This window comes from Mytilus trossulus, chromosome 5 (assembly GCF_036588685.1).
Source record: "Mytilus trossulus isolate FHL-02 chromosome 5, PNRI_Mtr1.1.1.hap1, whole genome shotgun sequence".
Classification (NCBI taxonomy): Eukaryota; Metazoa; Mollusca; class Bivalvia; order Mytilida; family Mytilidae; genus Mytilus; species Mytilus trossulus.
Window position 1 is genome coordinate 13,546,073 of NC_086377.1, and position 110,424 is coordinate 13,656,496.

A 110,424-nucleotide genomic window follows, 5' to 3' on the forward strand; every position below is an offset into this window, starting at 1 on the left:
TTTTAAAATATCTAAAGCTTTTAAACATCTCGCTTTTAACATTTTGATATGGGGTAGAAAGGTTAACTTTTTATCGAACAGTAAACCAAGAAATTTGGTTTCATCAACCATTTTAATTGGGTTGCCGTACAAAGTTAGTTCTGGATCAAGATGCAATTTTCTTTTGTTACAAAAATGCATCCCGACCGTTTTTTAAGTGGAAAATTTAAAACCATTTTCCGAGGCCCATTTTTCAATTCTTCCAAGACATAACTGCAATTGTCTTTCAATGTTATTCATATTTTTGCCTCTGTAACATATTAAAAAATCATCAACGTACAATGAACCTTCAATATTACTTTTTAAAACTTCAACAAGGCTGTTTATTTTAAGACTAAATAATGTAACAGATAAAATACTGCCCTGAGGGACACCCATCTCTTGATCATAAAGATCAGACATGGTGGAATTAACTCTAACATTAAATTGTCTGTTAGAGAGAAAATTAGAAATAAAATTAGGCATATTGCCTTTCAACCCCATATCAAATAGATCTTTTAAAATACCATATTTCCATGCAGTATCATAGGCCTTCTCAAGGTCGAAAAAGACCGACACCACATGCTCATTTTTCGCAAAACCATTACGGACAAATGATTCGAATCGAACAAGATGATCAAGAGTACTGCGACCCTGTCGGAATCCACACTGGATATTGGCTAATAGCCCATTGGATTCCAGGAACCAAACAAGGCGATCATTGACCATCCGTTCGAGTGTTTTACAGACACAACTGGTAAGAGCAATTGGTCGATAATTAATAGGATCCGTATGATCTTTACTTGGTTTTGGAATAGGCACGACGGTTGCAAGCTTCCAGATTGATGGTAAATCACCAGATTCCCAGATGTTATTCATGAGCTGCAAGAGAGCTTCTAGCGAGGAATCTGGCAAGTGTTTTAAGAGTTGGTAGTGAATATTATCAGGCCCACAAGCTGTATCATGGGCTTTTGACAGAGATGTTTTAAGTTCTTCAAGAGAAAATAATTTATTATAATTTTCACAATTTTTTTATTTAAAGTTTAATTTATTTTTTTCTTTTTGTTTTTTTTAACTTTTTTTAAGTCTTCTCTGAAGTTGTTACAAGAAGAAGATTTCGCAAAAGTTTCACCAAGCTTGTTGGCAATATCCTTTTCAGATGTTAATAAATCATTGCCGTCTTTGAAATGTTTTACAGTGGCTTTAGAATTTTACCTTTTATTTTATTTACCATATTCCAAACTTTTGTCATCGGAGTGCGAGATGTAATCCCCGAGACAAATTTTTTCCAGGATGTTCGTCGGGCTTGCCTACAAGTCCGCCGTGCCTTAGCGCGAAAAATACGGAAATTACTCAAGTTTTCCGTCGTTGGTTATTGATTGAACCATCTTTCAGATTTTTTACGGTCACCTATGGCTTGATCACATGCGTCATCAAACCATGGTTTACTGGGATGTTTTGGATTTGCCGAGGTCTTAGGAATAGCTCTGTCAGCAATTGACGTTAGAACTGTATTAAAAGTTAAAATTGGATCTTGCACAGTCTCAAACATCTTTGACTGAAGTTCCGCTCGACAGAGATTCTCAAACAAGGACCAGTCCGCCTTGTCAAGTTTCCAACGTGGTACTCTCTGTTGGGCAGAATTAAAAAGATGTTCAAGTACTATTGGAAAATGATCACTTCCACATAGATCATCATGAACACGCCATGAATAATCACGCCATGAATAATCCAGAAGCAGAGAGGGATCGCATATAGTGATATCAATAGAAGAATAAGACCCGTTTCCAGGATGAAGTTACGTATTAGATCCATCATTAAAAATGCATAATCCTTCTTGAGAGACAAAGTCCTCAATGATCTTACCTTTGGCATTATGAGTCTTGCTACCCCATAATGGATTGTGGGCATTGAAGTCGCCCATAAGTATAAATGGTGAGGGTAATTGATCAGTGAGGTTTTTGAGTTTTGCTTTATCGATAATTGAATTAGGTGGAATATATATCGAACATAATGTAATTGTTTTGTCTAATGATAAACGAATTGCAACTGCTTGCAGATCCGTTGTGAGTTGGACTGTGCTATGAATGACGTTGTCCTTCACAAAAATGGATGATCCGCCTGCAGCACGTTCATCTACCTTAGAAAATCTACTATACATGTTGTATCCTTTTAAAGATACGTTGTCACTTTCTTTTAGATGAGTTTCTTGAAGACAAAATGCAATAGGTAAAAAAGACTGAACTAGAAGTGTTAACTCGAGAAGATTTATTTTAAGACCTCGGCAATTCCATTGGATTATATTTGTCATTATTTAATAAAAGAAGTGCGAATGCTGTCGAGTTTGCCAGCATTCTTATTTCGCTCAGCCTGAGATCGTGATCTTTCGGGTGGCGGAACACTTTCAGTTTCCATTTCAGTTTCGATGATAAGTGTTGAAAATCTGTTGTGCGAGGAGAGTCGTCGATCTCCAGGACTACCCGCAGCTGGTGTATCTCCGCCTCGACCCCTACCCCGCGACCTCGAATCAGAAGACTTCTGAGAGGATGTATTTCCTGGCTTCTTTTGGACATCCTTCTTTTCTTGAGAACGAAGAGGAGATGGGGCTCTGGTAGACTGTGTACTGGACGAAGAAGATACCTTCTTGGGTGCAGATGAAGGAAGACTTTTGGAGGTGGAAGAATCATCTATGTCACTGGGAAGATCCCAGACAGATTCATCGCTCCAATTGTGTATTTCTACTGTTTCTTTTTATTTTTTTTCTCATTTTTTTTGGTGATGATAGTGAGCTCTGTAGGGAAGATTGAGTTGACTGAGTACTGGTTTGGAAGATATTGGTTTTCTTGGAATTAATATTCTATCGGTAGGTTCTGTTTCAACAGGCAGCATTTTAAAATTGTCCGCATCAATTGGCCAAGTCATGCGAGTTTGTGTATTCTCGTGACTGAATGAGCGGACAACTTTGCTGGCGTACGATGGTCTGTTTGAAACAAGGAGATCATTCGAAACAGAAGCTATCTGTTTATCTTCTGGGTAACTAATGTTTCTTTCTGTTTTGATTTTAATAATATTTTTTTCTTTAAGGTAAACAGGGCAGTCCCTAGACGATGAAAAATGGGATTCACCACAGTTTACACATTTAGAAGATTCAGAGTGACAGTTTGTTCCCTCGTGTCCTTCGTCAGAACACTTGAAGCATCTCTGCTTACCACGACATTGTTTGCTTCCATGACCAAACTTTTGACAAGTAAAGCATCGAATTGGGTTTGGGATAAACATGTCAACTCTGATTCCGAAGCAACCTAAAGTAATAGATGGAGGAGGAGTTGGAGTTCTAAAGGTTAAAAGATAAGTATTTAATTTGATTATATTTCCATTCTTTTTAATTTGAAATCTAATAACATTAGTTACACCTTGGCTTGAAAGTTCCTCACCGATTTCTTCCACGGTAAGGTCACCAAGGTCTCGAATGATCCCCTTACAGCTGTTCAAACTGTTATGAGGAGAGGCAGAAACAGGAAAGTTTGTTATTGTAGTCATTGTAAGTAAATTTGTTGATTGACTTTTGTTGGAACATTCAACCAACAAATTGCCAGATCTCATTTTTGAAACTTTTTTAACAGTACCAGCAACGCTTTGAATTTGTTTGTGAATTACAAAGGGCGATATTTTTGAAATTGGTTTTTCTTCTGTTCCTTTTATTACAATAAATCTGGGCCAACTGTCATCTTCCCGACAGGGCTCTGAATCATCACATTTTCTTTTCTTATGTATTAAAGCTGATTTAGAGGGTTTGTTTTGTTGTGCCATATGAAAGGAGAAAGATTCACCATTCTTGCCATCCACCCACCTCGGAGTGCCTACAAGGGCGATGCTGTGTTTCCGTGGCGAACCGGGATCGAGTGCTAATGCTGAAAACGAGCTCCAAATATAATGTAGCTGGTCCTCAAAATCAGCACCCAAGATCCACTGCGGAAAGCACCAGATGTTCCAAGAATAGTATACTCAAGCAGAGCGTATCCATCAAGCGAAAAAGAAAGCGTACCACTTGATTGACCCATGAGCCATCGCCTTCTTGAGATATGATAGGATATACATGTATTATTTATGTCAATAACACCATATGAAGCAACTATTATATGACATTTTTATTGTATATCAGTTCAACAAAAATGGAGTTTCTGAAGTTTTCAGTGCTGGGACAGAATCATTGGCTGTGCTAATTTGGTCCTTTGTCATGATTCCCGGAGCTCAGATGAGATCCCAACCAGACCATTGCAATGCAGCCCACCTTCCAGGAATGCCAAGTTTGTATTTATCAAGATTTAAACTGTTCATGTGTAAGCAGAACACGTATTTTAACAACCACTTCTGAATCCACCATTTTCTACATTTGAAAATGCCTGTACCAAGTCAGGAATATGACAGTTTTTGTCCATTAGTTTTTTTATGCGTTTTGTTATTTGATTTTGTCATGTGTTTGTGGACTTTCCAAATTGATTTTCCTCTGAGTTCAGTATTTTTTGTGATTTAATTTTTTAACATGATCAAAGTAAAAGTATATTTTTGCCTGAAGATGACGATAGACAAAATAAAGTGGACGATGTTCAATACACAGTAACAATACCTATTAAAGGTTCAACCTATTGTGAAGACTACCAGAACAATTATAAATTTACACCTACTTCCATAAGATTGAAAAAAGAAGTTTTAGTCGAAATGTTACAAGAAACAGATAATCCAAAGGACAAAAATGCAATTATTATGAAGACAAACATTGATGGTAAGCTACATCCCCTTGGCAATGTAGGACTTCAGAATATTCCCAAGGTAGCAGTAGCAATGAGAAAAAAAACGAATTAGTGAAAATAAGTCAAACATGTAACCTCATGGTTTGTCAAAAACATTAATGAAAGAAAGTTAAGGGGATCTTTATTACTATAGTAGACGGGCAAGTGGCTATCAGATGCACAGGACAACATGTACAACTATTAGCTCTAATCAATTGCACCTTAAATCATGTATATGAGACCTTTCTAAATGTTCATGAAACATCTATCGTCTTGTTCAATGTTTATATAACTATATTTTTGTATTTGTAATAAAGATTCATGTTTGTCGCGAACCGCGATTTATATTATATTATAGAGAAATGAAAGATATAGTTGAAACTCAAATGAAACAGCAAAATGAAATATTAATTAGACAACAAATGAAAGAAAACGATGAGTCATCTGTGAAACTGCCAAAGATAGATATAATTTCATTTTATGGTGACAAAATTAAATGGATAGAATTCTGGGATTCTTTCGAAAGCACTATACACAAGAACAAAAAACTTTCGAAGGTTGAGAAATTCAATTATTTGAAAAGTAAACTTGGTGGTGAAGCAAAACAAGCAATATCAGGTTTAAACTTGTCAAATGATAATTACGAAGTTGTAGTTTCAATTTTGCAAGAAAGATTCGGAAACATTCAGGTTGTTATTGATTTACATTATAATGAGATGATTAATTTAGAATCGGCGTCAAACAAAACTTCTTCTCTGAGAAAGTTCATGGATACATTAAATCGTCATCTACGTAGTTTAGAGGTGTTAAAGCAAAATGTGAGCCAAGACATATTCGTATCTATGGTTAAAAGCAAGTTACCAGAGGAAGTTCTTCTTCAGTTAGAAATTCAAAAGGAATCACAAGAAAAATGGACAGTTATGAGTTTATGTGACAAATTACGTGATTATGTGGTTGCGAGAGAAAAGTCTGACAAAAAGGAGACACCCAAAGAACGATCCAACGGAGCGTCAAACGGATCGTCCAACAGAGCGTTCAACGGAGGACAGACATTCCGTCCTAAGAATAAACCTTGGCAGACAAAAAATTCCAGATATCAGAATGGTAATCGAAATGGTCAATTAGTGAATTCAGCTGACGCTTTAGTGGCAACTACAGATAGTAAACCAAGTAACATATCTTATTTTGACAAATGTAGATATTGTTATCAACAACATTGGAGTGATGAATGCCCAAAGTATCAAAGTATTGAAGAACGCAAACGACAATTAAAAGGAAGTTGTTATAAATGTCTAAAATATGGACACCAATCAACTGATTGCAAAAGAAACAAAATATGCATCCATTGTAATGAAAAAGATTCTCACCATAGAAGTTTATGTCCTAAGAAATTCAAGTTAAAATTAACCAGTGTTCATTTGTCAGAAGAATACAATGGTAATGTCAACGAAGAATGTGTCAATGGTATAAATTTGGACTCTTATTCTGATGAAGGATGTGAAGTTGTTCATGAAAATGTGTTTATTTCATCTAGTGAAATGGTTTTGATGCAAACAGCTAAAACTAAAATTGGGAATCCTACTAATTCTATGCAACAGGAGACAAGAATTGTATTTGATTCTGGATCCCAGAGGACATATATTTCCCAGAAACTGGCCAACAAAATCAAACTGAAAGGTGAAAAAGAAGAGGAAATAAAACTTATAACATTCGGCAGTGATAAACCGAAAATTGTGAAGACATCTTCAACAAAATTGAACATCAAACTTAACAACGGGAAAACAGAAGATGGATGTTTTTCTAAATTCATTCGTAAGGAATACCTTTTTAGACATTTAAGTTCTATTCATCAACTTTCAAAAATGGATGCTAGACGTAAAGCTATAGAGGCTAAAAGAGGAGATATTAAAACTCCGGAAAACCAATACTACGAAGACGTAAGTGATGATGATACAATTCTAGATTTGTTACAAGACCTGAGTGACGTTCAAGATATTGGGGGAGATTTTAATATTGATGAATTCTTATCAATTGATGAAGGTGAAAATTTAATTCATGATGAAAATTTGAATGATTGTCTTTCAAGTACTGAAAGTGTAGGCTTAATGGAAACGAAGATGTTTTACGAAGACATTTCATCTCCTGATTCTTTTGAGCACAGTGTCGAAAATAATAATACATATAATGAAGTAATTGTGATAAGTGATGAAGAATACCGTAACAATTCTGAAACTGCTGTAGATATTTCCCATGTGACAACAAAAACACAAACAATCGTACTGACATTTACCAGGACTGTTTCATATATCAATGGAGATGAAGTTTTTTCTGAAGTCGAAACAGAACAACAATACTCTGAACATTATAATTAAAACCCAAATGTCTGGGTCGGGAGTGTCGCGAACCGCGATTTATATTCTTTTCATTTTCAATGTGCTCCATACTTATTATTATGTAATTTACAGATCCGTTCATTGTATTCATAACTCCGTTAATTGTCTATTATTTATGTAATTTATTCACGTGGCATATCTTCAACGGAGAAACGGAGTTGTATTTTGTTTAAAAGAAAAAGATTTGTAATTTGAAATTAGAGTAAAAATAAATGTTATACAGTGATTATGAGTTGTGTCTTAAATAAATTCCAATGATTGTGTTGACAAGGACTTACGCAACATTGTTTGGTGCCGGGACCCGGGACCTTTACTAATTGTTGCTTCTATTTTCAACCCATTGATTGATTGATCTGTAATAATAGATATTTGTTCAAGTTAACTTCCATTGATGGCTTCCAGGCTGCTCCTGTATTTTATTATGTAGATTTTGCAGACTTGGTTATTTTTAATCAGCCTGTCTAGACTTGTTATTGACGGTTTTGATCATGATAGTTTGGGTTTATGTTTTTTTAGGATCAACTTTTCATGTTGTGATTTGGTAGAATCCATGGTAATAGCCCCCGGTTGGCTAGTGGAGTCGTTATACGGCATACTGTCAAAATTATTTTATGTAGGGTTTTTTGAAGACTTCAAATGATTATTCCTGACAATATTGTACCAGTATATATTTTTCCTTTATACACCATTTTTACATTATACAATATTGTGTTCATCATCAATATGCATTATGTTGTTTCTAAAAGAGGGACGAAAGATACCAAAGGGACAGTCAAACTCATAAATCTAAAAACAAACTGACAACGCCATGGCTAAATATGAAAAAAAGACAAACAGAGAAACAATAGTACACATGACACAACATCGAAAACTAAAGAATAAACAACACGAACCCCACCAAAAACTAGGGGTGATCTCAGGTGCTCATGAAGGGTAAGCAGTGTACTAAGTGTATCATTGTTATAATCTTTCTACACACTTATTTGTTTTATCTAGTCTCATTACATGTACATTGTAGTCCTATATGTGAACAATATTAGGTATGTTGATGAACATGTATATTGATAAAGTATTATCATTAAATATAACTATTTTTTCTAAATATTTGATCTTTTAGAAAAAAAGATACTTCAAGCAGAAAGATCTTTTTTCTTCATTTTACCTACTATATCTTTTTTATTTTTATTTTTTTTCTGGTAAAACTATTAATTTGTCCAGTCGAAAAAATGGAAATGTTCAATATTATTTACACAACCAACATGATTGTCAATTCATCAATAATGTCAAAACATTTTGCATCTCGTCATTCACTCAAGACAGCTTCGTGGAATATTGAAGGATTGACCACAAGATCCTTACATTCTGGAAAGTATTTCCAAGTTTCATATAGTCAGATTTGAAGGGGAAAAAAGCAACCCATGGTTAAATATCATTATTTAAAACTTTGGTTTATCCTATTTGTCAAATGATAATAGATATAGGAAGATGTGGTTACTATTAAACCCCTTTTGGGTTTTATAAGACAAAGACTAATTGACCATGGTTTTTCAGAAACAACATGCAAATATTTCAGCATCTCCTAAATTAAAATTTTTCCCAAAGTGTTTACAAAATGAGTGAACGGTTATGTTGATGCATTAAGAGATAGATCAGGTCGATCATCATTGTGTAAATTTAATCTTTAATCTTTTATTCACACATATATATATAATCTGCCCTTGAATTAAAAGCGGCAATGAAATTTCGCAGAGAAAAATGCTGCCTACTTTCACGTTTCCCGACAGCATAACATCATTAAAATTAGTTATTATTAATTATATGAACATATTCAATGAAAGTGCATCGCTTGAACTTTGTATTGATAATCTTCGTAATATTCAACTGTGCAAAACGTGTATCGCACAAAAACAAAATGGCGGACAATGAAATAACAATTGAATCCGTTATCAAAACAATTGAAAAGTCCAACGACCTTAATCTGGATAAAATTTTCTCAGAATATCCTCCAGAATATCCTCCAGAATGTATACCTACAAAGTTAAAAACGCCAGCAGGCGACAAAGCCAAACGAGCTAAATATGAGTCGATAGACATCAATCTATATGAGGACAAGGCAAACATGGTTGCCTTTTGTGTGAAAGTTGATCGCATTCTCTTGTGGGTCAAAAGTATTCATGTATGGTATTATGATCATCTTGGTAACTCCGCCGAACACGATATAAGGTGGTTTGATGATCCAGCAGATTGGAATAAGAATGCAGGAGGCAATAAAGCCATATGTATTGAAATTTTAGCGAAGCATTCGCATGACACAGAGCAAAAGGTGTAGGTAGACAAAAAGTTGCAGACAAGTTTCCACAGCTGGCAGAGGTTTTAGAACTTGCATTTGGAGAAGGCTCTAAAATACATCCAAGGCTTTCCTCAGACACTAGATACAAAAATCTGGGTCTTGCCCTGACAATGGCAGAAGCTAGAAAAAGTTTACTACAGCTGCATCAGAAAAAAATTCTAATATAGCCTTGTCTACCTGCTACACATATACTGAAAACTACCGTAAGAATTCAAGACAAGCACTCCGCCACCATATCGATCAAGATGTAAATGCTAAGATATCTTTAAAAAAAAACTTCCACGTGTAGGCATGATGGATGAGAGGGTGAATGCTCATTACTGCCGGGCAAACGTTAACTTTCACTTAGACATGGCAGCTAATGATAAATATGACTGCTTAGTGGATGCCAAAGATGCAAAAGGTGTAATATGTGCAGATATCGACCCTGTACAGAACATGGGAAAAGGCTGGGAAAAAAGACAATCGACTAGATCACCAATTTGATCAGTCAAGAACGAATGCGTGTACACCAATGACCCATCTTTTTCTCCAGTCGATAACTTCTGATGCTATCATCCACTTTGACAATCTTACATTAATGAACGTTGTAAGGACAGGTCAACCAGTTACATAAGTAAACATATCCTTCTTCGAGCCAGAGACAATTTTTAGGTGTTTTAATGAACTTTTTCTTCTGCTTTCCATTCCAGCATTAGATATGTTTTTCAGAAATCCTTCAACACATACTTTGAAGAAAAAATGGATTTTTGTTGTAGATAATGGACCATCTGAGGCACCAGCAAGCACACTTGTAAGAATGCTCTTGGTTAGACTAGTAAATGTCATGAACTTAGAAAAGGCCACACAAATCTCCTTTGAAACATTAAATTCCAAATATAATCCTGCAGAGAGACCACATGCTGCTAAAAATTTGGTTCTTAGTCGACATGGTCCATTTAAATCTAAAAAGCTTTTCATCCATAAAAAATCAAAACCTGGATTTTCTGACCAACTCGAAAACATGGAAGCCATAGCAAAAGATGGTATTGGATGCTTGAGATCAGCTAAATTTGGAAGCAATCAGTTTTTTGGCTTTAAATTAGAGGAATTCAAGAGCAGTACATATTTCTAAACGACGAAACAAGTTTGAGGAATTTCTTAAATTTTCAGAACAAGGCAAGGACAACTGCCATACAGAATATACAACAACAGATTGTCCCTCTTTTAACAGATATGTGTCATGCATGGGAGTTGCAAAGAGAATTCAACGGCAATTATTTGGACGACTATAATCATTTGTCAATTTCAATTGACGATGATATCAGGACTGCATGGTTGACAGAATATTCTGCAACCATATTTTCACGTTATAACAACTTAGAATATAAATATGTCAAAGAGCCCCTTCCAGATTACATTCGATGGCTCTCTAGCAATGGCGAATTACACTATGTGTTATGAGGCAAAACAGGCTGTTCCATTTGGTGAATGGGATTCTGAAGAACAATTCCTTCCAACCCGTATTTTAAACCTTATTAGTGAACTTGTTGTTGACATTCCCGAGTCTTTCCTTGATTCTGTCTCTACTGACATGGCTAACTCCTGATTAAGTGCAAAAAGAGCTGGTAAAGATGTCAGAGAAAATGTTAAGTCAGCTCAAAAATAAAGAAATAAAAGAAAGATGGAAAACACATGACTTATTCAAAAAAACTGTTGTAGAACTACAGAATGAAGCAAAACAGCTAAATATTCCAAATGCCATGAAAAGTTCTAAAACAGAGTTGGTTGAAAATATTGCTCAAAGTAAAGCCTTAACAGTTCCATCAGATGTAGATACTTATGATGGAAGTATAAGTGACATTTCAATGGATTTGAACAGGCTAACCATCAAAAGTATTGAAATACCACAATTTAAACTATCGTGGCACAAAAGATGAGCTTGTAATGAAAGTATTCCTTCTGAGAGACAAGCGTTCATATATGATAGTTGAATCAGTTGTAAGTAAGATAACAAAATTGGGAGAAATAGTGGTCAGTCTTATAATTTGGCAAATTTTCGACTGGTTAGACAATGTGTTGAAATCAAAACTTGAAATTGACCAGGAGAGGCAAATTGAAACAAAACACAATTCCAATAAACCTGATCCTTATGAACAGTGCAAGGAGACTGGAGCCAAACTTAAAACGTATTGGTCACGTGCAGAAATTGGAACATTGGTTGGTATGTTGCCAATGTAGTTTGGATATTGAATATCAAAAGGAACCTGGTTGTGTGTATTCAGTGGATTACACCAAATTTTCAGAAGGGAAAATTAAAGTTTATTTCATCCCCATTTTATTCCTAGACAAACAGTTTAGGGTAAATTAATCTATGTTGCATTTTATGATTTCTGTAAAACTATGTGTTTATATGTTTTTATATAAAAGGACCAATATGAACATTCATTTTTGTGCTAAATATTCTTTTTCTTTTATCATTTTTTTTTTTAATTCTGTTTTAATATTTATATCAGTATATCTATAATACTAAAATTACGAGGTCCAATTTATCAGCCGTTATCACGTTAAAACGACGAATCAAAGAATTCGACTTTATATATAACTAATATAGTACAAAGGTGTAGATTAAAAATTACACCACTCCAGGCCCTTTTGTTTTCCACGTAATTAATATTGCTAATAATTAAGAAGTTCCGGGTCGAGTCCGACACCGATACCAATAGTATATGTAACATAAAGCTTCCGGTCATATCGCATGTGTAAGTTGAACATTTTGAAAAAACTATTTTAAGTCGAACTCAATTGAACAGAATAATAACACGGATACCAATAGTATATATATGTAACATATAGCTTCCGTTCATATTGCATGTATAAGTTGAACATTCTGAAAAAACTATTTTAGGTCGAACTCAGTTAAAGTTCAACTGAAAAGTAATGCTTACAGTGTGGGGTTGCCTTGATGACCAACACCAACACCCGCTTAAATTCGTTCACTCATTTAAAGCCACAATGGAGAGAACCCAAATCGAGACTTCAGTGCACAACGTTAACCCACAGGAATCAGAAGTTTTCTGTAAATAATAAAGTCGACTATCAAATTATAGACCTTCTCGCTTAGTTCAGTGCACAACGTTAACCCACAGGAATCGGATGTTTTCTGTAAATAATAAAGTCGACTATCAAATTATAGACCTTCTCGCTTACTTCAGTGCACAACGTTAACCCACAGGAATCGGAAGTTTTCTGTAAATAATAAAGTCGACTATCAAATTATAGACCTTCTCGCTTCTCTACGCTCTGAAAAAAACTATTTGAGTACACTGCATTCACAGTAACAAAATAAAAAGGTGGGCGATGTGGGTACACTTGCACTGCTAGCCTAGGGTAACTGTCTTGACAGTAACAACATGAAAAGGGGTGGGCAATGTGGGTACACTGACACTGGGCGATTTTGGGTATCCCGGCATAAGGGTTCCACTTATAACCAACACACGCTACCGTTTGAGCTGAATGGAAAATCCTAAAGGATAACAAATCTATACTAAATTTATCTGAAATAAATTTATAATATAAAAATAAGGAGATTTTGTATCATAGCATTGCAATGAGACACAGTTCAAAAAGAACTGGGACCTTATTCACAAAGCATCCGTTAACTAACAGACCTGTTAACGACTATGTCCATTCCGTAATCATTATGCTAACAGGTGCACCTGTTGGTATGCAAATTAATCACCCACAGGAATCGGAAGTTCTATCAATAATAGCATAGCAATGAGAAACAGTTAAAAATAAACTGGGACCTTATTCACAAAGCCATTCTGTAAACGTTATGCTAACAGGTGCACTATTAACAAACCCGTTGGTATGGAAATTTCATTTTATTAATGCTTCAGATATTTATATTGGTTTAAATTTCAGAGAGATATTAACGGGTCCTTAAGCTAACAGATGCTTTGTGAATAAGCTCCCTGTTCAACTTAGATCATTTATATAATTGGTATGCAGGTGTACATTTCAATAGATTAACATAAAAAAAATCAGTGCACTCCCTCAGTCATCATGGTCATGCTCCAGTGACTTTGAAAATATTACTAAATTTTCTAATTAAATGTACATGATGTAGGTCATTTAGGTGATTTTCAGAAGAACTTGCTTCAGCCACTTAGAAAATATTACACACACAGTTTTCTAATTAAATGTGCGTAATTTTTACAAGAACTGTTCATACATTTGTACATGGCCATAAACATTTGATATGGATGTATATCTATAAATGCCTAATCCCCTCTGTAACACCCCTCAGTCACACTTCATGGACTAAAAATCTTGCAGATTGCTGATTTCTTAGTAGAGAATTCATTTTGTTGTAAATACATTTATCTCAACTATGCATGTGTACTATACATACATTTGTAATATCACATGCGAGACATATCTATCTTCACATCCTGTTTAAATACTCATTCAGTACCTCCACATGCATGTCTGTGTTTACAGCCAGTTCTCCAAAATATTTTTTTATCTTCAATCTGATAATTTTTTTACATAAATAAGGCTGTTATTTTTCTGTTTTTAATTGTTTTACATTGTCTTATCAGGCCCTTTTATAGCTGACTATGGGGTATGGGCTTTGCTCATTGTTGAAGGCCGCACGGCTACCTATAGTTGTTTATGTCTGTGGCATTTTGCTCTTTTGTGGATAGTTGTCTCATTAGCAATCATACCACATCTTCTTTTCATATAACATGTATATGCATCTCGCAAAATCTAACTACAAGTTGCAAAAATGTTATGTTTCCTATATTTCAGTTGCATCAACACTGTTTATGCTTGAAAACATTTCAATACCATAATTTTATTTTAATATACAGATTTATTAGATCTGACATGGCAACTCACCATGATGATTTCCTGGACACACCGGAATATTCAATAGGTATCATTCATTTCTTTAAAATCATCATGATCTTCATAAAGTTACAAATTAACAACAACTACACTTTGTCAATGTTGTCATTAAAATAGCACACACAATTTCTTGCTACAACTTTCCTCACAAATGGGATTAACTTGCTTTTCCAGAGTTCACAAACATGTCAAAATTTGCTCAAGTTTGTGCATACAGCAGTTTGATAACACATATAACATAGGCAATGATATTTGGGTTGGTGCATGTAAATTAAAGTCTACATAACGATACATTTGATTTCTAAACATCTCTGATTGCACAAGCTTTACCAGAAAAAAGGATAATTACTACAAATGTATGAAAATTATTTACTCCCACTGCTTACATTTATAAACTTTGTTACAGGTGAGCAAAGTACTCATTGTTTCTATCTGAACATGTGACATCAACATGATAGTTCATGCAACCTTCATTCATTAACAAACAATGTTCCTTTAGGTTTAATATTATGCTAATTATAAACTGTCCATGACTGTTATAACCTGAATTAAAATAACATAAATATATAAATATCATCAATGCAAACAAATGAAAACAATGTTCAAACCTCTGATTACGTTGGATAAAAACCGCAATTTTTATACGAGTGCATGCTAAACAAATTTCTTGATAGAGGGGTCTAAATACAGCAAAAACAACATTTTCCAAAAGACCAAAAAAGTGAAAATTTATATTTTAACAAAACGCATTTGATTAGCAGGTCGAACAACTGATGTTCTTAAACCCTGCTGACTGTCATCGATGATGGCCAAATAAACGGATAACTAGGTGTTACAACATGGGTCTTCTATTACTTAATTACCAAACAGAAAACAATAAACCTGTGGAAAAGATGGTATACCGCAAACATGAGGTGCAAAAATTTGTACACCATATCCGGATTTCTACAGTTAATGTCTCTTCAGTGATGTTTGGAATATAAATGGTATATAATTTGAAGGCCATATAATTTACCTCAATTTAGGATAGACTCTTGAATATATATATATCAACAATGTAATTATTTACATCAATTTTTTTATTTCTTTTCAATTTTATAGATAATCAACACCATACTGATATCCATCTGCCATTACATTGCCAGCTCCAAAAAATACTTTTGTTAATGAACAAATTTAAGCACAACACAACCAAAAGTGCAATTGCAATAGATGCGTGGGTGACAACAAACAAAACTGCAGAGCTAAGAGAGGAAAGCATAGAAATTCAGCGCATTATCAGATCAGATCTGAATAAGATTATAGATTTAACCAGCAACTGCAAAGCAGAAGCCTCTAAACTGATTTCCACATTGCATGAATGCAAATGTAAAAATGACAAGTTAACTGAAGAACTTAAGTTAAAAACAGAGCAATGTGATGACCTTAAATTACAAGTAGACGAGCTAAATTTTTCAGACTTAGAGATAAGAATGGAAGAAACTGATAAGGAAAAAGAGAAAGCCTCAGATAAATGAACAACACGATTAAAATGAATTAATATGATATTCATATATGATATTCATATTGTTATTGACTCTTCTTTGATACTTTGACATTTTAGTGTGTGTGAGTGTTTAAAAAAAATATACTTAAATTAAGAAAGGTATTCTTTATATGTTTATAATACAATTCTGTTTTTGTTTTGTTAATTTTTGTGTGTTTCAAAATAACACAATACCTAAATGAAGAAAGGTATACTATTTATACTTTTTAAAATGATGAATAAACAGTTTTTGCAATTTACTTTTAGTCAACTGTTAGTGTTTCACTTTAAGAAAAAAAATAAAATGACAGATTTTGTAAACATTTTACAAAAGTCATAAAGATATCTACATAACAATTGGGTCATCTTGACCTACATTTCATCCTTGAGTCACTTTGCTTTAGTTTTAGGTTCAGATCAATATCTACAATACTATACATCATATATCAATAAAACTTCATCAGTAAGGGCATCTTACAGAGTAATGACTGAGTATACAAACAACAAATAGGTCACCTCATGATGTAATGAAAACAAATGAAAATTTTCAATTAATTTTAACGTCTGATACCACAAAGGACTCAAGACGCTACAATTTGCCAACTTCTTCTGAAATTTCAGTTATACTCCCTGGAACTAACACTACAGAACCTTCGAAACGTGATATTGTTTTAGACTGTAGATCCACTTATCACCCTGAAGGGCATAACATAATTCATATCAATGAAACACACTCAAAATATGACTCTCTACATTATGTACTATTGTTTCCTTTCGGTGAAGATGGTTGGCATATTGATATCAAACACAATGACAATAAAAGGAAAGTTTCGGCAATGGAGTTCTATTCTTACCGCTTAATGCAAAGATCAGATTTTAATATTATATTGAAAAGTGGAAGGCTATTTCATCAATACATAGTTGATCAGTTTGCTAAAATTGAGCAAGAAAGACTTAACTATTGCCTTTATCATCAACATGAATTAAGATCTGAACTTTACCAAGGTCTCAGTGATGCTATAAACTCAGGTGATGTTGACGGTGCAACTGTTGGAAAAAAAATTATTCTGCCATCTTCATTTACTGGCAGTCCACGTTGTATGCATCAGCTTTACCAAGACGCTATGTCTATTGTAAGGAAGTTTGGAAAACCAGATCTCTTCATAACTTTCACATGCAATCCTAACTGGCCTGAAATTAAAAATGCTCTCTTGGGTAATCAAACACCTGCAGACCGTCCAGATCTCACAGCACGTGTTTTCCATCTTAAGTTAAAGAACCTACTTAATGATATTGTCCAGCAACCAATATTTGGAAAAACATTGGCACATGTATATATAGTTGAATTTCAAAAACGTGGATTACCCCATTCCCACATTCTTATAATATTACATCATGACAGCAAACCATTCACACCAGATGCATATGATGAATATGTATCAGCTGAAATTCCTGATCCAAAATTGTTACCAGACTTGCACAAATTAGTTGTGTCCCATATGATACATGGACCATGTGGAGAAGCGAACAAGCATTCACCATGTATTGAGAATGGAAAATGTACTAAACAATTTCCAAAACAGTTTTATGAAAAAACATTCCAAACCACTGACGGTTATCCTAACTATAGACGCAGGGATAATGGAACAACAATTGAAAAAAATGGAGCAATTGTAGACAATCGATGGGTAGTACCATATAATCCATACCTATTAGCAAAATTTGTAGCTCACATTAACGTTGAAATATGTACAAGTATTACAGCAGTAAAATATTTGTACAAATATGTGTACAAGGGACCTGATAGAGTCATGGCAGGAACTGAACAAGTCTGTACAAAAAATGATTCCAAAAATATTATCAATGAAATAACAAACTTTGTAGATGCTAGGTACATATCTGCATCTGAAGCAAGCTGGCGTATATTTCATTACGAATTACATGACAGGTCACCAGCTATTCAACGTTTAGCCGTTCATCTTCCACACCAAGAAAATGTTGTTTATAAGGTCGGAAATGCAGTGCACACCTTAGAACATGCAAAAAACACTACACTTACTGCATGGTTTAAAATAAACGCAGAGGACCCAAATGCAAGATCAGTGTTGTACCATCATTTCCCAGAACAATATACTTGGGACCCATCTACATCCACATGGAAGCCTCGAAAAGCAGGAAATATGATTGGTAGGGTATACCAAGCAAATCCATCTGAAGGTGAACGCTTTTACCTAAGACTTCTCTTACACCACATACCAGGGTGTAAATCGTTTGAAGATCTGCGAAGTTTAGATGATGGCACTATTTGTGACTCTTTCAAAGAGGCAGCACTCAAACGTGGCTTTTTACAAGACGACCAAGAATGGATTGAATGTCTACAAGAAGCAACTTTATCTGCATCTCCTGCACACATAAGGTCACTTTTTGTTACAATTTTAATTTTCTGCGAGCCTTCAAATCACATAGTACTTTGGGAGAATTTCAAAGGTCCTATGTCTGACGATATTAAATATAAAATGACAAATATCTGCGCGAACAACAATGAAGATTCTGTAACTAATTGACTACTTACAGTTTTAGAAAGTCAACTCCGTATTCATGGAAAATCATTGTTTGATTTCCCAGGAATGCCACATCCAACCGAGGAAAATCCTTCAGATATGACATATGAACCAAACTTCTGCCCTGCTGAGCAAAAACAAATAGCTGACATGAATGTGTTGATGCTTAACACAGATCAACGTTAAGTTTTTCAAGCAATCATGGATGCTATCCAGACTGAAACTAAACAAAAAATATTCTTTGTTGATGGCCCTGGAGGATCAGGGAAGACCTTTTTATACAATACTTTATTAGCACGTGTCCGATCGGAACATAGGGTTGCCCTGGCTGTGGCATCATCTGGCATTGCAGCCGAATTATTGAGTGGAGGGAGGACAGCTCATTCCACATTTAAAATACCTATCCCAATACTAGTAACAAGTACATGTAATATAAGCAAGCAAAGTATATTAGCAGAATCAATCCGTACCGCATCAATTATTATTTGGGACGAGGCTCCAATGGTCCATAAACATGTTATTGAGTGTGTTCACAGAACTTTCTGTGATATAATGGAATGTAATGATCCATTTGGAGGCAAAATTGTTATGTTAGGCGGTGACTTTAGACAGATTCTTCCGGTTATAAGGCATGGGAGGCAAGCCGACATTGTCGAAAGTAACCTAAAGAGGTCATTCTTATGGCAGAATATACAAACATTGCCTTTAACTATCAATATGCGTGTTCGCACAAATAATTCATTTTCCGATGAAGCATTTGAAAAATTTCTTCTTCGTATAGGCAATGGAACACAGCAAATTTTGGATGATGGACAATCTACCATTGAGTTACCAAGATATATATGTATTGAGCCAAATAATAATGGACTCCAAAAATTGATAGATAGTGTATATTCAAATTTGAAAACGGTAGATCCTGATAATAGTTATTTGGGAAGAGCAATATTAACTACCAAAAATGAAAATGTGGACAAAATTAACACCTTAGTCATGGATCAATTTCCTGCTACACCATCAAACACCAAAATTTATCTCAGTGCTGATGCAGTTGCAGATGAAGACCAGCAAGGTCATTATCCAACTGAATTTCTGAATTCGTTAACACCGTCTGGAACACCTCCACACAAATTGTACTTAAAGAAAAAAGCGCCCATAATACTTTTGCGCAATTTAAATCCTACAGAGGGATTACTTAATGGAACACGACTATGTGTGCTTAACTTAGGCACCAGAATTATAGAGGCTAAAATTCAGAATTATAGAGGCTAAAATTCTAACTGGACAACATTCTGGCAATACTGTATTTTTACCAAGGATTACAATCATTCCATCAGATCCTGGACTTCCCTTTGACCTAAAACGCCGACAATTTCCTATTAGACCAGCCTTTGGAATTACAATTAATAAGTCTCAGGGACAAACATTAGATCATATTGGTTTAGACCTCACAGAGCCAGTTTTCTCACATGGACAATTATATGTAGCCCTATCTAGAATCCGCTCTTTTCGTTCATTAACAATACTTCCTAACAAAGATTCCTTCGTCAATGAGAAATACACAACACAAAATATAGTGTACAAGGAAGTTTTAAATTAAACTTCAGACTATTTTTTGTTTAAATAATGTAACATATATTTGCCATCTTTTTATACCTCCACCAGTGAACCGGCCATATATAATATTTTACATATCCGTCCGTCCGTCTGTACCATTTGTAGGTTTAAACAACTCTTATATATATATATATATATAAAAAGAAGATGTGGTGTATTTGCCAACGAGACAACTCTTCACAACAGACCAAATTACACAGAAATTAACAATTATAGGTCACCGTACGGCCTTCAACAGTAAGCAAAGCCCATACCGCATTGTAAGCTATTAAAGGTCCCAAAATGACATGTAAAACAATTCAAACGAGAAAATTGACGGCCTAATTCACGTACAAAAAATGAACGAAAACCAAATATGTATATATTATAACACAGCAACAAAAGATAACCACTGAATTGCAGGCTCCTGACTTGGGACAGGCACATATAAATATAATGTGGCGGGGTTAAACATGCAAGTTAGCAGGATTATGTATTGAAGCGAAATTTCTAACACAAATTTAATGTACTGTCTCTCTGTAGTGTTTGTTGTTGTGCACCACGGTTTCTTTTTTTTTCTCACTTGGATGTCTATGGCAGTGCTTATTTATGACATCTGCAACTCCGCACTTCCCATTCTATCTTATACAACAGACTTTTCTCTTTTTACATCTAAACTGTTTGTGCACTATCACATTTGATCTGTAGGGTAGGTTGCAGGGTTATTAGATAACTTTTTTTTGTCATACACAGTATGGAACAATCTGATCAAATAAAAATAGTAATAGTTCAGAGCAAGTTCCAGATTTAGAGATTTGATATTCCGGGATTGACAAGACATTTCAAATTGCGCATTGTATAATCATTAAAACACCCTGGAGAATATACACACTTTATTCTTTCAGAACAATCCATTTCACTACATCCAAAATATTCATTCAAATTTACACAATCAATCGGCAATAACACTGCACAATCACGGGTTTTTACTAGTATACATATATGATACGCCATGTGGTCATATGAAATTGGATATCTTGCATTTAAACATATTATTAATCAAACTATCATCCTGCATTAATCATAATAATTCATTTATATTTGAAATACACCAATTGGCAAAATTATCAGGCTATCCCCAGCATAAATTTTGATGATTAATTCATAGAAGTTAGGGACAAGCGTTTTACTGCCGGTCGGAAGAAGACCAAGTGACCATATCTCTATACCCCAGTCACCCTTGGGGAAAATTGAAATACATAACAATGAATAAAAAACAAATATGAAAATTAAACCACTAAAATTGCACGCTTTTAACTTGAGATATCATGCAGGGATAGTGTATATGTGTGCAATGAGAAGATATACACTGGTAAACACATTGGACAACACGTTCTCTAGTCATGGATTTGGTTGTGCTTGACTTAAAACATGCTTTTATTAGTAGTAGCTACTTGTTACTAACTAAGTAATTTCCAGTTGTTTTTTTTGCATATTTGGAATAAAAAAAACAAAAAAACCAGACAAAAAATATAAAACCGATGTCTTCCATAGGTATTGCTTCTAATCTATACACTAAAATTTCCAGACATATTGATAGCATTATGAAAATAATTCCAGTGTATTTAAGTTATCGAAAGTTATTAAAATCTGGAATTCCACAAAAATTTTGTAATAGTAAATAGCCATGGCGTTGTCAATTTGTTTTAGATTTACGAGTTTGACTGTCCCTTTGGTATCTTTGGTCCCCCCTTTGTAATAGTAAAAAATATTTCCCTGGAATTTTTTGTAACATCTGATGTCTTCCATAGGGGGGGGGGCAGAATATTTCTGGAATAGCCCAATGAAATCATAAACTACAGGTAATAATTGCATCACACGCGCAACCTCAATCATTGCACTAGCAACGACAAAAACATTTACCTATGGGATCTAACGAGTTGGCCGATAATCAATAGTGCTACGATGTAAATTCACGACGCTATGTTTATAATATTTAATTTTTTTCTATCGATATCGTTATAGTTACATGTAATTTAGGGCTACTTGTCTAATGATTTACCTTACCGAATGGTGTGTATACTAGTAACGACATATTTATTTACCTGTATCATTTTGTGTAAATAGTTTAGTCGTTGTAAGTATCACGTGTTTTTATTATTGTTTCAGGCGTTAAATGCCGCCCATTAAGGGAAGAGTAATTAAAGCTTGTCTGATAAGATTGAAATCCATTGTCTACACGTTCATAACAATATAATATGCTTTACTAATGCATCTGAGGTTTAGTTTAGGAATCGATACCGGTCCTTGCCTTAAAACACATGATTCCTCATTCTTGTTCAGATTTAACGTGTTCATACTGATATCTTTGTTTTTATTGTCGTGTATGCGAATGTTGGCACATTTATAGTAAAGTAAAATCAGAAATGGAAAAGAGAAATATCACATATTGTTATAGGGACCCTAAGGGTGACTGGGGTATAAAAATATGGTCACATGGCCTTCAGAAAAACGCTTGCCGAAGAGGGGCGTCCGTTTGGCTGTGCGGCATGTATAAGTTCGCAGTCACGTCTGGTCAGAAAGGGGACGTCCACGCTCTTTGTACGTTAAGAACCCTTGCAACAACTCTTTGAGGGGTCCGTAGGTGGCCTGTTGCAAGGCAAAAATTCTGTCTCTATCCAAGATACCCTCATTTTCCAGTGGCAGTCCAAATTACCCCCACACCACCACCACCACCATCCTCTTATTATAACAACCTACCTATTGTATTTATTGTGAACTTGTTTTCGTCCTGAATATGCATGAAATATTTGCCACTGGACGTTAAACAACCAACAATCAATCATATGTCACAGGACTCATACTCTATCGACACATTCGTACGATATCATTCTTGTGGATTTACATTTGTATTAAAATAGTAATGAGTGGCTGTTCAAGTCATTAACAAAACGCGTTATTTTAATCTTAATTAATCAAATATTTTAGTGATATCCTGTTTGAATGTACTTTTTGCAACAATTATTAACTCCAAGACTCTTTTTGTTGGCCCACATGTTTGGGATTTCATGTATATTAAATTTAGTATCGCATTAAAATCTAATTTTTCATATCATGTATAAAGGTAGAAATATGTCTGAGAAATAAAAAGTAAAAACACTAAAATACTGAACCCCGAGGAAAATCCAAAATCAAAAGTCCAAACACATCAAACGTATGGGTAACAACTGTCATATTCCTGACTTGGTACAGGCATTTTCGAATGTAGAAAATAAACATTAGAAAATAATATATCCTTCCTGTTATCAAAAAAAATAATTAACTTCTAGGTATTGTGTTTTGTATTTAAAAAGTGTCAAATTTTGTCAAAATTGAATTGGCTATTATTGCATTCTTAATAACTTATCTTTTTAATAATAAAAAAAAGTTTGGTATTTATGTAACTAAATTCAAAAACAAACTATAGGAATCCAGAGTCCGTTCTTATGATGTGCCAACAAAGAACTCATCATATGAATTGATTCAAGCATGAACAAAATAACACTCACCTCCACATTTCTTCCCCGTGCTTCAGCATTTGGTTCAGTCGTGTCATGCTACCAGGAAAAGAAATGTTTAGCTTATTGTTGTAATATTAAAAGAACCTCAAATTTGCTCCATTTTTAAAGCATTTGAAAAGAATTAAATGCAAAAAGAAATCGTCGAGCGTTTCGTGATGTTGAAAGCAGCTTTTCTTGTGTAATAGGTTAGCGATGGGGTAAAATGAGAAAATTAAGTATTCAACATATGTAGAACAATCTCAAAAGTTTTTGTCTACATAACCAAATTAAAATTAAATTAAGTACGTTTAAGGTTTTATATTATCACACATGACTTATTGTACTAGATTAATTAAGTTTTGGGAGGTTGTTTTAAAATAAAAGTGATAAAGTTTTGGAAGTTGTTTTTTTTAAATGCAAATGATATTGTTTTGGAAGGTCTTGTTTTAAAATAAAAATGACAAGTTTGTCAAAATTTGGACATTTGAAATTCTATACATATCAACACCATACCTGCCTAGAGACAGATGAATCAATGCCAAGGTCAGACAAATCACAACTGTCAGTCTCTTCCTTAAATCATAGAAATATAGATGGTAATGTTTGATGCACATAGGATACACTTTAAACAATATTTTGGTTTGCCAAAACCCTTACCAAGGATAGAAACATTGGGTAGATAGGCTTTTTTTTCGTATCTGAAAAAGAAAAACTGAAGTGAAATATGTTTTTTTGTCATGCAGATAATATTAAAAAAATGTTTCAAATTTAGGTTATAAAAGATTTTAAGTCGGCAGCTATTTTCTGGGTAGGTAGGGTTAGGGAAAACAAACATATTGTTTGTTGTGGCCAAACAGTGTTAAGCATGCATATCAATAATGTGGTCATTTTAATAAATTTCCCTGTTAACAAAAGTTTTAAATTTTTCGAAAAACGAAGGATTTTCTTATTCTAGGCACAGATTTCCGTATCCGTATTTGGCACAACTTTTTGGAATTTTGGATCCTCAATGCTCTTTAACTTTGTAAGTGTTTAGCTTTATAAATATATCGATATTAGCGTCACTGATGAGTCTAATGTAGACGAAACGCGCTTCTGGCGTACTAAATTATAATGCTGGTACCTTTCATAACTATTAAGCACTATATTATAGTATGTTATAGTTCGTTTCTGTGTGTGTTACATTTAAAGTTGTGTCGTTTGTTTTCTTTTATTTTGAGTGTAAGTTCACATTACAATAAGACTTGTCACGGTACTTATCTATCCCAAATTCATGTATTTGGTACTTAGGTTATATTTGTTATTCTCATAGGATTTTGTCTGATGCTTAGTCCGTTGTTATATGTGTTTCATTTTAATGGTGTTTCGATGTTCTCTGATATTAAACGCGTTTCCCTCAGTTATTGTTTGTTGTCCATGGATTTATGAGTTATGAACAGCGGTACACTACTGTTGCCTTTATAGTTCGTTTCTGTGTGTGTTACACTTTAACGTTGTGTCGATTGTTTTCTCTTATTTTTTTAGTGTAAATTCACATTATAATAAGACGTGTCACGGTACTTACCTATCCCAAATTTATGTATTTGGTTTTGATGTTATATTCGTTTTTCTCTTCTTTTTTTTAATTTTAGAACTTTTTATTTCATTTAAATTAAACCTAAATAACATAGAACGAAAGTTTCAGTAAACTAAACATAGTGTACAACTCTAAATATTCCAATACATAAATGCTTAAACAACGTAAATATATTCTTAATTACACAATAAAACTGCTTTGATTGTATTCAAACAACCAGGAATCTGTCTACTTTCACTTTTCAGATAACTTTGTATACATGTAAATAAATTCTGTGTTTTTTACTTTAATGATTCTGAGTAGTATAAAGTTTATCTTAGATGCATTTTAAAATCATTGCACGTCTTCAATATATAAGAACACAGTTCAGTTGTCCTCCACATTGCAGATATTTTATCCAAGGACAAATTACAATATTAATTAATTATAACAAAAACACAAATCTAAGTGCAGTAAAATATTCTCCCCTATTCTGTAAAGACATTCTTGTTCTTATTCTTTCTTAATTGTGTGGCCAGCACTAAATCTTGTTTAACCTTGTCCTTCTATTTTCTATCACTTAGAACACATTATCATTATCCAACATGAACTTAAAACAAGAAATTAAACAGATAGTCGGGGTGCAATTTTATGTGATATATGATATTAAGTGTTTTTGAAATTTAACAGAAAAATTCATTCATATACATAATAAACATCTAAATAGGTGCACTCTTTCTAAAACACGCAGCAATCTGACAAAATGAAAGAAAACTAGTCTTGTATTATAGAATCTTTTGAAATGGAATGATGAAGTTAGCAACATATAATAATGCAGAAAAAAATTAATTTCTAGCATCATTTGGGTAAAACAGAGTAAAGCAAGCTTCATAATGTCTGTGTCATAGCAAGTTGCTAAGGTTTGGTGCCAAAATAGGAAGATTTTTTTAAATGACAAACAACATTATTACTGTGCACCGACCATCATCCTCTATTATAAAAACCTACCTATAGTATTTATTGTTAATTTGTTCTCGTCCTGAATATGCATGAACTATTTGCCACTGGACGTTAAGCAACCAACAATCAATCAATCATAATTGGCTGAATTTTAACATTCTTCAAATGATTTAAATATTGCTTTGGATAATTCACAGATTTGGGGTGTTTTTAACTTCAAAAAATATTTGCATTAAACTTTTATGAACAGAGTCATCGTCCCTGAACTTGGTTTTCATTAGAATTGTTATTAGTTGTCCATCTGAGTTATATTCTTCAGGATCACTTCGCGGTGTTGGCAAGGAGATCACGATCTTGATACTATTGAAACGTGAACGTATAACATCGCATGTCCTAGACATTCTGATGGTAGCAGTGTTTGATTCATCTTCGGTCTCAAATCTGAATAGAATAAGTAAGAATTTGAATAAAAAGACGATATAAAGAATGGAGATGTATTTAATGGTTAAAGTCCTTAGGATTGCTGCCATCATGATATAATTTAAATTGATATATCTTTTTCTTCATCTGGCAGTTTAGAAAGTTTATAAAGTTTCGCATCAGAGAATTATAATAACAGTTCACATGAAATTAACTTCAAATGTTTTAAGCGTGATGTTTTGGTTAAAGTACCTCATTATCTGGTAATATGTAGATCTTCAACCTTTTGCATTCTATTTTAATCTCTCTAATTGTTGCTCCAATTATATCTTTTATAAGAAATTTCCCAGATGTTTCATCTAACTGGTCCTAGGGGTCACTGATTGAGCTATTGCTCTTGTTTTGTGTCAATATCTAACTAACACTGAGAAACATGTATATCACCCCTTCTCAACAAAACATGTTTTTGCGTGCTGCTTCCTGTTTCATTTCAATTTGTCGGAACAGGGCTTGTTTCTCTAACATTGCTTCCTGTTGTAAGATAAGGGCATGTTTTTCGACAGATGCTATTTTAGACTTTGCAACCTCTGCCTTGGCACGCTTTCTCCGTGTCAGGCTTGACATAGTAATCAAAGGTACCAGGATTATAATTAAGTACGCCAGACGCCCGTTTCGTCTACATAAGACGCATCAGTGACGCTCATATCAAAATATTTATAAGTCAAACAAGTACAAAGTTGAAGAGCATTGAGGATCCAAAATTTCAAAAAGTTGTGCCAAAAACGGCTATGGTAATCTTCGCATGGGATAAGTTTTTTAAAAATTTCAAGGTTTTGTATACAGGAAATGTATGTCAACACCGAATGTTGACTACTGGGCTGATGATACCCTCGGGGACGAAACATGTCTGACACGTTAGATCTACCGCTGTGTAAGGTTTTCTTACACTTTGAGGTCTTTGTTAAAGTGGATTTGGCCTTTGTTAGTGCGATGCGATGCTCGTGTAGTTTTTACGCAGCTTAGCTGCCTTATGCGAGCACCCTAGATTTGTGTTCTACCCAATAAATGCTGAAATATGTGCCATTGTTATTATCTAGCTGGATGTTATGTTATTCAAACTAATTGGACAGTTTTTTCATACTTTTATTTTTTGATTACAAAAAATTTGAGAAAAAACTTAAATGATCGTCGATTTATCCAAAAGTTTGAAGTTGCACACACATAAGAAGTAGGGGACATTAGGAATCTTTATGTAGTTTATTATCCACTGAGATTTTGGCTAAGCTGGCAAAGAACAAATGTATGAAATGTTTAATCGCCGAAAATCTCTAAAGACAAGTAGTTTAGATATCTCAAATGGCAAAAGTCGTAGGAATATTGTTTGTCGTCAATACGTAGTCAACTACGTCAGTAGCCTGTTTTTAGCATTATTATTCATGACACCGATCTTCATTTTGTTCAACCGCTAGCTTTATACAGAAAATCGCCGACATATAATGTGTAAATTCGAGTAAAATCGTATCTGACAAAAAGAACATTGTAAACAAAATGGCTGACCTGAGAAGAAAATTACAATATCGGATCCGATTCCTGAAGCGGATATGGGTAATTCCGGGTGTTGGCGATCTTTGAACTTTAAAAAAAACAGATGACGAAATACATCTTTGCATGGTAAATAAATATAAACACTAGAATTGAAAACCAAGAGATATATGTAAAAGAATGAAAAAAACAGAAAATATTTTGTACTGAAACTCAAAATTACTTTTTGACAAATTTTAATGTCAAAATCCGATACAATGTGAGTTTTTGTACATCAGCAGTTCCTTATGCTAAGACATTCAGATTAGATCAGGAAAATTCTAGAATTATATTTTCACACAGACATAATCCAAACATTATCACAAATCCAATACTATTATGTCTGTTAAATCCAATCAAATGTACATTATACACTGCACAAATATTTCATCTTCTTGTGCACTTCCTCCTCAATGTTCACAGGATATTTAAAAACAAATTAAAATTGTTGAGCAAAGAGAACAGGAAAAGCCAGTCATCATGGTTAAGTTGTCATATCATTATGCTTCTACTTCATATCCAAAATCACAGTCTTCGTAACGCTGTAAGAAAAATGCTCCTATTTGTGTATCATGAAAATCCAAAAAGTAAATTTGCGCAAATACAAAATTTCTCCTACATATTCTATGCAACAGACATATCAACCTGAAAAAGAAAATAAACGTAATAATGATTGATTTTTTTTTATTTTTCTTTAACATACATGTTAACAAGTATATGATTATTACACACCACATAAAATTCATCGTCATTAATGTTGGTTTTAAACACATGATACTATGAAATTTATAAATCAAATTCAACCGTTATCTATATTATTTATATGTGTATAATTTATATGTGTATGTAAACAATTTCAGTGTGTATATTAACAATATGATATCAACTTATTACCTTTTAAGCTCAACCTACTGTCTCTGTTGTATAATTCTGAAGAGACGTGCATGATGTGTAATATAGAAATAAATTATCTCTATAATGAGTGAAAAACTAAATATATGTTCCCTAAACTGTCAAAGCTTAGGGCAAAAAGAAAAGAGAGAAATATTAAAAAAAAACAAAAGTGTAATATTTTATTCATACAAGAATCACACTTTATTGAAAAACATGAAAATGTCATAAACAATGAGATAAAAGGGAAACTTTACCATAGTTTCGGAAATTCACAATCCAGAGGCGTAACAATTCTTATAAAAGAAAACATAAAATTATTAATGAAACTAGAGATAATGATGGAAGAATAATACTCATTAATATAGAACTTGATGGTAATATATTTACACTTCTGAATGTATATGCTCCGATCATTCGTCGAAATAGAAACTCTTTTTTCAAAAAAGTAAACAACATCATTAACAATAACCGCTTAGGAATATTAATAATGGGGGGTGATATGAATGAAAGTTTAACTTCATTTGATAGAAAAAGTATAAGCCCTTATAATCAAAATAAACCTGTTAACAGTTTAAAACAACTAATAAAAAAATATAAACTTATTGATATTTGGAGAGAACTTGGAAAAGAAAAAACAATAGAAGTGTTGTAAGCAGAATTGATTATTTTCTAATAAGCCCAGATATAAGACTGCACATAATATCAGCAGACATAAGACCTGCACTAATATCACACACAGATCATCAAGCAATCTCTTTACAAATAAGACTTCAAGCTCAAAATAAAGGCAAAGGATTCTTTAAGATAAACAGTATACTGAATGATAAATGATAAAAAAGAAATAATAATTAAACTTATTGATACTCATAAAGAAAAAATACTCACCAAAATAATGATCCTCGAGTTACTTGGGACATTTTCAAAACTGAAGTATGGAAGGTAACCATTGCAAACAAAAGGCTGTTGAAAGTAACTAGAGGCTCTCAATAGCCTGTATCGCTCACCTGATTCTACTTGGGTTTTTGAAATCATATAAAAAAAATATAAATTTGGCTAAAAGTGACAAGACAACCTTATACGGAAAGGAACATTCAGGCTATGTTTAATTTCATTCAAAAGTCCCCAACTGGCGGCCATCTTTTATGATGGCAAGGCTACAATGTAACAACACTTGGTCAGCACCTCATAAGGAACATTCATGCCATGTTTGGTTTCATTCAATTCTGTGGTTCTCTAAAAGAAGTCATTTGTATGCATTTCCCATAGGGTCCTATTTTAAAATAAGTCCCCTGCTGGCGGCCATCTTGGATGATGTATCAGCTACAAAGTAACAACACTTGGTCAGCACATCCTAAGGAACATTCATGCCATGTTTGGTTTCATTCCATTCAGTGGTTCTCTAAAAGAAGTCATTTGTATGCATTTCCCATAGAGTCCTATGTTTAACTAAGTCCCCTGTTGGCGGCCATGTTGGATAATAGATCGGCTACAAAGTAACAACACTTGGTCAGCACCACATAAGGAACATTCATGCCATGTTTGGTTTCATTCCATTCAGTGGTTCTCTAAAATAAGTCATTTGTATGCATTTCCCATAGGGTCCTATATTAAACTAAGTCCCCCGCTGGCGACCATCTTGGATAATGGATCGGCTACAAAGTAACAACACTTGGTCAGCACCACATTAGGAACATTCATGCCATGTTTGATTTCATTCCATTCAGTGGTTCTCTAAAAGAAGTAATTTGTATGCATTTCCCGTAGGGTGCTATGTTAAACTAAGTCCCCCGCTGGCGGCCATCTTGGATTATGGATCGGCTACAAAGTAACAACACTTGGTCAGCACCTCATAAGGAACATTCATGCCATGTTTGGTTTCATTCCATTCAGTGGTTCTCTAGAAGAAGTTCAAAATGTAAAAAAGTTAACGACGACGACGGGCGGACGACGGACGCCAAGTGGTGAGAAAAGATCACTTCGGGCCAGGTGAGCTAAAAATAAAATTAAACATTTAGAAAATAAGTTAAAATTCGTAAATGAAAAATCAAGTAATTCTCAACATCTTAAAAAAGAAATAAATAATGTAGAAAACAATTTACAAAATTTATATATAAAAGAAACTAGAGGTGCACAAATTAGATCCCGAGTCAGATAAGCAGAAGAAGGGGGAAAAAACACACAATATTTTTTGGTCTTGAAAAATCAAGACAAACCTAGAAAACTGGTTCCTTCCATAGAAATGACCATGGTAATATCGTCACAGACGCCTCAGATATTCTTATTCTTGGGAAAAATTAATACCAAAATTTGTATAAAAGTACTAAACCTGACCCTTCAGAAATAAAAAAATATGTAAGTCAAACAAAAATAGATCACTCACTATCCAATAATGACAGTGAACTATTGGGGGCCACCTAACATTAGAAGAATGTACAAATGCTATATTTAACATAAAGCTGAATAAATCCCCTGGACTAGATGGTCTCAGTGTAGAATTTTATCGAACATTTTGGTCATACCTAAAAGAATCTGCAGTTAAAGTAATTAATACATGTTATGAAAAAGAAGAAATGACAACTCTCCAAAAAATTCAATCCAATAGACTATACAGTTAATATAATGGAGAATGTGATTCAGCATATAAATACATAACTGTTTAATCAGTTTACAGACTTGTGTTGGCTTTTTATTTAGAATTTTGTTAACACGGTACAACAACCTTTTTATTTGGGACGAACATCAAATTCATATAATCTGCAATCACTTATTTTTAATAATTTAAAATAATGCCCTTTTTCAGACTAGTGTATATGTGTAGAGATTTAAGTCGCAGTTCTCAAAATGCAAATATAGCAACCAAACTGTTAACACAATATCTAATGACAAGCATACATATACGTGTTTCTTGTTTCTCGTTTTTTTCATATAGATTAGACCGTTGGTTTTACCGTTTACATGGTTTTACACTAGTAATTTTGGGGCCCTTTGTAGCTTGTTTTTCGGTGTGATCCAAGGCTCTGTGTTGAAAGCCATACATTGACCTATAATGGTTTAAATTTTTTTTAAATTGTTATTTGGATGGAGAGTTGTCTCATTGGCACCCACACCACATCTTCCTATATCTATATAAACTAATATCCTATTGAATTCAAACATGCCAAAACATGTCAAATTACACCTCCTCACAAAGATAAATTATACATGTCACGTGTTTGTTAACGAACCTCATATAGATCAAACAACCATCAATAACACCGTGATGTGTGCAAGACAATAGTAAACATCATGTAAATACACAACATATTTTCATTGTATATTGATTTAATGGGAGTAGACCTGGTGTATAAGAGATTATTCTTGTATAAGTGGGTCCGTAGGTGCCCTGTTGCAAGGGAAAATTTCGGTCCCTATCCAATATACCCTCTTTTTCCAGTGGCAGTCCAAATTTCCCCGACCATCATCCCGAATTGCCTCTATTAGGACCAGACCTACCTTTTGTATTTATTGTTAACTTGTTCTCGTCCTGAATATGCATGAAATATTTGCCACTGGATGTTAAGCAATCAATCAATCAATCTTGTATAAGTATTGAAAGTTTTTTATGCGTTTTAACATAGCAGTAAATTAAACATTGCTCAAGCATTAATGTTGTCTACATTTGGCTTTGAGATTGTAACAAACAGATCCAGTAAAGTGTACATATTTTGACACTACAAAGCATAAAACAAATTTTTCTTAGTCTTTGAGGGGTGCGTGTGTGGCCTGTTGCAATACATTTTCCCTATCCAATATACCCTCATTTTCCTCGACCATCATCCCCAATGGCCTCTATTGTAACAAGACCTACCTGTTGTATTTATTGTGAACTTGTTTTCGTCCTGACTGCATGAAATATTTGCCACTTGATGTTGAGCAACCAACAATCAATCGACATTCCATTAAATTGTTTAAGAGGCATCAAAGTCGTCATCTAGTTTGTCTAATATGAAAGACATTCCTTGTTTTCGGTAATCCATTTGTGCAGCTCCGGCACTTTCAATCTAGAGGAAATGTCTGAAAATCCTTGAAATTTGGCATACTCTCGACCAGGAATGAAGTCAAAAACACGTGCTGACTGTAGATACCATAGCAATAACGTCCTTTTTCTTCCTATCGTATTCTAATTCACATTTTTTTGCATATTTGTAAAAAATCTCTTCTTGAATTTGTAATGTCAAAGCTGCATTTCACTTTTGTAAGTAGCATTAGCGCCTGAACATATGTTTTCTTCTTGATTGCCTGGACCAGAATTTCTACCGAGGGGTCATTAGGTAAATTATGTCCTAAACTGCCATGCATTTTTGCAGTACAATTCCAAATGTATTCATGAGCTATTGTATGAGTTAATAAAGAATAACAATAGGCCATGAATCTAAATAGCTACAGTTGGTATTTTCTATGATTTCCAATGCGAGACTTTAACATCTGATATTTAGCTTTGAGAAGAATTCTATTTCCATCTCCCATTTTGTAGGCATTATATGTGTCCCTTATCAACAGTGAACACTTCATGAAAGAAATACGGTAAAGTGCTATATGGTTATTGTCGAGCCTTCGACTTAAGTCGAAAAAGCGAGACTAAGCGATCCTACATTCCGTCGTCGTCGGCGTCCACAAATATTCACTCTGTAGTTTTTGAAATTTTAATAAATTTCTTAAACCATACTGGATTTCTACCAAACTTGGACAGAAGCTTGTTTATGATCATTAGATAGTATCCAGAAGTTAATTTTGTGAAAATAAAATTCCATTTTTTCCGTATTTTACTTATAAATGGACTTAGTTTTTTTCTGCGGGAAACATTACATTCACTCTGTGGTTAAAGTTTTTGAAATTTTAATAACTTTCTTTAACTATCCTGAATCTCTACCAAACTTGGACAGAAGCTGTTTATGATCATTTATTAGTATCCAGAAGTAAATTTTGTAAAAATGAAATTTCATTTTTTCCGTATTTTACATATAAATGGACTTAGTTTTTCTGCAGGAAAACATCACATTTACTCTGTGGTTCAAGTTTTTAAAATTTTAATAACTTCCTTAAAGAATCATTGGTTTGTACCAAACTTGGACAGAAGCATGTTTATGATTGTTAGATAGTACTTAGAAGTAAATTTTGTATAACGATCAATCCATTTGTTCTGTATTTTATTTTAAATGGACTTAGATTTTCTGCTAGGAAACAACACATTATCTCTGTGATTAACTTTCTTATACTATACCAAACTTGGACAGAAGCTTGTTTATGATCAAAAGCTAGTATCTAGAAGGAAATTTTGTGAATATTTTGTACCTGTGTATTTGTATTTTACTAATAAATGAACTTAGTTTTTTTTTCCAGTTAATATTACATCCATATAGTTAAATTTGTAGGCAGTTAAGCTGCCTTATGCGAGCACCCTGGATTTGTGTGCTACCCAATAAATGATGAAATACGTGCCATTGTTATCATCTATCTGGCTACTACATTATTTATAACTTATTGGACAGTTTTTTCATACTTTTCATTCTGGATTACAAAAAATATGACCAGAAAAACCTTAAATGATCGTCGATTTTCCCAAAAATTTGAGGTGCACAGGAAGTAGAGCACATTAGGAATCCTTATGTAGTTTAATTATTATCCCCTGAGCTTTTGGCTAAGATGTTAAAGAACAAATGTTATGAAATATTTAATCGCCGAAAATCTATAAAGACAAGTTGTTAAGATTTCCCAAATTGCAAAAGTCGTAGGAATATTGTTAGTCAACTACGTACAACTGATCACGCTGTTGGCGGCAATTTTAAATAAGAAGACGAAATTGTCGTATCTTTTCAATTTGGACGCAGGGGTTCAAATTAGCGGTGGTCCGAGTTCTGCGACCTTCCAATTTTGCAGTCGTACTTTCTACTTCGTTACTAGCTATGCCCGACATGCCCGACGGACCTTGAAAGAAAATAAAAAAAATAACTTTCTTCTTCTTCCCGTTACGAGTCGCAAACGTTTGCAAACATTTTTACCAAAGTTTCCTAATAAACGATCTCAAACTTATTTTTGTCATCACTATTCATGACAGCGATGTTCAATTTGTTCAACAGCGAGCTTTATACAGAAAATCTCCGATAAATAATGTGTAAATCCGAGTAAAATCGTATCGCACTGTCTGTCAAAAACAACATTGAAAATAAAATGGCTGCCGCAAGATTACAATATCGGATCCGATTCCGGAAGCGGATAAGGGTAATCCCGGGTTTTTTCTAACAAAAAAAATCTAGACAGTTGACAAAATACATTCTATGCATGGTGAATAAATTAAACACTAGAATTGAAAACCAAAAGATATATGATGAGACTACTATAACATAGTAGTTAAGATTTCCCAACATAGTAGTCTGACTCGCAGATATATGGAAAAGAAAGAAAAAGCAGAAAATATTTTGTACACCAATTTTAATGTCAAAATCCAATACAATGTGACAGCTGGGAAGAGTTTATCTAACAGTTTATTTTTTTTATCAGTGATAAATGTTGGTAATGCATGTTAAATGCTTTTCAAGTTAAACTTATTACTGCAATTTCAAGGGGTAATTTTTTCTTCTCAATTTTGATAGGCTAGTTAAAACAGCTGGAAGTTTCTAATATAAAAAAGATGTGGTATGATTGCCAATGAGACAACTATCGACAAGAGACCAAAATGACCAAAACTTGGTAACGGTCAAGATGCCCACCCCTAAACCATATATATTCATGTATGGGACAATATAACAAATCATATGAAATATAGGTTGAGTTCGTGGGGCCACTCTACCCCTTTCTGTTTGAAAATTTATAACGGTCCAAATCCACAATTTAAACAATACATATTTATGTGTGGGACAATATTACAAATCAAATGAATTATGATCACTGTACACCCACCTGTTTGTGAACTTAGAAAAATTCGACATCATCACCCCTTAACCATATATACTCATGTATAAGACTATAAAACAAATCAAATGAAATATAGGGGAAGTCCCTGTGGTCACCATACCCCTCATGTTTAAGAACTTTGAAACAGATGGGATCCCCAACTCGAAATTAAATGAAATATAGGGGGAGTCCCTGCAGTCACCTGATTGAGAAGTTGGAAACAGTTGAGATCCCCACCTTTAAATTAAACCATATATATTCATGTATGTGAACTAATCAAATGAAATATAGGAAGAGTTCTTGGGGTCACCCTTCCCAATCCTGTTTGATAACTTAGAAACAGATAAGATCACCACCCCTCAACCATATATATTCATGTATTGGACAATATAAAAAATCAAATGAAATAAAGGGGAAGTCACTTGGGTCCACCACCCCTCCTGTTTAAAAACTTGATAACGGTCGAAATTCCCACCCATAAATCATATATATTAACGTATGGACAATATAAAAAATCAAATGAAAAATAGGGGTAGTCCCTAGGGTCACCCCACACCCTGTTGTGTGTGTTTTAAGAACTTGTAAAAGATTGAGATACCAACGCCTAAACCATATTCATTCCTGTTTATCATTTCAAAAAAGATTGAATGACATACAAGGTCAATCTCATAGGCGACACATATGCATATCACTTTGCTAGACCCTAACACCTGTCATTTTATTCCAAACTAAGATATCATGGACGTGGGGTGAAGGTGGGAGTCATTTACATTTATCAGTCAGACCTCACCGTTGATCCCTGTAGTAGTAAACATTTGTCTGATTTGTGTCTCATAACTTTTGTACTGTACAACACAAACTCATTTTTCTTTCCAGGGAAACAAGTCCATTCATACTTTTACAAGCTCGTACTAAAGCCAACTTGAACTTCTAACAGTCAACTAATACGAACAATTACGATCAACTAGAAGAACTGCAATCATTGCAAATGTGTACCACTGCTGACTCATGACCATTCGTGGTCATGTCCGATGCTATTGAAAACCTTGATAAAATATGAATTATTTGCTTTAATGTTTAATTCATTAAATGAACATAAATGTACAATTATATATGAATGTTTAATGTTTGTTCTTTTAAATCTTTAAAAATAAAATGAAGCAACATTGCCACATTTTTCATAAGTATGTTTGCCTTGGTTTTTGGTTAACTGCCTACAGTGCTTGCAGCGCTTTGATTTAAAACATTTATTAGATTCATCCTGGATTTTTTCCAAACTTGGATAGAAGCTTCTTACAATCAAAAGATAGAGTATCAAGCGGAATATTTTAATTGATTTTTTCCCTCATTTTTGTTGAGCCTGCAATTTACAGCAAAAGTAGACACTGGGTTCCGCGGAACCTTTACAAATTTTTCTTGTTATTATGTTTAAAACACGATACAGCTTTTTCGTGCTCATGATTGATTGATTGTTGATTGCTTTAAGCCGCATTTAAATGTTTTCTGTTTTCCATGGATTTTCCTTCACTAATGCAATTTTCTTTTACATCAATACTTTTCTCGACGGTCGTCGGTGTCACTTTTTTTGTTTTGTTTTCTTAGCTTCAAAATCAGTGTTTTCCTTTAATTTAACAATTTGTGTGATTTCTTTGGATTTTTGTTACCAATGCAATGTTTTATTACATCAATTCTTTTCTCGACTTGTTTTGGATTTGTTTTCCCATTTATCGCTCTTCTGTTTAAGTAACCACTTTCTTACTTTATATCTGCCGTCATCCCGTTCATTTTATGGTTTGCCAGAATCTCTATCGTCGTCTGTACTTTCTCGGCTTGTTACGCCATTTTCGTTTATTGATCTTCGAAGAAAGTCAATGTTTTCTTCATTTAGATCTGCTGTCTTCCTATTCATTGTCCGGCGTGTCATTATCTTTTTCGTCATAATGATACTTCCGCCTGAGAAGATTTTTGTAAAAGATTACAAAGATTTACGAAAAATTGTGAAAAAATTTACTATAAACGGCAACAACTCCTAAAGGGGTAAACTGACCATTTCAGTAAAGTTGACTTATTTGTTAATCTTACTTTGCTGAACATTATTGCTGTTTACAGTTTATCTCTATCTATAATAATATTCAAGATAATAACCAAAAACAGCAAAATTTCCCTAAAATTACCAATTCAGGGGCAGCAATCCAACAACGGGTTGTCTGATTCATCTGAAAATTTTGAGGCAGATAGATCTTGACCTGATAAACAATATTACCCCATGTCAGATTTGCTCTAAATGCTTTGGTTTTTGAGTTTTAAGCCAAAAACTGCATTTTACCCCTATGTTCCATTTTTAGCCGTGGCGGCCATCTTGGTTTGTTGACTGGGCGCCAAGTTTGGTTAACTTTGGCCCAGTAGTTTCACAGGAGAAGATTTTTGAAAAGATAACGACGACGGACGCAAAGTGTTGGGAAAAGCTCACTTGGCCCTTTGGGCCAGGTGAGCTAAAAATGCTACAGCATGTTTTAACAAAATTGAATATGTTAATTTCTGAAGTAGTGTAACATGATGTAAGTCTTGTTTCATGTAAAAAAAAAAACCATGAGTGACTGGGGTATAGAAATATGGTCACTTGGTCTTCTCCCGACCGGCAGTAAAACGTTTGCCGAAGCGTGGCGTCCGTTTGGCTGTGCGGGATGTATCAAGTTCGCAGTCACGTCCGGTCAAAAGGGGAACGTTAAATCCAATGCCTCGAGTAAAAAGAGTGCCACTCTCTTTGCACTTTAAGAACCCTTGCAACAATTCTTTTGAGGGGATCGTAGGTGGCCTTTTGCAAGGGCATAATTTCTGTCCCTATCCACGATACCCTCCTTTTCCGGCGGCATTCCAAATTTCTCCGACCATTATCCCAGATGGCCTCTATTGTATCAACCTACCTATTGTATTTATTGTCAACTTGTTCTCGTCCTGAATATGCATAAAATATTTCCCACTTGACGTTAAGCAACCAACAATCAATCAATTTCAATACCTTAGAGTTGACTTGGGCATTAAAATTTTGTTATCTCTATACTTCTACCATTCTTTGAGTAAAATCCTATATAAAAAGGGAGGTGTCATTTTTGACTGTGTTGGTTTATAAATACGCAGTCATGTCTAGAAGGAATGAAGACTTTACATATATTACATAGATCGGAAACTGATTTGGTTTCTGTATATAAAGAATCCTAACAATAACTCATAACAGTTGTGTTCTCTTACATGGAAATATCAGGCCACATTGACCCTCAGCATTGACCACATACACTCAGCACCCACACACACATACTGGTTATTGGTTAAAACTAGGTATATATATATACTGGCACAACATCGTGGCCACAAGTTAACAACATTTTTTTTCTGTGACGTATTAAATTTATATTAAGATCCATTTTGTTACATCTTGTGATCAATTTTTATTTGGCAATCGCCAATGGCAGTCAGCCCGGTAAAAGAACATCAGTTGTTCGACCTGTTAGTCAAATGCGTTTTGTTTAAATATACTTTTTCACTTTTTTGGTCTTTTGAAAAGTGTTGTTTGTGCTGTTCTTAGACCCTTCTACAACGAAATTTGTTTGACATGCACACGTATAAAAATTGCGGTTTTGATCCAACGCAATCATAGGTTTGAACGTAGTTTTCAATTTAGACTCGTATATACTAATATATATATTACCATGAATGCAATATGTATTCAGCTGTATTTTACTTTCATATAGCAAAGGTAAAGATGCAAGGCAAAAGAATCATAATTCTACAAGGTGAATATTATTTTAAAATATCTGAATACTTTGTAGGAGTTAATCATTTAAATAAAAGTAGGTTAATTAATTACACGGTAATATTGATAAATTTACATCATACCAGTTTACAAATACAGAATATACGATTCTAGAAATTGATTTTAAAAGTTGTATATATCAGAACTAAACAATTATTTATGTTATATATTCTGTGATCCTTCATACTGGTGTGAAATATTTGCCACTGCACATTAAGCAGTTAATCTTTATTTTTACATAGATTTTCCTATTATGTAAAAAATGATAAAGTTTATATTTCTAATTGTTTGCTATAAACATTTAAGGAATGACTGTATCATTTTTCTGTCTATGAAGAAATAACATAAAAAATGTGGTGCACACTAAATAACGCGCGTAGCGGGTTATTTTACAGTGTACAACACATTTTTTATGTTATTTCGACATAGACAGAAAAATGATACAGTCATTCCAAAAATGATACAGTCATTCCAACCCAGATGGACTCTATTGTATCAACCTACCTATTGTATTTATTATGAACTTGTTCTCGTCCTGAATATGCATGAAATATTTGCCACTGGACGTTAAGCAACCAACAATCAATCAATCAATCCTTAGCCGTATTTGGTACAACTTTTTGGAATTTTGAATCCTCAATGCTCATCAACTTTGTACTTGTTTGGCTTTATAAATATTTTGATTTGAGCGTCACTGATGAGTCTTATGAAGAAACATGCGTCTTGCGTACTAAATTATAATCCTGGTACCTTTGATAACTATTTACACCACTGGGTCGATGCCACTGCTGGTGGACGTTTCGTCCCCGAGGGTATCACCAGCCCAGTAGTAAACACTTCGGTGTTGACATGAACATGATAAATATCAAAAATGTGGTCATTTTTATAAATTTACAAAATTTTGATTTTTTCGAAAAACTAAGGATTTTTTTTCCCAGGCATAGATTACCTTAGCCGTATTTGGCACATCTTTTTTAAATTTTGAAACCTCGATGCTCATCAACGCGCGTCTGGCGTACTAAATTATAATCCTGGTACCTTTGATAACTTTTATCACGTAGTTTTTAAAAGAAACACGATGGGTGTTATATGTGGATCGCTGTATTGGTTCGCGTGCTTGGTTTTTAGCCAGTATTCATTATTCTGCAGACCCCCAATAAACTCAACAGGATTTAAAAAATCATATTTACGCCAGATGGGCGTTTCGTTTTCTAAAGACTCATCAGTGACGCTCGAATACAAAATGCTAAAAAGGCCGAATAAAATTGAAGAGCATTGAGGACCAAAAAGGTGTTTTCCCAAATACACCTAAGGTAACCTATTCCTGAGATAGAAAAGCCTTAGTATTTCAAAAGTTTTGTTAGCAGTAAATTTATAATTATGACTTTCAGATAATCAAATCAAAGTGGTGTTTTTGTTTATATCATATTTTGAATGTATATATCGAATAAAAAAATAAATGCCATTTCTGTTTTGTCAGCTAAATTACAAATGTGTAATTCAAATAACATATAATATGCACTCTTTTAAGTTCCTTTATTGTTTATTTGTAATAAGGGTATAGCTTCAATTAAAGACTAAAACAAAGGCAACAGTTGTATACCGCTGTTTGAATGTCATAAATAGATTAAAAGAAAACAATCCGGGTTACAAATAAAATCTGTGAAACACATCAACTATAAAGTTTGTAAATACTAAGATTTCGCTCGAATTTCTAGTATTTTGTCTAAATATTTTAGACAAATGAGTTTTGATGAACCTCTCTGCATCGTGTCTTTTAGAATTTTTTGTTTTGAACTTGTGACGTAACTTTAAAACGAGACAATTGTGTACAATGTTATGCCTTCAAATGTAACAATTACTAGGTCGATGCCTCTGCTGGTGGACTATTAGTCCCCGAGGGTATCACCAGCCCAGTAGCCAGTCCTTCGGTACTGGCATGAAAATACGGAATGTTTGTGTTATTAAAATTTGCTGTTACAAAATATTAGAAATTATTATAAATTCAGGAATGTATCTCCCTCATGCAAATCTCATTTACGGATTTGGCTATACTTTTTGGAACTTTTGGATTAAGGCTCTTCATCTTTTAAATAACCTTTTGATTTCAAATATGTTGGCCACAAGCATCACTGAAGAGACATGTATTGTCGAACTGCGCATCTGGTGCAAGAAAATTGGTACGGTTAATTTTATTACATAAAGTTAATGTTCAAAATGCATGGTTCAGATGGCCTTGCTTGGGTTGTTGCTTGTCCTTTGATTGATTCTTAAGGAAATGGCGTTGTTTGTTTTTCATCGAATTATTGGCTAGGCTAAACCTACAAAGAAGTAAGTTCAGTAAGACCCCTTTTTGGACCCAAAACATAGCAGTTTTAGAAAATTGTGAAAACGTAATCTTGAAGCTATACTTTGGAAAGTAAAATGCTTCTGCTACATAAATATGAGCTGTTTTTGACAAAACAATGAACAAATATTGCGTTCTAGCATCATTAAGCCATGCTTAATTACTGAAATTGGCAAAATTTTAGCATTTTGGTTGATTTTTCCGTCTAAAATGAAAGTGGCCACATTCGTGTTCATTCATACTAGTGAAATTTAAGTTTTATTTGATGTTAATACAAAACATATATAAAGATTGAGGCTGAACACGGATGCGGCCACTTTCATTTTTGACAAAAAACATATGAAAAGTGACGTTTTTTTGCATATTTGATAGATTGTTCATATGTAAGCTGGAATCAGAGCGTTTTTAATGACTAAATCAGTTAAAATCTTTCACAAACACTAATCGAATCAATTGAAATAAACACTTACGTTTTTAAAAAGTGTCCAAAACTTTCGTGAGATGAACCTGAAATTTGAGGCCAAAATCGGCCCTTACCGGACCTACTCATTTGGCTACCGACGATCGGCTGGGTTTTAAAAACACACGCATGCCTATATTTAAGTACTTTAGTATGCGTTAATGCTTACCCATTCACATATTTAATAACAAAATCACAACAAATTTATATATATTTCCAAGCTATCATGACATGTTTGTCGATAGAATGCTAACAATACGGTGTCCGTGTTATAGTTAAAACGATCATTGCATAGTTTTTACAGACAAATTAGTTTAGTTTAAATTTTTACGGATGCGACTGTTGCCTTGAAGCGGCATTAATCAGCTCTTTTTTTTCGAAATCTACAATGGTATCTTCTACGTGCAAGAGGTATGGATCTCGTTAAGCACAGGTCAGTCATTTATCGTTATCTTCCGACGGACTATCATAATTTCCTCAAGACCATACTTATAAATGGTGGAAAAGGATTCAATCCCTAAAATTTTCTTCCCGGGCGTGGATCGAACCAGGAAAGTCCGATGCACTAACCCCTACACCACGCCTCTCAAATTAACAGAAGATGATAGAGTTAAACCTACGACATATCCATTTATATTCATTTATATATTACCTACTGAAATCATAACCGTTTATATAGTAGACATTCCTAGAAATAACTACTGTAAACCAACTTATTTTCGCGAGTAGAAAAATAACGCGAATATAAATCGTCGCGAAGACGTCAGTTTTTTATCTTTCCTTAATACACTTCATCATGTAAATCAGATTATCTCGAAATTAAATAGCCACGAAGTGGTAAAAAAAGGGTAAAACGCGAAATAAAGTGGGCGAAAATAAGTTGGTTTACATAGGTACATACCTTTATATAAGAAGCGACACCTCGGTACATACCTTTATATAAGAATCGGCACCTCGGTACATACCTTTATATAAGAAGCGGCACCTCGGTACATACCTTTATATAAGAAGCGACACACATACCTTTATATAAGAAACGGCACCTCGGTACGTACCTTTATATAAGAAGCGACACCCCGGTACATACCTTTATACAAGAAGCGGAATCTTGGTTCCTATCTTTATATAGGAAGCTGCACCTCGGTACATACCTTTATATAAGAAGCAGCACCTCGATACATTCCTTTATATAGGAAGCGGCACCTCGGTACATACCTTTATATACGAAGCGGCACCTCGGTACATACCTTTATATAGGAAGCGGCACCTCGGTACATACCTTTATATAGGAAGCGGCACCTCGGTACATACCTTTATATAAGAAGCAGCACCTCGGTACATACCTTTATATAGGAAGCGGCACCTCGGTACATACCTTTATATAAGAGGCGGCACCTCGGTACATACCTTCATATAGGAAACGACATCTCGGTTCATACCTTTATATAGGAGGAGCAGCCCCGTGTCAATTATCATCTTTAATATTGAATGACGACATTTTAAGATATATTTTATTAATCCATTTGGACTGTTTAAAACTTAAAAAGTAAGCAAACAGTTTGTATTCCTATCTAAATACACGTATATGTGACATCCAGATATTTGTATGTACCTGGACAGGGGTCACCAAATTTACCATTATTAGCAATTAATTGACAAATAGTTTGTCCATTGCAATCTGTTTTAACTAGAGCATCTGACGTAGTTGAGATACAGCTTGTTGTCGATATTCTGGGATCTGGACAAATACTGGGGTCTACTCGTCCGTATACAGCTCCTACTATATTTATTTGTGAATCGCAACTGATAAAGGCCGGCACATCTCCTTCGCACAGTATAACACGGTTGACGGCTGTAAGAAATACATGAAAAAATAAAAATAAACAAAAACGCATACATAATCCATGAAATCAGTGTTTCTCAAGTTTTTTGTCGATATCTCTTTTTGTTTCTAACGAAATGCACACAGTTGATAAACAGTGAGTAGGTAGATAACTCTTACAAAGAAAATTGTTCCGTCTTATCAGGGTGAAAATTAAAAGCGCATGTTGCATGTATTGCCTGAAAAAATGATAATGATTATAAATAATTGTTCTCTCTGAACAATTGAAGGTTTTCTCACATCAGTTTTGAATGTAATTAAAAGAAGCTAGTTTCTGTCCAATCAAAATAAAATTGGCATCCAATCTTAAGATAATTCATACTGATACAATATATGAGTGGTTTCTATTTTCTTTTGAGTGAAATAAGGGAGATAAATAGCTACTTCTAGTGAAGTAAGTGTTACTTCCGGTCTCATATGATAGCCTTTTTTACACTTTTTTTTTATTCAAAGGACATATATTTTCTTTATACTTTTACCTGTAACCTGGTTTATTTCTAGTCTTTGGTGATAAGATAATGTATCTAGATTAGAAAATATATTGATTCTGAGTACTTTTTCATGACAAAAGTGGAAAAAGGCTACTTCCACTTTCCTAAAGGTCACTTCCGGTTGTCATTTTTCAAGGTCAGATATCGCCAACCTTTTGTTCAAGGTCATAAGGCTTTATTATGAACCTAGTTGAAAAAACAGTCAGTTAAACTTATAATTAGACATTTCAGGGGCACTAACTCCCACAAGATGCCATTGATTATTTCATACCAAATGTTACATATCTTCAGTACAATAAAGCAAACATTTTGCATTTGTTTTTTTTTATATATATATCTTTAAAAGTGTTTGAAAAAATGACAAATAAGCAAAAGTCAAATTTTTGAATTAACCTTGACCTTTGACCTCATTTTCAAAGTTAGGACCCATGCACATCATATCAAAAGGTTCCAAGGTAATAGGGTTAAAGGTTTATGAGTTTAAAAAACAAACTGACAGATTTATTTTGTAAAGGTAGATACTCCTATAACATTTCATCGAATCGCTTCGATCCAAACTAGTGAAAAATTCCTTGTGATGGAACGAACAAGTTAGAAAAAAGAATTTAGACGATATCTTTTTTTGTTACGTAGAAGATGCACACATTAGGTAAACAGTGAATAGGGAGATAAATCTTAGAAAGAACATGGTTCCTCATAGCAGCTTTAAGTTTTAAAGCGCATAAACTGTATAATACAAAATAAGAAATATCTAAGCGTCATGTGGCGAAAAATTAATTTCAAAACTTGGCGTCAGAAAAATACGAAAAAAATAAAATGTATTATAACTCTTTCCAACGAAAACCATGTATTTAACTATGATAGTAGTAAAATTAGTTTTAAAATGTCATTTCAATTATCAATTGATAGCTTATTGTACGCTGATTCCAAAAATATATGGTTTCTATATAATATTTTTTTTAATAAGGGAGATTTTTTACTTCCGGTTTGAAAAATGTTACTTCCGATACTATTTCAATATTTACTTGACACTAATTCCAAAAATATCTGGTTCTATATACATTTATATTAATAAAGTACAAAAATATAATTCCGGTTTATACAAGGTCACTTCCGGTTGTTTTTTCAAGGTTATATGGTTCGAAATCTATTGCAAACAGTCTAACGGCTTTATCATATATATATATATATGAGGTAAAAGCAAAAGTCAAATTCTAGAACGTCAAATTAAATTAAACCAAGCACCTCAAATCAAAAGATCATGGATCTTATTTATACTTGGTTAATGCGCTATATCACCATACTAGTATTTTTGAATACAAGAGGGGAGAAAACTCCCTTATAGTTTAACGTACCTTTGCAATCATAATTTAGGTGTTAAGACATGTCCAATTAAAGATAATTTGTCGATTTCTTATATGTCTTTTTAAAAAAAAAGGGAAAAATAGCAAAATTCGAAATTTAAAATATGACTTTGACATTGACCTTATCTTCAATGATATGGAATAAGGAGCTCAAATCAAAAGACTCTAGGTCTCTATGACTTATGGTTAAAAAGATAGAAATGCATATCACTTAAAACAAATGCATAAGGGGAAATAATCATCATATGAAGATTTCATATTGCTTCGGTCAAAATAGGACAAATCATGCGAAGGATATAACAAAAAAAAATATGAAATGAATGTATCGCTTTCTTTTACGGTTAAGAAGAAGATGCAGACACAAGGAAAACACTGTTCAGGGAAATGCCTCCTACAAAGAAAAGTATTCGTTTTTGCAGGATGAATTTCAAAGGAGCATAAACTGTTCAATTTCATATACCAAATATCTGAGCGACACTTTGCGAAACAAAATTGATATGCAAGAAATAAAAGTGCATGGCGGAAGAAGAAAGAAAAATGATAATCAGAACAAACACAATAGGTCTTTTTACAGAAAAGTGGAAAGACCTAAAAATACGGTCTTATATATATATATTAACATTGGATTTTAAATATCAATATTAAAGGCTATTTAAGGTATATTGATTTCTGCCGTATTTGCCACACAGTTAATTAATATTTGACATTGAATGACTTTAACTTACTTCTTTGAGGCGGTGTTGACGGACAAGGCGTGGTGGTTGATTGGGGTGGGCATACCATTGGTACAGGAGTCTGTGGCACTCCTGTCAACATGCTCATAAGGGTCGTCAACATGCTCATAAGGGGCGTCATCGTTGATCCGTCCGCCATAGCCATTGGTGCCAATAATCGTCCTAATAAAACTCCTCCAAGAAAAGTACCGTCTTAAAAGAAAAAGTATTATGATCACAAAGTGAATGTTATTTCAAAAATGACAGTGTGACCCAAATGTCAACTTCGTAACAATCACAAAATGATGCTTTAATGTTTTGACACCCAAAATCACATACCAGAGAAGAGTTCACGCTTTTAAGGAAAAAAAAGGTATCAAAGGTAAATATCAGATTTACATATTCAGGTTTGCTGCATCAAGATGTTCAAACTGCTCTTCAATTGGAACAAAATCCTGATGGTGATATTTATGTTTAATCTTGATGCGCCGGTTTTTTTTTAATATCATTTTCGGCCAATCTATTTTCTGTTTACTATCTCAGATCAAAATTTTATGCTAAGATCAATGTAAACACATGAAATAACCAGACGTTTCAAAGAAATTGAGGATTCACTTCTTGAAAAATGAAACTACTGTCGTTGCTTTCGAAAATACATTACATATATATTTAGACTTAACCGACCGGTTTGTTATCAACAAGAATATAAATCATTGGTAAGTAGCCGCGATTTATCAGGATTGATTATAATTTCCAGATATAGATAGATACTGATTGCATGTATATATCTCCTTCAAATACAAACTCATCAGATTATACACCTTATCGCCAATACCGGCTGACCCGGCCGCTTGAACTTTTAACGTCACCAACAATCACTTTTCCATTGTGGCGTCAGATATTTTGTTTTATAACGTCAAAATTTTACTGGAACCTGTGTTATATCCAGTAATGGCGGACGATAAGCGATAAGGTGTCACGGGGGGGGGGTCTCTTCCTATATAAAGGTATATACATATGCAGGGTTTCCCCTGGGTCAATTTTTTTTTTCGCCACCTCTTTCGCCAAAACAATATATTTTTCGCCACTCTATTATTTTTTTCGCCAAGTAACACAAATATATTTTTTTTTTAAATTTTACATTTTTTCAAGTCCCCCCCTCCTTAAAAAAGAAGTGATTTTTACAACAAAACAAAACACCTTATCACTTGAAGTTGACCCCTCTTGCAAGGTGTAGTCATTACATTGAAGGGTTACTCTCATGCCAACCTTTTGAATAGATTATTTCATAACGACAGTTTTCTTTTCTACTTCTAGACCATCGTAAAAAAGTCAAACTATATGCTTGAAACACGTGTGTTACTGAAACAACTTCAAAGTACCCACTCAAATCAAAGATCTATATGAATGTTAAATGATAAAGTTTTAAATCAGAGACCTTCCTTGCTTTTGAGCATTTTTCGTCATAACAAGTTTTCTTTTCTGGACTATCATTAAAAGAAGGAGAGGAAGCGTAAAAATTTTGCTTCTAACACGTGCGTCGCAACGCGGTTATAAATTCATTTTGTGACATGTGACAGAAGCCATTTAACCATATCATACAATCAACACCTTTATTAATTAGTCCTTTGAAGTCAGTAGCTGATCATAGCTATAAATGCAATCAGCTGATTATTGATTTTCTGTCAAAATCTTAACGAGTTCAAGGTGAATTCCGAGTATTGTCTGATGGGTAAAGTCAGAGAAACTCGAAAAAAGTAAATAAACAAGATGGCTGAAAATAAATCGTTATGTATATTTCTTTCGCCAAATTCTTTCGCAAATGACGAATTTTAATCGCCACAATTATTATTTTTTCGCAAATTGCGAAAATGGCGACCGCCAGCGGAAACCCTGTACATATGTGCCGCTGGAATGGGTCCCTTTTTTGATCCGTCAAATATATCAATGGGGTGCCATTTTACCGAGGAAATATATCAATAGGTAGTAATTGACCGATTGTGATATATATAGGTACTATTTGAGCTGATAAATATATGAATGGGTTATGATTTCGCTGTGAAATATATGTATAGGTAGGGATTTCACAATTATTCAATATATGAATGGGGGCTGTTTTTAAAATACGAGCTGCACACCTGTACCCAAAATCCCATGTTGAGACCCCCCCCCCCCCCCCCCCCCCTCGTGTAAGGTGTATTAATCCAGGTAGATGCTCACCACACGTGTTTGTTTGTGAACTGGAAACACTTCCTTCATTGATTAAAACGACTTCATCGATGTTTCCAAGTACTCCTTGACCTACTATATCATCTATATTGATCACTACCTGCTGGCTACTTTTCCCAGTAAAACCAACCAACACCACGAGTAAGATCTAAGATGTAAAAAAGAAAATTACAAGCAAATGTTAATATTATAACAATATTTTATCTCATTGTTTCATACTTTGATGAGTGTTTGAAAAAAAGATAACGAACTATGGCATGGTATTGGTTGCAAACATTCTTTTTTTTCATTTAAATGCAATATTTTATATTTAATTGATATATTTCTTCATTTAAATGCAATTTTTTCTCATTTGAATGGTATATTTTTTCATTTAGATGCAATATTTGTTATTTAAATGGTATAAATTTTCATTTAAATGGTATTTTTTTCGTTTAGATGCAATATTTTTTATTCAAAAGGTATAATTTCCCTTTCAAATGGTATAACTTTTCATTCAAATGGTATAATTTTTCATTCAAATGAAATATTTTTTATTCAGTTGGTATAAAAAATCAGTTACATGCAATATTTGTTATTCAATTGGTATAATATTTTTTTTATTTATATGCAATAATTGCAGTATGGGAAATTCTTTGACGCCTTAAGGTCAAATTTGCAACATCGTTTGCGATTGGTCGGTAATTATTTGGATTTTCTCCCCTAAACTTGAGTGACCAAAAATTAAAAAAACGCGTCATCCTCAGAATATCGCCTATCCAAATAAAATTTGGCGTTCGTGCGAGTTCGTGCACTGGCAATTGATGCCAATAATGACCAGACATAGCAAAAAATGCTAGTGATTAGTAATAATAATCAATTTGACACACAATCAGGCAACCATATTCATAAATGAAATCCTTCTGTCCCCCACCCGAACAAAAAATAAATATAAAATGGTTCTTATTTAACACAAGTTTAAATTGATTGATTGTATGTTGCTAATTTTAACACCCAGTGACAAATATTTCATGTCTGTTCATGAACACACGAATTTAGAAGTCAGGTTTATGATATAAAAACGAAGAGATGGAATGCGATTGCAAATAAGGCAACTATCCTACGGAGTTCAAATATGAAGTGAATGTAAGCAATTATAGACAATCGTAAGGCCTTTAACAATGAGAAAAACCTGATACTGTTCAGTCGTCTATAAAGGGCCCGACAAGAAAATGTAAACAATTCATACGAAAAAACTAACAGCCTAATTAAACATAACAAAACAATTTACAAAATATCAAATATGAGTCGAGCCATGAACCAACGACAACCACTAAACTACGGGCTCCTGACCTTGGACAGGTAAATAAAGAATATGGCAGGGTTGATATAGAAACGAAGATGTGGTATGATTGCCGCAAATGAGATAACTCTCCACAAGAGATCAAATGACACAGAAATCAACAGCTATAAATCACCGTACGCGGCCTTCGACAATTAGCTAAGCATACATCGCATATAGTCAGCTATAAAAGGCACAGAAATCACAAATGTTAAACAATTCAAGCGAGAAAACTAGCGGTCGAATCAATGTACAAAAAAATGAACGAACACAAATATGTATAACACAGCAACAAACGGCAACCACTGAAGTTCCTGACTTTGGACAAACACATACATACAAACTGTGGCGAGGTTAAACATGCACGTTAGTGGGATCTCAAATCCTCCCCCGAATATGGGACAGTGGTATAATAGTACAATATTTAACAACCTGTAAAATCAGTTGCAATTAGATTAACTCAAAAGATCGAAACGAGACACACACAAAAAAATAATTTTAAGACAATAGACACAAAGCACCGACATAAAAGAATTTGCAATTACTGGAAATTTGCTCAAAGCTAATACACGTAACAACTAGAACTGAAATAAATCTTCACGGTTCTTCCAGATTGACTTATCAAACAGTGCACAACGCGCTGCAAAGGATTTAAAAAACAGTCTGAGAAACGTTTAGTTTACGTTGTATATAGATATAAGAAGATGTGGTATAAGCGCCGGTGAGACAACTCTTCATCCAAGTCAAAACTTGTAAATGTAAACCATTAAAGGTAAAAGTACGGTCTTCAACACGGAGCCTTGGCTCAATCCGAACAGACAGCCATACAGGGCCACATAAATTACTAGTGAAAAACCATGTAAAGTCTAACCTATTTAAAAAAAAGGTTTACAATGTACTTGCATATATCTATATACAATGAAAGTTTTGAAAAGTGTCCTCAAGAGTTTAACAAAAAAAAACAGTACAGGATTTGCAAGAGCGCCAGATTTAGTTAGAGGGACGATATTCTAAGGCGTTTTTTTAATTATTGGTCACTCAAGTGTAGAAAGAAAAAGAGAAAACCCAAATAAATACCGACCAATCACAAACGTTGTTGCAAATTTGACCTTAAGGCGTCAAAGAAAATGCCATGATGCAATTCTTGCATATAAATAAAACAATCTATTATACCCCTTGAATAACAATTATTGCATGCAAATGATTTTTTATCCCAATTGAATAAAAAAATATTGCATTTGAATGAAAATTATAAAATTTGAATGAAAAATTATACCATTTGAAAAGAAAATGATACCATTTAATAAAAAATATTGCATCAACATGAAAAAAATATACCATTTAAATGAAAAATTTTACCATTTAAATAAAAAATATTGCATCAAAATGAAAAAAAATATACCATTCAAATGAAAAATTTTACCATTTAAATAAAAAATATTGCATCAAAATGAAAAAAATATACCATTCAAATGAAAAAAAGGATTGCATTTAAATGAAAAATATAGAATGTTTGCAACCAATGCCATAATGAAAACTCTGAATGTACGATAATTAGTATAAAATAAATTTGGTGTATTTTACGTCTTCTGACTGGTTAAAAGTATTACTAATTTTCAATGTTGTCATTTCTGTTTTGGCGACACGCTCACTCTGATGTTGTGTATTCATACACCAACAGTTTGTGTACGTTATTATTCTTAATATGATAAATATAAAACGTTCTTTGAGTCTGCGCAGATTATACAATATGAAGAGTCAAAAAAAAAATTTATGGTTTAATAAATTCAAAATAAATTATTGTCATTCATTAAATATTGAAAGGTTTAACTCAGCAATTAAAGGCCCAGAAATGAATATGCTTAACAATGCAAACGAGAAAACTAGGAGCCAGTACATAAAATGAGCGAAAAACAAAAGATGTAACACATTCACAAACAACAATCACTGAGCTACAGGCCCCTGACTTGGAACAAACACATACATACAGAATGTGGCGGGGTTGAACATGTTAGCGAGATCCAAACCTATCTCTAACCTGGGACAGTGGCGGTACAGTACAATATAGATACGAACTATAAGAATAAGTTGAAAAAGGCTCAACTCATCAGATGAATACAAATAAAAGCTTCCTAAAGGTGGGGTCTTCCTTTCATTTTTTTTTATATTTTTATACAGTCATTAACTAGTCCTTATTTTGCCGATCACCGAACATAATGTATTACCAATTTTTGACTCGTCAAAATTAGCATATTCAGATTCATTATTTTGAGCGTAATGTCTGTAAAGGAAAACCATTAACCATCGTTAGATATACACATTTGATGAATTGGATTTTATAATATGTGAATACAACTCAACGTTTGTTTTATTTTTATTTAAAAAGTGCAATTACTTCTTAATTTTTAGTCAAATTATAAACCGTCATTTGATATTTAACATGTCACACATCGGCATTTAACATACGTAACAGTTTAGTTTTGTTTTGCTTTTGGTGCAGAAATGAAATACCGTCATTCGATATTAGTCGATTTAGTATTTTTGTACGATTCCTACATTGTAAAAAAGTTGGGTTTTTTTAAAAGTATGTAGAGGTGTTAATTGGATAAGGTAATTTCACAGCCGAGGCATTAGCTATTTTTTTGTACGATCCATTTAAGGGTCGAGTTCAAATCATTTCAATCAAGTATAGTTACGATTGAGAATGTTCAAGTAAAAAACGAACGTACGTTCTCGACTTCATCGCATACGACAAACGCCCAAGAAAATGAAAAATTACCTGAAAATTGAGTGACATCAGGGAACAGCCGCTGCAAAATCCTGAGAAGGATATAGATGTATTTAAGTGACAGTGTTCTAGCGATGTCTAAGTCTCAAAAATATGTACGAAAGAAACAAATCAAGGTAAAATGCAAATCAAATCTAAGCATTTCAGAGATATAGTTGTCAATTTTTGTCAATCAATCCTTTAGCACATCAATCGGAACAAATAAACAAATCTTCCTTGTAAATGTCTATAGTTGTAGGCCAAACTAGATCAGAATAAGTAGTGGCATGTAGGCGACTGTAATATTTGAAAAAGACGTCTAGTTAAGGACTTTATTGCATCCCACTTCACACATGGCTAATTTATTTTACATCAGTACACATCTACTTAGCAACTAATGAAAAGTTGATTCAGTCTTTCAGCCAAAAGTGGTTTGTTAGTAATGAGATCGACGCTAGAATATTAAATAAAAAGTAATTGTAACTAATCAGTAAATAGTTATCAAAGGTACCAGGATTATAAATTAGTACGCCAGACGCGCGTTTCGTCTACATAAGACTCATCAGTGATGCTCATATCAAAACATTTATTAAGCCAAACAAGTTCAAAGTTGAAGAGCATTTGGGATCCAAAATTCCAAAAAGTTGTGCCAAATACGGCTAAGGTAATCTATGCCTGGAATAAAAAAAAGTCCTTAGTTTTTTCGAAAAATTCAAAGTTTTGTATACAGGAAATTTCTTAAAAATGACCACATTATTGATATTCATGTCAACACCGAAGTGCTGACTACTGGGCTGGTGATACCCTCGGGGACGAAACGTCCACCAGCATTGGCATCGACCCAGTGGTGTAAATAGTTATTAAGCAAAACAAGTACAAAGTTGAAGAGCATTTGGATCCAAAATTCCAAAAAGTTGTGCCAAATACGGCTAAGGTAATCTATGCCTGGTATAAGAAAGTCCTTAGTTTTTTCGAAAAATTCAAAGTTTTGTATACAGGAAATTTCTTAAAAATGACCACATTATTGATATTCATGTCAACACCGAAGTGCTGACTACTGGGCTGGTGATACCCTCGGGGACGAAACGTCCACCAGCAGTGCCATCGACCCAGTGGTGTAAATAGTAAAAATGTAATCTACTAGGGCCCATAATTGAAAAAAAAGGTGTGGTACCAAATGTCGTTGCTATAAAATGTTAATTTTCTTGATATAATCTTATATTTGCGAAAAGCCCTATAATACTTGGTTTGTTCTCATACAATTAACAATTGTATAATTATATAGTTCTTGACAATAATAATCATCATATTCTACAGTAAACTCTCACTTTGAAGGTCAAGAAAATAATGTTTCTTAGATAATGTACAAAGTTCACAAAATAAATTAATATCCTACGCTAACTGACAAGAGAATGGGGAAAAGTGTGCAGAGTTCTTTTGAAAAATTGGGGAAAAAAACCTTCTATTAAAAAAATTAAAAAAAGATAACTCAGCTCAAAGATGAAAGAGGAAAAAAGATATTAGAGTAATCTAGAGTTTTGCTGTTGTGTTTTACATTATACTCAAGTAAAAATCTGGAATGTGATGATGAATCCTTTTTCAGGCACATTGTTAAACTCACAGACTGTGCAGAATCCCTCAAATCTATGTCAAAATATAAGAGTCCAGGCTCAGATGGGTATACTGTAGAATTTTACAAGAGAGATATTGTACCTTTTCTTTTTAAGTGCCAGTCTGCCTAAGAATCAGGCAGTGTTGAAAACATGACAAGAAAAACCCACCTAATTTGACATTTATTTCAGTTCATAAAATGTAGTTATGCTTAAAATTAACATTCATTTCCGTTTTCTGTTCTGGTAATAGAAGATACAATTTGGTTGGAATGCACTAGAAATTAACAAATAAGGGGAGATAACTATGTAATTTGCTATCATTCTAACCAATTTTCTAACCAAGTTATTTGATATTACCAGACACACACACACGAAAGACCAATTATTTTTAACTTAGGATGATGGTTAGTATTAAATAGCATGATTAGCTTAGTGGGTTTTTTTCTGACCATGTTTTGTTTTTTACCTAAATTGCCTGATTCTTACAAAGACTGGCACTTAAATCGTTATATGTTGGTTATGAAAATGGGAAATTTTCTAATTTTCAGTATGAAAGTATCATAACATTTATTCCAAAAGAAGATAAATATGGACGTCATTGAGCTAATTGGCGCCCAACTAGCCTTGTGAAAACGGACACTAATTTGCTTCTGTTGTCATTGCTAATAGAATAAAACCTGTTTTACCATCTATTATCAGTGACTCTCAGAAAGGCTTTATAATGAATAAATTCTGGGTTGAGAAGACGCGTCTATTGTATGATTTGATTTAGAAAAAACATACCAAAACTGGTCATTTACTTGAGGTATATTTAACGGATCATCTATGTTGCCTGATTCATTGTTATCTATAATACTCTCCTTTATACATGTTTTCACTTTTTTTGACATAGTCTAATGTCGTAACAGTTGGGAGTTGCTTTGCTAAACTGGCAGAAAAGGTAAAAGATATAGCAGTATGATTTGTCTTATACCCCGGAATAATGTTAGTATTTTTATGAGTGAAATAAATCCTCTGTATCTAAAAACAAATCAAGCCGTTTTGTTCTATGGGTGAGCATTGACGCCATGCATATGTTCTTTCATTTGGATATAAGTCCGCCACGGATCCAATAATTCAAGACTTTCTACTACTTCTTCGATCTTTTTCGTGAATTTGGGATTCTATTGTGAATAATAATGTAATTGTCTATGATTGTATCTTGTACAATATTCCAGTCCCTACATAAAAAAAAACTAGCATTTGAAAATGATGCCATTTTCCATAATACTAAAATAACGAGGTCCAATTTATCAGCCGTCATCGGGTAAAAACGACAAATCAAAGATTCCACCTTTTATAGAATATATAGGACAATGGTGTAGATTAAAAAAATACACCACTCCAGACCCTTTTGTTTTCCACATAATTAATATTGCCTATAATTAACAAGATCTGGGTCGAATCCGATACCGATACCAAAAGTATATTCACCTGTTACCTATTACCTTATATGTACGTTCCGCATCTGACAGGCACACCACCAAACGGTGTATTTGATTTTGATATGTATACGGGTCATAATCACAGGGTTGACACTTCTTTATTAAAAAAAATGGTCAAATTGTTCCCTATCGTATGATTGCAGTATTTTAATCAGTAAGAATTTCTAAGATATCAATACGAATACTAAATATCTGGACTTAAAATAAGGCGAATAGGTACACATGGTACAATTTTCAATAAGTTAGCGGGCATGACGTAAAACAGCGAATCAAAGAATTCAACTTTATTGGATAATGCTGTTGATTAAAAAATACTCAATTCCAGGAACTGAATATTACCAATAATTGATAAGTTTCATGTCGACGGGTTCAAACAGAAAGATTTGAAAGCAGAGAATACTGTGTATCTTATAATCAGCACGACTTTACCAGATGACAATACCAATACTAAAATAAGGCTTACGTGCATAGTTATATATTTGTTTCAGTCACGGACCCGCGATATCAAGGGTGTGTTCTAGTGTCATTAATAATGATGGTTCATCAGTATTTAATTCATACAAACAAACCAAAATAATGCGTTGACTTGACAAGGATACATCTAAAATAATGTAACTATCATCGATATCAATCATAGAATTATGCATCCAAATGATATCAATAATTAAGACCTTTTTAACATCAAAAAGACACCTGCTCTTTTGTTACTATGATGACTGATTCCATTTTTGTTCAATATTGTTATTACTATGGATTTCTTGAAAGAAAATAACTGAGGCATTTTTGCACTTCGCCCAATCAAGAACTTCTGTTCTTTTTTTTTTAATTATAAAAAAAGACCACTTAAATTCATAAGACAACACTGTAACAATATTATCCATTATTATAAAAAAAAATAATTGAGCAGATAAATTGTAGCATAGATACCTGTTAAGTCATTTGTGTACAACAAAATGTAATCAACTTAATTTTACAGTATGGCATTCTTATCATTTACAAAATAAAAAATGTTGCATTCTTAAGACAATAAATTAATTGGTATATTAAGAAGAGAGATTCATGACAGGTAAAAAAGAATACAAGATGTTTGTCATCTTCCTTTGATTTGTAAATTATTTTGAGTTATCTACCTTTTATAAATATACAGTTATCTTCAAATTAAGGAGCGTTTCACACAAACAAAACAAAAAAAATATATAAAAAAATACTTCAAGTCAAATATGTGTACGAATTATTCAAATCAAATTCAGAGAGTCATTATATGAAAATTAATTGATAATAATGCACATATAAAAAAGAAGATGTGGTATGATTGCCAATGAGACAACTATCCACAAAAGACCAAAATGACACAAACATTAACAACTATAGGTCACCATACGGCCTTCAACAATGAGCAAAGCCCATACCGCATAGTCAGCTATAAAAGGCCCCGATAAGACAATGCAAAACAATTAAAAACAGCCCATGCAGATTGTTTTAATCATATTACTATATTTCATTATTTTTAATTTAAAGTAATGAAACATTAAGCAATGTATCAAATAAAGAAATGAATTTCTAATGACCTTTTTTGTTTTTCAGTTTTTGATCAATATTGTTAAATGAGTCAAATATACTTCTGCTTCAATCCTGTTGCTTGGCATATACATTGCAATTAAAAAATCAGACATTTTCAAAATGTTCACCATTTTTATACGCCCGGGACGGGACGTATTATGGTAAACCGTCTGTCTGTCTGTCCGTCAGTCTGTCCGTCCGTCGTCCACACTTCGGACAATAACTCAAAAACACTTTCACCAATTTCCATGAAACTTAAGTGAATTGTTTATATCTATTGACGTAAACTCCCTTTCGTTTTTTTTTAATTTCAGATTTTAAGTTTTGGATTTATGGGGCCAATCTCCGGCGCAGAGTTCATATCCGTTCCATACATGCTTTGCAATACTGCACTTAATATGACAGTAATGTAGATTTTGATTAGAGATTGGGAACAAAAAAGTACGCAAAAAAAGGTATGGCAGAGGTCCTATTGAGTGTAGTGTTACAAAGTATTGAACGGAACGGATATGTGATCTCTGCGCCGGAGATTGTTATGGGGCTTTATTCATAAAAAGGGGGGATATTCAACACTTCGGACAATAACTCAAAAAGGCTTTCACCAATGTCCATGAAACTTTGGTGAATTGTTTATATCTATTGATGTAAGCTCCCTTTCGTTTTTTTTTTAATTTCAGATTTTAAGTTTTGGATTTATGGGGCTTTATTCATAAAAAAGGGGGGATTTTCAACACTTCGGACAATAACTCAAAAAGGCTTTCACCAATGTCCATGAAACTTTGGTGAATTGTTTATATCTATTGATGTAAGCTCCCTTTCGGTTTTTTTTTAATTTCAGATTTTAAGTTTTGGATTTATGGGGCTTTATTCATAAAAAAGGGGGGATTTTTAGAACTTTGGACAATAACTCAAAAAGGCTTTCACCAATGTCCATGAAACATTGGTGAATTGTTTATATCTATTGATGTAAGCTCCCTTTCAATTTTTATAAATTTCAGATTTTAAGTTTTGGATTTATGGGGCTTTATTCATAAAAAAAGGGGGGATTTTCAACACTTCGGACAATAACTCAAAAAGGCTTTCACCAATGTCCATGAAACTTTGGTGAATTGTTTATATCTATTGATGTAAGCTCCCTTTCGTTTTTTTTTTTTTAATTTCAGATTTTAAGTTTTGGATTTATGGGACTTTATTCATAAAAAAGAGGGGTTTTTCAACACTTCGGACAATAACTCAAAAAGGCTTTCACCAATGTCCATGAAACTTTGGTGAATTGTTTATAGATATTGGTGTAAGCTCCCATTCGGTTTTTTTTAATTTCTGATTTCAAGTTTTGGATTTATGGGGCTTTATTCATAAAAAAAGGGTGATTTTTAACACTTCAGACAATAACTCAAAAAGGCTTTCACCAATGTCCCTGAAACTTTGGTGAATTGTTTATATCTATTGATGTAAGCTCCCTTTCAATTTTTATAAATTTCAGATTTTAAGTTAATTTTGGATTTATGGGGCTTTATTCATAAAAAATGGGGATTTTTAACACTTCGGGCAATAACTCAAAAAGGCTTTCATCAATGTCCGTCAAACTTTGGTGAATTGTTTATATCTATTGATGTAAGCTCCCTGTCGTGTTTTTTTAATTTCAGATTTTAAGTTTTGGATTTATGGGGCTTTATTCATAAAAAAGGGATCCCCAAGGGTGACTGGGGTATAGAAGTATGGTCACTTGGTCTTCTCCCGACCGGCAGTAAAACGCTTGCCGAAGTGGGGCGTCCGTTTGGCTGTGCGGGATGTATCAAGTTCGCAGTCACGTCCGGTCAGATGGGGACGTTAAATCCGATGCCTCGTGTAAAGAGAGTGCCACGCTCTTTGCACGTTAAGAACCCTTGCAACAACTCTTTGAGGGGTCCGTAGGTGGCCTGTTGCAAGGCAAAATTTCTGTCTCTATCCAATATACCCTCATTTTCCAGTGGCAGTCCAAATTTCCCCGACCATCATCCTCGATTATAACAACCTACCTATAGTATTTATTGTTAACTTGTTCTCGTCCTGAATATGCATGAAATATTTGCCACTGGACGTTAAGCAACCAACAATCAATCAATCAATCATAAAAAAGGGGGGATTTTCAACACTTCGGACAATAACTCAAAAAGGCTTTCACCAATGTCCATGAAACTTTGGTGAATTGTTTATATCTATTGACGTAAGCTTCCTTTCGTTTTTTTTTTTAATTTCAGATTTTAAGTTTTGGATTTATGGGGCTTTATTCATGAAAAAGGGGGGATTTCAACACTTCGGACAATAACTCAAAAAGGCTTTCACCAATATCCATGAAACTTTGGTGAATTGTTTATATCTATTGATGTAAGCTCCCTTTCGTTTTTTTTTAATTTCAGATTTTAAGTTTTGGATTTATGGGGCTTTATTCATAAAAAAGGGTTTTTTTTTAACACTTCGGACAATAACTAAAAAAGGCTTTCATCAATGTCCATGAAACTTTGGTGAATTGTTTATATCTATTGATGTTACAAATAATACTTAATAAACTCTGATGAAAACATAAAATTTGTAAAATCTTTAGTTCAATTTAAAACATTAAATTTCTTGTAAAAAATAGGTTCCATGAACGTCATACGTTTGTACTATCATTGAATGTTTACAATGATGAAAGCACATTAGCAGTCCCTGGGATACTAACTGTTCCCTGAGGCATATATCATTTTATGATAACATTTTTGCTATGGATAAAAAATCAAATACTGTTTTTGCAAATAGGATGTTTTACTCTTGTTAAAATTGGTTGCAATTGAAATCACAAATGATACCCTAGCATCGCAGCTTTTTTATAGAGTTAGGTTTCAGTGGAAGGGTTGAGCGCAATAAAAAATGTTATAAAACATTACTAGTCTACAATAGCACATAAGAAGTGAACAAGTCACAACATACAAATCCTAACATGTGACTAAATATTCCTTAAATGTTAAAGGGTGTCATTTTATGAAAAAAATAAGGGAATCAAGTCTCCTAAACATTTATCAATATGATCATCTTGTGAATATTCTAAACAACAAAAAGGTTCAATCAATATCCCCCAAGAAAATTACTTTCTTTCAAACTACTATAAAATTTGTCCATAGAATTACTAAAACCCATAAGCATATATCACTTTCCTTATATTGGATTGAAGACTTCTATGTTATATGCCAATGTTAATGATATTTGTTTTTTATGCTAAATATTGAAAAGCTGAACTAGGTTTAATCATCAGTGTCTTCTTCACTGTAATCACTGCCCTCATCATCAGAAAAATCCTCATTTTCATTCTCAGAAAAGGCTTCCTCATCATCAATGAAATCCTCATCCTCATCATCAATGAAATCCTCATCTCCATCATCAATGTAATCTTTATCTCCATCATCAATGAAATCCTTACTTTCATCACCTACTTCCTCATTTAGATCATAACTTTCAGTAGAGTCACTTTCACCATCTTCACTTTCCCTGTTATCTTCTTGCTGCTCCTCATTGTCATTGTAGTCCTTTTTGCCATTTTTATTCAGACGGGACGTATTATGGTATTCCGTTGTCCGTCCGTCTGTCCGTCCGTCGTCCACACTTCAGACAATAACTCACATAAGCTCCCTTTCCATTTTATAAATATAAAAGGTACGTGGTACTCAGAAAGTGTGTTGTGAACAAGATAGAATGTATGGATGAAAAATTAAGACAACAAACTTAAGTAAATTTGAGGTAGCCTTAATAGTGCCAACTTTTTGGTGCATTTTTATTTATTATTTGGGGGGGGGGGGGGGGGGTATTTGACAGGGCTCACACTAGTTCTAGTCGATCATTTAAATTCATTAAAAGACAAGTTAAAAGAGCAACGGGCGTATCATGAGCTAAAGCGCAGCCCTTTATTCTAGTCTTGTCATAAATCCTAGGTTACAATGTGTCATATCATCATGGAACTTCATGTAATTTTTTAGTCCATTCGCCTGTCTCACAATTTTAATTTTTAGTTCAATATTACGCACTTTAAAACTGTTTTATGTGTCCCTCTTTCCCTGGAATTCTGTGTATTGCCTGTTCATCATCAGGTTTAACATATACCTTGTTTAAGACAAAACTCGCGTCTGGCGTAAATATAAAATTTTGATCGTGGTATCTATATTGAGTTTGTTTGCAACCTATGGGTCGATTCCACTGTTGATAGAGATTTATGTCACCAGCCCAGTAGTCAGCACTTCTGTTTTGACTCGAGTTATCATTGATATGTTTATATTTGTTAATAAACTGTAAACAAAACTTAGATTTTTTTTAAAACTAAGGCTTTTCTACCTCAGGAATAGATTACCTTAGAAAACTTTTAGGAATTTTTAGTTCTCTGTGCTCTTCATATTTGTACTTTATTTGGTCTTTTAATCATGTTTTGATTCGAGCGTCTTTTTTTTTACGAAACGCGCGTCAGGCGTCAATATACTATTTTGATCCTGGTATTTATGATAAGTTTATTTAATTTAAACTCTTTGTTTACCATATTGACAAACTCATCTCTTAATGCATCACTAAGCCTTTCTGTGTAATTTTAAAAGTATTCTGGTGTTTGCTTTCTACTATAATGTTAATTATAATTTCCTAGTGTTATTGCTTCATCATGATCAATAGCTCTATGTTGTTTTCACTTACCTGTCCTCTAATTTCTCTATAGATCGATTGCCCTCACACGTTCTCTCAGGTTTTCATTGTCTATCATCAAAGAATAAATCTGATCTTGTTACTTTCCAGATGTCTCCCTAACTTTTGCTCAAACTCTCTCTGACAAATTCTTTTCAAGTTAATAATAATTGTTCAACAATGTTGGTAACAATATCTTTTAAGTCTTTTTGTTAAACCAGACAATTGATTGCATTACTTAAATCATCTTTAGTAACTTTAACCTGAAGGGCCTTTTTTAGTTCACTAAGAGTACTTTGAATACTATCAATGCTACCACAATATTCCAAACGTTCATCTGATACATCTAAATTAGTTTGTTTGTTTTCCTTTCACTGTTTTTCTTGATTGTGAAGATTCTTTGGCTCTTGTCTTTTTAGCTGTCAACATTGTTTGTACACTTCTTGATTACACCTCAGGCATATTTTTTTATTTTTGAAAAAACATTTAAAAATAGAATATAATTAAATTCCACTGAATTCCAAAATGTTCTGTTTCACTAATACACGTCATTCCAATAAGGAAATTTCAAACTAAGTTGATATCTATAATTTCCATACGATTTGGGATATAATGCTATTACTTTTAATAAAATTCTTCATCAAAATGCAGTTTAAATGCCAAATACTGCAGAGCTGATGTTTAACTCCTTTCTATCTCAGCGGCCATTTTAATCTTATCGCAGTGCATAGTTGCCTCATCCAAAACCTTCTTGTATATTTTCGGAAAGAGGGACTTAGTATAGGGCTATTGGTCAGATGATAAATGTTCTCGATGAGGCGTACGTTTTGAGAACCACGAATGATCATGGTTCGGCTGATTATTTTTTTTATTGTTAAAAACCCTGCATTGCGGATCTTTATTTACAGGCTGGTGTTGATTCATCATTGTACACAAAGCCTATCGAGTTACACCAACAGAACATAGCCCAACAAAGTACATTGAATTCCGTAAACAGCACTGTCTCGGGGGCTCAAACGATGTTGTATAATGATATGTTCCTGCTAAGTTACTAGTGATTAATATTTTACATGTCGTACATCTTCCTTTTTCATGTTTTCTACACGTAAATTATGTAGCATTGATATACATTAAGATATCATGATTTAAATGATTTACAAACCTGGCAAAACCCAGAAAAATGTAGCAAAATTGGTTTTAACATCAATTCTTTAGAAGATTGAGAAAATTTTGCAAAGACGTTATTCGAAAAATAAATTGATTTTGCTATTCCGATGATCATCCTATTTAATGTTTGTTGTATATGATTTGGAAAATATGAAACACATGCACTACAAACAATACAAAAAGTACGCATGTAAAATGTGCATAGTTAAAAGGTATGTATAATATTGATAAAATATGATTTATTAGGATTTTTGGACATAAACAGACCAGGGGGGTCTCACCCTCATTTAAGGGGTCTCATGTAGGTTTTCATTATATATTTATTTTTGGGGCTTTCCATAAATATTTCAATTTATATTTCTTATGCCGCATTTTTTTCTAACATAAACGTTACAAACCGCCAAGCGCGCACATGTTTTGAAAATTTCTTTCAAACATGCATTTGCAATGTTAACGTAAACTTTGACAAACCATGCACACGCTTAATGTGCGTCTGCAGTTTGTCGTTTATTAAAACCAACGCTGCATTTGTTTCTTACTTCAACCTGATTAAACGAAGTATTGCGTTCTACGTTTGTAAAAAGCCTGTCTACCAACAACATATACATGCATTATTGAAAGTTCAAACCCGGTCACTAAAGACTTATGATTTTTTTTGTTTTTCCTTTTGTAACTTTTAGAAAACAACAACAAACGCGACACAACGTTTACAAAATTTTGGTTAAAAAGAAATGCGGACTAAATATTTCTAAAGTTTTCGGGTTTTATTTTTGTTTTAAGAAATATCATGTATAAAGGTACATCTTTGATGTCATTTTATTGGCAAAAGTATATATTACATAAAGACAAATATGCAACATAGTATAGGTTTTATATTCGACAGCTTGAAGAGGTCAGTAAACGATTTCCAACGTATGTTATCAGTCCTCTTAACTATGAAAATCATGCTTTTAATGTTATCGTGTGTTTAATTTTTTTAATATTTTCAACTTAATTTTAAATAACAAACCGGATGCTAACTTCACATACATGTGTCACATCCATTTTTTTATGGAAATATTCTTAATAAAGCACAAAGGTGTCAGTATTCACCTCAGAAGCTAACAAAAAAGCTAAATAGACTTATTAAGAAGGGATATAGTTACGATACTGTTGTCAGGTCATTAAAGATTGCATATTTTGGTGTTAATACTGATTCACTTTCAGGGTCTTTGCATCGGAACTAAACACATTTTTTTCAAAAACTAGTTGTTGGCATGACACGGGTTATGTTCTTCTCGTATATGTTATGATGGTATGATACTAAACTCTAACGGGAAGGAATAGGTCTGATGTTCATAGGATGAAATCATAATAATTCATAATTGAAGTCTGGAGCTGGCATGTCAGTTAACTGCTAGTAGTCTGTTGTTATTTGTGTATTATCGTCATTTTGTTTATTTTCTTTGGTTACATTTTCTGACTTCAGACTCGGACTTCTCTTGAATTGAATTTTAATGTGCGTGTTATTATACGTTTATTTTTCTCCATTGGCTAGAGGTAAAGGCGAATAGTTCAGATCTCAAAAGCATGTTTAACCCAGCCGCATTTTTGCCCCTGTCCCAAGTCAGGACCCTCTGGCCTTTGTTGATCTTGTATTTTAACAATTTTAGTTTCTTGTGTAAAATTTGTATGGCGTTCATTATAACTGAACTAGTATATACATTGAAGACCTGTTGGTGACCTTCTGTTGTTTTTTTTTCTATGGTCGGGTTGTTGTCTCTTTGACACATTCCCCATTTCCATTCATAATTTTATTAATATGGGGATAGTAATTTGTAAATCATACTTTTAAACTAATTTGCCTTAACAAATAATTGGTTGACAATTTTACCAAAATCTAGCCAAGAGATATAATATTCAGACGGTTTTTGCAAACAATATTTAAACAATATTGAAACAGGAAATCGCGCCGGTCGCACTTGTTATTTAAGCACTAGGTTCATACTACTGTGGTGAGTCTTAATATGTATTATTAGCTCGGTCATCAGGTACCGGTAAGATACATATTAACCTTTGCGAAATTGAACGTTGGTAAATTTAGGAATCATTAAGGAACAAAAAGTTTTAAATCATTCAGGCAAAATTTTGATATGAGATAAATTTTACTATTATAATATGTCCGCTTTTTACACATTCAGGTACTATAACATCCATGGTTTTCAAAAGGATTTTTTTGCCAGTTCATGACAAAAATATATCAAACCGGGGTAATAGTTATAGTTTCAATTGTACTTTATACTGCACTCGTTCTATTTGAGCAGTCAAAATGCGTTGACCGTATATTTCTATGTCATATACAGTCACTAACCTGATATCACTTTTTCTCCTGAATATTTAAATAGAAATTGTCGAAATTATATTTAATTATTCATACGACATCTTCACCCCGTTCTTGTTTCCAATGTAAACAACGATGCGTTTAACGACTCAAACTTGTTTCTTTTACAATTTTTGGGAAAACATATTTCACTTATTAATACTTTTTGTTTATAACCTATAAATCATTATGTTTTATGTTTATTGTTGATATTTTAGTCTGTAAACAAACGAATTCGTTCACCATTGATTGCGGTAATATTGGATGTACATTTCATCGTGTTGTATATTTTTCTGTGTGATATGAGGCCTTTACAAAGGGGGATTTCCCCAATATTTAAATAAAAAAATAACATTAACGCACTAAACAACAATTGAAAATGTTTTTTTTAGATTGCAGTATAAAGACAATAATAGTGCATTGACTTGACATATCAACGATATAAGGATTCGGCCCGAAACAGGGAAAATGCTCGGCACAGACTCGCATTTCCCCGTTTCTAAGCCTCATCCTGATATCGTTGTCTATTTAAGACTGCGTACGGAACGTATTAGGAGGGTTTGTTTATACAAAAAAAATAATAATATAAAAATAAAAAACATTACGTTTTTATTCAGATATTTGGATATTTGAATATAGAAATACAAAATGTATATGATTGTTAATAAGTATAACTACCCATCAGTGAACAAAGGACATAACCGTTAGCATCAAAAGGTTATCAATGAACATAAGCAATACTGTATATATAAGATATAAGATATAATCAGTATGACATATGTAAGAGTTTTGGAGCAAGAAAAAACGCGTTTTAATTTATGCTAAAGCAAATAAACAGTAAATAAGAAATAGCTCTGTGCAATCAGCCAAAACCATTGATTTACAGATTGCTCCAAACAGGTAGGCACATAAAGAACGTGATGGTGTAAAACGTGTTTATGGGCGCTTAACTCGTCCCATACCAGTGACAAGGATGTAATAATATAACCCAAAAAAGTGGCAAATGCATGTCTCCATTAAGCACAAAGACAACTAACAAAAAGACAAAAACAAGACAACAGCAAAAACCTACGATCATAGATGTTTACGATCATAGATGTTTGCATTCATTAGAATGTACATTTGTACTTTGTTTCTTATGTTTTTGGCAAATTTTTCTGTTTATGCTCACGGTCCTTTGGATCTTTAAAAACTGTTCATCTGCGTTTTGCTGTGTGTTCTTATTTGGTGTTAAAACACGACTGTATAGAGAGTGTTGAGCTGTGACTCACATGTTTAACCTGCGCCTTTCAATATGTGCCTGTTAAAAGCCTGTAGGAGTTTTATGATTTGTTCGTTGTCTTATATAGAAATAGATTACACTAGCTGTATTTTGCAAAACTTTCAAGAATTTTGGTCCTCAATGCTCTACAACTAACTTCGTAATTTATTTGGCCTTTTAATTTTTTTTTATTATTAATTCAAGCGTTACTGGTGAGTCCTTGTAACACGCGTCTGGCGTAAATACAAAACGTAATCATGGTATCCTTGGTTAGTTTATTTACGTACTTGATTTGTCCTGTAAAACCTTTTTATTTGAGCTGATAACTCTAGATCTTAAATAGACAAAACTCTCGCCTGGTGTACATACTGTATGCCTGTTGTCTTAGATGAGTTTTTATGACATTATTGATTAAGGTATTATTATAAGTTGTATATAGTCGTAGTAGAGACGTCTTTTGTTGCATCTCAATCAGATTTTTCACTCTTCTAACAAGTGATTTATATCTTAAAAAAAAGGTGTGGTATGATTAGTAATGAGAGAACTAACTCTCCACCAGAGACCAAAGGAGTTAATGCACATCCGATAACATTCCCTTAAAAACATAATCACTGTAAGTTGTACTTTTTTTTATTATTCCTCCTTATACTTCTATATTTCTACGTTCACCTAAAGCTAAGAACGTCAGATTTCTTATTTTAAAGTGTAATTGTTTATTCTTTCAGTTTCAAGTTATATCGATTTATTAGCAGACAGTATAAAATCCCTCGGGGAAAAAAATCAACTGTTACATTGGTTAAGAAAGGAATTTACCATTTTGCACCGATGTTACCTTTACATCAAATCAGAAAAATATTACCAAGTGTAATCTATGATAAGCGCAGTTAAAGACTAGAACGAAAAGTTGGGCTGCATACGTAAATACAAACATGTTTTATTTATTAATACTGTCTCTTGTCTCAGTTGCTGTTACTGAACTTTGTAGCAAAGAGATTCAGGTATTACGCAATGAAAATCAAATTCTGAGGAGGATAGTAAACAAGGTTGTAGACGAACTAACAGAATATAAAAACGCTCTAGATGAACTCATTGTGTTTAAGAAAAGCTTCGAAAACTATACCACAGCAAGGGAGAATGAACGAAGAATGAACGGTAAGTTTCCCTAAAATGCAATATACCAGATTTTCTAGAATTGTATTAGTTATCACAAAACAGAGTGGTTCATATTCTAAACAGGAAACGTTATATTTTTACTTTGTATTTGCATTGATAAAAGAGGGACGAAAGATACCAGAGGGTCAAACTCATAAATCGAAAATAAACTGACAACGCCTGCCTAAACATTAAAAAAGAAAAACAGAAAAACAAAAGAACATATGACAAAACAAAGAAAGCTAAAGAATAAGCAACACGAACCCCACCAAAAACTAGAGGTGATCTCATGCAGATCCTGCTCTACATGTGACACCCTTCGTGTTGCTTATGTTATAACAAATCCGGTAAATAGTCAATTTCGATACGTCACATTCATGAAAGGGAATGGGATTGTAGTTACGACGTAAGGAACATAATTATCTGATTTCTTTTATGAAACAGTTATTACATATAAACTGTACGACTTCGCATACACGCGTATATTTGTTTCTCTGGTTTGAGTTATTTCAATAGGACGATAGGTACAACTAAAAATCATCAATCAGCAGTAAACGCCATGGCCTAACGTAAAACTGTTACCCAGATAACCAATAGTCAAGGAAAACAACATGTACATAGAAAACTAGTTATTGTACATTGTTGTTTTCAACATCTATGTGTGACATCCATCTGATGGTCCGGATGGGGTACATCATTTCATACAAGTGAGAGGTTTAGCTATAAAATCAGATTTAATCTGCTATTTTCTACATATGAAAATGCCTGTACCAGTCGGGAAAATGACAGTTGTTATCCATTCGTTTGATGTGTTTAGGCTTTTTTTTATTTTGCCATTTGATAATACGACTTTCCGTTTTGAATTTCCTTGGAGTACAGTATTTTTTTGTGATTTTAGTTTTTTATATGTTACAAAATTAAGCTTATAGTAATATAACTGGTATCATTTAATATTATAGAATCTGTTCTGTAGATAGAAGGCAAACAAACAGCCCAGTCATTGCTTTCCATGCGTTTCTATCTAAAAGTGTTTCAGCATTAGGTATACAACACACAGTGCCGTTTGATGAAGACATGACTGACGCTGCGAATAAGTACAATCCGTACAGTCATGTGTTTACAGTACCTGAATCAGGCGTATATGTATTTACATGGACAATCCTCATAAAGAATATCCGATGTTCAACTGAATTGGTAGTTAACGCAGCGGTTACAGGAAGAAGCTATCCCGATTCTGAACGAGATGACGAAAACGATACATCCACTGTTATTGTCATTAGACAAGTGGCAAAAGACGATGTTATCTTTGTACGAGTTAATAGTGGGTGCTCCTCTATAAGGAGCGACCAATATGGACGATCTAGTTTTAGCGGATGGAAGCTTTGATTTACAATAAAAAATAAATGATATTGTGATACTCATTTCAGCTAAATCTCAATACATACGAAACAGCAACCGGGAACAGGGCAAGTTCCGTCTTTATAATAATTTACAAAATTATCTTAATATTAAAGCAGATCATTTTGGTCAAAGGTGTTCCATTTGTTCTTTATGGACTTGTCAATTTATTGAATTTTGATTTCATTAGCGATACCATTTATGCCAACCTCTTATCTAATGATAAATAAACTCATCATAGATACCAGGACTAAATCTCGTATATACGCCAGACGCGCGTTTCTTCTACAAACGACTTATTAGTGACTATCGAATCCAAAAAAATTTAAAGGCCAAATAAGATTTTGAAGAGCATTCAGGACCAAACTTCATAAATTTCATTAATTTCTTGTTTCTGTTTTTCTATTTCTGTACTACTAAGGTGACTTCAGATGGATTTAGCTAACATTTTATGAATTTCAGCTGTTTTGGTTCTAATACATCTTCGGTGTTAAGCGTTTCTGCTGAATAAAGATGAATCCATAAAAGCGATTAGTAAAGATGATATGTATGAAATAACGTTTTAATTTTCGATAACATAGAACCAGTGATTATGTCGTATACATATAATTTATAATTCAGTACAAAAATAGAACAAGATATTTATATATGTCAAATAACGAGCATGGGCAATATAAGACTATAATTTCCATCAAAATAAAGCTGCAATTGTTTCTAATGTGAAATACACATTTTACCAAAAAAATCATCACTACTCGTAAATTCCCCGTTGATAAAATAAAAAATTATATAAAAACAAAGCTCTCAAAGTTATGAGATTTTTTAGTCAAAGTCATAATGTTCAAAAGAAAGTCTTGACTTAGTAGTAATACATGCCGCTGTATTATAGTGGACAAACTGTTGGTCTTGGTTATTCTTCAAAGCCATAATGTTTAAAACAATATTACTGAAGTACATATTTATCCAAAGAATTATCCAATTATACTGGAGACATAAGGTAGCCGTGTATTCAAAAGGAGATATACAGTATCCATTCCATTTCCATTGACTATTGCAAAAGAACAGATAATGGTTTCAGGGATAGATTAAAAATTTACTTTATGTCATGATGTCATGATGTTGTTCCATGGACATTTTAGTTTTTCTATGTAAAAAGTGTAATAGCAAAATACCGAACTACAAGAAAATGTATAAACGAAAAGTCCTCTATCAAATGACAAAATCAAAAGCTCAAACACACCAAACGCATGGAAAACAACTGTCATATTCCTGATTTGGAACAGGCATTTACTTATGTAGAAAATTATGTGGGTGTGGATGATAACAACTATAATAGCCCATCGTTAAGATATAAAACTGTTAAGACAATAAATGAAAAACAAGTATACAGACGGCAAACAGTAACCACATAGTAATAATAATCATATTCCTAATGTGCAGGGTTAATCATGTTTGCGAGCACTCAGCCACTTGAGTTCTGATAGCTAGTTCAAAGTTAATTACACTTGATGAAAAAATACTGTTGGCACCGACTAAAATATAAATCAGTACACATCCAATTAGCAACTAATGAAAGTTGATTCAGTATTTCAGCCAAAAGTGGTGTGCGAGTAATGAGATCGACGCTAGAATATTAAATAAAAAGTAATTGTTACTAATCAGTAAAAATGTAATCTACTGGGGCCCATAATTGAAAAAAAAGGTGCGGTACCAATTGTCCTTACTATAAAATGTTAATTTTCCTTGATATAATCTTACATTTGCGAATAGCCCCCCTATAATACTTGGTTTGTTTTCATACAATTAACAATTGTATATATAGTTCTTGCCAATAATAATCATCTTATTCTACAGTAAACTTTCAATTTGAAGGGCAAGAAAAATGTGTATCTAAGATAATGTACAAAGTTCGCAAAATAAATTAATATCCTACGCTAACTGACAAGAAAATGGGGAAAAGAAACCTTCTATTAAAAAAAACGATAACTGGGCTCAAAGACGAACAGATATCAGAGTTTGGTTTTTTTTTGGCGAAAGAAATATATATAACGATTTATTTTCAGCCATCTTGTTTATTTACTTTTTTCGGGTTTCTCTGACTTTACCTATCAGACAATACTCGGAATAACCTTGAACTCGTTTAGATTTTGACAGAAAATCAATAATCAGCTGATTGCATTCATAGCTATCGACATCAAAGGACTAATTAATAAAGGTGTTGATGGTATAATATAACAAAATGATATGGTTAAATGGCTTCTGTCACATGTCACAAAATGGATTTATTAACCACTTTGCTACGCACGTGTTTGAAGCAAATTTTGTACGCTTCCTCTCCTTCTTTTAATGATAGTCCAGAAAAGAAAATTGTTCTTATGACTGAAAAAAAAATTTGAGAGAAAATTATATTTGTGTTACTTGGCAAAAAAAATAATAAAGTGGCGAAAAATATATTGTTTTGGCGAAAGAGGTGGCGAAAAAAATAATTGACCCAGGGGAAACTCTGTAAACAGTCAATTATATTAATTGCATTACTTAAATCATCTTAAGGAGAAAAATATTTTCAATATTTTATTAAAGTCTCACTACTTGCAATACATAAATATACAGTACATACAGAGTATATACACAATATAAAACAGACAATACACAAATATAAATTACAAGTACCATTCTGTTAAGAATTATGAGAGACTATAAAACCATTTCTATATAAAACTAGTTAAAATACATACGATTATTAAAATCATTTCATTTTAAGAATATAAAAAGGTATTTCTTCTACTTAAAATATCAAAGCAGGTTTTGGCAACCATATCATAACAATTAATGTTTTTAAATAAATAAACAAATTTATCATCATCAGACAAATCATTAAAATCTACATTATAAGTGGGATAATCGAATAAATTTCAAACAGGGTTTGCATAAATACAGAGGTAGGGTAACCTTAACGTTTCGTGTTTTAAATTGAATCCAAGGCATTCAATTTGTCTCTATCAGTCAATTCGTAATAATGCATAGCTTGTACATTGTCAAACTCATTTATGACATTTATTCTTTCTCATAACCCTGCTAGAGTAGTTTTGATAAGCAAAACACTGTTAATAAAGTTCGTAAAATTAAAAAAAACACAGTAGAATTAATAAGAACTTCATCAAAAATAATTTGTCCGAAGTAAAAGTAACTAATTAAAACTTCTTGTAAAATATAGGTTATTTTAAAAAGAATATCAATGTTTAATATAAAGACTAGAAAATACCAAAGGATGACAACATATAAATAGTTTTGAAGTAATGTGCAAACGCACTTAATGTATTAAAGGTAGTGATCTGAAGGGAAAATGTGTGTATGCATAGTTTAGAAATGACCCAGGTGTATCTCCTTAAAGGTTGAAACAGTGAAAATCAAAATCACTTATTAATGTATGATAGAGATAGTGTGTACAGATGTCCTGTTTATTATGACACAATTCAAATGTTACCTTGGAAAATCTCAAAGTTGTGCACGTAACAAGCTATCAAACAAAGTTCAAAGGGTGAAAAGCAAGTTCACTTAATATTTAGAATGATCTGCAACAGTCACGAAGTTAGCTTTGCACACGATGCAGTCTAAGTGCATGATAATAAGATAAGCTTATTGGCACAGAGTTTTCACGTCTGGAAGTAAAACAATGAATATGTGTATAAAAGCGGTCATCGTTTATTCTGTAAGTGCAAATAATTGTCGGAAAGAAATCTTATCGCTTCGGAAGGAAAATCACATCCAGAAAACAAAACTTGATGCTTTTGGTGATAAACTGGATTTTCTTATGACATCAATAACTAAACTTGAAAACGATAACAAGAGAGATCATATTGCTTATTATCACGGTATGGCAATTTTCAGTTGTCTTCATATTATTTTACCAATTATCAATAAGTTAAGTAAACAATAAGAACAAAAGATTTAATGAGCATACAATTGCATTGTCTGTTCCATCATGAAAGGTAGAGTGTATCTTTTATTTCAAAATTCATGGATCTTTAGTAAGTATAAAAGTAAGTATGTAGTTATCAAAGCTACTAGGATTATAATTTTATACGCCAGAAATGCGTTTTCAAACAGTTGTTCCAAATACGGCTATGCCTGGAATAATAAAATAGTTAGTTTTTTTCCGAAAAATTAAACGTTTTGAAAACAGAAAATTTCAAAAATGACCATATACTTGATATGCATGTCATCATCCAAGTGCTGACTACCGGGCTGATGATACCCTCAGGGACGAAACGTCTATCAGCAGTGGGAAGTAAATGTTATTTAAATGCATAAAGAAACATGTACTCTGATGAACTCGTTGGCAAACTATACCTTTTTTTACATAGTGCTTTATTCATTTCCTCGTTTTAATGAATCTATAATTTTCCTTCACACATTTTATAAAAACTTTTATTGTGTAGTTCCATGTTTAGCTGTCAAACAACTTTGGAAAACAGATACGACAAGCTTGTTTTGAAGCTTGTTGTGTCAGAGCACTCGAATCAAAACACACGAACAACCAAATAATTTATGAAGATGGAGAAGTTGCCAATTCTTTCTGAAAAGAAAACAAGATTTTCCACCTAGAATTTAACGCTAAACAAAAACAAGTATGATGAAATACATATTCAGGAAGGTTTTACTATACTTAATATTGATGTAATCCAAACATGTAAAAGTTGTAAACATTGTGCCTTCGGTCAAACGAATATTCTTCACTGATAGCAACATAATAATTAATGATAAATTACTTTTCTACTAAACTATATAGTGTGTTTAATGCATTTGAATTCTTTCAGCAAAAAGATCGGCAGCCCCTGTAATCGCCTTTCATGTCTATGCATCCCGCAATCTGGATTCCTTAGGAGTACACCAAACAATACAGTTTGACATAATAATGACAAATGAAGGCAATGGTTATAATAAATATACAGGCACATTTATTGTTCCTTCGTCAGGGTTCTACGTTTTTACATGGACAATAGATGTTTCGAATAGCGTGTGTGCAACTGAGCTTGTTGTAAATGGTGTAGTTATTGGAATTTCTTACCCCGATTCCTCAGAAAACGAAAACAACGCAATTTCCACAACTGCAGTTAAGCAAGTATCGTTAGGAGAAGCAGTTGCTGTAAGAGCCAGGGGATGCAAACATTTGCGAAGCGACACAGTTGCCAGATGTAGTTTTAGTGGATGGAAGCTTTAAAATAAATTTGACAAACATCTTTATCTAAAACTTTTTATTTTGTTTTAATACATTTAAACTATGTAGCCATGGTAGAGCAGAGATTGGAATAAGATTAACGGTAACAATTTTCTTGCACCAGATGCGCATTTCGACAATACATGTCTCTTCAGTGATGCTCGTTGCCAAAATATTTGAAATCCAAAGCTTATATAAAAGATGAAGAGCTATAATCCAAAAGGTCCAAAAAGTATAGCCAAAACCGTGAAAGGAATCAGAGCTTTGCACGAGGGAGATACATTCCTTAATTTATAATAATTTCTATCAGTTTGTAACAGCAAATTTTAATAGCACAAAACATCCGTATTTTCATGCCAGTACCGAAGTACTGGCTACTGGGCTTGTGATACCCTCGGGGACTAATAGTCCACCAGCAGAGGCATCGACCCAGTGGTAGTAATAAGATTAACGGTAACAATTTTCTTGCACCAGATGCGCATTTCGACAATACATGTCTCTTCAGTGATGCTCGTTGCCAAAATATTTGAAATCCAAAGCTTATATAAAAGATGAAGAGCTATAATCCAAAAGGTCCAAAAAGTATAGCCAAATCCGTGAAAGGAATCAGAGCTTTGCACGAGGGAGATACATTCCTTAATTTATAATAATTTCTATCAGTTTGTAACAGCAAATTTTAATAACACAAAACATCCGTATTTTCATGCCAGTACCGAAGTACTGGCTACTGGGCTGGTGATACCCTCGGGGACTAATAGTCCACCAGCAGAGGCATCGACCCAGTGGTAGTAATAAGATTAACGGTAACAATTTTCTTGCACCAGATGCGCATTTCGACAATACATGTCTCTTCAGTGATGCTCGTTGCCAAAATATTTGAAATCCAAAGCTTATATAAAAGATGAAGAGCTATAATCCAAAAGGTCCAAAAAGTATAGCCAAATCCGTGAAAGGAATCAGAGCTTTGCACGAGGGAGATACATTCCTTAATTTATAATAATTTCTATCAGTTTGTAACAGCAAATTTTAATAACACAAAACATCCGTATTTTCATGCCAGTACCAAAGTACTGGCTACTGGGCTGGTGATACCCTCGGGGACTAATAGTCCACCAGCAGAGGCATCGACCCAGTGGTAGTAATAAGATTAACGGTAACAATTTTCTTGCACCAGATGCGCATTTCGACAATACATGTCTCTTCAGTGATGCTCGTTGCCAAAATATTTGAAATCCAAAGCTTATATAAAAGATGAAGAGCTATAATCCAAAAGGTCCAAAAAGTATAGCCAAATCCGTGAAAGGAATCAGAGCTTTGCACGAGGGAGATACATTCCTTAATTTATAATAATTTCTATCAGTTTGTAACAGCAAATTTTAATAACACAAAACATCCGTATTTTCATGCCAGTACCAAAGTACTGGCTACTGGGCTGGTGATACCCTCGGGGACTAATAGTCCACCAGCAGAGGCATCGACCCAGTGGTAGTAATAAGATTAACGGTAACAATTTTCTTGCACCAGATGCGCATTTCGACAATACATGTCTCTTCAGTGATGCTCGTTGCCAAAATATTTGAAATCCAAAGCTTATATAAAAGATGAAGAGCTATAATCCAAAAGGTCCAAAAAGTATAGCCAAATCCGTGAAAGGAATCAGAGCTTTGCACGAGGGAGATACATTCCTTAATTAATAATAATTTCTATCAGTTTGTAACAGCAAATTTTAATAACACAAAACTTTCCCAAACAAGTCAATCAAAGACAATTAGGTCTTCCAAACCGTTAGTCCCATGCAGTTTTACAAGCCTTTGTACGTTTTATATTTTGTCTTTCCTTTGTTTTAATACCCATTCTCTGTAACCGTCAACCAAAGTTGGGCACGGATGGTCACCGATTTTGTTGAAACTTTCTGACAACAAACATTTATATAAAATATGAAAAAAAGTCTGTACATGCCACCCTGAATTATGTATGGTAACCATGGCAACGGGCTTTAAAATGTTGAAAATAGCTGATTTTTGCTATTCTCGACTTACAGTGACTTATATACAGCATAATATGTTTGATGAAGTTTATATCATATCAGTTTCTTTTAAATACTTGTTCAGGGACATTTTTTCATAAAATTATCATATTGAGTGTACAGTGCCTGAGAGTAATTTTTACTTTTTATAAAGCGCACTTTATACATTATTATTATTATCATCAATACAGTCAAGTTTTGCGCAAAACAAATGGTATATATTGTTTTCGAAAGTTCAAAGTTATTGGGCTCAGTCATAAAATTATTTAACAGAATAAAGAGCGGAAACAGGAAATGTGTCAAATAGGCAACCACACGACCAAAAAGCAGATTACAGCCCAAGATTTTAGATTGAAACAGCATGGTAGGTATCCAAGTTCAGTAATTCGTAGTAAGATATCAGAGCGGGTTAACTAAGGTCTTTTAAATTGATGTTTGCTAATTTTCTGTTAAGACGCAACATTTACAAGCAGAGTAAAGTAAAGAAGTCTGCCTGGGTCCAGATTATGGTTCAATATTTTTTTGTACAGAATTTTATCATGTTACCTACATGTCACATCATAAACAAAGGTCCATAATGTAAGTAAAGTACAAAGTCAGGAGTTTTTCAGTCCCTTCCTGAAATCAAAAAATGATATTTCCTTTTGTATCTTCTTTTTTGTTTTGAAAATTTTGTGAAATGTTCAGTCAATATCTATGAATGATTGATTGTGTCCAAATAAATCTCCATGGAAAAATATGTGATATTACATAATCAAATGCAAACTAAATATCATTAGCAAATTCGATAATATTTAATGCCATAAAGCAAATTAAAATTGTAAATAATGAGACAGATGATAATAGAATTACATTGAGAATTCAATGAGTAACCAACAAAACCATGGCCAAACAAAATACACAAACAAATACTAAACCTCTTAGTTCCACTTGTAGGGAGAAAAAATCCTGCTCTTCAAATGGCACTGATTATGTTAAACATTGTAAGTAACTTTCGACTCTTATTAAAGTGAGTGATAGAAGTGTACTTTTTGTTTGTGCATACAGTTTCGTTCTACACAAACTTTGTGTCAAACTTAAGGTGTGTAGAATCTCAAGTAACAAAAAATAACTAACACCAATAGTAATTCAAAACAGAGAGTCCATTATCCAATGTCAAAATAAAAGCGCAAACACATCAAACCAATGGAATACAAGTGTTATATTACTAATAAAAACAATGGTTTATTTGCATGTCTATGTTACTAAAAACCTTGAAGTATATAGTTATTAATAATTGATGTGATCAACACAGTTACAATTGAACAAATATTACTAGTTTTTTATTCTTTTATTTCCAGTAACCAAATTTTCTTTGACAAAATATAACAAATATATATATTACTACATTCTTTCAAGTTGTAATATAAAGAAGTACAATAAATTTTAAAATAATCAAAACAAATAGGTTTTGCATACTTAAAAAAAAGCTTTAGTGGCCAAGAAAATGTTTAACCTCATCAAAAGTCTGTAGTTTTGACTTCAATTTTGAGTATTTCTAAATGATTCTGTAATAAATGTACATTAGAATTCTGCATTTTGAGACTCAAGATGTTCTAGCTACAAAGTTTGAACGGGGCACATTGACGCCCTTGCCAAAAGTATTGAATTTTATAACACTATTTTAATTGAAACTTGATTGTAAAATAGTGCCTGAGTTATTTGCTAATTTATTTTGAGGCTTAAATAATTGCCCTTTTTTCAATGACATTTATTCATAAATTTTTTATGACTAGATCCTAGCCCTTTTCAAATCCTGAATAGAACACTTTCAGTAGTATTTTCATTTCATTACTAAGTATCTTGACAGACAAAAAAATTGTATCATGACATAAAGCTACAAGACAAATCTCTCATTGTAGTAAAAAGATAATTGAATATTTAATTACACATGACAAAAAAATATTTCCAGTCAGGAAATGTTATAGAAAAATAAGATTATTTACCATGTTAACAAGCTCAATAAACAAAAACACTGGTATTTTCTATGGTTATCTTTTAAACATACTGTATTGTGCAATAACTATCATAACTGAAAACTTAAAATAATATCTTAAACACAATTCTGTAAAAGATGATATACTTAACAGTGGGGTATTTGCACTCTTTAATTTGATGATTTACTGAAATAGACTGAAACTATGTGATGAAGATTAAATGTTAACTAAAACAAACAGTGTGTTATTGTTATGAGTTATAACTCTGTTCAAATTTAGTAAATGAATAATGATAAAAAATTCATACCTACAGGGGTATAAATTCAAAAAAAAAAATGTACACTAAGGCTCTCCATTTAAATTTTCTACTACGTTTGCATTCATACAGTGTAAAACTTACAAAATTCAATGAAAAAAAAATTCAGGTTTTTTTTGTATTGTCATCAATCAAATTAACAGTTTTGCAGCTACAACATTCACACAACAGAACTTTAAATGTAACACAGTACTGTGGATTTATTTATTTTCGTGGGTACCAATTTTCGTGGTTTGGGGAAAATTTGGATATTCGTAGATATTTAATTTTGTGGTTTTGCAAAAGTCTGCACACATTATTTTAGGAAATTTGTTATTCATGTAAAATATTTGAATTGTGGTTCTCCTGTACCCACGAAATCCATGAAAATTAGTATCCACTGAATATTAATGAATTCTTATAAATGACTAGAAAGCACCAAAGATGTCATTGTTAGAGTATGTAAAAGGAAAACTACTTATGATGAACGTTGAATATTAAATTCAATAAAAAAAACTGATTTTAATGACCATTAGCTTCACCTTATCTATTCTATTGAGCAAAATATATTTGTCAATGTTTACTTAAATTGTAATTCACATATATGTTACAGGTCTGAATACTTTTGGTGTCCTTTAAAAAGGGTGAGCTAAATTGGTTGCTTATACTGCTGTAAAATTAAGATTGGACACAGGGAATGTGTCAAGGAGACAACAGCCCCAGGTGCAAGTCTTTTTACAATATAACAAACAAGATCTGAATACAGTCCACAAAAACCAATGCAAATACACATTTTATTCAATAATATTGTTATCATAAAAAATCTAATTTGATTGTTTTGTTTATGTCAAACTAGTAAATATGTGTTTTACAAAAAATGTATTATAATGGTTCTCATACATTTAACATGACTGCTCGAAACTGAAAATGATATTGCCTGACACCGAATTGTTTTTATAAGCACTAAATTTGCTGACATGATTTATTTATGTCTGATGATCTTTCATACAATGCCCATTTATCAACCAACAGATCTATTCTCTATGCAGTAACACAAACAGTCCAAGACAGGCTAATATGGCGTACTGTAAAATAAAACATAGAGTCTTAACACAAACAGTCCAAGACAGGCTAATATGGCATACTGTAAAATATAACAGTAACATATAATACAAGGTTAATATGGCATACTGTAAAATATAACAGTAAAATATAATACAAGGTTAATATGGCATACTGTGAAATAAAACATAGAAACTCAATATCAACATTGAAAGACAGAATATAACATCTAAAAATTTGTATGCAATAGTTGTTTATATTTGTGTCATTTGATCTATTGTGAGTAGTTTGTTTCTGATATTCACTGAGAAATTGCATTGAATACAACGTTTTTTTCACTTATCACTATTTTTTCAGTTTCAGATATAAATTTAACAGAGGGTTGACAAACACTTTTAATAAATTATTTTAACAGTCATAGTTTTGATGAAAATACAACATCACATGTGCAATATACACTCAATTTACTTTTTAATAATCCCATAACTTTAATCAAAGTACTTGTAAGACCAGATTATTTTTTTTTATCAGTGGGAACTAAAATTTGATATTGCATTCAACTACAATTCTGAACAATGGGAGATAAAAAACTCCAATTTTTAAAGATGACTTTAACAATGACATCATTTATGTTTTTAGAACAAATATTAGATTCCTGCAACTTGCAAAAGTTATGAAATTTCTTGACATGTGCAACATTGTTTTGTGACTTTAATATCTGAGCATATATTATATTCATGATATTGATAAATTTCTGGAAATGTTCATGGTTAATGCTTTTTACTTTTTTCGTTTTACATGTTTGTTTTTATTTTGTGGTTAGTCACCACTTCAGTGTTGAAATGAACATCAATTATATGATCATTTTTATAAATTTACTGCTTTCAAAAGTAAGATTTATTCTAAATACTAAGGATTTTGTATCCCAGGCATAGATATCTTAGCTGTATTTGGCACAACATTTTATATTTTTTGGTCATCAATGCTTTTCAACTTTATACTTGTTTGGCTTTCTTTACTATTTTGATCTGAGTGTCACTGGAGAGTCTTATGTAGATTAAACACATGCACAGGTATGGTCTATTTAATTATGTGTCTGTTACCTTTGATTACTATTATGAAATGTTTTATTGTAATATTTATTTATTTGTGTGTTTCCTTGTCCTGAATGTTTTTGCATTTGTTTGAACTGAAGTCCTGTCAAGTAATGTTGTTATTTTTGTGTTATATTTAACATTGCCATTACAGCGCAAGGTTTGACTTGCCACAAAACCACCATTTTTTCTTAATATGTACTGTACCAAGTCAGGAAAATGGCAGTTGTTATCTTATAGGTTGTTTCTGTGTGTGTTGCATTTTAGTGTTTCTGTTGTGCCGTTGTTTTCCTCTGATATTTGATGTGTTCCCCTCAGATTTAGTTTGAAACACACGATTTCTTTTTTTCTCAATTGATTTAAGAATTTCGAACAGAGTATACTACCATAACTACTGTTGCTTTTATATATGATCAATGCACTATATTTTGTGTATCAAAAAGGTAGTGATAAGCCTTGGAAGATGTAGATATCAAGTCAGTAACATATGGTTGTATTGCCTTTCATGCAATCTTTACCAAAAATTATAGATACACATCATCCTTTCAGTCAATTTTGCTCCTTCTAAAAATATTATTCATCTCTTACCTTAAATTTAGGATAATCATTCATTAAAATAGTCACTATTCCAACATATGGTACAAATCTGAAACAAAAAAAGTACATAGTTCAGTTATTTAATATATGCATGTACATTAAAAACCTGAAAGATATGTCTTTACATATGCATATTACAGTTATCTCCCTTAGAAGACAATAATCAAATATGTTCTGGCTTTATATGAGTGTCAGGGCTACATGTATTCCAAGATAAATGCATCAAGAACAAACTTTTGCTTGTTCCCAAACCACCAAAAAATCTAAGCAAATTATTTGTCCTTTGATAAACTTTTTCCAATTTCCCACTTATTTCTTACAACAAAAAAAAAAGAAAGAAAAAAAATGAAAAAGATCAAACTGGTATAAAATTATGCACAAATTTGGGACAGAAAAATTCATGTATGAGCACATTTCATGTTGCAAAGATTATTATTGTATGAAATGTTTTTAATTTTTTTTCTTTGGTTTCCTTTGAGATTTGAATAGATCTAACATTATGCAGAGTTGTTAATTATATCTTATATTGTTTGTAAATCTAATAATTTAATGTTGGTTTTATAACACTGAATAGAAAAAATATATTTTCATAATTTTTCACACAAATTAAAGTCATAATAAAGGAATGAACGGTGAAAAATAATGTTATTCTAATTCTTGAACCAATGCCTACAAACATTATAAACTTAGTCTTCTGTGCATGATTTTATTATTTTTTTGCCTAAATTTTGTATAATCGTCATTTTTTTTCAATCGGTCACTGTTGTTGTGAAAATATGGAAGGTAATTTAAGTTCATGTTTTGAAGCCAAAGTTTAACGATTGTCACCTGTTTGTCAACAATAAACATAAAAGGTATGGATATTGAGCACATGTTTAACGTGTACAATCAGATAATTATTTATTTTAAGGACATCCATGCGTATTGCGATCACCGTATTTTTAGGAGATGGGTCACACTGAGGTCACTTTGGATACTGAAAATATGTTGGGCAATTGCTTCTAAATAGGAGCATATTAAAGAATTTTCTTCAGAAAAAAGTATATGTACATAAGCCAGGGCCGTAGCGTAATGGAGGCAAATGAGGCAAATGCCTCACTTTTGAAACGACGATCAAACTTTAGAAGTGGCAATTTTTTTTAATTTCATGTATTTTACTAAAGAATTGAATGCTTCTTTTTGTAAATTTATTGGGGTGTAAAAGCGTTGACCGAAGTACATTTTGTATGAAGCGCGGAAGCGCTTCATTCTCAAAATGTAAGCACGATAGAGTTACAAAAAGAAGCATTCAATACTTATAATTACATTTTTTAGCTAGGATTATAAAAACACGATTTTCATGAAGTTTAATTTTTAAATTCACCTGTGCACTTTATTGTGGGACCTCGTGTCATCATGAATGAAATGTTATTGTCTCATGTAATTGCTCACGGAATAACATGTGATGTGCAATTAGCCAATCAGAATAACGTATTATAATGAAACATACATCTAATGTAATTATATTATCAATATGCGAGTTTCAAGTTTTTACTATTTACCGGCACACTACATACAGTGTTTCCAATCTGCAGCAGCGATTCTGAATATAATTATTTTACATGCATAGCGGTGACGGTAACAAAAATAAGTGTCCCGATTATAAATCAAAATACACAAATTGAAACAAATCTTATTTATGTTGTTACAAAACTGGTTGAAGACGGGTTCTTTAAAGAGATAAAAAAAAATGAAAAGGGAAACTCATGAGTATAAACACCCCCGATAAGTATGCTGGCTTATAACTTTCTTGATTTATTTTTGAATCTACCAATGTTTACACACTGAGCAACAAACATGCCGCAAATGCAAATCGAAAAAATATTTTATTGACCAAAAAATAATGATTATTTATAATTAATTTAAACAAAATCATGAAGCGTCTTTTATATGGAAGTCTTTAATGTATAAGGCAATTCATGATTTTTATTTATCTTTAATAAAAGCATGAAATATATTTTTGGTATTGTTTGAAAATATTTTTTTGTGTTTCTTTGTTTTATTATTATTATTAGCCTTGTCTGGTTGTATGCTAGCGTGTTCCATTGATTATATTGCGGTAGGCCGTGGGTTCGAACCCCGAACGGTAGGTCAGACCAAAGACTTAAAACTTATAATATGTTCTCTTCTTTTAGAAGCTTATAACTTGCTGTTGGACATAAATATATATATATATACATCAGAACGTGTGTTGAAGCTTTTTGATAGTATAGGTCATAGGAGAATCGGAAAGTTTTGGTTGACAAACAGAGTTGAAACTTGTTTTGTTACTTACTAGACTAGCTAATAAAAAAACGCATTCAGTCTGTTATATATTTTTTGGTTTTTTATTTAAGATAGTAATGCTGAAATAAGCTTCTTCCGTTTCATGCATTCGAACCCCGCTAAAAAAAAAAGGGCCCAAAAATTTTTCGCCTCGCTCCGCTCGGCGAAATGCCTCACTTTAAAAGAACATGCGCTACGGCCTTGTAAGCTTTATAATGAAAACATATGCATTATCTTTTTTTAATTTGTGGTTTCTTTTATGACATTCTTTTTACATGCTGTAGATTCATCATTCTTTGGATTTTATTTTTTGTTTATATCTTAAAATAATCATACTGCTGCCCTGCATCATAGTTCAGACTCTTACCCTCTAGCTCTTCCTACAACATCTTTTTTCTCTAACCATAACTGTCCTGGAGCATAAAGTCCTCGGTCATCTACTGAATTATTATCTCCCTTTGTTAAAAATCTCACTGCTCCGTCTTCTCTGAAAAATAAATCATCTTATGTCACGATGCAACAATTAGCTTCCAAACTAAAGGACTATGGGTAATTTCATTGCTCCTACCCCAAAGCGATAATATGTTGAAATATTATTGTCAAAAACATTTTGACGTGAAATTTCATTCTTCAATTTTTTTTCTTAAAACCTAACTATCATGACTATTGAATTGGCTGATTGGTAAACTGGCAAATTCAAAACCCTTGCTTAATCTTCTTCCAATAAGTGTTACTTAAGTTAACCTCAAATGCACATTGTTCAGTCCAAAAATGGGTTCTACTGAAGAACTGCAAATGTTATCACTAAATTTTACATATATATATATGTTTTTATTTTTCTGTTTTTATATATCATATATAGATATAGGAAGATGTGGTGTGAGTGCCAATGAGACAACTCTCCATCCAAATAACAATTTAAAAAGTAAACCATTATAGGTTAAAGTAGGGACATATGTATATATATGTATTTTCCTATATTTACTTTTCATGAACTTTAAGCACTCTGTGTACAATAGGAATATCTCTGCCTTCTACTTTAAACACAACAATCTCTCCGACACGGATTGGTTCCTCTCTGTGATTGGTTAGGAATAACAGATCTCCTCTGTGAAATGCAGGTTCCATACTTCCACTGAAATTTAAATAGATTTATAAAAACATAATAATTTACTCAATTTATTTTGGAACCTATCGTAAATCTATAATTGTATCTTAAATTATAATACATTTGTCATATTCTAATGAACATCTTTAAAACTGACTTTCTCTTTAGATTGTGACCTGTTTCATCTATAATGTCTTTTTACTGCATGAAGAGATAATTCTGGTATCTTACCAAAACCTGTGTTAGTTTGATTGGCTTATCAAATATCATTAGATGATATTACAGCATTTCAATTGGCTATTTGTTAGGTCATTGATGACTTTCAAAGCCGGTACATTTCATCCAAGGCAATGGACATGTATGTGATTTCTTCAATAATATACAAAACACTTGCACATTTCACCTGACAACCTCTTTTTGTCAAATTTTATTCCTTTCTGAAGCTTAAACCAGATGCTTCGCAGGGCGTAGCTTTATACGACCGCAAAGGTTGAACCCTGAAAGGATGGGGCAAGTATGGACACAACATTCAAGCTGGATTCAGCTCTAAATTTGGATTGTGATTAAATAGTTGACACAGCATAGGTTTCTGACACAGAATGAATGTGTTCTAATGAACTTAAAATTTTTGTTTTCTCTTAGAGCAATTCACTATGCTGTTCAATATTAATCCTCTCAAAAAAATGTTTGAAGAAATTTTCTATTTATTTATGAAATTTCAAATGAGAAAAATTGAACCCAATTTTTTAATCACATCCCCCTTTCCCTTATTCCAAAACTAATCTCAATTAAAATATTCTAATGGAGTTTGCAACAATAACTACTCATTTAAATACATCATAAAATATAAAGATGTAAAAAAACTGCTTGTTATCACTGAATGGTAAAGATTATTTTAATTTATCAGTTGGTAGTAAAAAGTGAATATACATTGTATATTGTATATAACAAAGATTTAAGTTGATTCTGGACAAAGAAAGATAACTCCAATTAAAAAAAATTCTTGCAATAAGATATTTCTTGCTTACTATTTTGGACAAAGAAAGATAACTCTAATTAAGAAAAAAATTGCTATTTCACAATATTGTGAAATTAGATATTTCTTGCCATTGCACAATACTGTGCAATTGAAAAGACTTGCTATTCCACAATACTTATTATAGTAATTTTAGATCCTGATTTGGACCAACTTGAAAACTGGGCCCATAATCAAAAATCTAAGTACATGTTTAGATTCAGCATATCAAAGAGGCCCAAGAATTTAATTTTTGTTAAAATCAAACTTAGTTTAATTTTGGACTCTTTGGACCTTAATGTAGGCCAATTTGAAAACAGGCCAAAAATGAAGAATCTACATACACAGTTAGATTTGGCATATCAAAGAACCCCATTTATTCAATTTTTGATGAAATCAAAAAAGTTTAATTTTGGACCCTGATTTGGGCCAACTTGAAAACTGGGCCAATAATAAAACAACTAAGTTCATTTTTAGATTCAGCATATCAAAGAACCCCAAGGATTCAATTTCTGTTAAAATCAAACTAAGTTTAATTTTGGACCCTTTGGACCTTAATGTAGACCAATTTGAAAACAGGACCAAAAGTTAAGAATCTACATACACAGTTAGATTCGGCATATCAAAGAACCCCAATTATTCAATTTTGATGAAATCAAACAAAGTTTAATTTTGGACCCTTTGGGCCCCTTTTTCCTAAACTGTTGGGACCAAAACTCCCAAAATCAATACAAGCTTTCCTTTTATGGTCATTAACCTTGTGTTTAAATTTCATAGATTTCTATTTACTTATACTAACGTTATGGTGCCAAAACCAAGAAAAATGCTTATTTGGGTCCCTTTTTGACCCCTAATTCCTAAACTGTTGGGACCTAAACTTCCAAAATCAATACCAATCTTCCTTTTGTGGTCATAAACATTATATTTAAATTTCATTGATTTCTATTTACTTAAACTAAAGTTATTGTGCGAAAACCCAGAATAATGCTTATTTGGGCCCTTTTTTGGCCCCTAATTCCTAAACTGTTGAAACCAAAACTCCCAAAATCAATCCCAACCTTTCTTTTGTGGTCATCAACCTTGTGTCAAAATTTCATAGATTTCTATTAACTTAAACTAAAGTTATAGTGCGAAAACCAAGAAAATGCTTATTTGGGCCCTTTTTGGCCCCTAATTCCTAAAATGTTGGGACCAAAACTCCAAAAATCAATACCAACCTTCCTTTTATGGTCATAAACCTTGTGTTAAAATTTCATAGATTTCTATCCACTTTTACTAAAGTTAGAGTGCGAAAACTAAAAGTATTCGGACGACGACGACGACGACGACGCCAACGTGATAGCAATATACGACGAATTTTTTTTCAAAATTTGCGGTCGTATAAAAAGTTTGACACGGGAAAAAGACATACAAATGTATGATGTCATACAGGAGTGTGCGGAAGACTAGATCAACATTTTGCAGAAATTTTAGTTCACACATTGAAAGTGGTGACCGAAACTGAAAATTTACAAAAGTCATATTTTCATCAGAAATAAAGACATTTCTAATTAAACAAAAGGATTTTAAGATAAGACTTTTGAAAAAGTAAATCACTAGATGTACATGATATAAATGCAGAGACAGTGTCCAGACTTTGACTTCAAGACCCTCACACTTTCTGATCTGGTAATTATCTGCTAAGCCAATGAAATTCCTGCTTACAATCTTTTGAAAGAGTGTATCATTACAACTTAATACATATATATATATACCTTTACAACTTAAGCATTATATAGTAGATTACTGTCAGTTCTTTGTACTAGAAGCAACCATTTGACTTTAAAGGGGAAGGGGAGTGGCAAGGCTGAAAAATTGTGTTCTGCAAAATTTATTATTTTTGTAATCTCTGTCCTGCCTTTTTATTTTCCCCTCCATCTTCCTGCCCTGTCTTTTTTTTTATAAGTTTACCCTGACTTTTTAGCATAAACTGTCATCCAGCTTTTTTTTTATTCAAAACTGCTGACCATCCTTTTTAAAAATTTCATTCTAGACCCCTGCCCCTCTCCATAAAATCAAATGGTAGCTCCCTTAGTGAAGCATGTACACATGATCTACATTTTAATCTTATTGTCATGCATTGAACATAATATTTACCTGAGAACTACCACTATAGGACTTTCACTCCCTGTGACTACCATTAGACCTTTCCATATCATCAAGGCTGAAGATACTATCATACCAAAATTCAAAACTTGATAGTACAGCTATAAAATATATAAAAATAATATAAATAAAACTAATGTACAATTATGACTAAATACAAATATTTCTCTTTTAGTCATGTGACAATTTTTCAAACTGAAGTTCAAATGCAATAATTAATGGTTCTTTAAATATTGTCCAAATATGAGAAAATAATTCAAGGGTTGCGGGTTCATTGTAGATGAAAATTACATAAATGAAGGGATAAGTGAAAAATGAACGTATTGAGACTCGATTCATATAGTTAAACATATTTATTTATAGTCAGTGTTCCAGCTAGGCCTTTTCAGAGGGCGCGGCGCCCGCCCTTTTCCGAGTGGCGCCCTGTGCCCTTTTTACAGTTTCCAGGGCGCCCTGCCTTATTTGAAGATCGATTGCATATTAATTTTGCGTATTGATATGATACGCTAATTAGTCAATTTTACCTGGGGAAAAGTTTATGACTTTGTTTACGACCCCAAGCTAATCAATGGTTACAACTGGTGTCATAATATGTTGTTATAGGTAATCTGTTTATCGGATGGGTCATTAATGATCATCAACATTAATTCGTTCAAATAGAATCGTTCAGTCGGCAATTATCTTTGAAGAAATGTGCATACAACAACTTGGGCACAATTTGCGATGTGTACCGTAGTTTCATGGAGGAAACGTAATGACAGAAAGTTGGAAAACCATGATAAACTCGTTGAAGACATTGTTTTACTTGTTTTCTGTAAAATAAACAGAAAATTCAGACGTATTTGTCATTGACTGCCTTCATTTTTGATACGAAAATAACAAAATCGGCCGCCATATTGTGATCATATTTACGTACTGTTTATAATCCTCCGAAGAAGGAGCACACCCGAATAAAGAAAGATAACTCAATCTGATTTTTTTCCTAGCATTCGGTAAACCATTTACATTTTCTAAAATATGTCTCCATACTTCTTGCTTAAGAATATTTATGTTTAGGTATTTATTAGGGAGTTATGGGAAAAGGTAAAGAGGTCTTAGTAGCAGTGTTGGTAGGGTGCATTGGTCATCTTTTTCTGTATTCTTTATTTTTGATACTATTTTTCACTGTTGCTTTATATATCCTAAAATCATGAAAATTGTGAATTTACTGAGCACAGCTGTTTTGTGCTGTATTGCCATCAAGCACAGCAGGGGTAGAAAGGTGAAACTGGTAAAATGCGGTAGACCATAGAAACAGTATGAAACAGGTCTCCTTTCAAAACATACTGAATATAAAGTTCAACTGTGCCAAGCAATGATAAAAAAAAACTTGTGTGACAAACTGCTTGACAAGTTTTTCAGCCTTAAAAGTAGAAAGATAGAGTTCTATATGGGCTAATGATGTTGTTCTTGTATAACCTGTGATTCAACGAATAAACACAAATGTTTGATTAACATCTTTTATTAAAATATGCCCTTTTCATATAATCATATCGGGCATTAAATGCCCTTTTTCAGGATTGGCACCCTGCCCTTTTGAAAACCTAGCTGGAACACTGATAGTGGATAGGGAAACAAGTAATTACAACTTATAATAATCCCAATCCACTTTGAAAGTGTGAGTGCTTTCTTGAAGTGGCATTAGCCTGCTCTTTTTCAAAATGTAAAAGGGCGTCTTCAACATGCAAGAGATATTGCCAGAGCCATCAAGCTTAACTTTTGAGTCAACAAGCCAGAAGCTCAGCTTTTTTAAAAATTTTAGTTGGACTCTGTTCATTCTGTTGGCTTGTTGAGAGGAAAATAACAAGCCTGAAAGCAATTTTACAAGCCAATGCTTTAGGACTTGTGGTTAAGCTTGAAGGCTGTCTCTTTTATAACAGGCCAGGCATTTATCATCCACTTCCGACATTTCTCAACACCATGCTAGCAAATGGTGTTGAGCCAAACTTGAGGGTGAGCCGAAAATACAGTCCATGAAATTTTCTCCAGGGAAAGGCGATCGAACCACAGACCTTCAGGTTTGTAGTATGATGCTAACCACAACACCATGACTCCAGAAGCAACGAAGCAGCGCATCTTTAATTTTGCAAAGGCAAATAAACTTTTTATATAGGACCAGCTCCGAACTACCACAGCTCCAGCTTGTTTTGCAAAACAGGACAAATTTTGGGTGTTCTGTAGTATTCTGTAGTGTTTTGAAGTAAAAAGGCACTAAGATGGTGGGCTAGTTCTTTTTTGGTTTGTTACATGAAAGGCAAACTGTTATTTGTGTTACTAGCACTTGGATAATGACAGAGCACTTTCGACGATAGCACCAGTAAATATGCAAAATTCATTCAAACAGAAAAATAAGCATGATAAGAAAATGTAAGGAGTTCTATACGTGTCAGAAAATGACATTTTTTGCCAGATGTTTTGTCTGCTTTACTTTCCACGATAATTTATTGGTGATTTAGATGCATGTAATGTTAACCTGTCTTTTGTTCATCCGCCGCACATCATCTAGAAAATCTGCTTCCATTAAGCCGAACATTTTGAATTGTTTAAAAAAATCTATCGGGTTTTTGTAAAAACTGCCGGTTCTATTTCCTTTCGATGATTCTAAATCTCGTACACCTAAGCGATCGAGATCACTGCGAGATTTCGACTGGTTTCTTGAACTATTACTAATCTTTGTTAGAACCGAAAAAAAAAGATCCAGTAAAAGTAAATTATAAATGATGACGGATATAGCATTGTGAATAATCCGGAAAAAAAGTATTTTTTATTTCTATAGGTATATTTCTGAACCATTTTTTCTTCTTCTTTGTTTTTTTGCCCATTATTCTCTATCATATTTAATGGTTAACTGTATCTGTATCTGTATATTTTCTGCCAATATAGGCACACCTTCAGTATGTTTCATATTGTACTATTTGTACTAAATTATATAAATGCTGTCATCTTTAAATTTTACAAGTATGTTCTTCAAGATTCAGAGAGGCTGATTATTTTAAGTTGTTATAACTTATACCCAATCCTATTGGTATATTAAGACAATAAAATATGTTAAACAAAACTATGAACTAGACAAAAGTTTTCGCTTTGTATTTTTTTTGTGTATATATATATCAAAACATATTTATATATGTATATATATATCAAAACATATTTATATATGTTGAAAGACATGCATAGTGTCAAATTATTAAAATACAAATGGTTTAGTCTCTATAAAAACTTGTACGAATTTTTTTGCTAAAAAAGTGCAGTTTGGGTACTCGATGCAATTTGGGTAGCGTGACGTTAGATTTCTCTATTTTTTTTTTTGAAAGGGCCCTTTAATTGTATTTTTTCTCGTTGTTCCGGTCTATTTTGTAAACTGGCCTCATCCATATTGCCTCATTCGATGATGTGAAATAATAAGATGTGTTGACTTTTGTACTCTATCAGCATGATTACTTACAATGAAGCAAAAGTGAATCTGAGATATACACGTCACGTGAGTATCAGAGGCCGATTTAGGCCCCCCCCTTTTTTTTGGAAAAAAAATTGGTTTGCTTATATAGGGAATCACTTAAGCAGACAGTGGGCCCCCACTTATGAAAATTTCTCGATCCGCCCCTGAGTATTATATTGATTAATGTTAATGTTTATGTACCCTTCTGTAGCCATTTTTGTACGAATTTTTCAAACATCAATTGTATCAAAACTACAGATATAATGACAGGCATACACGCCGCCCAAAACGACATTCATACCCAATGACCGAAAAAAAACTAAATATATATATGGAAGTGTTTAACGACCTTGACTGGCTTTTCAGCCCTCGCACGGTCGGCTCGGTGCCCGAAGACGTTTGGTGAGCTTTATCATATTTTGATGCCGTGGGTCAGGAACAAGTAGTGGAGGTCGCAATATGTAGGCCGCCATCTTGGTTTTGGTGAGTTGTTTTTGGTTTTTTGACTATTTTGGATTTTACTTCTTCCAGGGCCGTAGCGTAATGGAGGCAAATGAGGCAAATGCCTCACTTTTGAAACGACGATCAAACTTTAGAAGTGGCAATTTTTTTTAATTTCATGTATTTTACTAAAGAATTGAATGCTTCTTTTTGTAAATTTATTGGGGTGTAAAAGCGTTGACCGAAGTACATTTTGTATGAAGCGCGGAAGCGCTTCATTCTCAAAATGTAAGCACGATAGAGTTACAAAAAGAAGCATTCAATACTTATAATTACATTTTTTAGCTAGGATTATAAAAACACGATTTTCATGAAGTTTAATTTTTAAATTCACCTGTGCACTTTATTGTGGGACCTCGTGTCATCATGAATGAAATGTTATTGTCTCATGTAATTGCTCACGGAATAACATGTGATGTGCAATTAGCCAATCAGAATAACGTATTATAATGAAACATACATCTAATGTAATTATATTATCAATATGCGAGTTTCAAGTTTTTACTATTTACCGGCACACTACATACAGTGTTTCCAATCTGCAGCAGCGATTCTGAATATAATTATTTTACATGCATAGCGGTGACGGTAACAAAAATAAGTGTCCCGATTATAAATCAAAATACACAAATTGAAACAAATCTTATTTATGTTGTTACAAAACTGGTTGAAGACGGGTTCTTTAAAGAGATAAAAAAAAATGAAAAGGGAAACTCATGAGTATAAACACCCCCGATAAGTATGCTGGCTTATAACTTTCTTGATTTATTTTTGAATCTACCAATGTTTACACACTGAGCAACAAACATGCCGCAAATGCAAATCGAAAAAATATTTTATTGACCAAAAAATAATGATTATTTATAATTAATTTAAACAAAATCATGAAGCGTCTTTTATATGGAAGTCTTTAATGTATAAGGCAATTCATGATTTTTATTTATCTTTAATAAAAGCATGAAATATATTTTTGGTATTGTTTGAAAATATTTTTTTGTGTTTCTTTGTTTTATTATTATTATTAGCCTTGTCTGGTTGTATGCTAGCGTGTTCCATTGATTATATTGCGGTAGGCCGTGGGTTCGAACCCCGAACGGTAGGTCAGACCAAAGACTTAAAACTTATAATATGTTCTCTTCTTTTAGAAGCTTATAACTTGCTGTTGGACATAAATATATATATATATACATCAGAACGTGTGTTGAAAGCTTTTTGATAGTATAGGTCATAGGAGAATCGGAAAGTTTTGGTTGACAAACAGAGTTGAAACTTGTTTTGTTACTTACTAGACTAGCTAATAAAAAAACGCATTCAGTCTGTTATATATTTTTTGGTTTTTTATTTAAGATAGTAATGCTGAAATAAGCTTCTTCCGTTTCATGCATTCGAACCCCGCTAAAAAAAAAAGGGCCCAAAAATTTTTCGCCTCGCTCCGCTCGGCGAAATGCCTCACTTTAAAAGAACATGCGCTACGGCCTTGTCTTCACACCGGCTGCTTTCAGGGCCAGTTTGGTCAGCTTGGCAGCCCGCTAACCTCGATGATGGAGTACTTGTAGATGATCTCGGACGTAGTTCAAAAGATGACAGGAAGCATTATCAGGACCAAAGCCGTGAGGCAGTGAAATGTAGGTCGTATCACCCAACAGTCTAGGATACAGCCCTCGGACGTTAATCGGCATAACACTCCCCATGATACAATGGTTTTGGAGTGCATGTTAACGCGGGTACGCCAACTACTACGTCTATCTGTACGGCATGGATTGGTTTCTGTCATCTTAAGTATAGTAAGTCGTTGATATCTAACTGTAAACCCTCATCGAAGATAGCGGGTAAAGAAGAGCTGGCCCAGCACGTCCGTTCAGCTGTAATGACTGAGACGTGACTGATGAATCAATGGATTGGTAATGATTGGATTGAACTGCAATTACGATTATCCCAATATGGCGAGTCGACGGCAGATATAGGTTAAATCTTTACAGTCATTTTCCTCAAATGTAGCATGCATGTTTTTGTCACTAGTTACTCAGCTGCAAGGTGTTTCTATACCATTACATCATATTTGAATCGTAACGGTGCACTAGAATTTTCTAAGCGCTTTGAAAATTGCCGTTGAAAAATTCGGAATGATAATCGTAAGTCGGAAAAAAAGATAATCGTAATTACGGTATTAAAAACTGAGAAGATATTCGTAACTGGATAGTGTTTTATTGATATTGACACTACAAATGTATATCTGATAGCACATGATGAAATTATGGTGATGAATCAATCACGTTCAGTCAACATCTTATAACAGATCTTTTTATGCATATATATAATTATTAATGGTTCTAATGAAAACAGCTACATACTATTATATCATAAAATTGGAAGGGTGAACAAGCTTCAAGATGGAGAGTTGTCTCATTGGCACTCACACCACATCTTCCTATATCAATTCAAGAAATTTTGATATGGAAAAAACACGAACTATGTTAAAATACAGAAAACTCCCAAGAACTAGGAATGTCACAAAATATCGGAATAAGCGAAGAGGCAATTTTAAAGGAAGTTATGAAACATAGCAATACTAGTCAGGAGAAACGCATGTGTCACCCTACACCAGATTTGTACCAGGCAGAAGCTAGCGAACAATAGCTAGCGAACAATAAGCCAGCGAACAATAAGGCGATATATCGAGAAACCAAAAAACAGAATAAGACAACAACGGCCGTTAAATAAAAAAATATTCTAAAAGGCAGAAAATCAGTTAAAATATAGCAATTTTAACTCAATTTTGAAATGTTTTTTATCCAATCTATTGATTTAACAAGTCGCATAACTTTTTAGGCTAATATTCAGTACCACAATAACTATGCATCTATCAACGGATTATTTGTAGGTGTAGGGCCACCTATGCACCCTCTTCAATTTAGAACGTATGTAAAAGTAGTCCTACCCTGTAAAATATAGCACCTTTTATGTCATTGTGTAATCTAGAGCTCAAAATTTGAAAAAAATGTCAAAAAATTAGGGGGGTCGGCCTATTCCAGGGCTTCTAGAGAAAAATAATGAGGGGTGTCACGGGGAATGACTATATAGGTCTTGTAGAGGAGAAACAGGCGCTTCTTTTGCGCTAGGTATCGAAGGGCGCTATGTTCAAAAATCTGAAACTAGAGCTCAAAATTCGAAAAAAATGTCAAAAAATTAGGAGGGTGGGCCTATTCTAGGACTTCTAGAGAAAAATAATGAGGGGTGTCACGGGGTATGACTATATAGGTCTTGTAGAGGAGAAACAGGCGCTTCTATTGCACTAGGTACCGAAGGGCGCTATGTTCAAAATCTGAAACTAGAGCTCAAAATTCGAAAAAAATGTCAAAAAAATGGGGGTAGGGTCGGCCTATTCCAGGAGTTCTAGAGAAAAATAATAAGGGGTGTCACGGTGTATGACTATATAGGTCTTGTAGAGGAGAAACAAGCGCTTCTTTTGCACTAGGTATCGAAGGGCGCTATGTTCAAAAATTTGAAACTAGAGCTCAAAATTCGAAAAAAATGTCCACAAAATGGGGTAAGGGTCGGCCTATTCCAGGAGTTCTAGAGAAAAATAATGAGGGGTGTCACGGGGTATGACTATATAGGTCTTGTAGAAGAGAAACAGGCGCTTCTTTTGCACTAGGTTTCGAAGGGCGCTATGTTCAAAAATCTGAAACTAGAGCTCAAAATTCAACAAAATGTCCAAAAAATGGGGGTAGGGTCGGCCTATTCCAGGAGTTCTAGAGAAAAATAATGAGGGGTGTCACGGGGAATGACTATATAGGTCTTGTAGAGGAGAAACAGGCGCTCCTTTTGCGCTAGGTATCAAAGGGCGCTATGTTCAAAAATCTGAAACTAGAGCTCAAAATTTGAAAAAAATGTCAAAAAATTAGGGGGGGTCGGCCTATTCCAGGGCTTCTAGAGAAAAATAATGAGGGGTGTCACGGGAAATGACTATATAGGTCTTGTAGAGGAGAAACAGGCGCTTCTTTTCCGCTAGGTATCGAAGGGCGCTATGTTCAAAAATCTGAAACTAGAGCTCAAAATTCGAAAAAAATGTCCACAAAATGGGGGTAGGGTCGGCCTATTCCAGGAACTCTAGAGAAAAATAATGAGGGGTGTCACGGGGAATGACTATATAGGTCTTGTAGAGGAGAAACAGGCGCTTCTTTTGCGCTAGGTACCGAAGGGCGCTATGTTCAAAAATCTGAAACTAGAGCTCAAAATTCGAAAAAAATGTCAAAAAATTAGGAGGGTGGGCCTATTCTAGGACTTCTAGAGAAAAATAATGAGGGGTGTCACGGGGTATGACTATATAGGTCTTGTAGAGGAGAAACAGGCGCTTCTATTGCACTAGGTACCGAAGGGCGCTATGTTCAAAAATCTGAAACTAGAGCTCAAAATTCGAAAAAAAATGTCAAAAAAATGGGGGTAGGGTCGGCCTATTCCAGGAGTTCTAGAGAAAAATAATAAGGGGTGTCACGGTGTATGACTATATAGGTCTTGTAGAGGAGAAACAAGCGCTTCTTTTGCATTAGGTATCGAAGGGCGCTATGTTCAAAAATTTGAAACTAGAGCTCAAAATTCGAAAAAAATGTCCACAAAATGGGGGTAGGGTCGGCCTATTCCAGGAGTTCTAGAGAAAAGTAATGAGGGGTGTCACGGGGAATGACTATATAGGTCTTGTAGAGGAGAAACAGGCGCTTCTTTTGCGCTAGGTACCGAAGGGCGCTATGTTAAAAAATCTGAAACTAGAGCTCAAAATTCGAAAAAAATGTCAAAAAATTAGGAGGGTGGGCCTATTCTAGGACTTCTAGAGAAAAATAATGAGGGGTGTCACGGGGAATGACTATATAGGTCTTGTAGAGGAGAAACAGGCGCTCCTTTTGCGCTAGGTATCAAAGGGCGCTATGTTCAAAAATCTGAAACTAGAGCTCAAAATTTGAAAAAAATGTCAAAAAATTAGGGGGGTCGGCCTATTCCAGGGCTTCTAGAGAAAAATAATGAGGGGTGTCACGGGGAATGACTATATAGGTCTTGTAGAGGAGAAACAGGCGCTTCTTTTGCGCTAGGTATCGAAGGGCGCTATGTTCAAAAATCTGAAACTAGAGCTCAAAGTTCGAAAAAAATGTCAAAAAATTAGGAGGGTGGGCCTATTCTAGGACTTCTAGAGAAAAATAATGAGGGGTGTCACGGGGTATGACTATATAGGTCTTGTAGAGGAGAAACAGACGCTTCTATTGCACTAGGTACCGAAGGGCGCTATGTTCAAAAATCTGAAACTAGAGCTCAAAATTCGAAAAAAATGTCAAAAAAATGGGGGTAGGGTCGGCCTATTCCAGGAGTTCTAGAGAAAAATAATAAGGGGTGTCACGGTGTATAACTATATAGGTCTTGTAGAGGAGAAACAGGCGCTCCTTTTGCGCTAGGTATCAAAGGGCGCTATGTTCAAAAATCTGAAACTAGAGCTCAAAATTTGAAAAAAATGTCTAAAAATTAGGGGGGGTCGGCCTATTCCAGGGCTTCTAGAGAAAAATAATGAGGGGTGTCACGGGGAATGACTATATAGGTCTTGTAGAGGAGAAACAGGCGCTTCTTTTGCGCTAGGTATCGAAGGGCACTATGTTCAAAAATCTGAAACTAGAGCTCAAAATTCGAAAAAAATGTCCACAAAATGGGGGTAGGGTCGGCCTATTCCAGGAGTTCTAGAGAAAAATAATGAGGGGTGTCACGGGGAATGACTATATAGGTCTTGTAGAGGAGAAACAGGCGCTCCTTTTGCGCTAGGTATCAAAGGGCGCTATGTTCAAAAATCTGAAACTAGAGCTCAAAATTTGAAAAAAATGTCAAAAAATTAGGGGGGGTCGGCCTATTCCAGGGCTTCTAGAGAAAAATAATGAGGGGTGTCACGGGGTATGACTATATAGGTCTTGTAGAAGAGAAACAGGCGCTTCTTTTGCACTAGGTTTCGAAGGGCGCTATGTTCAAAAATCTGAAACTAGAGCTCAAAATTCATCAAAATGTCCAAAAAATGGGGGTAGGGTCGGCCTATTCCAGGAGTTCTAGAGAAAAATAATGAGGGGTGTCACGGGGAATGACTATATAGGTCTTGTAGAGGAGAAACAGGCGCTCCTTTTGCGCTAGGTATCAAAGGGCGCTATGTTCAAAAATCTGAAACTAGAGCTCAAAATTTGAAAAAAATGTCAAAACATTAGGGGGGGTCGGCCTATTCCAGGGCTTCTAGAGAAAAATAATGAGGGGTGTCACAGGGAATGACTATATAGGTCTTGTAGAGGAGAAACAGGCGCTTCTTTTGCGCTAGGTATCGAAGGGCGCTATGTTCAAAAATCTGAAACTAGAGCTCAAAATTCGAAAAAAATGTCCACAAAATGGGGGTAGGGTCGGCCTATTCCAGGAACTCTAGAGAAAAATAATGAGGGGTGTCACGGGGAATGACTATATAGGTCTTGTAGAGGAGAAACAGGCGCTTCTTTTGCGCTAGGTACCGAAGGGCGCTATGTTCAAAAATCTGAAACTAGAGCTCAAAATTCGAAAAAAATGTCAAAAAATTAGGAGGGTGGGCCTATTCTAGGACTTCTAGAGAAAAATAATGAGGGGTGTCACGGGGTATGACTATATAGGTCTTGTAGAGGAGAAACAGGCGCTTCTATTGCACTAGGTACCGAAGGGCGCTATGTTCAAAAATCTGAAACTAGAGCTCAAAATTCGAAAAAAATGTCAAAAAAATGGGGGTAGGGTCGGCCTATTCCAGGAGTTCTAGAGAAAAATAATAAGGGGTGTCACGGTGTATGAATATATAGGTCTTGTAGAGAAGAAACAAGCGCTTCTTTTGCACTAGGTATCGAAGGGCGCTATGTTCAAAAATTTGAAACTAGAGCTCAAAATTCGAAAAAAATGTCCACAAAATGGGGGTAGGGTCGGCCTATTCCAGGAGTTCTAGAGAAAAATAATGAGGGGTGTCACGGAGAATGACTATATAGGTCTTGTAGAGGAGAAACAGGCGCTTCTTTTGCGCTAGGTACCGAAGGGCGCTATGTTAAAAAATCTGAAACTAGAGCTCAAAATTCGAAAAAAATGTCAAAAAAATAGGAGGGTGGGCCTATTCTAGGACTTCTAGAGAAAAATAATGAGGGGTGTCACGGGGAATGACTATATAGGTCTTGTAGAGGAGAAACAGGCGCTCCTTTTGCGCTAGGTATCAAAGGGCGCTATGTTCAAAAATCTGAAACTAGAGCTCAAAATTTGAAAAAAATGTCAAAAAATTAGGGGGGTCGGCCTATTCCAGGGCTTCTAGAGAAAAATAATGAGGGGTGTCACGGGGAATGACTATATAGGTCTTGTAGAGGAGAAACAGGCGCTTCTTTTGCGCTAGGTATCGAAGGGCGCTATGTTCAAAAATCTGAAACTAGAGCTCAAAATTCGAAAAAAATGTCAAAAAATTAGGAGGGTGGGCCTATTCTAGGACTTCTAGAGAAAAATAATGAGGGGTGTCACGGGGTATGACTATATAGGTCTTGTAGAGGAGAAACAGGCGCTTCTATTGCACTAGGTACCGAAGGGCCCTATGTTCAAAAATCTGAAACTAGAGCTCAAAATTCGAAAAAAATGTCAAAAAAATGGGGGTAGGGTCGGCCTATTCCAGGAGTTCTAGAGAAAAATAATAAGTGGTGTCACGGTGTATGACTATATAGGTCTTGTAGAGGAGAAACAAGCGCTTCTTTTGCACTAGGTATCGAAGGGCGCTATGTTCAAAAATTTGAAACTAGAGCTCAAAATTCGAAAAAAATGTCCACAAAATGGGGGTAGGGTCGGCCTATTCCAGGAGTTCTAGAGAAAAATAATGAGGGGTGTCACGGGGTATGACTATATAGGTCTTGTAGAAGAGAAACAGGCGCTTCTTTTGCACTAGGTTTCGAAGGGCGCTATGTTCAAAAATCTGAAACTAGAGCTCAAAATTCAACAAAATGTCAAAAAAATGAGGGTAGGGTCGGCCTATTCCAGGAGTTCTAGAGAAAAATAATGAGGGGTGTCACGGGGAATGACTATATAGGTCTTGTAGAGGAGAAACAGGAGCTCCTTTTGCGCTAGGTATCAAAGGGCGCTATGTTCAAAAATCTGAAACTAGAGCTCAAAATTTGAAAAAAATGTCAAAAAATTAGGGGGGGTCGGCCTATTCCAGGGCTTCTAGAGAAAAATAATGAGGGATGTCACGGGGAATGACTATATAGGTCTTGTAGAGGAGAAACAGGCGCTTCTTTTGCGCTAGGTATCGAAGGGCGCTATGTTCAAAAATCTGAAACTAGAGCTCAAAATTCGAAAAAAATGTCAAAAAATTAAGAGGGTGGGCCTATTCTAGGACTTCTAGAGAAAAATAATGAGGGGTGTCACGGGGTATGACTATATAGGTCTTGTAGAGGAGAAACAGGCGCTTCTGTTGCACTAGGTATCGAAGGGCGCTATGTTCAAAAATCTGAAACTAGAGCTCAAAATTTGAAAAAAATGTCAAAAAATTAGGGGGGTCGGCCAATTCCAGGGCTTCTAGAGAAAAATAATGAGGAGTTTCACGGGGTATGACTATAAAGGTCTTGTAGAGGAGAAACATGCGCTTCTTTTCCGCTAGGTATCGAAGGGCACTTTGTTCAAAAATCTGAAACTAGAGCTCAAAATTCGAACAAAATGTCAATAAATTAGGGGGATCACCCAGCAGCGGCATAACAAAAAAAAACTCATCATAAATACCAGACGCGCGTTTCGTCTACAAAAGACTCATTAGTGAAGCTCGAATCAAAATAATGGTTGAAAGGCCAAAATAAAGAACGAAGTTGAAGATCATTGAGAACCAAACATTCCTAGCAGTTTTGCCAAATACAGGTAAGACAGTTTATTCCTGGTGTAGAAAAACCTTTGTTTTTTTCAAAAATTCAAAGCGGAGTTAATTTATAAGATTATATTAATGATAAGCCAAGTCAACACAAGTGCCAACTACTGGGATGGTGATACCCTCAGGGAAATAAATCTCTACCAGCAGTGGCATCGACTCAGAGGTTGCATTTTAAGTTTAAACTCATCATAGATACCAGTATTTCAATTTAATATTTACGCCAGACGCGCGTTTCGTCTACAATATATCAGTGAATGTCCTGTGAAGGGAAGACAGGCGCATCGTTTGCGTAAGACTTCAAAAGGTGCTATGTTCAATTTGTCGAAAGGAACTAAAAAAAAAATCAACTGTCGGACAAGAACGCGAAAAACAAAAAAACAAAAACCCAACATATCAGAGTCAGTAAAAACTAATTTTCAAAATCTTGTCATATAAAGTCATAATTTCCCCGTCCGAATAACATGATAAAAGAGTTTGTAAAATGTGTTATGTAAATACTGATAAAAAGAATGCTGATTACTGGCTGATTTTCTTTTTCAAGGGTATGTCGAAAAGAAAACGACAAAGATGAAAGAACTTTAGTGCGAATGCCAGCTGGTATATAACCTAAAGTTCTATATACACTTACAGACTTAATAGACAGTATACTTTTCATTCTTTCAAAAGTTTTTTTCATATCAGAGGTTTTGTACCAGATAACCAAAATCAGCAAAGAATACTGCATTGTTAAAAAAGTATGATAGTAAAACTACATACAGACCAGTTAACTTTATCAATGACAATACAAGCGCCACAACCTTAAAGACGGTATAAGTACCCTCGTCCACGTGCGGGTGTTGTCTGATAAAAATAGATGTACATGTATACACATGGAAAACAGTATTTTGTAAAATATGTTATGTAAATACTGATAAAAAAATACTGATTACTGGCTGATTTTCTTTTTCAAGGGTATGTCGAAAAGAAAACGACGAAGTTGAAAAAACTTTAGTGCGAATGCCAGCTGGTATATAACCAAATTGGAATTGAAATTAAAAAAAACACTTTTTTTTTTTTTATGATATAATTTGTTAAAATAGAACTAGTTAAACACTATTTAAATATCACCTGAGTTTGATCAATAATTATCGACTCGATAAGTTCTTATCTGCACATGCAGCTACTGTACCTGTACACAGCAAAACATGTGTTTTTATCCTCATTGTTTACAACACTTTAAATAAACAAGTTTATAAAGTTATGTTATTGACACCTTGAAATAGATCCTCCACAACTCTTAACCGCAGCAAGATGGCAGATTATCAGCATGAGAGAGGCAGGAATGTCGCTGTGACAACTGTGCGTATTGTCGGTCATCACTTTTCCACTATAAGTCGTTTAGAGAATAAAAATCAGGCAATACACGATATAAAAGACTATCCGAGATAAAAAAAAAAAAAAAGGACCCCTATGCCACCTGCTAGGGAAAATCAAGCATGATGAAGCTTAGTCAGAAAGAAACCCATGGCATTCAATACAATCCTGAAAAGAGAGGGGTGGGCATACAGGAGCCTTTTAACAATAATTGTTCGAGATTGAATCATCTCTACTGGTTATTGTGCGATAAGACCATTTCAGGGACGTTTGATAACGAACAGACACACTGTTATCCATATCCAATGTAGTGCAGAGCTGGCCAAAATTGGAAATAAGCATCGTGGAGGAAGATCCTTTGTTCAAATGGAATTCTGTTTATATTCCTTGGTCCAATCATAGCCCGGATTTGAACCATATCAAGGATGTATGGGACACTATTGGGCGTAATTTGCACAAAAGGACATCCCAGTCCAAACACGTGATGAAATAAACAATGCCCTTCATCAGAAATGGTTGCTGCTACCTAAGCAACAAATTAGTCGATTTATGGCAGAAATCATAAGACGTTAAGTGGCGGTTGACCGTTTAAATGGAGACTGCGCACAAAGTACTATTTCTTTGGCGTATAACGATTAACCGTGATGTGAACAATCATCTTAAGATTAATTTTGAAATGTCTGACATTGTAAAGTTCGACTACAGTGAAAGTTGTAAAATGCAGTTTTTTTTTACAAAAAAACACCTCATTTTGTTTTTAGAATTGTGGTTAGATAAATAAAAAAAAAATTCAAACATTTTTTGTTCGTTAAAATGCCAATGTTTTCATTAACTATGTTTCAATATTATTTTACAAATATTTTATCATATTACATCCAAAATAAAGGCTGATTATTCAAGTTTTACAAAATTAGTATTTTGCAATACTTTTTTCCATGTGTATATATAAAAAAAGAAACATTACTTTGCTTTTTAAGTAAAATATATTTAATATATTAGTTTGTAATATTTTCACGATTAAAACTAATGACCTGAATAATCTATTCATGATCATTTAGTATTTTCTTTTAAATTCGAAGATAACTTTACGCCATTTTCCGATTTCAAACAAATACGGATTTTTTCAACCATTTACCTTTGTAGAGATGGAACTGAGTTGTCCTTTTGATCATTAAATGTATCGAGCACTATTCAATGTCTCTAGAATGACTTTGAAAGGCGCTAAAGACTCGTCTTAGAGATACTGGTACAACATTTTAACGTCCCCGAGGTTGCAACTCACGTGAAACGAAGTTATGTGAAGACTGGCAAATCCACATTATTCATCTCCGTAATCGATTTGGAGAAACTCGTGGAAGAAACAAAAATAGGCTATATGCGCAAACAGTTTGTAACCGACTTCATCTGGGCAGCCTAAGAGCTCGTCGTTCGTTGAAGTGAACTATCCTTACGCAGAATCGAAGGATGTCGCGAGTTAAATGGAGAGGGTACGGATTCGATTACATAGACTAACATGGAGACTAATCCTTTTTACCGCTGAATCGAAATTCAACTTGACATTTGTCGATGGCAGAGACATGGTCTGCCGCAGGTACAAGGCATGCTTTTTGATGCGTGCGTACAAGAAACAAATTGGCTTTAGGGTGGCGAATTAATGGTATGGGATGGATAACCTACCAGGAACGCCCCGATCTGACAATTAGTGAAGGAAACCTAAATGCAAAAGGGTATAGGAACGAAATTCTGGCTCCACTAGTTCTCCCGTTTCTCCGAAGGCATCGTTAAACTACATTTTTAACAGAAAACGCCCGTTGTAAACACATTTTAATGAATTTTGGAGAATAATCGCATTCGAGTGTTGCCGTGGCCAGTATTGTCTTCAGATTATCGCCAATGGGACATCTTCGGGACGAACTTGGACGACTCACCAAAAAGAGCACAAATCCATCGGAAACGGTCATCTAACTTGAATAACACTTTTCAGGGAAAGCAACAACAGAAAGGGTCATTGATAAAAAGGACGATCAAGAATAGTTTCTTCAGATACTGGAACATGAATGACCACAATATCACCATCCTGAAAGCTCTGAGGGCCATTTCGGATGCTGTAATGAAATGTTGGTTCATTCAAAAGCACGTCTGAAACGGATATAAAATGGATGCAAATAAAATATGATGCAGCAATAAAAGAACGTGAAAATAAAATAATGAACAAGCTGGACAAGTATGACCACAAATTCAAACATGCAGAACCATTGATTTGTTAACTTCACGAAAATAAAACGGCAGCTGAGATCCAGGTAATGAATGTTTGGTAAGCAAAACAAGAAGAACAAGAAAGAGAAATTGAATAGATTCACGGAGTGAGATGTGTTGAGACAAATTAGAGTAGATATTGAAACCTTAAAAATTGAGGGTAATACGTTGCATCATACTCATACCTCTCGTAAATACCACACACTTGGCGTTTACTATGTGCCGCACTCAATGTAATGTCACGTCACTTTGACATCTTTCTATGATTAATACATCTCTCACATATTTAAGAAGTCCTTTATTTCTATTTTAATAAAGGAAAAGTAATACAAAGCTAAAAGCCATTTGTTCCGGAAATGAACGAGCACTTACAAGACTTTAGAAGAATTTTGAATTCATAACTGGATAGTTTCGATATAAAAATTGAGAAATTTTAGATTCATACTCACAAAAAAATGACATTTATTTAGGTCATCATGATAAAATTGCAGAAGATTGTTCGTATAAAAAGGTGGTGGAAGAGATTTAGCAAACAAATCAGTAATTGTTCGTTAAGATTAAGAAATCCGTCAAATTAGATTTTTTTTATTCAATCCTCACAATCATCTAGTTATAACTTACCCGTCAATACTATCGTTTTTTTAAGGTAGCCATGTTACTGCCTCTAATACACCGATACATATCATAATTTCACCTACAGACAATGTGTACCCGCAAGTCACTCCTCTCAATAGCACCGGCACGCCAATTAAATTGATGCACGTTGACATCTCTTGTTTAATAGAATGCAGCATATATACATAGTAGTTACTCTGATTTATCAGAGAAAACCGCTGAATCATTGGTTACAAGTAGTAACCTTTACATTCTCATAACCTTTACAGTCTTGGAGAATCATCAAGAATATAGACCTTCTAGAGATGTTAATTTAAGCATAGTTATTTCGGAAACAAGTTATTATGAGTTAAATTACTAGCAATCATACCCCTTTTTACTTTTATTGTGCGAGTGCTGCCTTGTAGCGCCATTAGCCTGCTCTTTTTTGGAAGCTAACAAGTTGTCTTTTACGTGCAAGTGGTATGGCTCTCTTTTAACACGTGATCAGTCGCGTATCCTTCCGACAGACTATCGTTGTTCCAGAAGATAATACTCGCAAATGGTGTGAATGAAGAGCCGAAAATTTGGTCCCTGAAATTGTCTCCCAGAAACAGAGATGGACCCACGAACCTTTGTGTTTGAAAATAGAGGTTGTGACTCCATGTCTTATTGTTTGAACCAAGAAATAAATGACTGATAATACCTTTCAATTCCTCCAAGAGATCATTTACATCACCCCAATTATACGACTATAGATGCGATACGCGGTATTCAGAAGTTCGGGAACCCTGTTTTTCCTCATTGTTAAAATTCTGGAATTGGTAATCACGCGGAACTGACCCTGCTGTATAATTAGTATGTCTGCATACAAGTTACACTTCACCTTATTATCTTTCATATTTCTTATAAGTTGCGGCCACATGTCCTAAGTCGGTCTCTGTTTGGTGGTGTTTTTGTTTGTTAATGAGATCATCTAAAGAACCAATCACGCAAGTGCGAATATATTTGACTTTAAAGTATTAGTTCATCTTCCCCATCATAGTATGATCTCAGTGGTTGAGAAAAACTCGAGTTTCCTCAAATCTTACGGGATCGACATCAACGCAGTGTATTATGCATAGTACTTTGATCTCTTTGTTGTTGAATTCGGTAATCTTTTCCGTCCATAGTTTTATGAAAATGCTTGACTTGAATATGGTATGAAAAGCAACCTGGATCATCACAACTTCTTGGTCTTGGGCGGCACTTAGTCATATTGGCAAGTAAAACATAAATGATGCGAAGAATAAACGTGAATTCTTTATTCTGTTGAAACAGAACTGTAATCCAAGTTTCACTCAAACGAACAACGATCAAGCATCGTTTCTCGAATTTACGTCGAGTTTGTTAAACGGCTGACTAGATGAAGTCGGTTATATAGTACATAGTTAACAACCTATGTTCTTTATCTTACATAGTTGCGAGTCGTTGTATTCTTATGTTGAGCATCGACTGCTTATTTGCAATAGGAGAGTGACTTATTTCAAAAAGACGCTTAGTTAACAACCCTAATGGACCCATATTACGCACGGTTGTATTATATATACACATGGAAAAAATATTGCAACACCTTGATTTTTTAAAACTTGAAAAATCAGCCTTTGTTTTGGGATGAAATATAATAAAATATTTGTAGGATATTATTGAAACATAGTTTATAATAACATTGGCAACCACAATTTTAATAACAAAATGTAGTGTTTTTTTGTACAAAAAATGCATCTTTCAACTTTTACTGTAGTCGAACTTTACAATGTCAGGTATTTCAGAATTAATCTTCAGATGACTGTTCGCATCATGGTTGGTCGTTATACGCCAAAGAATTAGTACTTTGTGCGCAGCCTCCAATCAAACGAATTACCGCATCTTAACGTCTTTTGATTCCTGCCATAAATCGACTAATATGTTGTTAAGGTAGCAGCAACCATTTCTGATGAAGGGCATTGTTTATTTCATGATGTGTTTGAACTGGTGTGTCCTTTTGTGCACTTTCCGCCCAAAAGTGTCCAAAATATGCTCGATATGGTTCAAATCCGAGCCACGATCGGGCCAAGGAAGATGAACCGAATTCCATTTGAACATTGGATCTTCCTCCACGATGCTAATTTCCAATTTTGGCCAGCTCTGCACTACCTTTGATACGGATAACTGTGTGTCTGTTCGTAAGCAAACGTCCCTGAAATGGTCTTATCGCACAATAACCAGATCTCGAACAATTATTGTTAAAAGGCTCCTGTATGCCCACCTCTCTCTTTTCAGGATTGTATTGTATGCCATGGGTTTCTTTCTGACTAAGCTTCATCATGCTTGATTTTCCCTAACAGGTGGCATAGGGGGTCTTTTTTTTTTTTTTTTATCTCGGATAGTCTTTTATATCGTGTATTGCCTAATTTTTATTCTCTAAACGACTTATAGTGGAAAAGTGATGAACGACAATACGTGCAATTGTCACAGCAACATTCCTGTCTCTCTCATGCTGCTAATCTGCCATCTTGCTTCAGTTAAGAGTTGTGGAGGACCAATTGCAAGGTGTCAATCACATAACTTTATAAACTTGGTTATTTAAAATGTTGAAAACATTGAGGATGAAACACATGTTTTGCTGTGTACGGGTACAGGAGCTACATGTGCAGATAAGAACTTATCGAGTCGATAATTATTGATCAAACTCAGGTGATTTTTAAATAGTGTTTAACTAGTTCTATTTTAACAAATTATATCATAAAAAAATAAAGAGTGTTTTTTTTATTTCAATTCCAATTTGGTTATATACCAGCTGCCATTCGCTCTAAAGTTCTTTTTATCTTCGTCGTTTTCTTTTCGACATACCCTTGAAAAAGAAAATCAGCCAGTAATCAGCATTTTTTTATCAGTATTTACGTAACACATTTTACAAACTCTTTTGTCATGTTATTCGGATGGAGAAATTATGACTTTATATGACAAGAAATTGAAAATTAGTCTTTGCTGACTATGATATGTTTTTTTTGGTTTTCGCATTCTTGTCTGACAGTTGAGTTTTTCATTAAAAGTTTTTAGTTCCTTTCGACAAAATTGAACATAGCATTATTCTTACTGCATTTGTATAAACTTCACGATTATAACTATATTTTTTAAAACCGGTTTTTTTCTAAAGTGAATTTTGATCAATATTTTCGAAGGGTTAAATATTTCTCAGTGATGTCCTGCCATGGCTTTGTTTAAATTTGTTTGTTAGCTTTTTGTTCATGAATTTTGGTCTCTAATATTTAATTAACTTTGCATTTGTATTCAGATATTGCAGATCAAATATATTCGTTCATTGTGTAATCATACGTTTTTTGATTGAGTTAAGTCTGCCAATTGATATTTTATCGTGTGTTTTTCTATGTTGTGATGTTATGCTATTGTCTCAGAAAAGGGGAGAAGGTTTGGATCCATTAAAACGTTTGATCCCGCTGCAAATGTTTGCACCTGTCCTAAGTCAGGAATCTGATGTACAGTAGTTGTCGTTTGATTATGTAATATATACGTGTTTCTCGTTTCTCGTTTGTTTATATAGATTAGACCGTTGGTTTTCCCGTTTGAATGGTTTTACACTAGTAATGTTGGGGCCATTTATAGCTTGTTGTTCGGTGTGAGCCAAGGCTCCGTGTTGAAGGCCGTACTTTAACCTATAATGGTTTACTTTTTAAATTGTTATTTGGATGGAGAGTTGTCTCATTGGCACTCACACCACATCTTCCTTTATCTATAGCACCATTTAAAGTCTTACGAAAACGATGCACCTGTTTTCCCTTCACAGGACATTCACTGATATATTGTAGACGAAATGCGCGTCTGGCGTAAATATAAAATTTAAATACTGGTATCTATGATGAGTTAAAACTTAAAATGCAACCACTGAGTCGATGCCATTGCTGGTAGAGATTTATTTCCCCCAGGGTATCACCAGCCCAGAGGTCAGCACTTGTGTTGACTTGGCTTATCATTGATATAATCTTATAAATTAATACCGTTTTGAATTTTTGAAAAAGCTAAGGTTTTTCTACACCAGGAATAGACTGTCTTACCTGTATTTGGCAAAACTACTAGGAATGTTATGTTCTCAATGTTCTTCAACTTCGTCCTTTACTTTGGCCTTTCAATCATTATTTTGATTCGAGCGTCACTAATGAGTCTTTGTAGATGGGACAACATCCATAATGCGCCTTGAAATGAGGAACTCAAAAGTCACGTGTAAAGAAAAAATCTCTGTGTAGTGATATTGGACATGTTTCTATTTTTAACAAATGACTGAACTTAATTATTTGTGGTGATTAGGAAAGTAGAGGAACATAGAATAAATGTGTAAAAACTATGGAGCTATTGAATGTGTTCAAAGTATTAAATTTTCATAGAACTTA

The 110,424-nt window shown here is 33.7% G+C and overlaps 9 protein-coding genes and 1 pseudogene across 9 annotated transcripts; 5 read left to right on the plus strand and 5 right to left on the minus strand.

Moving 5' to 3' along the window:
• Positions 1-2,328: 2,328 nt before the first annotated feature.
• On the minus strand, positions 2,329-3,235 carry LOC134717615 (uncharacterized). Its single transcript, XM_063580109.1, has 2 exons — positions 3,228-3,235; positions 2,329-2,740 (listed from the first exon to the last, which is right to left on the minus strand). Exons 1-2 carry the CDS (start codon positions 3,233-3,235, stop codon positions 2,329-2,331), a joined length of 420 nt encoding a protein of 139 aa, XP_063436179.1.
• Positions 3,236-5,170: 1,935 nt separating this feature from the next.
• LOC134717616 (uncharacterized) lies at positions 5,171-7,180 on the plus strand. The gene has a single exon (XM_063580110.1). The coding sequence runs from the start codon at positions 5,171-5,173 to the stop codon at positions 7,178-7,180; it is 2,010 nt and encodes a 669-aa protein (XP_063436180.1).
• A 9,628-nt stretch (positions 7,181-16,808) lies between these two features.
• On the plus strand, positions 16,809-18,536 carry LOC134717617 (uncharacterized). The gene has a single exon (XM_063580111.1). It carries the CDS (start codon positions 16,809-16,811, stop codon positions 18,534-18,536), a length of 1,728 nt encoding a protein of 575 aa, XP_063436181.1.
• A 198-nt stretch (positions 18,537-18,734) lies between these two features.
• Positions 18,735-19,802, plus strand: LOC134717618 (ATP-dependent DNA helicase pif1-like). Its single transcript, XM_063580113.1, has one exon. The coding sequence runs from the start codon at positions 18,735-18,737 to the stop codon at positions 19,800-19,802; it is 1,068 nt and encodes a 355-aa protein (XP_063436183.1).
• A 13,252-nt stretch (positions 19,803-33,054) lies between these two features.
• Positions 33,055-37,781, minus strand: LOC134717619 (uncharacterized; annotated as a pseudogene).
• Positions 37,782-37,791: 10 nt separating this feature from the next.
• On the minus strand, positions 37,792-53,488 carry LOC134717620 (uncharacterized). The gene is made up of 5 exons (XM_063580114.1): positions 53,403-53,488; positions 49,294-49,450; positions 47,086-47,286; positions 44,236-44,475; positions 37,792-37,958 (listed from the first exon to the last, which is right to left on the minus strand). Exons 1-5 carry the CDS (start codon positions 53,418-53,420, stop codon positions 37,792-37,794), a joined length of 783 nt encoding a protein of 260 aa, XP_063436184.1. The 5' UTR covers positions 53,421-53,488.
• Positions 53,489-61,307: 7,819 nt separating this feature from the next.
• Positions 61,308-63,818, minus strand: LOC134717622 (secreted acidic protein 2-like). Its single transcript, XM_063580115.1, has 2 exons — positions 63,795-63,818; positions 61,308-61,589 (listed from the first exon to the last, which is right to left on the minus strand). Exons 1-2 carry the CDS (start codon positions 63,816-63,818, stop codon positions 61,308-61,310), a joined length of 306 nt encoding a protein of 101 aa, XP_063436185.1.
• A 4,622-nt stretch (positions 63,819-68,440) lies between these two features.
• LOC134717623 (collagen alpha-1(X) chain-like) lies at positions 68,441-70,049 on the plus strand. Its single transcript, XM_063580116.1, has 2 exons — positions 68,441-68,663; positions 69,637-70,049. Exons 1-2 carry the CDS (start codon positions 68,441-68,443, stop codon positions 70,047-70,049), a joined length of 636 nt encoding a protein of 211 aa, XP_063436186.1.
• Positions 70,050-73,695: 3,646 nt separating this feature from the next.
• Positions 73,696-75,282, plus strand: LOC134717624 (heavy metal-binding protein HIP-like). Its single transcript, XM_063580117.1, has 2 exons — positions 73,696-73,933; positions 74,879-75,282. The coding sequence occupies exons 1-2, from the start codon at positions 73,735-73,737 to the stop codon at positions 75,280-75,282; spliced, it is 603 nt and encodes a 200-aa protein (XP_063436187.1). The 5' UTR covers positions 73,696-73,734.
• A 3,334-nt stretch (positions 75,283-78,616) lies between these two features.
• LOC134718548 (signal peptidase complex catalytic subunit SEC11A) lies at positions 78,617-91,634 on the minus strand. The gene is made up of 6 exons (XM_063581150.1): positions 91,414-91,634; positions 88,893-89,002; positions 85,619-85,768; positions 85,001-85,120; positions 82,321-82,378; positions 78,617-80,661 (listed from the first exon to the last, which is right to left on the minus strand). Exons 1-6 carry the CDS (start codon positions 91,471-91,473, stop codon positions 80,611-80,613), a joined length of 549 nt encoding a protein of 182 aa, XP_063437220.1. The 5' UTR covers positions 91,474-91,634; the 3' UTR covers positions 78,617-80,610.
• Between the last annotated feature and the right edge of the window lie 18,790 nt (positions 91,635-110,424).

Coding starts and splice junctions, on each gene's coding strand:
- LOC134717616 (XM_063580110.1), top strand. CDS start 5,171: ATGAAAGATATAGTTGAAACTCAAATGAAACAGCAAAATGAAATATTA.
- LOC134717617 (XM_063580111.1), top strand. CDS start 16,809: ATGGAGTTCTATTCTTACCGCTTAATGCAAAGATCAGATTTTAATATT.
- LOC134717618 (XM_063580113.1), top strand. CDS start 18,735: ATGGATGCTATCCAGACTGAAACTAAACAAAAAATATTCTTTGTTGAT.
- LOC134717620 (XM_063580114.1), bottom strand. Junction 47,287..49,293: donor TTCACAAACAAACACGTGTG/GTGAGCATCTAC, acceptor TTTTCTTTTAAG/ACGGTACTTTTCTTGGAGGA. Junction 37,959..44,235: donor ATTTGGTGACCCCTGTCCAG/GTACATACAAAT, acceptor AAATCTTCTCAG/GCGGAAGTATCATTATGACG.
- LOC134717622 (XM_063580115.1), bottom strand. CDS start 63,818: ATGAAAAAGGAAGATGTACGACAT. Junction 61,590..63,794: donor AAAAGGAAGATGTACGACAT/GTAAAATATTAA, acceptor AATGGCAAAAAG/GACTACAATGACAATGAGGA.
- LOC134717623 (XM_063580116.1), top strand. CDS start 68,441: ATGTTTTATTTATTAATACTGTCTCTTGTCTCAGTTGCTGTTACTGAA. Junction 68,664..69,636: donor GAATGAACGAAGAATGAACG/GTAAGTTTCCCT, acceptor TCTGTTCTGTAG/ATAGAAGGCAAACAAACAGC.
- LOC134717624 (XM_063580117.1), top strand. CDS start 73,735: ATGAATATGTGTATAAAAGCGGTCATCGTTTATTCTGTAAGTGCAAAT. Junction 73,934..74,878: donor TCATATTGCTTATTATCACG/GTATGGCAATTT, acceptor GAATTCTTTCAG/CAAAAAGATCGGCAGCCCCT.
- LOC134718548 (XM_063581150.1), bottom strand. CDS start 91,473: ATGTTCGGCTTAATGGAAGCAGATTTTCTAGATGATGTGCGGCGGATG. Junction 85,769..88,892: donor CCTATAGTGGTAGTTCTCAG/GTAAATATTATG, acceptor TTTAAATTTCAG/TGGAAGTATGGAACCTGCAT. Junction 80,662..82,320: donor ATGATTATCCTAAATTTAAG/GTAAGAGATGAA, acceptor TTTATTTTACAG/TACGCCATATTAGCCTGTCT.